Source organism: Lolium perenne, chromosome 1 (assembly GCF_019359855.2).
Source record: "Lolium perenne isolate Kyuss_39 chromosome 1, Kyuss_2.0, whole genome shotgun sequence".
In the NCBI taxonomy this organism is placed as follows: domain Eukaryota; kingdom Viridiplantae; phylum Streptophyta; class Magnoliopsida; order Poales; family Poaceae; genus Lolium; species Lolium perenne.
In genome coordinates, this window is record NC_067244.2 from 72,079,761 (window position 1) to 72,205,520 (window position 125,760).

A 125,760-nucleotide genomic window follows, 5' to 3' on the forward strand; every position below is an offset into this window, starting at 1 on the left:
TTTATCTTCCTATGCTTGTTACTTTGCTCTTCATGAACTTGTTTATTTACAAGATTCCTATGCATAGGAAGCATGTTAGACTTAAATGTGTTTTGAATTTGCCTCTGGATGCTCTCTTTTTGCTTCAAATACTATTTCTTGCGAGTGCATCATTAAAACTGCTGAGCCCGTCTTAATGGCTATAAAGAAAAGAACTTCTTGGGAGATAACCCATGTGTTATTTTGCTACAGTACTTTGTTTTATATTTGTGTCTTGGAAGTTGTTTACTACTGTAGCAACCTCTCCTTATCTTAGTTTTGTGTTTTGTTGTGCCAAGTTAAGCCGTTGATAGAAAAGTAAGTACTAGATTTGGATTACTGCACAGTTCCAGATTTCTTTGCTGTCACGAATCTGAGTCCACCTCCCTGTAGGTAACTCAGAAAATTAAGCCAATTTACGTGCATGATCCTCAGATATGTATGCAACTTTCATTCAATTTGAGCATTTTCATCTGAGCAAGTCTGGTGCCATTTTAAAATTCGTCAATACGAACTGTTCTGTTTTGACAGATTCTGCCTTTTATTTCGCATTGCCTCTTTTGCTATGTTGGATGAATTTCTTTGATCCATTAATGTCCAGTAGCATTATGCAATGTCCAGAAGTGTTAAGAATGATTGTGTCACCTCTGAACATGTGAGTTTTTGATTATGCACTAACCCTCTAATGAGTTTGTTTCGAGTTTGGTGTGAAGGAAGTTTTCAAGGGTCAAGAGAGGAGGATGATATACCATGATCAAGGAGAGTGAAAGCTCTAAGCTTGGGGATGCCCCGGTGGTTCACCCCTGCATATATCAAGAAGACTCAAGCGTCTAAGCTTGGGGATGCCCAAGGCATCCCCTTCTTCATCGACAACATTATCAGGTTCCTCCCCGAAACTATATTTTTATTCCATCACATCTTATGTGCTTTACTTGGAGCGTCTGTGTGCTTTTGTTTTTGTTTTTGTTTGAATAAATGCTTGTGTGGGAGAGAGACACGCTCCGCTGGTTCGTATGAACACATGTGTTCTTAGCTCATAATATTCATGGCGAAGTTTCTTCTTCGTTAAATTGTTATATGGTTGGAATTGGAAAATGATACATGTAGTAATTGCTATAATGTCTTGGGTAATGTGATACTTGGCAATTGTTGTGCTCATGTTTAAGCTCTTGCATCATATGCTTTGCACCCATTAATGAAGAATACATAGAGCATGCTAAAATTTGGTTTGCATAATTGGTCTCTCTAAGGTCTAGATAATTTCTAGTATTGAGTTTGAACAACAAGGAAGACGGTGTAGAGTCTTATAATGTTTTCAATATGTCTTTTATGTGAGTTTTGCTGCACCGGTTCATCCTTGTGTTTGTTTCAAACAACCTTGCTAGCCTAAACCTTGTATCGAGAGGGAATACTTCTCATGCATCCAAATCCTTGAGCCAAACAACACTATGCCATTTGTGTCCACCATACCTACCTACTACATGGTATTTTCCGCCATTCCAAAGTAAATTGCTTGAGTGCTACCTTTAAACAATTCAAAATTTATCACCTCTGATTTGTGTCAATGTTTTATAGCTCATGAGGAAGTATGTGGTGTTTATCTTTCAATCTTGTTGGGCAACTTTCACCAATGGACTAGTGGCTTCATCCGCTTATCCAATAATTTTGCAAAAAGAGCCGGCAATGGGATTCCCAGTCCCAAATTAATTAACAAAAATAGACACTCCTCCATGGTATGTGATTGTTGGACGGCACCCGAAGGATTCGGTTAGCCATGGCTTGTGTAAGCAAAGGTTGGGAGGAGTGTCATCATAATAAAACTAAAATAAAAAGGCACTCCTTCATGGTATGAGATTGTTGGCAGGCACCCGAGGATTCGGTTAGCCATGGTTTGTGAAAGAAAGGTTGGAAGGAGTGCCACCCAAAAATAAAATAAAAATGGGAGCCGCTCTTTGAAGGTTTGTCTGGCAAGGGGGTTAGAGTACCCGCTACCATTCGTTGACAACAACATACACCTCTCAAAACTTTATTTTTTTATGCTCTCTATATGTTTTCAAAACCAAAGCTCTAGCACAAATATAGCAATCGATGCTTTTCCTCTATGAGGACCATTCTTTTACTTTCAATGTTGAGTCAGTTCACCTATTTCTCTCCACCTCAAGAAGCAAACACTTGTGTGAACTGTGCATTGATTCCTACATACTTGCTTATTGCACTTATTATATTACTCTATGTTGACAATATCCATGAGATATACATGTTACAAGTTGAAAGCAACCGCTGAAACTTAATCTTCTTTTGTGTTGCTTCAATGCCTTTACTTTGAATTATTGCTTTATGAGTTAACTCTTATGCAAGACTTATTGATGCTTGTCTTGAAGTGCTATTCATGAAAAGTCTTTGCTATATGATTCACTTGTTTACTCATGTCATATACATTGTTTTGATCGCTGCATTCACTACATATGCTTTACAAATAGTATGATCAAGATTATGATGGCATGTCACTCCAGAAATTATCTGTGTTATCGTTTTACCTGCTCGGGACGAGCAGAACTAAGCTTGGGGATGCTGATACGTCTCCGACGTATCGATAATTTCTTATGTTCCATGCCACATTATTGATGTTATCTACATGTTTTATGCACACTTTATGTCATATTCGAGCATTTTCTGGAACTAACCTATTAACAAGATGCCGAAGTGCCAGTTCCTGTTTTCTGCTGTTTTTGGTTTCAGAAATCCTAGTAACGAAATATTCTCGGAATCGGACGAAATCAACGCCCAGGTTCCTATTTTACCCGGAAGCATCCAGAACACACGAGAACCGCCAGAGAAGGGAGGCAGGGCCACCACACCACAACCCGGCGCGGCCTAGGGGGGGGGCGCGCCCCCCTAGGGTGTGGGCCCCCCTTCGACCTTCCTGCGCCGCCTCTTCGCCTATAAGAAGCCCCTGGATCAGAAAACCCTACACCAATTGACGAAACCCACGAAAACCTTCCAGAGCCGCCGCCATCGCGAAGCCAAGATCTGGGGGACAGGATCTCTGTTCCGGCACCCTGCCGGAGCGGGGAAGTGCCCCCGGAAGGCTTCTCCATCGACACCGCTGCCATCTCCACCGCCATCTTCATCACCGCTGCTGCTCCCATGAGGAGGGAGTAGTTCTCCATCGAGGCTCGGGGCTGTACCGGTAGCTATGTGGTTAATCTCTCTACTATGTACTTCAATACAATGATCTCATGAGCTGCTTTACATGATTGAGATTCATCTGAGTTTTGTATCACAATTCATCTATGTGCTACTCTAGCGATGTGTTATTAAAGTAGTTCTATTCCTCCTGCACGTGTGTAAAGGTGACAGTGTGTGCACCGTGTTAGTACTTGGTTTGTGCTATGATCATGATCTCTTGTAGATTATGGAGTTAACTATTGCTATGATATTATTGATGTGATCTATTCCTCCTACATATGCATGAAGGTGACAGTGTGCATGCTATGCTAGTACTTGGTTTAGTAGCGTTGATCTATCTTACACTAAAGGTTACTTAAACATTAGCATTATTGTGGAGCTTGTTAACTCCGGCATTGAGGGTTCGTGTAATCCTACGCAATGTGTTCATCATCCAACAAAAGTGTAGAGTATGCATTTATCTATTCTGTTATGTGATCAATGTTGAGAGTGTCCACTAGTGAAAGTGTAATCCCTAGGCCTTGTTCCTAAATACTGCTGAGCTACTACTGTTTGTCTACTGTTTTACTGTGTTACTACTGCTGCAATACCACCACCATCAACTACGCACCAAGCACTTTTCTGCCACCGTTGCTACTGCTCATACTTATTCATACCACCTGTATTTCACTATCTCTTCGCCGAACTAGTGCACCTATTTGGTGTGTTGGGGACACAAGAGACTTCTTGCTTTGTGGTTGCAGGGTTGCATGAGAGGGATATCTTTGACCTCTTCCTCCCTGAGTTCGATAAACCTTGGGTGATCCACTTAAGGGAAAACTTGCTGCTGTTCTACAAACCTCTGCTCTTGGAGGCCCAACACTGTCTACAGGAAAGGAGGGGGAATGTAGACATCAAGCACTTTTCTGGCGCCGTTGCCGGGGAGGAAAGGTAAAAGGCTCTCATATTACGGTCTCAGGTAAAGTATTTTTCTGGCGCCGTCGTGTGTGTGCTCGAAGCTATTTCCTTTAGATCCTGCAATTGCATCTTTTTGTTTCTTGTTTACACTAGTTTGGCATAATGGACAACAATGAGCTTCTTGTTCTATTTCCTGATTTAAAACATGGATTGTTTGATGCGAAAATTAAAAAACCTATGAAATCTTCTTTGCATGCTGGTAGTAATATTAGTATGAACGCTTTGAACACCATTGTTAACAATAATATAGAAAGTTCTAAGCTTGGGGAAGCTGGTTTTCATGATATTTTTAGTCCCCCAAGCATTGAGGAGAAAATTTTCTTTGATGATACTTTGCCTCCTATTTATGATGATAATGATAGTGGTCTTTTGGTGCCACCTACTATGGAGAGTAAATTTTGTTGTGATTATACTATGCCTCCTACACTTGATGAGAATAATAATGATAGCTACTTTGTTGAATTTGCTCCCACTATTACTAATAAAATTGATTATGCTTATGTGGAGAGTAATAATTTTATGCATGAGACTCATGATAAGAATGCTTTATGTGATACTTATATTGTTGAGTTTGCTCATGACACTACTGAAAGTTATTATGAGAGAGGAAAATATGGTTGTGGAAATTTTCATGTTACTAAAATACCTCTCTATGTGCTGAAATTTTTCAAGCTATACTTGTTTTATCTTCCTATGCTTGTTACTTTGCTCTTCATGAACTTGTTTATTTACAAGATTCCTATGCATAGGAAGCATGTTAGACTTAAATGTGTTTTGAATTTGCCTCTGGATGCTCTCTTTTTGCTTCAAATACTATTTCTTGCGAGTGCATCATTAAAACTGCTGAGCCCGTCTTAATGGCTATAAAGAAAAGAACTTCTTGGGAGATAACCCATGTGTTATTTTGCTACAGTACTTTGTTTTATATTTGTGTCTTGGAAGTTGTTTACTACTGTAGCAACCTCTCCTTATCTTAGTTTTGTGTTTTGTTGTGCCAAGTTAAGCCGTTGATAGAAAAGTAAGTACTAGATTTGGATTACTGCACAGTTCCAGATTTCTTTGCTGTCACGAATCTGAGTCCACCTCCCTGTAGGTAACTCAGAAAATTAAGCCAATTTACGTGCATGATCCTCAGATATGTATGCAACTTTCATTCAATTTGAGCATTTTCATCTGAGCAAGTCTGGTGCCATTTTAAAATTCGTCAATACGAACTGTTCTGTTTTGACAGATTCTGCCTTTTATTTCGCATTGCCTCTTTTGCTATGTTGGATGAATTTCTTTGATCCATTAATGTCCAGTAGCATTATGCAATGTCCAGAAGTGTTAAGAATGATTGTGTCACCTCTGAACATGTGAGTTTTTGATTATGCACTAACCCTCTAATGAGTTTGTTTCGAGTTTGGTGTGAAGGAAGTTTTCAAGGGTCAAGAGAGGAGGATGATATACCATGATCAAGGAGAGTGAAAGCTCTAAGCTTGGGGATGCCCCGGTGGTTCACCCCTGCATATATCAAGAAGACTCAAGCGTCTAAGCTTGGGGATGCCCAAGGCATCCCCTTCTTCATCGACAACATTATCAGGTTCCTCCCCTGAAACTATATTTTTATTCCATCACATCTTATGTGCTTTACTTGGAGCGTCTGTGTGCTTTTGTTTTTGTTTTTGTTTGAATAAATGCTTGTGTGGGAGAGAGACACGCTCCGCTGGTTCGTATGAACACATGTGTTCTTAGCTCATAATATTCATGGCGAAGTTTCTTCTTCGTTAAATTGTTATATGGTTGGAATTGGAAAATGATACATGTAGTAATTGCTATAATGTCTTGGGTAATGTGATACTTGGCAATTGTTGTGCTCATGTTTAAGCTCTTGCATCATATGCTTTGCACCCATTAATGAAGAATACATAGAGCATGCTAAAATTTGGTTTGCATAATTGGTCTCTCTAAGGTCTAGATAATTTCTAGTATTGAGTTTGAACAACAAGGAAGACGGTGTAGAGTCTTATAATGTTTTCAATATGTCTTTTATGTGAGTTTTGCTGCACCGGTTCATCCTTGTGTTTGTTTCAAACAACCTTGCTAGCCTAAACCTTGTATCGAGAGGGAATACTTCTCATGCATCCAAATCCTTGAGCCAAACAACACTATGCCATTTGTGTCCACCATACCTACCTACTACATGGTATTTTCCGCCATTCCAAAGTAAATTGCTTGAGTGCTACCTTTAAACAATTCAAAATTTATCACCTCTGATTTGTGTCAATGTTTTATAGCTCATGAGGAAGTATGTGGTGTTTATCTTTCAATCTTGTTGGGCAACTTTCACCAATGGACTAGTGGCTTCATCCGCTTATCCAATAATTTTGCAAAAAGAGCTGGCAATGGGATTCCCAGTCCCAAATTAATTAACAAAAATAGACACTCCTCCATGGTATGTGATTGTTGGACGGCACCCGAAGGATTCGGTTAGCCATGGCTTGTGTAAGCAAAGGTTGGGAGGAGTGTCATCATAATAAAACTAAAATAAAAAGGCACTCCTTCATGGTATGAGATTGTTGGCAGGCACCCGAGGATTCGGTTAGCCATGGTTTGTGAAAGAAAGGTTGGAAGGAGTGCCACCCAAAAATAAAATAAAAATGGGAGCCGCTCTTTGAAGGTTTGTCTGGCAAGGGGGTTAGAGTACCCGCTACCATTCGTTGACAACAACATACACCTCTCAAAACTTTATTTTTTTATGCTCTCTATATGTTTTCAAAACCAAAGCTCTAGCACAAATATAGCAATCGATGCTTTTCCTCTATGAGGACCATTCTTTTACTTTCAATGTTGAGTCAGTTCACCTATTTCTCTCCACCTCAAGAAGCAAACACTTGTGTGAACTGTGCATTGATTCCTACATACTTGCTTATTGCACTTATTATATTACTCTATGTTGACAATATCCATGAGATATACATGTTACAAGTTGAAAGCAACCGCTGAAACTTAATCTTCTTTTGTGTTGCTTCAATGCCTTTACTTTGAATTATTGCTTTATGAGTTAACTCTTATGCAAGACTTATTGATGCTTGTCTTGAAGTGCTATTCATGAAAAGTCTTTGCTATATGATTCACTTGTTTACTCATGTCATATACATTGTTTTGATCGCTGCATTCACTACATATGCTTTACAAATAGTATGATCAAGATTATGATGGCATGTCACTCCAGAAATTATCTGTGTTATCGTTTTACCTGCTCGGGACGAGCAGAACTAAGCTTGGGGATGCTGATACGTCTCCGACGTATCGATAATTTCTTATGTTCCATGCCACATTATTGATGTTATCTACATGTTTTATGCACACTTTATGTCATATTCGAGCATTTTCTGGAACTAACCTATTAACAAGATGCCGAAGTGCCAGTTCTGTTTTCTGCTGTTTTTGGTTTCAGAAATCCTAGTAACGAAATATTCTCGGAATCGGACGAAATCAACGCCCAGGTTCCTATTTTACCCGGAAGCATCCAGAACACACGAGAACCGCCAGAGAAGGGAGGCAGGGCCACCACACCACAACCCGGCGCGGCCTAGGGGGGGGGGCGCGCCCCCCTAGGGTGTGGGCCCCCCTTCGACCTTCCTGCGCCGCCTCTTCGCCTATAAGAAGCCCCTGGATCAGAAAACCCTACACCAATTGACGAAACCCACGAAAACCTTCCAGAGCCGCCGCCATCGCGAAGCCAAGATCCGGGGACAGGATCTCTGTTCCGGCACCCTGCCGGAGCGGGGAAGTGCCCCCGGAAGGCTTCTCCATCGACACCGCTGCCATCTCCACCGCCATCTTCATCACCGCTGCTGCTCCCATGAGGAGGGAGTAGTTCTCCATCGAGGCTCGGGGCTGTACCGGTAGCTATGTGGTTAATCTCTCTACTATGTACTTCAATACAATGATCTCATGAGCTGCTTTACATGATTGAGATTCATCTGAGTTTTGTATCACAATTCATCTATGTGCTACTCTAGCGATGTGTTATTAAAGTAGTTCTATTCCTCCTGCACGTGTGTAAAGGTGACAGTGTGTGCACCGTGTTAGTACTTGGTTTGTGCTATGATCATGATCTCTTGTAGATTATGGAGTTAACTATTGCTATGATATTATTGATGTGATCTATTCCTCCTACATATGCATGAAGGTGACAGTGTGCATGCTATGCTAGTACTTGGTTTAGTAGCGTTGATCTATCTTACACTAAAGGTTACTTAAACATTAGCATTATTGTGGAGCTTGTTAACTCCGGCATTGAGGGTTCGTGTAATCCTACGCAATGTGTTCATCATCCAACAAAAGTGTAGAGTATGCATTTATCTATTCTGTTATGTGATCAATGTTGAGAGTGTCCACTAGTGAAAGTGTAATCCCTAGGCCTTGTTCCTAAATACTGCTGAGCTACTACTGTTTGTCTACTGTTTTACTGTGTTACTACTGCTGCAATACCACCACCATCAACTACGCACCAAGCACTTTTCTGCCACCGTTGCTACTGCTCATACTTATTCATACCACCTGTATTTCACTATCTCTTCGCCGAACTAGTGCACCTATTTGGTGTGTTGGGGACACAAGAGACTTCTTGCTTTGTGGTTGCAGGGTTGCATGAGAGGGATATCTTTGACCTCTTCCTCCCTGAGTTCGATAAACCTTGGGTGATCCACTTAAGGGAAAACTTGCTGCTGTTCTACAAACCTCTGCTCTTGGAGGCCCAACACTGTCTACAGGAAAGGAGGGGGAACGTAGACATCACTGTTGCATATGGACAAGTATGTCCTTAGGCTTTACTCATAATATTCATGGCGAAGTTTCTTCTTCGTTAAATTGTTATATGGTTGGAATTGGAAAATGATACATGTAGTAATTTGCTAAAATGTCTTGGGTAATGTGATACTTGGCAATTGTTGTGCTCATGTTTAAGCTCTTGCATCATGTACCTTGTACCTATTAATAAAGAAATACATAGAGCATGCTAAAATTTGGTTTGCATATTTGGTCTCTCTAAGGTCTAGATAATTTCTAGTATTGAGTTTGAACAACAAGGAAGACGGTGTAGAGTCTTATAATGTTTACAATATGTCTTTTATGTGAGTTTTGCTGCACCGGTTCATCCTTGTGTTTGTTTCAAATAAACCTTGCTAGCCTAAACCTTGTATCGAGAGGGAATACTTCTCATGCATCCAAATACTTGAGCCAACCACTATGCCATTTGTGTCCACCATACCTACCTACTACATGGTATTTCTCCGCCATTCCAAAGTAAATTGCTTGAGTGCTACCTTTAAACAATTCAAAATTTATTACCTCTGATTTGTGTCAATGTTTTATAGCTCATGAGGAAGTATGTGGTGTTTATCTTTCAATCTTGTTGGGCAACTTTCACCAATGGACTAGTGGCTTCATCCGCTTATCCAATAATTTTGCAAAAAGAGCTGGCAATGGGATTCCCAGTCCCAAATTAATTAATAAAAATAGACACTCCTCCATGGTATGTGATTGTTGGACGGCACCCGAAGGATTCGGTTAGCCATGGCTTGAGAAAGCAAAGGTGGGGAGGAGTGTCATCATAATAAAACTAAAATAAAAAGGCACTCCTTCATGGTATGAGATTGTTGGCAGGCACCCGAAGGATTCGGTTAGTCATGGTTTGTGAAAGAAAGGTTGGAAGGAGTGCCACACAAAAATAAAATAAAATGGGAGCTGCTCTTTGAAGGTTTGTCTGGCAAGGGGGTTAGAGTGCCCACTACCATTCGTTGACAACAACAAACACCTCTCAAAATTTTACTTTTATTGCTCTCTATATGTTTTCAAAATCAAAGCTCTAGCATAAATATAGCAATCAATGCTTTCCTCTTTGAAGGACCTTTCTTTTACTTTTATTGTTGAGTCAGTTCACCTATCTCTCTCCACCTCAAGAAGCAAACACTTGTGTGAACTGTGCATTGATTCCTACATACTTGCATATTGCACTTGTTATATTACTTTGCATTGACAATATCCATGAGATATACATGTTACAAGTTGAAAGCAACCGCTGAAACTTAATCTTCCTTTGTGTTGCTTCAATGCCTTTACTTTGAATTATTGCTTTATGAGTTAACTCTTATGCAAGACTTATTTATGCTTGTCTTGAAGTACTATTCATGAAAAGTCTTTGCTATATGATTCAGTTGTTTACTCATGTCATTTACATTGTTTTGATCGCTGCATTCATTACATATGCTTACAATAGTATGATCAAGGTTATGATGGCATGTCACTCCAGAAATTATCTTTTTTATCGTTTACATGCTCGGGACGAGCAGAAACTAAGCTTGGGGATGCTGATACGTCTCCGACGTATCGATAATTTCTTATGTTCCATGCCACATTATTGATGATATCTACATGTTTTATGCATACTTTACATCATATTTATGCATTTTCTGGAACTAACCTATTAACAAGATGTCGAAGAGCCAGTTGTTGTTTTCTACTGTTTTTGGTTTCAGAAATCCTAGTAAGGAAATATTCTCGGAATTGGACGAAATCAACGCCCAGGGGCCTATTTTCACACGAAGCTTCCAGAAGACCAAAGAGTCAACGAAGTGGGGCCACGAGGCGGCCAGAGGGTAGGGCGGCGCGGCCCAGCCCTTGGCCGCGCCGACCTGTCTCCTGGGCCCCTCGTGTGGCCCCCTGACCTGCCCTTCCGCCTACAAATAGCCTTCGTCGCGAAACCCCCAGTACCGAGAGCCACGATACAGAAAACCTTCCAGAGACGCCGCCGCCGCCAATCCCATCTCGGGGGATTCAGGAGATCGCCTCCGGCACCCTGCCGGAGAGGGGAATCATCTCCCGGAGGACTCTACGCCGCCATGGTCGCCTCCGGAGTGATGAGTGAGTAGTTCACCCCTGGACTATGGGTCCATAGCAGTAGCTAGATGGTTGTCTTCTCCTCATTATGCTTCATTGTCGGATCTTGTGAGCTGCCTAACATGATCAAGATCATCTATCTGTAATGCTATATGTTGTGTTTGTTGGGATCCGATGGATAGAGAATACTATGTTATGTTGATTATCAATTTATGTCTATGTGTTGTTTATGATCTTGCATGCTCTTCGTTATTAGTAGAGGCTCTGGCCAAGTTTTTGCTAGTAACTCCAAGAGGGAGTATTTATGCTCGATAGTGGGTTCATGTCTCCGTGAATCTGGGGGAGTGACAGAAAGCTCTAAGGTTATGGATGTGCTGTGGCCACTAGGGATAAAACATTGATGCTATGTCCGAGGATGTAGTTATTGATTACATTACGCGCAATACTTAATGCAATTGTCTGTTGTTAGCAACTTAATACTGGAAGGGGTTCGGATGATAACCTGAAGGTGGACTTTTTAGGCATAGATGCATGTTGGATAGCGGTCTATGTACTTTGTCGTAATGCCCAATTAAATCTCACAATACTCATCATAATATGTATGTGCATGGTCATGCCCTCTCTATTTGTCAATTGCCCAACTGTAATTTGTTCACCCAACATGCTATTTATCTTATGGGAGAGACACCTCTAGTGAACTGTGGACCCCGGTCCAATTCTCTATACTGAAATACAATCTACTGCAAGTGTTCTACTGTTTTCTGCAAACAATCATCTTCCACACTATACATCTAATCCTTTGTTACAGCAAGCCAGTGAGATTGACAACCTCGCTGTTTCGTTGGGGCAAAGTACTTGGTTTGTGTTGTGCAGGTTCCACGTTGGCGCCGAAATCCCTGGTGTTGCGCCGCACTACATCTCGCCGCCATCAACCTTCACGTGCTTCTTGACTCCTACTGGTTCGATAAACCTTGGTTTCTTACTGAGGGAAACTTGCCGCTGTGCGCATCACACCTTCCTCTTGGGGTTCCCAACGGACGCGTGTCGAACGGAAAGACAATACGTCAACCACGCGCATCATTAACACAACAAAATTATTTGACCCGAAAGAAGAAGAATATAACTCCAGGAATATAGCACTTACAACTGGAAGGGCATGGACACCACTGAATGGTTCCACACGACATGAGGAAGGAACATCACTTTTCTTGCTTAAGGAAGTGAAGCAGCGTACTATTTTTTCCAAGTCCTTCAAAGGGAGATCTTTGGAAACCCTATCAGTATCATCAACACCCGAATATAGCCAGAGGGGGTTCTTGCGAGCTTGAAGAGGTTGCACTCGAATCCACAGGAAATGTGCAATGATCTTCACACCCGATAGTTCTTCCCCTTCAGTGTTCTGTAGTGCTTGGATACATGCAACTAGGGACTCGGTGGCCGCTATTTCTTCGGTTGTGGCTTCCACATCCCAGGATTTGCGCCTCTGAATGTCTTCCGACAAGTTGAAAGGAGCAAGACCATATTCTTGATCATCAGAAGACTTGTCCTTGACGTATAGCCATCTCCTACGCTAGCCTTGGATGGATTGAGCAAACTTCAACTCAAAATAACCGGCCTCTGGCCACACACAGATACAGACACCACCTACATTGTAGATGGCATTCTTCAAGTTGCTGCGACTAAGATAGAAAATGAGTTTCCACAAGCCCCAATGGGGGTGGATACCAAGGAAGCACTCTCATAAAGTGATAAAGATAGATATGTAGAGGATAGAGTTGGGGTCAGCCGATGAGCTGAATCCCGTAAATAAAAAGAAGCCCACGAAGGAATTCGTGTACTGGAATGGATAATCCACGGACAAAAAAGTCAGTGAAAATTACCCGGAAGCGTTCAGGAGGATGGGGATACTTTCATCCCCTAGCATCTGCACTGCTTCGTTCTTGAGCAAGCCCATCTTCCTCAGGTCTTGAGAGGAGATCTTAGATATCTCCCATCCGGAAATCCTCTCCTTCTCCATGTGCTTGCCGGTACCGGTGGTGATGTTCTTGGCGGCTTATGTTCTTGTAGACAATGTTGGGCCTCCAAGTTCAGAGGTTTGTAGAACAGCAACAAGTTTCCCTTAAGTGGATCACCCAAGGTTTATCGAACTCAGGGAGGTAGAGGTCAAAGATATCCCTCTCAAGCAACCCTGCAATTACGATACAAGAAGTCTCTTGTGTCCCCAACACACCCAATACACTTGTCAGGTGCACTAGTTCGGCAAAGAGATAGTGAAATGCAAGTGATATGGATGAATATGAGTGGTAATAACAATCTGAAATAAATATGGCAGCAAGTAAACATGCAGTAAATAGTAAATAAATGGTGATTCGATGATTGAAAACAAAGGCCATGGGATCATACTTTCAATAGTGGGCACTCTCAACAATGATATCATAAAGGAATATAAATATAAGCACCTCACTATGCTACTCTGAACTACTCTCTGGTTGGATAACAAACACTAATTCACCGCGTAAGGCTGCAAAAGCAAACCGTAAAGATGTATTCCCAAGTACTAATGATCACCACACACTATCACTTTGAGCATTTATAGGAGGTACTAACACACCACAATTTCATAGAGACATCCAACTCAAATCACAATTCAGTGAACAAGCATTCTGTAAAATATAGCCTAAGAGACCCACACGGTGCACACACTGTCACCTTTACACACGTGAGACAAGGAGTCTTCGGAGATCACATAAGTAAAATCCACTTGAATAGCATAAAGACATCTAGATTACAAAGCTCAGAATCACATAAAGATCACACCATGGGAGAGAGAGATAAACCACATAGCTACCGGTAGAGCCCTTAGCCCCGGGGGAGAACTACTCCCTCCTCATCATGGGAGTCAGAAACGGTGATGGAGATGGTGGTGGAGTCGATGGAGATGGCTCCGGGGGCAATTCCTCGTCCCGATAGGGTGCCGGAACAGAGACTTCTGTCCCCCGGATCTTGTCTTCGGTGGTGGCAGAGCTATGGAACTTTTTGTGGGTGGAGGCTGATTCAGTTTAGGGTTTTTGCATCGAAGGGAATTTATAGGCGGAAGGGTGAGTTCGGTGGCCGCCTGGGTGGCCCACACCATGCCTAGGCGCGGGCCACTCTTCGTCTCCCCTCACGACTATGTCTTCGTTACGGTAAAACATTAACTTCGGCTTTTGTTTCGTCCAATTCCGAGAATATTTCATGTACATCTTTTCTGAAATACAAAACAACAGAAAACAGGGAGCTGGCACTGTGGCATCTTATCAAAAGGTTACTGCCGAAAAATGTATAAAAGTGCAACGAAGTATAAAGAAAACATATAGCAATTGGTGTAAAACAAGCATCAAAAAATTATAGATACGTTTGGAACGTATCAGCATCCCCAAGCTTAACTCCTGCTCGTGCTCGAGTAGGTAAAGTGATAACAAAATAATTTTTAAGGTGACATGACACCAACACAATCTTGATCAAGCATGTAAAGTATTGTGAGCTGGGATCAAAGAACTCTAAACATAGGTATGATAGATATAATTCTAACAATAGAACTTAGCAACTATGTTATAACATGAAAAGTAACTCAAACAAAGGATCATGGATACTTGTGCATTGAAAGCAACTGCTTGTTTATGAGCATAGAGAAAACATAACAAAGTGTTACTCAACATGTCCTTTATGAAGTAGCAAAACATAAATGCTAGGACACCTTCAAAGTTCAAAGGGTGACTAGATACAAGTAATTCAGGAACAAGCAATAGCATAATCATGAATCAATCAATAATAATTTTGGGACTATGCACATTGCACCAAGAATGACAACTATGCTCTCTTAATTGGTGCACAAAGTAGAAGATGAAGACTCAACATAAAAATAAAAGAGCGACTCTTTGTAGAGGAAGCAAGATTGACAAGTTTTATAAACCTTCCAAAAAGTATGGTACTCATTAGATTTGAGCTCTCATTACCCCTATCATAAGCATATTGAATGGTTAAAGTTAATGTGATGAAAAATATGAGCTATATGATTGACAAATCACAAGTTGAAAATCTCATGCCCCTTGAATACGAGTACCTAAACCTCATGCTACTCAACTTAGGTCCCAAATAAGTTCTTGTCATTGTAAGTATACATGTATCATCGAGAACCGCCAACGGGGTACCTCTTTCCCGATGATATGGAAGTACTCTTGTAGGAGCAACCCCATGCCAAAATGACAACACAAACAAACAATGAGCATCTCAACAATTTTTTATTTACTATGGGTATAACTTTTTATTGAAAATGCTTCATAGAATGCTCACTATGGTTCGCTGTAAATTTCCACCATGAATGATGCATGGATTAGATTAGCAACCCAGATGTTTCTCTAACACATATACAAACTCCATGGACTTACAAGTTTCCATTTTATTTCACACCGCTACGCATCCATAAACAAAAAAACATAACATCAACTAAATATAAATAAGTGCAATGTTGAAAGCGTTCCCCATGAAAGCGCGGGTCTGCTAACTCCCAACTTGCAATTTGCAAACATATAAACTTCATAAGATAGTCACAATGATTAACCCTATTAAGTGGAAGAAAGTAAATGTGCCATCAAGTTCGTGAGAGCTTTAATGACTAATTTTCTCATGCCAAAATTTAATTTGGAAGATAAATAAAAACATGATGAATATACTTGGAATAGCAATAATGCTAGTAGGTAGATATGATGGACACAATTGTAAAACTTTTGTTATTGATGGTTGGATGCATGAGTTGAGTTCATACTCAGTACAGACAAAGGCTAGCAAAAGACTGGGAGCGACCAACTAAGAGAGCAATAATGGCCATAATCATGCATATCGGCAAAACATTATCAATCAAAGCATAAAGTGATATTACAAGTCAAAAACTAAATGATCATAGAGGCTTTAGTTGACTGGTTATAGTCATAATATGCTATAAGCATGTGCCAAGTCAACCCAATAAAGCATCAAAGGAGAATACCACAATATTATGCTTTTATGATGGAAACGACACATGATTCTTTCAATGACACATTATGTACTCTCAGATATTTGAGACAAGTAATTCTACAACAATAAATACTAATCATATGACAAGAATAACATCCAACATTACATGCCAAAGTCTATGCCACAGTCTAGACAAGCTTCCTTTTGTATCACTATAGTCATGAAACATTTTACTCGTCTCCAACACCAATAAACTTATTTAAAATAAATCTCAGAGATGAAAAACAATATGGACCAGAGATCTAATCATACACAAATAAATAATACTAACGATCTCTGAACAAAATTAGAATTGAAAACTGATACGTCTCCGACGTATCGATAATTTCTTATGTTCTATGCCACATTATTGATGTTATCTACATGTTTTATGCACACTTTATGTCATATTCGTGCATTTTCTGGAACTAACCTATTAACAAGATGCCGAAGTGCCGATTCTTTGTTTTCTGCTTTTTTTTGATTCAGAAATCCTAGTAAGGATATATTATCGTAATTGTACGAAATAAAATCCCATTGGCCTATTTTTCCTAGAAGCTTCCAGAAGTACGAAGGAGAGACTAAGAGGGTCCACGAGGGGCCACACCCTCGGGCGGCGCGGCCCCCCCCGTGGCCGCGCGGCCCGGGGGTGTGGGGCCCCCATGCCGCCTCCGGACCTGACCTTCCGACTACAAATCGCCTCCGTGACGAACCCCCCAGTCCCGAGAACCACGATACGGAAAACCTTCCAGAGACGCCGCCAACGCCGATCCCATCTCGGGGGATCCAGGAGATCGCCTCCGGCACCCTGCCGGAGAGGGGAATCATCTCTCGGAGGACTCTACGCCGCCATGGTCGCCTCCGGTGTGATGTGTGAGTAGTCTACCCCTGGACTATGGGTCCATAGCAGTAGCTAGATGGTTGTCTTCTCCCCATTGTGCTATCATTGTCGGATCTTGTGAGCTGCCTAACATGATCAAGATCATCTATCTGTAATTCTATATGTTGCGTTTGTTGGGATCCGATGAATAGAGAATACTTGTTATGTTGATTATCAAAGTTATACTTATGTGTTGTTTATGATCTTGCATGCTTTCCGTTACTAGTAGATGCTCTGGCCAAGTAGATGCTTGTAACTCCAAGAGGGAGTATTTATGCTCGATAGTGGGTTCATGCCTGCATTGACACCGGGACGATGTGACAGAAAGTTCTAAGGTTGTGTTGTGCTGTTGCCACTAGGGATAAAACATTGATGCTATGTCTAAGGATGTAGTTGTTGATTACATTACGCACCATACTTAATGCAATTGTCTGTTGCTTTGCAACTTAATACTGGAGGGGGTTCGGATGATAACCTGAAGGTGGACTTTTTAGGCATAGATGCAGTTGGATGGCGGTCTATGTACTTTGTCGTAATGCCCAATTAAATCTCACTATACTCATCATGATATGTATGTGCATTGTCATGCTCTCTTTATTTGTCAATTGCCCAACTGTAATTTGTTCACCCAACATGCTGTTTGTCTTATGGGAGAGACACCTCTAGTGAACTGTGGACCCCGGTCCAATTCTCTTTACTGAAATACAATCTACTGCAATACTTGTTCTACTGTTTTCTGCAAACAATCATCTTCCACACAATACGGTTAATCCTTTGTTACAGCAAGCCGGTGAGATTGACAACCTCACTGTTTCGTTGGGGCAAAGTACTTTGGTTGTGTTGTGCAGGTTCCACGTTGGCGCCGGAATCCCTGGTGTTGCGCCGCACTACATCCCGCCGCCATCAACCTTCAACGTGCTTCTTGGCTCCTCCTGGTTTGATAAACCTTGGTTTCTTTCTGAGGGAAAACTTGCTGCTGTGCGCATCATACCTTCCTCTTGGGGTTGCCCAACGAACGTGTGAAATACACGCCATCAAGCATATTTTCTGGCGCCGTTGCCGGGGAGATCAAGACACGCTGCAAGGGGAGTCTCCACTTCTCAATCTCTTTACTTTGTTTTAGTCTTGCTTAGTTTTAGTTACTACTTTGTTTGCTGCACTATATCAAAATACAAAAAAAAATTAGTTGCTAGTTTTACTTTATTTACTGTCTTGCACTCTATATCAAAAACACACAAAAATTAGTTACTTGTTTTACTTTATAATATCATGCATGTTTTTATTTCACTAGTTAAGCATAATGGAAAACAACAAAAATATGAGAGATCTTTATGAACTTTATCTTGAATTAGGACATGATGTGTTTGAAGAGAGAATTAAAAAACCCATGGAACTTTATATGCATGCTAATGGGAATGTTATTACTATGGATGCTTTGAACACCATTGTTGCTAATGCTATGGAAAATTCTAAGCTTGGGGAAGCTGGCTCTGATGAGCATGATATTTTTAGTCCCCCAAGCATTGAGGAGAAAATTTTCTTTCATGATTACAATATACCTCCTATATATGATGATAGCCACTTTGTTGAATTTGCTCCCACTACAACTAATAAAATTGATTATGCTTACGTGGAGAGTAATAATTTTATGCATGAGACTCATGATAAGAATGCTTTATGTGATAGTTACATTGTTGAGTTTGCTCATGATGCTACTGAAAATTATTATGAGAGAGGAAAATATGGTTGTAGAAATTTTCATGTTACTAAAACACCTCTCTATGTGCTGAAATTTTTGAAGCTACACTTGTTTTATCTTCCTATGCTTGTTACTTTGCTCTTCATGAACTTGTTTATTTACAAGATTCCTATGCATAGGAAGCATTTTAGACTTAAATGTGTTTTGAATTGCCTCTTGATGCTCTCTTTTGCTTCAAATACTATTTCTTGCGAGTGCATCATTAAAACTGCTGAGCCCATCTTAATGGCTATAAAGAAAGAACTTCTTGGGAGACAACCCATGTTTTTACCTACAGTACTTTGTTTTTATTTTGTGTCTTGGAAGTTGTTTACTACTGTAGCAACCTCTCCTTATCTTAGTTTTGTGTTTTGTTGTGCCAAGTTAAGCCGTTGATAGAAAAGTAAGTACTAGATTTGGATTACTGCACAGTTCCAGATTTCTTTGCTGTCACGAATCTGGGTCTACCTCCCTGTAGGTAACTCAGAAAATTAAGCCAATTTACGTGCATGATCCTCAGATATGTATGCAACTTTCATTCAATTTGGGCATTTTCATTTGAGCAAGTCTGGTGCCATTTTAAAATTCGTCAATACGAACTGTTCTGTTTTGACAGATTCTGCCTTTTATTTCGCATTGCCTCTTTTGCTATGTTGGATGAATTTCTTTGATCCACTAATGTCCAGTAGCATTATGCAATGTCCAGAAGTGTTAAGAATGATTGTGTCACCTCTGAATATGTCAATTTATATTGTGCACTAACCCTCTAATGAGTTGTTTCGAGTTTGGTGTGGAGGAAGTTTTCAAGGATCAAGAGAGGAGTATGATGCAACATGATCAAGGAGAGTGAAAGCTCTAAGCTTGGGGATGCCCCGGTGGTTCACCCCTGCATATATCAAGAAGACTCAAGCGTCTAAGCTTGGGGATGCCCAAGGCATCCCCTTCTTCATCGACAACATTATCAGGTTCCTCCCCTGAAACTATATTTTTATTCCATCACATCTTATGTGCTTTTTCTTGGAGCGTCGTTTGTTTTTGTTTTTTTGTTTTGTTTGAATAAAATGGATCCTAGCATTCACTTTATGGGAGAGAGACACGCTCCGCTGTAGCATATGGACAAGTATGTCCTTGGTTTCTACTCATAGTATTCATGGCGAAGTTTCTCCTTCGTTAAATTGTTATATGGTTGGAATTGGAAAATGATACATGTAGTAATTGCTATAAATGTCTTGGGTAATGTGATACTTGGCAATTGTTGTGCTCATGATTAAGCTCTTGCATCATATGCTTTGCACCCATTAATGAAGAAATACATAGAGCATGCTAAAATTTGGTTTGCATATTTGGTTTCTCTAAGGTCTAGATAATTTCTAGTATCGAGTTTGAACAACAAGGAAGACGGTGTAGAGTCTTATAATGTTTTCAATATGTCTTTTATGTGAGTTTTGCTGCACCGGTTCATCCTTGTGTTTGTTTCAAATAAACCTTGCTAGCCTAAACCTTGTATCGCGAGGGAATACTTCTCATGCATCCAAAATACTTGAGCCAACCACTATGCCATTTGTGTCCACCATACCTACCTACTACATGGTATTTTCCGCCATTCCAAAGTAAATTGCTTGAGTGCTACCTTTAAAATTCCATCATCACCTTTGCAATATATAGCTCATGGGACAAATAGCTTAAAAACTATTGTGGTATTGAATATGTAATTATGCACTTTATCTCTTATTAAGTTGCTTGTTGTGCAATAACCATGTTTACTGGGGACGCCATCAACTTTTCGTTGTTGAATTTCATGTGAGTTGCTATGCATGTTCGTCTTGTCTGAAGTAAGGGCGATCTACACTGAGTTGAATGGTTTGAGCATGCATATTATGAGAGAAGAACATTGGGCCGCTAACTAAAGCCATGATCCATGGTGGAAGTTTCAGTTTTGGACAAACATCCTCAAATCTCTAATGAGAAAAGAATTAATTGTTGTTGAATGCTTAAAGCATTAAAAGAGGAGTCCATTATATGTTGTCTATGTTGTCCCGGTATGGATGTCTAAGTTGAGAATAATCAAAAGCGAGAAATCCAAATGCGAGCTTTCTCCTTAGACCTTTGTACAAAGGCATAGAGGTACCCCTTTGTGATACTTGGTGAAAGCATATGTATTGCGGTGATAATCCAGGTAGTCCAAGCTAATTAGGACAAGGTGCGGGCACTATTGGTACACTATGCATGAGGCTTGCAACTTATAAGATATAATTTACATGATGCATATGCTTTATTACTACCGTTGACAAAATTGTTTCATGTTTTCAAAATCAAAGCTCTAGCACAAATATAGCAATCGATGCTTTTCCTCTATGAGGACCTTTCTTTTACTTTCAATGTTGAGTCAGTTCACCTATTTCTCTCCATCTCAAGAAGCAAACACTTGTGTGAACTGTGCATTGATTCCTACATACTTGCTTATTGCACTTATTATATTACTCTATGTTGACAATATCCATGAGATATACATGTTACAAGTTGAAAGCAACCGCTGAAACTTAATCTTCTTTTGTGTTGCTTCAATGCCTTTACTTTGAATTATTGCTTTATGAGTTAACTCTTATGCAAGACTTATTGATGCTTGTCTTGAAGTGCTATTCATGAAAAGTCTTTGCTTTATGATTCACTTGTTTACTCATGTCATATACATTGTTTTGATCGCTGCATTCACTACATATGCTTTACAAATAGTATGATCAAGATTATGATGGCATGTCACTCCAGAAATTATCTGTGTTATCGTTTTACCTGCTCGGGACGAGCAGAACTAAGCTTGGGGATGCTGATACGTCTCCGACGTATTGATAATTTCTTATGTTCCATGCCACATTATTGATGTTATCTACATGTTTTATGCACACTTTATGTCATATTCGTGCATTTTCTGGAACTAACCTATTAACAAGATGCCGAAGTGCCAGTTGCTATTTTCTGCTGTTTTTGGTTTCTGAAATCCTAGTAAGGAAATATTCTCGGAATTGGACGAAATCAAAGCCCAGGGGCCTATTTTTCCACGAAGCTTCCAGAAGTCCGAAGGAGAGACGAAGAGGGGCCACGAGGGGGCCACACCCTAGGGCGGCGCGGCCCCCCTTGGCCGCGCGGCCCTGTGGTGTGGGGCCCCCGTGCCGCCTCTTGACCTGCCCTTCCGCCTACAAATAGCCTCCGTGACGAAACCCCCAGTACCGAGAACCACGATACGGAAAACCTTCCAGAGACGCCGCCAACGCCGATCCCATCTCGGGGGATCCAGGAGATCGCCTCCGGCACCCTGCCGAGAGGGGAATCATCTCCCCGGAGGACTCTACGCCGCCATGGTCGCCTCCGGTGTGATGTGTGAGTAGTCTACCCCTGGACTATGGGTCCATAGCAGTAGCTAGATGGTTGTCTTCTCCCCATTGTGCTATCATTGTCGGATCTTGTGAGCTGCCTAACATGATCAAGATCATCTATCTGTAATTCTATATGTTGCGTTTGTTGGGATCCGATGAATAGAGAATACTTGTTATGTTGATTATCAAAGTTATACTTATGTGTTGTTTATGATCTTGCATGCTTTCCGTTACTAGTAGATGCTCTGGCCAAGTAGATGCTTGTAACTCCAAGAGGGAGTATTTATGCTCGATAGTGGGTTCATGCCTGCATTGACACCTGGGACAGTGCAGAAAGTTCTAAGGTTGTGTTGTGCTGTTGCCACTAGGGATAAAACATTGATGCTATGTCTAAGGATGTAGTTGTTGATTACATTACGCACCATACTTAATGCAATTGTCTGTTGCTTTGCAACTTAATACTGGAGGGGGTTCGGATGATAACCTGAAGGTGGACTTTTTAGGCATAGATGCAGTTGGATGGCGGTCTATGTACTTTGTCGTAATGCCCAATTAAATCTCACTATACTCATCATGATATGTATGTGCATTGTCATGCTCTCTTTATTTGTCAATTGCCCAACTGTAATTTGTTCACCCAACACGCTGTTTGTCTTATGGGAGAGACACCTCTAGTGAACTGTGGACCCCGGTCCAATTCTCTTTACTGAAATACAATCTACTGCAATACTTGTTCTACTGTTTTCTGCAAACAATCATCTTCCACACAATACGGTTAATCCTTTGTTACAGCAAGCCGGTGAGATTGACAACCTCACTGTTTCGTTGGGGCAAAGTACTTTGGTTGTGTTGTGCAGGTTCCACGTTGGCGCCGGAATCCCTGGTGTTGCGCCGCACTACATCCCGCCGCCATCAACCTTCAACGTGCTTCTTGGCTCCTCCTGGTTCGATAAACCTTGGTTTCTTTCTGAGGGAAAACTTGCTGCTGTGCGCATCATACCTTCCTCTTGGGGTTGCCCAACGAACGTGTGAAATACACGCCATCAAAAACCAAGAGCTAAACGCAGTACTAGAAAACTAGAACACTCGCAGAACAATAACATCAAAAATTAGAGTGTTCTATGCAATTAAAACGGAGCGTGTCTCTCTCCCACACAAGAATGCTAGGATCCAACCATATGATACAGCAAACAAAACAAAATAAAACAAAAAAACAAAAATAAAGACGCTCCAAGAACAACACATAGCGTATGAAGCAATAAAAATATAGTGCATAGAAAGATGACATGTTGCTTTGTTGATGAAGAGGGGAATGCCCAATGCATCCCCAAGCTTTGACGCTTGTACCTCTTAAATATTTCTTGGGGTGCAGGGGCATCCCCAAGCTTGAGATTTTGTCCATACTTCATCTCATCACATAATTCTTCTCTCCCTACACTTGAAAACTTTCTTCATACAAAATTTCACACAATTCTTTATTAGCAACATTAGTTCAATAAAAATAAACAAATCCACTTGGGTTCAGTTATAAAATATATCAAATATCTATTAAAGAATTACATACTTTAGCAAATATTCAAAAAGCTCTTTGATCAAAAGAACTCAAAAGAAAGCGATTTAAGAGGCAAATGCAAATAGTGCAAAAATCTGTCAAAACAGAACAATGGGTAAAGATAGATTTTTTAGAAAATCTTCTGTTGTTCATATACAAAAGTGGTAAACTAAAGAAAGTTAGATAATAACCTGGGGCATAAAAAATGTCAGCATAAAATTCCGCTCTGGCTATTTATAAGAATATTTATGGTGACAACACAGAATCTGTTTTCAGGACAACAACTTCCCCAAATCTTACTTTCTCTTTATTAGAGGCTATTTTTGGCACAAAAATGAAATAAAAATGTTAAGGAGAAGTTATTACATAGGTAAAAACTTCCAAGTCTCAACATAAAAAAATACATAAATAAAACAATGGGTTGTCTCCCATAAGCATTTTTCTTTACCGCCTTTCAGCTAGGCGCAGTAATTTGAGAAGATGCTAACATAAGAGATATGAATTGAAGTAAAAGAGAGCATCGAGAAGCAAATATAAAAAAATTCTAACTCACTTCCTATGCATATGAATCTCATACACAAATAAATCCACAAAGAACAAAGTGACAAGCATAGGAAGATAAAACAAGAGTAACTTTAAAAAAATTCAGCATATAGAGAGGTGTTTTAGTACCATGAAAACTTCTACAACCATATTTTTCTATCTCATACTAACTTTCAGTAGCATCATGAATAAACTCAACAATATAACTATCACATAAAGCATTCTTATCATGAGCCACATGCATAAAATAATTATCACTACCCAGATAAGTATAGTCATTCTTATTAATTGTAGTGAGATCAAATTCAAAAAAATAGTTATCATTATTATTCTCATCACCATAATCATCGAATATAGGAGGCATGTTGTAATCATAATTAATTTTCTCCTCAATAGTAGGTGAACTGAAAATAAAATAATCATCATTGTAATCATCATATATTGGAGGCATAGTATCATCATACAAATTTCCTCCTCAAAAGCTGGGGAATTAATAGATCATTTCATAAAAACTAGGTTCCCCAAGCTTAGACATTTCCATAGCATTAGCAATAATGGTGTTCAAAGATTCATACTAATAACATTGCTACTAGCATATGCAAGTAAAGTTTCATAGGTTTTTAATTTTCTCTTCAAACACCTCATGTCCTAACTCAAGATAAATACTATAAATCTCTCTATTTTTTTTGTTTTTCATTAATTAAGCCTAACTAGTGAAAATAAAAACAAGAAACAAAAAAGATGTAATTGCAGAATCTAACGAAAATAACTTCGAGCACTCACCAGCAACTAAAAGACTTAGTAGCCAGAGGATGTGAGTACCTTTTACCTTACCTCCCCGGCAACGACGCTAGAAAAGAGCTTGATGTCTACGCACGCTTCTATTCTTCTAGATAGTGTTGGGCCTCCAAGTGCAGAGGTTTGTAGAACAACAAAGTGGATCACCCAAGGTTTATCAAACTCAGGAAGGTAGAAGATATCCCTCTCAAACAACCATGCAATTACGATACAAGAAGTCTCTTGTGTCCCCAACACACCCAATACACTTGTTAGGTGTATAGGTGTACTAGTTCGGCGAAAAGATAGTGAAATGCAAGTGATATGGATGAATATGAGTGGTAATAACAATCTTAAATAAATATGGCAGCAAGTAAACATGCAGTAAAACAGTAAATAAATGGTGATTCAATGATTGAAAACAAGGCGTAGGGATCATACTTTCAATAGTGGACACTCTCAAAGATGATATCATAAAGGAATATAAATATAAGCACCTCACTATGCTAATCTGAACTACTCTCCGGTTGGATAACGAACACTAATTCACCGCGTAAGGATGCAAAAGCAAACCTTAAAGATGTATTTCCAAGTACTAATAAACACCCCCACACAGTCACTTTGAGCATTCATAGGAGGTACTAACACACAAATATTTCATAGAGACATCCAACTTAAATCATAATTCAGTGAACAAGTATTCTGTGAAATATAGCCTAAGAGACTCACACGGTGCACACACTGTCACCTTTACACACGTGGGACAAGGAGTTTCCGAAGATCACATAAGTAAAATCCACTTGAATAGCATAACGATATCTAGATTACAAAGCTCATGATCACATAAAGATCACACCATGGGAGAGAGAGAGATAAACCACATAGCTACCGGTAGAGCCCTCAGCTCCGGGGGAGAACTACTCCCTCCTCATCATGGGAGTCAACAACGGTGATGAAGATGGCAGTGGAGTTCATGGAGATGGCTCCGGGGGCAATTCCCCGCCCCGACAGGGTGCCGAAATAGAGACTTCTGTCCCGCGGATCTTGTCTTCGGCGACGACGGATCTACAGAACTTTTCGTGGGCGGATGCTGATTTGATTTAGGGTTTTTGCGTCGAAGGGAATTTATAGGCGGAAGGGCGAGATCGATGGCCGCATGGGTGGCCCACACCATGCCTAGGCACGGGCCAAGGCTAGGCCACGCCTAGGGTAGGTGTGGCCGCCCTGCGCCTCATCTTCGTCTCCCCTCTTGATTGTGTCTTTGTTACGGTAAAATATTGACTTTGGTTTTTTGTTTCGCCCAATTCCGAGAATATTTCATGTACATCTTTTTAATAACACAAAACAAAAGAAAACAGAGAGCTGGCGCTGTGGCATCTTGTTAATAGGTTAGTGCCAGAAAATGTATAAACGTGCAATGAATTGTAAACAAAACATTTTGCAATTGGTGTAAAATAAGCATGGAGCATTAAAAAAATACGTTATCAACGTATCAATGAACACGGGATGATCTTGAACCCTACACGTGGTCGCGTGGTTAAAATATTTTATAATTTATTTTGGAATACATGAAGTTACTGCGAGCATGCCGGGAATGTCCGAGGACGTGCAAGCCCCACTTGCGTGATCTGGGGGAACCAATGTTCAAGAAATACTTAATTAACTTATGAGTCGGCCTTAAAATGAGGATTAATCGCTTATCAGTTGATTAATCGATTTTATCGGTCAACCATTTATCGGCTTATTTTTATAAATCCTAATTTTTGACACTAAATTTTCTATAATAAGTTATGCAAAAAATAATATTTGAGCATTGCACATAAGTATTACCTTGATTCCTTGCATTTGAATCAATAATAATGTAAATTTTGAGCTAATGCATAATTCTACACAACCATAGGACGAAAATATCGACTGCCATATCAAATTTCATTGAAATTTCACTAACAATCACACGTAATATCGGCCATGAGAGTGAAAATCGGACGAAATATCGGCCAAAATGCAGAAAATCGACTGAAATATCGGTGATGCGATAAATTGGCCGAGATGCTGAAATCTTATTGGCGACTACCCGATTCACGATAAATCGGTATCTCGGCCGATTTTTTGAACAGTGGGGGGAACAACAAAAATTTTGGACCCACAAAACAATGATCCGCCAGAAATCGTGTCTTCCCAAGGTGACCACACATGGTTTTCGTCAGCATCGATGTCATGGTGGTAGAAATCTTTGAGTTGTTAGAACAATATATAGTCAGAAATAAAGATCGGGAGCTTATGTCCGGCCGCAGGCACCTGTTCATATGCTCGGGGGCTACTCTTATCAGAAGTATTGAATATACTTTTGATAAGATGACGTGTTGATGATAAAAAATATAGAGTTGGTTAAATAGCAAAAATTGAGCCTACAACCAAGTGCAAACACTCGGCTGTAGTCTTGGGGGCTACTCCCCACGGGAGTGCTGGTCGCGCACCCGATGAAATAAAGAAGGGGGAAGAAAAATGAACTAAGACAATATAGAGTGAAGCCAAAGGATTTTCTACGTACATTTTCGAGTTATATATAACTTGTCACGTACTCCCATCGGGAGACCAAAATATTATTCAATATAATATATCAACCCGAAGAAATAAAGAATTCCATCAGTCATACAAAAGCACTCGACAATATATTCTCAATGCGCGTCCGCTGCGGTAAAAACTCTGAATGTCGTGACTCGAAAAAAGGATTCACGAAGTTAAGACCCCAGGATCCATCCTGTGTAGCGTGGTATCACACATGGATGTGCTCTCCCACTTTATCCACATCAATAGATGTGAAAAAAATCCCGACGGACGCGTTGGGTACTCTATAAGATAAGATGGAATTTGATTCACGGTAAGTCCTGAAGCGGCACATATCAAATTACGCCAGTATTCCAAGTTCAAGTCCAGGGTCTTGAGCTTGAAGTACGTTTATGCGGTTTGCTAGGATAGCAATTAACTGGTACCTAATCCGTCAGATGAACCAGCCACATTTACCATTATCCATGTGTTAAATAGACATTGAGTAAAATTTGAATGTAACTCGAAAGTTTTATTAAACAGATGCACGATAGAGATTTCACTCGACTCTGCGATTCAAGCAAAATCTCGGAGGCTACTGACATAGGTATGCCTATCATGCATGTCGAATAAGTACCCTAGGTCCACAGGAAAGCAACAAGCCCATGGACTCGAAGCTTTGGAGGCCCAGAAGGTTGGAGGCTTTCAGGTTAGGAAAGTAGAGTTACTATAGGAAACTTGTAACACTATAGGAAAGCCCAATGCGGCCCGACAATTTGTAACTTGTACGACACAGAAAAGCCTCGGCTTCGCCTCCTATATAAAGGGGAAGCCGAGGGAGAAAGACGGGATCAAAATCATTGTAACCTAGCCACCGTAATATTGAGTTGAGCACCTTTGTTTGGTTGAATCTTCGAGATCTACTTGTCCTCTACTTCTTACGAAATCCTAAGTCTACAATATGTTGGCATTGACGAGTTAGTCCCTCGTCAGCGTCCAAGGCATTTCCATGATGAAAACTTAATTTGTAGATAGAAATTATGATATTAACATTGATGTTATAAATAACATGCCCGTTTTGTATGTAATGTGGCTACAATCCCGTGTTGCTCCTTCCAACTTTTTACCCTGCTTAAATATAATTTACACTATTTTTTATGAGTTTTTCAATTTTTAAGAAAAAGAACTAACAAGCAAAACTAAAAACAAGCAAACAAAGACTAAAACCAAGATAAATAAAATACGATGAAAAATCTAAAAGAGATAGGAGAGCTCACAGTGATGTTCCCTCCCCAAGCTTTGGTGAGACACGGTGCTGAAAACGTCTTCAAGCGCCAGAAGATAGTCTTGAAGTTGCTTGGAGCAACCACTGTAATGCAACTCTTTTCAGTTCCCTGGCAACTGTGCTAGAAAATACTCTTGATGACGGCTACTAGCAAAGCCAAAAAGATCTTGATACGAAGTTGGGACTCCAAGTGCAGAGTGTTGTATCAATGGAGTATCTTTCCCACAAGGGTGACTCGAGGGTTTATATCGAACTCTCAGGAACTGGATAAAAGAGTATACTCTTATATCTTCAAGCAATTATGCAGGTAAAGTTAATGCCTTGTGTCCCCAACTCCACCATGTGGTTGTCAAGCACAAGGTTTCGTGTAAGTAAATAACACAAGTAGAAATAAAATAAGGAAAAACTAAAGTAGATAAAATAACTAAGTAAAAATGTAAAGAGGTTGATTGTTTTTGGTGTTTTGTGTGCAAATAAGAGAAGTAAATATTTTTATATTTTCGGATTAAAATAGTGCAGCAAATAGAAAACAATGTAAAAGCAATATAAATGTGTTTCTTATGATAACAAGTGTACCATGGTTCATGGGTTCACTTGACTATTCTCTCTTAAAGTTGTGGTGGATAAAAAGCAATTCATCAGTGATATATGAATGTGCAGATAATATTATATGCAATATTAGCATCAATATGGGCATCACGTCCTAAGATAGAGATGATGCAACACACCTCTATTCTACTCCACAAGAAATAAACTTCATCAATCTTGTATTAATAATTAAAAGAGCAAATAAGTACTTTGACATGAAGTTTGAATATCAAATATGCTACCTTGAACAAACAAGATCATCATTGTTGTCACATGATGAACATATCACATGCATTCACTTTATCCCTAGTGAGGTAGCAAAAGAAAGGCAAATCCATAATAGATCTTGAACATATTGTCACTATCCAATCACTAAAACCATGCTACTCCATCTAACACACACATCACCTCACACACGCTCTCGCATATAAGTTTGATCAGAACAAATACTTAAGAACAAGGTACATATATGCATCTATCAATACATCTCACCATATAATAAGATATAATAAGGTTAGATCTCATAAAACAATATCATAGAATAAGGATCCACCACATAAGTATTACAAATATGACCATAATCATGATAGACATCTCATATGGCACTAAGAACTATAAAGAACATGAGAGAAATAGATCAAGCTACTGCCACAAACCCGTAGTACAGAGGTGGACTAGTCCCTCTTGGTCATGGTGATGATGATGAAGACGTTGGAGAACGTAGATATCCCTCCAGCGGTGATCCCGACGGAGTTTCCCCCTCCAATATTCTCTGTAGCAGCCTCCGTTTTCGTGTTTCTGTGTTTGTGCGGTGCTCTTCTCCCGAGAACTCTTCGGAGTCATATATATAGTTGTTTTTAGGGCAAAATACTTTGGTTTGCAAAAGAATCAGGGCAAACGGGCGATCGACGGTTGAAAGAGCATGGGTGGCGTGGCTAGGAAGTCAGGTCGCACCACCTGGTCTCTTTTGGCCCTCAGGGCTCTCCCGGTGAGCTTCCATGGCCCATGTTGCTTCTCCTGATGAAAAAGTGATGCTTCAAAAATTCCAGGTCAATTTGACTCCGTATAGGTCTCTGAAAGTGAAAAATACACAAAATAGGGTTTTCCCATTTGCAGCGTTATAAACCAAATAAATTGGGGCATTGGTAAATCCCAATAAATCAATGTAATACATGGTATTATCACCATATATGTTGCAAATATGTGGAATTCAATATGATAAAGGACAAAGTTCATGAATGCATTTTATATGCATGACTTCTACATCGGTTAACCAGTAGAATCCTCCTCTGAAAGCTTTGGTTGTGATCACTCGATAGCTTGCGCGATGCCCGCAGATCCCTTCTTGCATGTCCTTAAGGATAGCTTGCCCTTCTACTGGTGTGACGCACTGCTGAACTACGATCGTGATACTCCTTTTATATAGCTCGTCGTTAACCACCCGAAAAGCTTTAGAACGTAGAGCAATCCTTCGTGCTTTGACCTGGTTGTCTAGCAACTCTTTGTTTTGCAGATACGCTAAATATGGTTGCATCCATGTGACCTCCACCATCATAATTTCTTTTTCTCCTTCGACTATGGTGTTGTCCACCTCCATATCCTTGGGTGCGACCGCAACCCCCAAGTTCTTTTTTCCTTTCACCTTCGCATCTTTGGACTTCTCCGCCTCAGGTGGTTTCTTCTCCTTGAAACAACGTTCCTTCATCTCTTCCCAAAACACCCTAGGTGGAAGTAAACATTGGGACCCGATGTTTGCAAGCATATCGGCTTCTTAATTGCTTGATCTTCTGATATGTGAAGCCTCACACCCGTCGAACAATCCTTCAAAATTGTTGCATGTCTCGATATGCTATCATGTTGTTGCTTAAGGCATCGCATTGGTCCATGACTTGTCTGGCCGCAAGGTTGGAGTTGCCGAAGATCTTGAGACGAGTCGCACCGCATGCTTTTGCCATACGCATGTCGTGCACCAAAGCTTCATATTCTTCTTCGTTGTTGGACGCATTTGAAAAACTCACTCGCTGAACATAGCGCATCTTGTCTCTTTGTGGTGATATCAACACCACGCCATCTCCGGCGCCTTCAAGACGCTTGGACCCATCAAAGTGCATTGTTCAGGCACTCGATAGATCTGGGGGTCCAATACTTGATACTTGATGGCCTTGCGCTTCTCATACATGATGTCCCGAGGGGAAGTTCGATTTCCTAAAGGGAGACACATCATGTTGCGTCTGGATTGTTCAATATATTCGACAAGGGTGCTTCGTTGACCACTACGATTGGATGATCCAAAAAGTAGTGGCGCAACTTCCTTGTTGTCATGAAGACTCCATACACTAGCTTCTGGTATTGTAGATACCGCTGCTTTATGGGTGATAATACCTCGCTCAGGAAGTATACGAGTCATTGGACCCAATGAACCTTTCCTTCCTCTAGTCGCTCGACTACCAGAGTTGTGCATACCACCTGGTTTGCAGCCGCAATGTAAATATATAGCGTTTCCTTCTCCTTGGGTGCAACCAGGACTGGTGGCGTGGAGAGCACCCGCTTCAAGTCCTCAAAAGCTCGGTATGCCTCGTCGGTCCACTCGAACTTCTCTGATTTGTTCATCAAGGCATAGAACGGTAATACCCTCTCACCCAACCGAGCGATGAATCGACTCAAAGCTGCACCGTGCCCTGCCAGCTGCTGGATGTTCCTTAAGTTCGTCGGCTTCTTCATTGTGAGGATCACATCCAAGCGTTTTCTGCCCGTGGATCCGATGGATGATGTTGACCAAGCTTTTGACGATGTCGATGCCTCTGCCGTCGAACCCGAATAAGTTGGTTCCGATCGGCGAAAACTTCCTTGAGTTCCGATGTTGAAGTCGTAGCTCCCGATCGTCAGATCTCTCCCTCGGCCAAAGTGACCAAAATCTGGGAGAAGGTGGGTGGGTGTGGAGGAAATTTATCGACCCGAAGCGCACCTGATCACCCGATTTAGTCGAGTTGTTGCTTGAAGAAGAGGTCGTCAATTTTGTGCTTCCAACGTCCAAGCTTCCCACACACGGCGCTAACGACAAATTAAGTGTTAACCTTGTCCATGATGATGGACTTGGGTTTCTAGGAAGGAGGACACTGGCGAATCAACAAACCGGTCAGCCAAACTAGGCATCCGACAAGAAGTATTATCAATGGCAAATCACCGAGATTGTATTATATGAATCTAGGGTTACAGGGTGTTTCTTCTGGTTGAATATGTCCCTCCTCGGTGGGTCCTCCTATCCCTTATATAGGGGGCTAGGTCTTAGAGTCCACCTTGAGGTCGAGTTACATCATAAGTCGGTTCACCCGATATGAGCAAAGCTTTCCTAATTTACATAACGTAAGATCTTCGGCTTCGTCCGGATTTCTTCATGGGCTTTCCCCTATTCCTTCATGAGCTTAATACCAGAGACGCCAATGTTAAGGACCGATATGGTATACCCATGTCACAGTTTCAAAAGTTGCAACCGCATTATCAAATTCATACAAAAACAGATACAACAAATTATTCTTTGAACAAACCAATGTTCAACATAAAAACTCAAAATTGATGCTATTAGACAACAACATTGGAGCTTAGAGACCTACCACATGCTTCAGGCACTTGTAGAATGTTCACCCGGAGTGCTTTGACGTCCCGGACACAAGCTGTTTTACCATCTTTCTCCAGTCGGGGTAGGGCATGACAATAATGTAGGGACAGCAGCGGTGGAGCACAAAGCTCTGGGAGCTTGCACTTACCATGGCGACGATGCTCCGACGAAACATTGTGGACTGCGGTGACGCCATCCTCGGTTTAAGAGGAGAGGGGGATTTAGGGATTTGGGAGATAGGGAGAGGGAGAGGAATTCTGCGCACAGCCTCGCCTATATTAGGTGACTTTTTTTGCACATAACCCCTCCTCCTCGTGGGCCCTCTTTAAGTTAACTATCTCTCCTGACTGTTGGGTCCCACATGTGCCACATTAGCCAATACAACTAACTCATCACAATGGTGATAGTTTCTGCGCACGCTAGACATATTGGATCTCCATATCGCTAAATTAACCAACCACTTTTTTATATATAAATGAAGTGAATCCAAGTGAAAATCTAAGATTGATCTTTTCCGTTTTTCATAGGGTTAAGTGCATTTTTGGTCCCTTAAGTCTTGCGAAAGTCTAATTTTGGTCCCTCAACTCTGCTTTGTTCTAAATCTGTCCTCAAACTCTTAATTAAGTCCAATTTTGGTCCCTAACATCGGTTTAATGATGGTTGACCGGTTTTTGACTCTCCTTTTCTGCCATCGTGGACATAATTGGTTGGTTTTAATCTACGTGTGATCATTTTTCTTGAGTCAATAAATAGAAAAATACCCTTGCCCTAACACACATGCGTGCCGCTTCCACCTTTCTCGTTTGGTGCAGCAATCTTCGCCACTTCAGGCGCCTCCGCTCTTCCTCCTGACGCAAAAGCCCTGGCATGTCGGCCGATTTTGCCTTTCTCGTCTGGCTTATCCACCCTAATAGTGTGAGGCGCCGTCACTAGGTGTTGGGGAAGAGTTAGGGTTACTACGACAAATGAATAATTATCATGATCTCACCGACGAAAGTTCAAAAAGCTAATTGCATAACTTATCTCAAGGTGAGACGACTAAACCTGTCCAAATTTGTCCACGGTGGTAAAAAAAGAGTGTCAAAAACTAGTCAACCATCGTTAAACCGCAATCAAGGACCAAAAATAGATTTAATTAAGAGTTTGAGGGCAGATTTAAACTAAAATAAAGTTAATGGATTAAAGTTAGACTTCTGCAATGCATGAGGAACCAAAAGTACACTTAACACTCCATATGGGTTGCCTTGGACTCGAACCGAAACTAGGTTACAGCGGAGAAAAGACCTCATTTTTCATTGATTTAGTGGCCGTAATTATGTACTTTAGTCAAATTGTAGCACCGGTGGAGATACCCTGAAATCAACCCATTCAACCTCTCCATGCTTACCCGGTGGAATGCCCCTAAGTAATTTTTTTGATTTATTACAACGAATATATAAATTCTCCTTCCCTCACATTGTTTTCCCTTCTCTCACCCCAACACTTCATTTCGGTTCCCCCAAATCGACTTCTGCACGCGCAGGACACAGCTCAGGGCCTCAGCTAGGGTTCCGGAGGCGCGCCGCCGCCGCCGTCTCCGGCCTCGCTCCCGGACCAAAGCTGATCCCGGCGACTCACTACCACCACTTTCTCCACCGTATTTGGGGGAAATCGCCCTGCTCCACGCCTCTACTTACTCCTTCCCGCACCAGAAAGGAGAACACAGCTGCCGGACGGGACTCCCGGGAGGAAGGCAGGGAGGCGACACAGAGACTCCACGGCGGCGCGCAGGTTAGTGGTCTCTGGCCATCCTCCCCCCTACGCCCTCTCTCTCCGGCAACCCTCCTCCTTATCTCCCCCCTCCCTCTCCGGCTGGCTCTGTCCACCGCCTGCGCGCCTCGCCCCATCCACCCGTCTGAACACTCCGATGCAGGCGGCCGTCCGAAACAGCTCCTTATCTCCTCTTGCAGCTACTGCACTTGTCATTTTTTTTTTTTGCCTAAATCCCTAAACTGAACCAAATCTGACAATGCCACTTTTTTTTTCCAGGTCGTCTGTTCTGGCAGACTGAAGTGTTGCAGATTCAAGGTAAAAATAACAGTCCAACTGGTTGCATGCGATGTAGTGTTCCTTTGCTGTGTAGAATCTTCAACTCTGGATTGCTGCATTGTACCAGCTTCATGTCATATCATTTAGAGTTATTATATTACATTGCATTAATATAAAAATAAAAGGAAGGAAGAGGAGAAGGATTATATTGACAGAAATGTAACTTGAATCATGTGTTCTTGCTATGGCATATCTGAGTACTCAGAGGGGACCAAGGGATTCGTTCAACTTTATTGACGATGAGTGCAGACATGCTCTTAGGAAGTATTTGCTTAAAAATAGATGCATGATGGTTCTGAAGTGGCCTGCTACGATAAACTGCGTTGGACTCTTGTGTGCATTTTGTAGACCATTTTGTTCATGTTTTTGGGAACAATTTTGCTCTTTTGAACATTATTTGCAATATCTTCATTACCTTTTTTTTTTCAAATACATAATCATTCTTATATCTGCACATGTTGTGCAGATTTCATATTTAAACATGTACATCAAACATGTGCAGATTTCATATTTAGACATGTACAACAAACTAGAAGCTTCATACCCATATAAATGTTCAATTCCACGCTTGACCATCCAAACATGATTTGGAATTGCTGTCCCACTGGGCTTCCATGAGTCAATTCAGCGAACAACCAAACACCAGAATTTGAATTTACCGCAGTTTCAGTTTCTTTGGTGACATCCAAACGAAGCCTAAAGGTTATGCCTAACGCTTGTCCATAACGCAACTGCATGAACATCTTGTTTAAGTTGTTTGCATGGATTGTTTGCTTCTGTTTTTAGTATATCAGGTAGTCTGTTACATCATTTAAAGCTGTTAGCATCAAAGTTAATTCTTTATATGGAGTATCAGTTAGTTGTTTTTAGTATATCTGGTAGTATATATTATTATGTTGTGTTTGTTTGGACCCTATACTTGATTTTTGTTGCGTGAACAGAGGCAAGTAAAAGGAAATGCTACAAATTAAACATATGTATGATGATTGTCTGTAAATTCAACTGTATGAACATGTTTAAATTCTTTGCATTCTCCGAATTAGAATGCAACCGATATGGAGGCAAACAAAAAGGAAATATTACAGATTAAGCCCTGGTTCCTGCATTTTCTAAATTAGAAACATTGATTACTACACCTTATTAAACATGGACATTTTTCCTTTTATTTGCCTCTATACCCACATGCAACAGATCAAGTATTGGATTCAACTTAACACATCAGAGTAAACGAATCCTATGTGGTAACTGTGCTAAATCGTTACTGTAATCACCAAAAGAAGCATTTGCCCATATTTAGCCTTTTCCCACACTTGTGCCTGGTCCCTCGACTCAGCAAAACGATTTCTTGAATTCACTTAAACACAACTTCTGCTTCACTCCTCCAAATCCTAGCGATCATTTCAGAGAATTAAAATCAAACCAAGTTAAGAGATAATATTAATAGACTTCGGCCCGAATCTTTGGTTGCCTCACAGTTGCTCCATTTGACCCATGGTTCTTGCAATTGGCTGAGATTCTTGGAACCCTGGTGCTCCGGTGAGACAGTGTACTGCTCAAAATCTTTGTGACGTTTAAGTTTAAACTCAGAAATATGCAAATTAAAGATTTTGTTACACTAGGAAACATCTTGTTGCCAACCAGGCGGTAAATTGTGAGCTTTAACGTGTCACGTGTTCAAATAATAGTTGTGCGCTTCCACGAGCTGATGAGCTGGTATGTAGGTCCTACCGGCAGGGAGTAATATAGAAAATACCCAATGTCAACCCAAGGAGCATGACTTCAACCACTATGATCAGACTGTTGCTCTGCTCTTCTAGTGAGCCCTTAATTTTTTTAGTTAACTTAAGATTTTTGAATTTTATAATATGTCTGAAACTTTTGGCAGTAAAACATCTAACCCCCTGTAACATATGAAACTGGCCAAAACCTTTGTTTGAGCTGCCACAGTACTTGTCCTTTGAATCACCTGCTGATGTGACATTAAGGGTGTTGTGGAGTAAGAAATGAACAATTTAAAACAACTGGATGTAGTATTATGCAAGGAAGATACTGTTCATTGTCTGCAGTGAAGCAGAGCAACTGGACGAGATCAAGTGAAAAGAACCGAAGCTTATTTGGCCACATTACGAACAAAATAAATAGGTTACGTAGATCTTTATGCTATCCTAATCGAGTAAATAGGAGATGGGTTCGATAAGGCGCTGTGCCACAGTAGAAGATAGGAGTTTTCTTTAGTTCATATGTAGATCTGAATGGATAATATCGCTAAGAGTCAGTTTTTAATAGTTTATTGTTAATGATTTTCTTTGCAACGACAATAAAGTTCTCTTCTCTTTCATCCTTTTTCGTCTGTTGTAGTTGCAATTATTTATGTTAGGTGAGTTACTCTGTTTGAACTCATTTGTATATCTGAAATCTTTGTCAGTATTATCAATCGTGCCCTTCGTAAGGGCGGTTCAGGTTCAAAATTGGTCATTAGACAAGTACTATTGGATTCATCATTCATCTGTTAAACTGAAATCTTTTAGCATACCATCATATGCTCCCTCGCAGTTGGGTCAAATCTGTTACCGGGTAAAATACCATTTGAATGTCTAAGCTAGTTTACTGCTGTATTTTTATGTTGACCCGGATCCGTTTGGTTCATACAAAAACTCCAAAATGTCTTTTGCATGGAGCGCATGACAGAAATATAAATATGCAAACTTCATGCAATGATTCCTATACACATTTTGTAGTTTCTTTCTGCAATTTATATCAACTCTTGATTTTATTTTACAGTTTCACTGCATTACTTAAATTGCTTGCTCACATCAACATTTTTTCATATACTCGTTTACTAGGATAGGCAACAGATGGACCGACAAGTCAGGGACGATCATGTAAGTACTTTGGTATATGCTCTTGGCTTTCTTACCTAAATCGCAGTCTTGGTTGATTTCGTACCTATGATGAGTGGTTAACATTGGTGTAGGAAGGGGTGAATGTTGTTGGGTTTGAAGTCCCAGCATCACCAGATTCAAGCTACAGTAACCCTATTCCTGGAAATGAAGATGAAGCTCGGGAACCCCCATTGGTTCCTCCTCATTTGCAGCACACATTACTGAGCTTCCCGCCGAGCCACGACGACTCCAGCAGCCTCCCTCTGCCCCAACCTGTGGTACTCAACCACCTCTACATAGAAAAGGAGAACTCGAGGTCTGTCGTTGCCCTGGGGATCACGCACCGGTTTAAGGCGAAGTTTGTCACGGTTGTGCTTTACAAGCCAGTACAGAGGCGGTAGGGTGGTGAACGTTTGTGTACACCGTGTTCTCCTCCTCCCATTGGGTTGTGGCGACCTGCCAAACGGATAGAACCCCACTGTTGTAGTCCTGCAGAAACAGAAAGAAAGAGATACCTCGACTGTCCATTCTCAAATGATTTGGTCATGTACTTAATTGACTGCTGCTGGTCGCGATGATGATGATGGTCTAGTGGAATGATGTTTGCCATCTTTGCATCTTTTGACCCATCGATGAAACCCGATTGCGAATGGATGAGGCGTGATCATGAAACCATGAAATTGTTCAATTTTTTGTATCATGTTACAAGGGTATGCCATGTATAGGAGAAAAATTAAGGTAAGACAATTTTATCAGTTTGCTGAGAAAAGGAATACTAGGAGTCGAGCAGATAAAAGCTGAGGATTTGTTTGGTTTATGAAGGCAATAATACAGAGAGGTTCACATTGTAGCGTATAAAGTAGGAAAGCATCTTGGCCTGCCAATTACTTAGTATTTTCTAAATTCTATTGTGGATATTCTTATGTTGTATAGGGAAGGTAGGTATTTAAAATGGAAAGAGGGTTCTAAGAAAAAGAAGTTCTGCATATTCACCTTTCTCACTGTTACTGTAAAATATATTCCTTGCCCTTCTCCATTAGACAGAGCTTTTGGTTAAAAATTAGTTGGTGCATGCAATTTTGTATGGTACCCGAGTTAAGAGGTATCAAGTCAACCCACTATCAGTAGAAATACCCTTCATCGATCTTCACATCTACTAAGCCTTGGCCTATACATAAACATGAGTGTTGAAATATATCCCCTGTCCTTCTCTATCGGCTTGGCCTTCTGGATGGATAGGTGGCCGATTCATCCAATTCTACACTTGCTTCTTGGCATCATAAACATAAACAGGAGTATAGAAATATATCGCCTGTCCTTCTCCATCGGCTTGGCCTTCTGATGGGCAGTGGCCGATTCATCCAATTCTACACATGCTTCTTGGCATCAAATAATACAGCTTACATTTATGAAAATTTATCCCAGAAAGCTGCTCAGATATGCAGTGGCTCATTCGTGCAATTCTACACTTGCTCTTGCATCTAATAGAACACAACTCACTTTTATGAAAATTAGTGCAAGAAAGCTGCTCGGACGGTCAAAATAAGTTTCATGTTGGCCGCTTTCTATAGATCATGATCTATCAAAAAGGTCATGTTGTCTGCATATCGCAATATATCAAAGAAGTATCATCCACCAAGTGAGGAATTAGATCACTAATCATCTCGTATTGACGTAGTCCCTCCGTCCTGAAATAATCTACATTCTAGACCTAAAATTTATTCTAAAATACTCTATATTCTAACTTTTAGTCAACAAGAATACGAAAAATGAAGTGGTCCTCCTTTATCTATTGGATGTCACTATTTTCAATGTAGCTTGAATTGGTTGTTTACTAATTTAAGTAGTACTAATAAATGCACTACTAATTTGTTTGATTTCGGCTAGAATGTAGACTAAAAGAGAACGGAGGGAGTATTCCTTTGCACGGTTGACTAAAATAGCACCACAATATTAACATACACAACTCCTCCAAATGGGGAAAGCTATCCATCCAGCTTGCTGTAAACAAGGACATGATTTTATCATGTGTTTTTAAATTTCTATTCTAAAAGTCACTTCATATATTTTTTAGTATGCAATTTATGGATAGTTTCATGAAAAATGACCACCCAGCAAAAAGGTCGTTTGGGTGAGGACGGGTGAGGACACCAGATTGTTCCGACTTCAGTGAAACTCATGTTGAGAAGGCAAATAGCTCTATTGATGTATTTTTATGCTCGTGCACCATAGGTATCATCGTACTAGAGTTATTACTCCAAAATCGGCAAACTTTGTAGAGAAAATTTTGCCCCATAAAAATGGGCAAACAAGGCCACCAGATTGCCTTTGATGACCACCAAAAGGTAGTAAAATTCAGATAGGAAGCCATTCCAACTAGGTATTTTTTTACGAAAAGGACCACCAATCTATTAATTATCATCAACAATAGTATAAGAAACACCGAAAGTAATAGAAATTACAAAAAAATCTTCGGACCATCTAGCGGAGACTATGAACCCTAGAGCGAGCCGAAAGCACGCCGCCGTTCTCGCACCTCCATCACTGGAATCGGGCAAAACTTGTCAAAGTAGGATTGGGTCTTATTAGACTCCATTTCAAAGACAGAATACATCCTCAATCTCTTAGCTCGTCAAGCAAAGTCCGACTTGCCTCATGTGGGCTATAGTACGTCGTCATAAATTGTTTAAGTTGCTCCCCCCTAGATGGTACCTCGTTAAACGAGGCTCGTTTTGTTCTAATTTAAATTTTCTGTTTGTGACACCGATCCATGATCACGGAGATAAAATACCTCTTGTTGTTACATCATCTCTAACACAGCCAGTAAACATGTAAATTGTAAAACGCGAGTTCAGACCACTGAACTCGTATTTACGGGTTAAAAAAGTATCGACCACTGGACCCACTTTTTTTTGCATCACATCTTCCTTGAAGCTTCCCCCGCTTGCAAATTGCCCCACGTGGTCCTGCCTTGCCCCGCTCCAGCCGTGCTGCCCAGGGCCCCGCCCCGGCCACGCCGCGCCACCACACCCCGGCCACGCTGTCCCGTTTACAGTAACTGATCTGCGCCGATTTCTAAACCGAACCCGTAAACTGACGGTTATTTTACAGTTCTCTTATAGAGATGCTCTTACCACCCTTTAACATACTGAATCTTTTAAAAAATCTATTTAACATTCCCGAACTTGGCTCTGTGTTGTCCTGCAGGTCTCCCCTTTTTGAATTAGCTTCGCCATCCTCTCCAAAGAACGTCGCCGCATGCTACAACCGTTTAACACCAACCTCAAAGTTGGTTAGGCGCGAGGTTTCAGCCTTTTATCAAGTTCATCAATAATTGCCAATAGCCTTTTCTTTTCTTTTTTGTTTACATATTTCCATCCACCCTCACAAAAAATGAAGTGTGCATATTTCAAATTGCCAGCCCTCAATTGTTGTCCTACCCTGCTTCTCACGTTGCCAAACTCCTTTTAGCCGGTTAACAAAATCGCCAGGTCCTAGTCACCATAACTCAAACTTAAGAAGAGGTCGATTGTCGGAATGTGTAGCAGATCTGGTCACAGGAAATGTTTAAACTAATAATGCAGGTCACATAAAAATGTACGAATATCTCATGAGAGGCCAACCGCAGAAGCTACACCTAAACTAACCTAATAATCAATTAATCCATGATGACCCGTTAAGACCAATACATAGAAGTCAGACGGAGCTCTTCAATTCTGATGCTTCCACTGCTTCTTTGGAGAGCTCAAGTGAAACAGGACAGTGATCACTTCCATAAAATCCTGCGATCAAGAAATTCCATGGATTAAATCAAGGCAAAAAAAGGTTGATAAAAAAAGACCAAGGCCAAAACATAGACACCTATACATGAGATTCATGTCACCATCGACATTTTTGGCTGGAAAGTAGTTGGATTCACATGAGAAAAGTAAAACGTACAAATGCCACAAGAAATTATATGTTCAAGAGATAAGTATACACTTTGGGTATATATGAAGTGTATCATATTTACTATGCACATAGGATAAACAAGCAGTAAATCAATAAAGATTTGTAACAGCTCGCAGTTTAGGCCATTTCCAAACCTATCTATAGTTGTATATTTATCCTCCATATACCAAACAAACAAACTAGATAGGACAACTCTAATTTTCTGTTTTCTGATATTGAATATATAAAGACCATCACATGGTCCAACCAACATCCTATCATCCACGGTCCCCTCCCCTTATTTATTTGCAGCAGATGATAGGCAAATAAACTTGCAAACCGAGGCTTAGCCAAGGATGGCTAGGAGTAGGAAGGGTTGACACGCCCTTGCCCGCCCGCGTTTGAGCTTCCGTGCTCGCAAATGTGGGTCGTACACACTTCTTCTAGTAATATAGCAGTCACTCTTTTTTGTTAAATAAAGTAAGAACTTTAGAAGGACCAAATATACAAACATATCACAGTATATAATAAATCACCACGCAAAGAAAGTTGTGCATACAAACCTTCCAGTTCAATTCCATGACCATGCATTTTACATGAATCTATTCTGTCCTTCAACCGTTCTGAAACAATGAAATAATCAATCCGCATTCTCTTTCCTCGGTACCTGGAGAAATATTAAGCAATAAATGAGTCCATACAGAAAAAGACGAAGCGCATACACTATCATTAGCATTCATATGGAGTAATTACGAAAGAACATTTGCTTGTCAGGAGACCATAAATAATTAATCATACTGCCAATTCCATTTTTATCAACAACATCACCATCAAAGCCTTTTTCCCAAGCAAGTTGGGGTATAGGCTAGATATGAAACCCAACGGAAACACAAGGAAACGTACGCTCCAACAAATTTCTATTGGGTTTCATATCCATAGGAATGGCTGATTTTTTACGTCGACTCACCAAGCCTAACACAACACTCCTCCTTTACCCGGGCTTGGGACCGGCTATTCCTAAAAGGCATAGGCGGAGTTGCCAATTCTTTTTTTATGTGCCTTAAATAAAATCAGATTTTTTAGATGGAAGATAATTTATTAATGTTAAACATTAGAGGAACATATGCTTACAAACCATATCTATATAATGGGATCAAATAACCCATCAGACATAAAAGAGAACAGCAGATAAACATTTAGGTGGCGACATGCTTCAATAATACACAGATAAAATCTGATGAGCAACTGAACACTATAATTAACAATTTAACAGTTATCAAATCATGAAAATGTTTCTTACTTCCCAATTGGATTCCCAGACCAAGAGAAGCCACACTCCATATCTTTTTCTTTGTGCAGGTATCTGTAAGCATCTACCAGCTTTCCCCTGTATATTGACATGTAATTCCATAAGGTATTCAAGACAAAATAATCAATACCACAAAATATTAATGCCACTATGCAGTCAACTTATGCCTTCTTGATTTCCACCAACATGTCTTGTTCATCCTTCATTGTTTATCTTAAGTTTCATGCATCAACCAATAGAACCAAAAGTCCAAACTGATGAAGAAGAGTGGGCGTTCCACATATACTTCAAACACCCCGTCTCACGTGTGGCTCAGCAAGGCCAAAACATGATAGAAAGAGGGCAAGCGGTTTCTTTTACTATTAAATTGCGAAAGCCAAAACTTGAACCCAAGACCTCTGCGCTGATACCATATTATGTTTCATGCATCAACCAGTAGAACCAAAAGTCCGAAATGATGAAAAAGATTGGCAATCCAAATTTAATTCATCAGTTTAAAGGTATGCTTTTCAGACCTGTTATTGAGTTAGTCCACAGATGGATGTTGTTCCCTATACTTTGAAAGGCATCTTTTGTGTCTCGGAAAAATCAATGGTCCATTTTGAATTTACTCATTGCAGCGACAAGTCAAGTGCTTATAAAAAAAATTAGAGGTTGTATTAACCAGCAATATCTATATGATGATATGAGAACTTGTCATAAAACAACTTCCAATAGATTAGTGTCATTAATATTACAAATATATTGCAGAAGAATAGTGTGCTCAAAATTTGTGGTTTAAACACCACGTCGATTTCGAAAGGTCACTTATTTATGAACGGAACTATGGAAGTGATCTTACGTCTGCAGGTATCTTTTTTTGTTCGTCAGTGGTGGAATACATATCTAAACGTTCCTAGGACATTTCATAGTGCAATATATAGACTGGACAATGGCGGAGCTAGCATGTAAGCATTGATATCAAATGGCACAAATGGATTTTTCTAATCTTCTTTAAACTACCAAAACATTCTCTCAAATTTGCAATTATACAAGTACAGTTAGAAGGGTGACCCCAATGATATTTTGTCCTGGCTTCCCCCATGCTGAACAAGTTCATCTAAATATATATAGACTCACGAAACATATACTTCATAGATGCAAATCGTAGATGATATTTATAGTTTATACCGAACACAATAGATGCTGATTTAGAACAAACATATTGTCCCCTGTTACGTTGAACATTTAACTTGCTGGAATACAGAAAGAATAAACTTTTTATGTTTCCATGATCACAGTTCCACAGTATTCACATCTGAGATGCTTATTATGGTCTGTTTTTGCTGCTAGGGTCCAAATAGAGATGATAATGCGCTCAGCCCTATATCGACGTGGGGCCCCAGTTGAGAGAAAACGACGATGGCTAAGGTAAGTTGAGCATGCAAACCAAATTAAAAGGATGCATGCACTTGTTCAAGGATGGCATCCATTTGAGAATAGACGGAGTGTTCTACCAAACGAAAATAATGCTGAAATGTATTAGTTTACACTTACTGGGACAATAAATTGCCAAACCGCTGTCTCTCGGCCAGGGTGAACCCTGGCTGCCCACAGTCCTGTAGAATAGATAGAGATTCATTGCATTAATGCAATGGCCCAAAGGATGTGTCAGTAATGGGGTACCAGTCGTTCAGTAACACTTAAAGATGGACTGACGATATAATGGAGAATAGGATGTCATGTGATAGTCCAGACATTGAACATCTGTTAGGGGCTTAAGGCTCTGTTTGCTATTGCTCAGGATATAACGCCCTTTAGTTGTCGAATTATGTCTTGGGAAAAACATAAAATTTTCAGTGTGAATTCTTTGGAAAAACAATTCTTATCGCTTATTATCAATAAGACAACCTTATAGCCATATGCGGTATATATATTAAATTATGAGTAAAAAAGCACGTCCGTAATTACAAAATTATAACTATGGCTAGCACCTAATGAACTGCTAACCTATTTGCACAAAATTCCATGGTTTGAAAAGCTTGCCAGCTACTTAGAGAGGTGCTTAGAGAAATAAACTGGTTTTTGGTTAAGCACCGGTGCTTATTGATACTAGGCAGATGCCTAACTAGGCACCTCTCCTACACAAAAGCACCGACACTTACGAAAATGCTCGGTTTATTTTTGTAAGCGCTCATCAAAGCACCTTGCATTGAGATGGCCTAATGCCACATATGTGTAACCTGAGCTATTCACTAAGCCAGTCTATTTGCTGCCATGGCTACAGCAATAGCTCTTGTTGGTAGATTTCTGAAAGCCTCTCTGTCCTGAGTTTGGCTTCATTTGTAGAAATGCATACTTCCTCTGTTCACTAATGTACCTTTTAGATATTTTAATGTGGACTAGATACGGACCAAAACGAGTGAACTTTACACACTAAAACACATCTAGATACATGCATTTACGAAAAATGCTAAAAGGTCTTACACTAGTGGACGGAGAGAGTGCTTTTTTCTGATAAACTAACTTTAATAGGCAAATTGCAAGGTGAGTTAGCCTACTGTTGGTATCTTCTAAAAATGATATAATAATTGGGCTATATGGGCCTATGGTTCAGAGGCCGGGGGTATAACAGAAGCTTCCATTTTCTATAAAATAATTGCAAGTTAAGATTCTGAAACTAAAAGATGAAACACAATATTAAAAAGGAGATGAAATAAGCAATCGATAAACATAAATCAAGTATAACACAGTAAGACAGGAGAGAATTTGGCTGTCCTAATTGTACATCCTATTTCATTAGCACGATGGACATATATATTGGGCCAGACGTACCAAACCTAGACTAGATGGGCCAAATCGTCCTATAACCAAGCCTAGGATTAACACCATGGCCCATTTGGATTTGTTTGACAAGCAGCATATAGGCGAGAGTTGAAGGATGTATAACAGATTATGGCAAGAATTATTTCCAACACGTGTGCCATGGTAACATAAACTGGATGTAGAACAGTAACCAATGATTGCATATGTAAAGTAAACAATACCTCTTTATTTGGAGGGATATATCCATTGAGCTTAGCACTGCTAAAAAAATCAGGATGGCTGACATCGATCTCATCGTGACTGAAAGATTTCAAAACAAAAAAAGTAACGTTCAGGGGCTAAGGTTTGGTTAAGAAGCTCATTATGTCTATATCTTGTATAGAAAACATGGATTCCTCAAGGATGGCCACGTAAAGTAATGAAATTTCTTTCCCTTACCTTGTGAGTTCTTGCTCAAAAATATTTAGTTGAAGTACATTTTCTAATTATGAGCGATCATCAAAAATATGTAGGTTGAACAGCCTATCATTAAGGAAACTGGGTATTTGAACCGACTTCAACAGCCACAGCCTTGTGCTTCACCACTAGGCCACATGGATGGCCCCAATTGTGAAGTTTGGGTTAGCCATATAAAAAGAAAATCCACAACTTGAATGCTTTATTAATTTTATGTTGTATTCAGAAGACTCAAATTGATTCAATTTGAACTAAAACCACAACAATTATGGAACAAAGGGAGTAGATAGTAACTTTACGGCGGAGGACATATATAATAACAATAACAAAAATCAGCAACAGGTTCTTAATTACCTAACGTTCAAGTCTCCACACCAGATTAAGGGCTTGTCTACTTGTTGAACAAACTCCAACATTCTTTTATCCCACTTTCTTCTTCTTTGAAATGAATTTTCCTCCTCTTTCCACCCATTGTTTGGAGCATATGTGTTTAGTAACAACAATGATTCAAATTCCACAATGATGACACGGCCATCTGCCTCATGCTTCGAAGCTGAAACAGGTAAAATACTATGCTTTCAGATAGAATAGTAGTTTCTGCAAAAATGAATTCCAGAAAGCAGGCAAAAATATTTCAGGATGCCCAATTTATTTGTCCCTACCACTGTCACAGCCCCACATCTACTGCGCCACAAGCCCCCCCCCCCCCCCCCTCCCACCGCCCTAGTGATTAGGAGGATATGATCCCCTTTGATCATCCGTTTTCTTGAGGGAAAAGAGACAAACAGTAGCATGTCAATGCACTATCACTGTGCCATAACTGAAATATGGCAGCTCTTTTTTCGATAAGCTACTCTTACAGCTAAGGTTCAATTTGATATATGGCAGTATCAACTTCGTGTATTCATATATGCCAGTATCAACTTCGTGTATTCATATATGACCATAAAGTTTATTCTAATTGCCTCTTCATTTCAAAATGACCATAAATGTTAAGATTCTGTTTGATAATGCGAATACAAGAAGAAGCACTAGGTGCTAGGAGGGAAGCAACATGCTGCCTCAGGTCCCAGCCCAACAAGTTGTCGAAGCAGCATCAGCCAAGGTGGCCACAGGAGCATACACCCTCAGATGTTACTGCACAGGCCATCAAATCCCACCTCTTATATACATGTATACTCACATAACATCTCCTCTGCCTCTGATAAATAGCCTGCCAGCATAATACAGCAGCTCTCTAAGAGTTTTCTGTTTTTTGCTAATTTTCATCAAAACTGATGCGTAGAAGTCAGCAGCAGTACCGTGCCAGGGAGGCTGGATCTGCCTAGGCGCCTAGCTCTCTCATTAGACCTCAGAAGCTTGATGTTATGGCTTTTGGAAAATACATACGTACTACTGGAGAAATTACGACCTTCTTGGGTGTAAGAATTTATAAAAGTAGATCCTATAACACAGCCACAAAACTAAATTAAGACAAGAGCCATCATATGAACGGTAGCTGACAAAGCTGGCCATATCAGATCCTATAACATAATCACAAATTTTTTGAACATGACGAAATAAGATGTTTAGTGAAGCACGGGACATTTTAAAAAACTGTGTAACTGGGGAGACTTGCTAAATCTCTTGAAATTAAACTTACATCTTCTATCCAAGTTGAATGACACTTTCTTTGGTTCAAACTTCTTCTTCACAAACACAGCTGTGCCTGCATATTTTGATTCTGAAAGGGACCACCAGACACGGTAGTCTTTGAAAGGTGAACTCGACAAAGCACGCAGCACAGTCTGCATTACCATCAAGAAGTGATTGTGACATTAATTCACTATAAGCCCAACAAATGCAGAAGCTATAGAAGTGTATACTGAAGAGAGAAAACAGGCTATGGAAACTAAGTTGATACTAATTCATAATAGTTTCCTGCTTGTTCACTTGGCCACATATGCAAATACAGTCACCACAAATACATCAAGACTTCAAGATGCAACTGATACAGATGAAAGACCAATTCAACTGATACAGATGAAAGACCATTTTTTACCTAATCTAGAGTAAATTTCTCAAAATTACATATGAAAAACTATCACAAAAACACCCTTCAAAGAAGCATTTTCAACAAACAACATATCTATCACAGAAAAATAAGTTTTATGAAGCATTTTCAAGGAACTACATGTCTTCTTCCATAATGTTGTGGTTGTATTTCAGTCAGAACCAACGGGGCCTGATATGTGGGATCCACTTGCCATAATTACAGGGTAGAGGGTTGCTTCTTTAGCACTACCTGTTTTTCTTCACGCGACGAGCTTGTGTCGTCTTTTAGCTCACTAGGATTTTTTGGTCCCCCTTTCGAACCAGCTGCAGGCATTCGCACTTCCTGGCAAGTGGCAAAGAAGCTCAGTGAACATCTTTCTCATTGATATATGCATTATGCTAATATGCTTAGATTGTATTTATGAAGTATAAAAAAAATAGCAGAGAACCCAACCAGCAAACAGCAAACTAGCTGTGATTACTGATTAGGAGTGTAAAATAAAGCAACAATTTGTGGGTAAGGAACCTAAGCACTAAAACAGGCTAACAATAGTAAAATTAAGCTGCTAAGTTGTCATAAATCATAACAACTAAGGGTATTGGAATTAAAAAAGAAATAAAGACCTTGACCTGTCAATTTTACAACAGGTGGGGTTTGGCATAACCCCTGGCATACTGTACAAAAACAAGAACCCAGGGCGGATTTGGGCATCAACTATTGAGCTACAGTTTCCAAACAGACTTGTTTAATCGATCCACCACATCCAGACAGCAGCATGTATAGAAGAGCACAAGCTTTCTCATACAATGATTTAGCTTGAGAAGTACTTCAACAAATGGTCTATAGTTTTTTGAAATTGTACTATTGCTGCACATGCTATTTGTGTCAGTAGTAGCAGTTGAGTGGCTACCTGAGCAAACAAATAACCGGGATAGGAACACTAGGACTGACATAAGTAATAGAAAAACTGAAAGCTAGTTTTTCTTGGCGCAACGTTGCCAACACCATAATTACAAGAAATGGGCAAGTAAATATCAGTTCACAGATCTAAGAACATTTACATTGCATTTTTCTGTTTCATAATATGCTTAACACAACCTCTGCAAACACCATCCTAGCATCTAGAACCATCAACATTGCATGTCGTCCTTTTAGAAGGTCCATAGCAGAGTAGAAGAGAAGGGGAGTTCTAATCTCGGGAAATGTCCCAGTTCGACGAGAGGAATCCACCCCCAATTCAGAATTACATAGTAAGGCTGCTCTTGACAATACATAGCAGGCCAGGCCTTGTTACGTCGTGTTCAAACATTGGTAAGCATGCCAAAAGATCACAAAAAATGCACTTCAGGAGTCCTCAGTTGGCACCAGTTAGTAAGCTACGAACCTACGACTATGGCCACCAGGATTCATGCATCGCTTGCTTCTCTAAGATCTTCAACGGAGACTTTGTCTGCCTTGTAGAAATGCTTTTAGTTTTGGCATGTTGCCCTCTTGTTTCTTTTGCATAGAACCTTTAGTTTTGTCTATGTACTCCTTGAATGTTGCTACCCTGGTTTTATGGCTTAATCTGCCATTTATATCTTTGCTTATAAAATCAGGCAATCGCCTTTCATCTGAAAAGGCTAAGATAATTTGCACCTTTGACGATTTACAATTATTCTCGCAAGGAATGCCGCACACTGGCTTCATATGTTTGCAAATAGAAGGGATTAAACCCTAGCGGACCATAATTGGATTCATCTTGTCTTGGCATAAAAGGACAAGTAATATGAGACGCCCCCAATGTGCTCGATGAAATGCCTCCGAGCAGCGGCAGCTCTTGCATGCCACATTGCAGCATACCCGCATAAAAATCCCTCCGAACAGTACATAGCAGTGCAGTTTAAAGTTAAAACCCTAGGGAGCAAGCAAATCCGGACACAAAGAAGGGCGCCGAGTGAAACCCTCGGTGTCTTAGTTCACCTGGATGCAGATGACGTCGGGGTCAAGGCGGGCGACGAACTGAGAGAACGCGGACCAGTCGCTCTTCATCCGGAGGAGAAGGCTGTTGGCGTTCCACGTTACGAACCTGCGCGGCTCCTCGCAGGGAGCCCCCTCCCCGCCGCCGGCGCTGGCCGCGGTGGCGGCGGGGCCATCGACGCAGTCAGAGGCGGCGGCGGCCCCGGTGGGCCTCTTCTTGGCGGGGGAGCCGTCCTTGGGCACGGGCTGGAAGAAGCGCTTCATCGCCTGCTGCTGCGGCAGCGCTCCTCGGCCGCGGAGGAGAGAGTCGAGAGATCACCCAAACTGAATCCTTGCATAGAAAATACTAGCATCGCTGAAAATCTAAATATTTATTACAGGTTGAATTAAAATTGGACACGTGTGCACCCATTTGGTAGACCCGAGTGCACCCTAGAGGACGGATGCCGGCACGAGCAAAAGAAAACCCATTTAGTAGACCCAGGTGCACCCTAGATGGAAAGATGGACGCCGGCCAAAACAAAAGAAGAGAAGATGGGAGAGAAGCACACCAACTGATCAACTCACCTGCCTCCGTTCCACCCACCTTCATTCCCTTCTCCCAACCCCTATCGTGGGTATAGGCCAAAGCACTAGAAATCTCGGTCTAGCCGTCATTCCTAACATCCCTCTAAGCCCCTCCTTCCCGTCACCAATTTCTTCTTCAGCTGCAGTTTTGGCGACGCACCCCTCCCACAGCCTTAAGCCGCTGACAAACTGATCCCCACCCTGACCTTAAGATTATTGCTTGCCTTCGCCGCAGCGTCAGCGTCTCTAGGTCGCTCACAAGCACCAACTTACGGCTAGACTCATCGGTTGGTCTTCAAGGTGATGGTCGTCGGGATGGTAGCGATGTACCTCTAAAGGTATCGGGGATGCAAAGGTAATCCAATCCAGGTGCTAAGAGCACCTTGCAAAAATGGGTTCGAGATACCTCCTCGTGGAAGTGACCAATCTTTGTAGGCACCCCCTTCGGCCTTTTAGAGGAGCTGCCCTCTCAAGCAATCTTGGAGATAATATAATGCCCTCTCCAACAACCTTGCCAATGGTCCTCGGTAAAGCACTATGAAAAAGATGCATCATACTTAGCACACAAACACACACTTTAGACACTATAACAAGAAGAACAAGTTTGTCACGTACCTACAAAGCAAAACAATGTACTTCCGAGTGTTTGAACTAAAGGACCGTGGGAATGCACAATCAATGTACTTGTACATACCACTATGTCCTTTAGGTCGTTTGAAAGCTGAAAACTGTTATGCAATGAACTAGTAGGTATAATAACAACCTCATAATAGACCATATGCTTGAAAGCATTGTGGCACGCTTTCATTGTGAGCGGATGTAAAACAACAAAGAGCAGAGAGAGTCATACAAAATTAAATAGATAATCATTATTTTACCAAGGATCAAGCACAATCAATGTATGGTATATAGCAGTAGGTACAACAAGGCAATCCCTTGAACCGAATGGCTAATCATATCGGAAGTGTTAGAAAACAATTAAAGTTAGAGTGTGCTAGTGCCTCATGTGTGCATTATGTGTGCAAAGATCGATCATAATTGATGCAATTAGTCCAACCCACTCAGACTGTTTGAGACACATCATGTGATCTAATCCTCGGCCTAATCAACAATCAAACCTTCTACCACACATCGCAAATTGCATTAGCATAGTCTATCACAACGAACCAACCAACATGCTTTAGTTTCTCCCTTCATGTAAGCCAAGGTGCCAAGGTCGTATGCCAACTAAACCATGTGCCCTCTGAAAGGACACGGATGCCACCTAGAGGTATGCGGTTTAAAACTTTTACGATATTTGTTTGAACAAATGCGGAATAAAACTAGTGTTTAGTTTGTCATGCACAAAACATATAAAGCTAGGGTTCACCTATGTGCGCCAATAACTTATGCTAAGCATGGCAAGTACCTATATAATAACAAAATAAATAGCTTCAAGCACAAAGGCTATCATAAAATAAAGTGCATAAGTAAATAGCTCGGTATAAAAATAACGAAGGCATGTGAAGGCGATGATGTATCCTGAAGTTCACACTTTTCGAGTGCTACTCTCTGTTGGAGTGGTGTGGAGTCCAAAACACCCCAAACTCCACGAAGGCCTCACTGTATTCTCCTCGAGCCCTCCCACCAAAAGGGAAACACTCGATCCACTATGGAACCTTGAGGGTGGTCACCGACCCCGTACAAGCTTGGGTCTATCTTCATGACTTAATTGGAGGCTCCCAAGAAATGACCACGAAGGCCTCACATTTGAGGAATCTCCACAGCTTAATTGGAGGCCAAAAGAACATCACTAAGGATGTGTTTGGTTTAGAGCTGATGCATGCCATACCAAAATATTGGCAGGCCCATGAAATTTGGTCACTGTTTGGACCGATGCCCACAAATTGGCTCGCCAAAATTTGCCGCAGCCCGCCCGTGTGATTTTTGACCGCGCGTGGGCGAACTGAGGGCGTGGAAATCCATCGCCAAAATTTTGGCAGCCCCGCCTGCACGCTTCTCCTTGCTAGGTCCAAGGTAATTAGTACTTTCCTGTTCTTTCTAGTCCCAGGAGTACTAGTCTACGAGCAAAAGTGAACCAACGTTTCTTATATTTTTCTTTCGTAAAACCAGTGATCAAGTACTACCCAGTTTAAGTCCTCAATGCATGTCAAATCAGTTTGGTTGCATACCAAAGAGAGGCACTATTCAACCAAAATTTTGGAAGAGCAAGGCTATAATCCAAACAACAAGATATTACCAAAAATCTTGGTCATGCCCTTGATTTGGTCATGCCAAAGAATTGGTAGGGCTTGTTGGGGCTCAAACCAAACACACCCTAAGTCACAAAGCCATCTAGGGTCCAAAGACCCAAGAGGAACAATCTCCGAGTACAAGCAACCAGAGGAAATATCTCACGAACTTTCACCTCCATGTATCACCGCAGAGAACTCAAACTGACGCACCAAATGCAATAGCAAGAACACACAAGATGCTCAAATCCTTCAATCCCAAATTCCACAAAAGCTATTGGGGGAATAAAATATGAATAACAAAGAGGAGAATACTAAATTCTTTAAGATCTAGATCCAAATGATTCCCTCACAAATAGGGGATTTTGATTGGTCAAAATGTGTATCTAGATCTCCTCTTTCTCTCGAATAGATGCAAGAGTTATTGGAGGGGAGAGAGAGATACAAAGCTCTTAAGAAGTCAACAATGGTGGAGAGCAAAATGGGAGAGAAGAGCTAGGGAGTTCATAGGAAGAAGATCCCCTTAAATAATAGTTGATGAATTCTCTTTCCGTTGGGCTCAACCAGGATGGGTTGGTAGTACAGTGACTGCCTACAACTGGCGCGTGGTTGACGAGGGAGGAAATATCCGTGGTGAATCTTTTCGGTCCCCGGCAACGGCGCCAGAAAATAGCTTGATGTCTACTCACGCTTCTTTTCCTGTAGACAGTGTTGGGCCTCCAAGAGCAGAGGTTTGTAGAACAGCAGCAAGTTTTCCCTTAAGTGTATCACCCAAGGTTTATCGAACTCAGGGAGGAAGAGGTCAAAGATATCCCTCTCAAGCAACCCTGCGATCGCAATGCAAGAAGTCTCTTGTGTCCCCAACACACCTAATACACTTGTCAGATGTATAGGTGCACTAGTTCGGCGAAGAGATAGTGAAATGCAAGTAATATGGATGTATATGAGTGGTAATAGAAATCTGAATAAAATATGGCAGCGAGTAAACATGCAGCAAAACAGTAAACAAACGGTGACAACGGCGCCAGAAAATACTTGCTGGCGTGCAGTTGACGTGGGAGATAGGAATCTTTGTGGTGTGACTTTTCTATTCGGATACAAGGCCTAGGAATCATACTTTCACTAGTGGACACTCTCAACATTGATCACATAATAAAACCACTCTACACTCTCTTGTTGGATGATGAACACCACTAATTGTGTAGGGCTACAAGAGCACCTCAATGCCGGAGTTAACAAGCTCCACAACATTCGATATTCATATTTAAATAACCTTAGAGTGCATGATAGACCAACACAATTATACCAAGTACTAACATAGCATGCACACTGTCACCATCATACTATGAAAGGAGGAATAGATCACATCAATACCATCATAGTAATAATTAACTTCATAATCTACAAGAGATTACAATCATAAACTACGCCAAGTACTACATGATGCACACACTGTCACCATTACATCATGGAGGAGGAATAGAGTACTTTAATAACATCACTAGAGTAACACATAGATTAATAGTGATACAAAGCTCATCATATGAATCTCAATCATGTAAGGCAGCTCATGAGATCATTGTATTGAAGTACATGAGAGAGAGATTAACCACATAGCTACTGGTACAGCCCTTAGCCTCGAGAGAGAACTACTCCCTCCTCATGGGAGACAACAGCGGTGATGAAGATGGCGGTGGTGTCGATGGAGATGCCTTCCGGGGGCACTTCCCCGTCCCGGCGGCGTGCCGGAACAGAGACTCCTGTCCCCCAGATCTTAGCTTCGCGATGGCGGCGGCTCTGGAAGGTTTCTCGTACCATGGCTTATTCGTATCGAAGATTTAGGTCAGGGGGCTTCTTATAGGCGAAGAGTCGGAGTCGGAAGGGCTGCGGTGGCTCCACACAATAAGGGGGCGCGGCCCCCCCTCTGGTCGCGCCGGCCTGGCGTCTGGTGGCCATGTGGCCCCCCTCTGGTGCCTCTCGGGTGTTCTGGAAGCTTCGTGGAATTATAAGATGCTGGGCGTTGATTTCGTCCAATTCCGAGAATATTTCCTTACTAGGATTTCTGAAACAAAAAACAGCAGAAACAGAAGCGGCACTTCGGCATCTCGTCAATAGGTTAGTTCTGGAAAATGCATCAAAACGATATAAAGTGTGAACAAAACATGTAGGTATTGTCATAAAACAAGCATGGAACATCAGAAATTATAGATACGTTGGAGACGTATCAGCATCCCCAAGCTTAGTTCCTACTCGTCCTCGAGTAGGTAAACGATAACAAAGATAATTTCTGAAGTGACATGCTATCATAATCTTGATCAATACTATTGTAAGCACATGTAATGAATGCAGCAATCCAAAGAAATGGTAAAGACAATGGTTAAACAACTGAATCATATAGCAAAGACTTTTCATGAATAGTACTTTCGAGACAAGCATCAACAAGTCTTGCATAATAGTTAACTCATAAAGCAATAGATTCAAAGTAAAGGCATCGAAGCAACAAAGGAAGATTTAAGTTTCAGCGGTTGCTTTCAACTTGTAACATGTATATCTCATGGATAATTGTCAACATAAAGTAATATGATGAATGCAAATATGCAAGTATGCAAGAATCAATGCACAGTTAACACAAGTGTTTGCTTCTAAGATGGAAGGAAGTAGGTAAGCTGACTCAACATAAAAGTAGAAGAATGGCCCTTCGAAGAGGGAAGCATTGATTGCTATATTTGTGCTAGAGCTTTTATTTTGAAAACATAAAGAGATCATAAAAGTAAAGTTTTGAGAGGTGTTTGTTGTTGTCAACGAATGGTAGTGGGCACTCTAACCCCCTTGCCAGACAAACCTTCGAAGAGCGGCTCCCATGAAACATTTTTATTTTTAGGTGGCACTCCTTCCAACCTTGCTTTCACAAACCATGGCTAACCGAATCCTCGGGTGCCGTCCAACAATCACATACCATGGAGGAGTGTCTATTTTTTTTGTAAAATTATGAAGGTTAATTAATTTGGGACTGGGAATCCCATTGCCAGCTCTTTTTGCAAAATTATTGGATAAGCAGATGAAGCCACTAGTCCATTGGTGAAAGTTGCCCAACAAGATTGAAAGATAAACACCACATACTTCCTCATGAGCTATAAAACATTGACACAAATCAGAGGTGATAAATTTTGAATTGTTTAAAGGTAGCACTCAAGCAATTTACTTTGGAATGGCGGAGAAATACCATGTAGTAGGTAGTTATGGGGACACAAATGGCATAGTTATTGGCTCAAGGATTTGGATGCACGAGAAGTAATCCCTCTCAATACAAGGCTTAGGCTAGCAAGGTTATTTGAAGCAAACACAAGTATGAACCGGTACAGCAAAACTCACATAAAAACATATTGCAAGCATTATAAGACTCTACACTGTCTTCCTTGTTGTTCAAACCCTTACTAGAAAATATCTAGACCTTAGAGAGACCAATCATGCAAACCAAATTTCAGCAAGCTCTATGTATTTCTTCACTAATAGGTGCAAAGTATATGATGCAAGAGCTTAAACATGATCTATATGAGCACAACAATTGCCAAGTATCAAGTTATTCAAGACATCATACCAATTACCACATGTAGCATTTTCTGTTTTCAACCATATAACAATTAACGAAGCAGTTTCAACCTTCGCCATGAACACTAAAAGCTAAGAACACATGTGTTCATATGAAACAGCGGAGCGTGTCTCTCTCCCACACAAACATGAATTTATTCAAACAAAACAAAAATAAAAACAAACAGACGCTCCAAGTAAAGTACATAGGATGTGACAGAATAAAAATATAGTTCAAGAGAAGTGACCTGATAAGTTGTTGATGAAGAAGGGGATGCCTTGGGCATCCCCAAGCTTACACGCTTGAGTCTTCTTGAAATATGCAGGGATGAACCACGGGGGCATCCCCAAGCTTAGAGCTTTCACTCTCCTTGATCTTATTGTATCATCCTCCTCTCTTGATCCTTGAAAACTTCCTCCACACCAAACTCAAAACAAACTCATTAGAGGGTTAGTGCATAATAAAAATTCACATGTTCAGAGGTGACACAATCATTCTTAACACTTCTGGACATTGCCCAAGGCTACTGGAAGTTAATGGAACAAAGAAATCCATCCAACACAGCAAAAGGGGCAATGAGAAATAAAAGGCAGAATCTGTCAAAACAGAACAGTCCGTAAAGACAAATTTTTTAGAGGCACCAGACTTGCTCAGATGAAAATGCTCAAAATGAATGAAAGTTTCGTACATATCTGAGGATCACGCACGTAAATTGGCAGATTTTTCGGAGTTACCTACAGAGAATATTGCCCAAATTCGTGACAGACAGAAATCTGTTTCTGCGCAGTAATCCAAATCTAGTATCAACCTTGCTATCAAAGACTTTACTTGGCACAACAATGCAATAAAACAAAGACAAGGAGAGGTTGCTACAGTAGTAACAACTTCCAAGACTCAAATATAAAACAAAATTGCTGTAGTAAAATAAACACATGGGTTATCTCCCAAGAAGTGCTTTCTTTATAGCCATTAAGATGGGCTCAGTAATTTTAATGATGCTCTCGCAAGAAATAAGAGTTGAAGCAAAAGAGGGCATAAAAAGCAAATAAGAAACACTTTTAAGTCTAACCCACTTCCTATGAAAAGGAATCTTGTAAATAAACAAATTCATGAAGCATAATGCAACAAGCATAGAAAGATAAAACAAGTGTAACTTCAAAAATTTCAGCATATAGAGAGGTGTTTTAGTAACATGAAAATTTCTACAACCATATTTTCCTCTCTCATAAAGATTTTCAGTAGCATCATGAGCAAACTCAACAATATAACTATCACATAAAGCATTCTTATCATGAGTCTCATGCATAAAATTATTACTACTCCCAACATAAGCATAGTCATTCTTATTAATTGTAGTGGGAGCAAATTCAACAAAGTAGCTATCATTATTATTCTCATCAAGTGTAGGAGGCATAGTATAATCATAATAAAATTTACTCTCCATAGTAGGTGGCACCAAAAGACCACTATCATTATAATCATCATAAATGGGAGGCAAAGTATCATCAAAGTAAATTTTCTCCTCCATGCTTGGGGGACTAAAAATATCATGCTCATCAAAACCAGCTTCCCCAAGCTTAGAATTTTCCATATCATTAGCAACAATGGTGTTCAAAGCGTTCATACTAATATGTTCCATATGTTTTTTAATTTTCGCATCAAACCATCCATGTCTTAACTCAGGAAATAGATTAAAAAGCTCCATGTTGCTTTCCATTATGCCTAACTAGTGATAAACAAGAAACAAAAAGATGCAATTGCAGGATCTAAAGGAAATAGCTTCGAGCACTTACAACGGCACCAGAAAATAACTTAGTTACCTGGGACCGGAGTGTGAGTGCCTTTTACCTTTCCTCCCCGGCAACGGCGCCAGAAAATAGCTTGACTGCCTACAACTGGCGCGTGGTTGACGAGGGAGGAAATATCCGTGGTGAATCTTTTCGGTCCCCGGCAACGGCGCCAGAAAATAGCTTGATGTCTACTCACGCTTCTTTTCCTGTAGACAGTGTTGGGCCTCCAAGAGCAGAGATTTGTAGAACAGCAGCAAGTTTTCCCTTAAGTGGATCACCCAAGGTTTATCGAACTCAGGGAGAAAGAGGTCAAAGATATCCCTCTCAAGCAACCCTGCGGTCACAATGCAAGAAGTCTCTTGTGTCCCCAACACACCTAATACACTTGTCAGATGTATAGGTGCACTAGTTCGGCGAAGAGATAGTGAAATGCAAGTAATATGGATGTATATGAGTGGTAATAGAAATCTGAATAAAATATGGCAGCGAGTAAACATGCAGCAAAACAGTAAACAAACGGTGACAACGGCGCCAGAAAATACTTGCTGGCGTGCAGTTGACGTGGGAGATAGGAATCTTTGTGGTGTGACTTTTCTATTCGGAGACAAGGCCTAGGGATCATACTTTCACTAGTGGACACTCTCAACATTGATCACATAATAAAACCACTCTACACTCTCTTATTGGATGATGAACACCACTAATTGTGTAGGGCTACAAGAGCACCTCAATGCCGGAGTTAACAAGCTCCACAACATTCGATATTCACATTTAAATAACCTTAGAGTGCATGATAGACCAACGCAATTATACCAAGTACTAACATAGCATGCACACTGTCACCATCATACTATGAAAGGAGGAATAGATCACATCAATACCATCATAGTAATAATTAAGTTCATAATCTACAAGAGATCACAATCATAAACTACGCCAAGTACTACATGATGCACACACTGTCACCATTACATCATGGAGGAGGAATAGAGTACTTTAATGACATCACTAGAGTAACACATAGATTAATAGTGACAGAAAGCTCATCATATGAATCTCAATCATGTAAGGCAGCTCATGAGATCATTGTATTGAAGTACATGGGAGAGAGATTAACCACATAGCTACCGGTACAGCCCTTAGCCTCGAGGGAGAACTACTCCCTCCTCATGGGAGACAGCAGCGGTGATGAAGATGGCGGTGGTGTCGATGGAGATGCCTTCCGGGGGCACTTCCCCGTCTCGGCGGCGTGCCGGAACAAAGACTCCTGTCCCCTAGATCTTGGCTTCGCGATGGCGGCGGCTCTGGAAGGTTTCTCGTACCGTGGCTTATTCGTATCGAAGATTTAGGTCAGGGGGCTTCTTATAGGCGAAGAGTCGGAGTCGGAAGGGCTGCGGTGGCTCCACACAATAGGGGGGCGCGGCCCCCCTCTGGCCGCGCTGGCCTGGCGTCTGGTGGCCCTGTGGCCCCCCTCTGGTGCCTCTCGGGTGTTCTGGAAGCTTCGTGGAATTATAAGATGCTGGGCGTTGATTTCGTCCAATTCCGAGAATATTTCCTTACTAGGATTTCTGAAACCAAAAACAACAGAAAACAGGAACTGTCACTTCGGCATCTCGTCAATAGGTTAGTTCCGGAAAATGCATCAAAACGATATAAAGTGTGAACAAAACATGTAGGTATTGTCATAAAACAAGCATGGAACATCACAAACTATAGATACGTTGGAGACGTATCATACAGCCGTAAGAGGGCCAGTAGTACCTTCCCAGCCCTCAATGATCAAAAGGGGTTGGCCAGGTGCGACCTGGTAAAGCTGGCATGGAAGGCTCGGTAGCATCGGCCAGGTGTCGCTCTTCAATGCGCATCTCACATAAGAGTTACTAGGTGCGGGCGAGAGGGGAGCGACAACAGCCCAACAGTGCGACGATGGTAGGCATGGGCTTGGTGGTACTACAGACCTGCACACAACGACGCCACCAAAAAACTTGCTCCTTTTTTTTGAACAAAAAAGGGGCCCAAACAACTAAAAACCAAGCGGTCAAGAACTTGAGTTTGGAAAGTCCAAAACATATGCAACCAATTTTGTTGGCAAGAGGATGACAAGAGTTACCACACAAAAAGTAAAACAATCTTAAGAACAAGCAGGGTAGATTTTCCATGAATTTAGAGGTGAAACCTCTCAACACGAAGAACCGGTAAAATCTCCAACATCATGCAAGGGTTTGCTCTCTTTGAGTGATACAATCAAGTTACTCACTCGAGAAACCTCTTGATACTACAACCAACTATCCTATAAACAGGTCCACCAACTACACCATGTGACTAGTAAGAAGGAAACCATATCAAGATCAAACCTTAACCTTGTATGTTCCACTTGAGCCAGTTGATGATGATCTTGACCTTATTAAGATGGAAGGCCTTTTTCTCGGTTGTGCTTGCTTGATGAAGTATTGCGAATTGCTTCCCATGATCCACTATGGAGAGCTTCTTCTTCAGCGCATCGTCACATATCCATGATCACTATATGGAAGGCAATTTTCAAGCATATGACCTCTTCGAGATAGCTCATCTTGAACTTGGCCATCATTTCTTTTTTTTTCTTCATCTTTTTGATGTCTTGAAGACATACTTGCCATAGGCTCAATCTTCTCCTATGAACAATCTTCGGATTACTCCTTGATTAATTCCTTGGTCATCATTTCATCTTCTTATTTCATCCTTGAAGCCAACATATGGTCCAAGAATTGTCTATGGACAAATCCTACAAACATAACTCAATGAAAACATTAGTTCATATGTATTGTTGTTGGTTACCAAAACCACACATGGAGACTCCATGCACTTTCACTCCCAATAAAGTTTTTATCCATGCAATTTTTTTGCCCTTTTCCTTGGCCCTAGCGTTTTCTATCGCCGCTGCCATGTGCATCTTCTACCGGTCGACCCTAGAATGGATCAGGAGGTGGGATCCCGATGCGGCTGCGACGCACCTCCCGCCACAAGTTCCTGGCGCTAATAGAGATACACTACGAACTCACATGGGTGCCACGGTCAGGCACACACACAACAACTCGCTCAGGAGGTGTGCATGCTTGGATATTTAAGCATCGAATCGACGTCTGTGGTAGGCAGTGTGTTGGGATCATCAACATACTTTGCCTTTCCCACGACATTGTGAAAGGACGAGATGTCTCCTAGAGGGGGGTGAATAGGCGTTTTAAAAACTCTTACGGATTTGGCTTGTAAGAATGCGGAATTAAACTAATGTTTATTTTACAAGCACACACCCTAAATATGCTAGGCTCACCTAAGTGCAACAACAACAACTAGAGCTAAGCAAGATAGGCACAAGATATATGTAGCACAAGTGATAGCAAGATATATGTACTTCAAGAACGATGGCTATCACAAGAAAAGTAAGCTCGGGTATAGAAATAACCGATGCACGCGGAGACAAAGATGTATTCCCATGTTTCCCTTCCTTTGCAAGAAGGTACGTCACGTTTGGAGGTGTGGATGTCCCACGAAGGATTCCCCAACGCCACGAAGGCTCACCCTATTCTCCGAGCCTATCCCACGAAGGAATAGCCCTTTCCCTATGGCTAGCTTTTCCTCCACTCCGGAGATGGCAAGCTTCACAACCACTTCACAAGCTCCACGAAGGAGAAGCCCAGGCCCCTTCACAATCTTCCACGAAGAGGTCACCGGGACACCAACCAAGCCAACTAGGAGGTCACCCTCCAAGAGTAACAAGCTCACGGTCTCTCACTCGAACTAATCATGGTGGAGAGCTCGACACTATGCAATGATGCAAAGCAAGAACACTAGAGGTGTTCAAATCCTTCACACTCAAATCCCACCAAAGCAATAAATGCTAGGATGAGATTAGAGAGGAAGAACAGTGAAGGAAATCAACAAATGACTCCAAGAGCTAGATCCCAAGAGATTCCCTCACTTAGAGAAGGAATGGATTGGATGAGGTTGTAGATCTAGATATCCTCTTTCAAATCCCCCAAGAATATGCAAGAATCATAGGAGGGAAAGGAGAGGAAGAAAGCTCAAGAGGTTCAATAATGGTGGTCAAGAATATGCTCAAGAACCCTAGAAAACTGTTGGAGAAGAAACCCTCTTTTATAGCCAAACGAAATTTGACCGTTTGGGGCAGATCTAGGAGTTTTTTGTGCAGCCTGGCAGGATGGCCTGGAAAACCGGGCCAAATTCGGGCCAGGGACCGAGCCGCCTGGTGGGAGAGCCGGTCAGGCCGGGCCAGGTACTAGGCGGCCCTGAGAGCCCCCTGGAAAACATCCGGTTGGCACCGGTGTGTCCTCACTCTGCTCATGCGTGGGAACTTCTATCTACACTGACAAATTCATCATTCCCAAACCACTTGTCCCAATTGGAGGTGCTGCTGATCTCAAATGGTGGCTCCTGGACTGCTTTTGCAACTTGGGCTCAACAAATATGGAACTTACGTGCATGATGATGTACCAACTCTGGTTGGCGCGTAATGAAGCAAGAGATGGGGCAATGATCGAAGGGCCTGAGTCAGTGGCTAGGAAAACTATCCCGCTGACCGAGGAGTGGCATCAGGTGCACGCTAAACCGCAGGCCGTACCCATCCCCCATCCAAGGGAACGTTGGTGCCCTTCGGAAGATGGAATATGCAAGATTAATACTGATGGGTCTTTTTCTTCCTTCGAAAAATGTGGCGGTGGTGGTGTGGCTGTGAGAAGCCGCGATGGAGCTTTTGTTGCAGGGGCATCACATTTTTCCCCCAATGTCATTGATCCAGAGGGCACCGAAGTCCTAGCATGCAAGCGTGCAGTGGAGCTGGCCAAAGAAGTGGGTTGTTGACAGTTTGAACTCGAGCTAGACTGCGCCAATGTGGTGAAGAAGCTGAAGGAGGATGTAAGAGACAGATCGATGCATGGGCCATTGATAGAAAAAACTGAAGCTTGCTCTTTGAGACTTCGATCAGGTTAAGATCAGAGCTTTGCGCCGCACAACTAATGTAGTGGCTGATAAGTTAGCTAAGGTAGGCCGGGGTAATAAGTTGTGTAAGACTTGGTTTAGTCAGCGCCGAACTTTATTGTAGCTGCGCTTGCTGATGATCTGTGTGGCGATGTTTAAATAAAATGCAGCCTATTCCTCTCAAAAAAAATGTTTATGTTGTCCGATTCACTCAGTTCCATGTTTAAGATCTATGCTGCAATAATTATTTAGGTTCATTAAATTTCAAAAATGCGAAAGAATTAGCACGCAACAAAACCTAATGATTTGGTGCACAAGAGATCCTGTGCACGAACAAATCGCCAATCTCCCCAGCCTAGATTATCAGTCTTGCCATGTGGGTGTAGACGGGAAAAGGCCTAGGTCATCCTAAAACCCTTGGTTGGAGCTGTGAAGCTAGTGGCGTCCGTTGGATTCATGATGGAGATTGACACTTTGTGAGTGCTGCGTGCTCGTGGCGACACCTGTCCGACTGTCGCTGTTTTGGTTCACAGTTATATCTCCGCGCGCGCGCTCGCACCTCCTCCACCCAAGCCCAACAACCCCCACTGACACTAATGGCGGCGGTCGCGACCCTCCTCTGCGGCAGCGCTGTCGCCGCCGGCCAGCAGCGGCTCCGCCGACGCGCTGCTTCGTCGCTCAATGCCGGCGGCGCCCACGTATCGTACGGCGCCCACCTCGTCCGCCGGGGGCAGCTCCGCCCGGCGCTATTCCCCGCTCCCTCCTTCGGCGACCTGTCTTCGCCTGCCCCGGCGAGCGGGCGCCTCCTCCGGACGCCGGCTTCCGCCTCCTCGTCTGACTCCGCGGGGTTAGCGTCTCTTACCTTCCCGCAGCTCGGCACTTCCGCGCTCCACACTGCGGATTCGCCAAAGGAGCAGCTCCCTTTCTCCCCCCCCCCCCCTTCTGTTCTGCTGCAACGTGCGCAGAATATTTGTTCGTTAAAGCTTCTAGAATTTCAGATCTGCACCAAGTTACTGTAGATCACATTTTCATCTTCGAGTTGTAAGTTTCGAAAACGGCCCTTTTTTCTTCTTCTGAAAGCCGAGTACAACGTACACGCGAACACATGAACATCACCACAGGTCCACAGACACGCACTCACATACGCCTACTGTAAACTAGATATAAGTGGAGTTTCAAGATTAATTTTATGCCAAGAATAAATATATGTGCTATGTTTGCTAACAAATCTCAAATGGTGCTGTACTTGGCTCAAAGTATATAATTTAACACGATCGTCCTTAGTAGCACCAGAGCTTTGAGATGATTCTGTTACCCTGACATAACTTATTGTGATTATTACTATATTTCCTGCTATTCCTAACACAACATATTGTGGTTACTTACAGGCAAGCAAAGCCCGTCAGTTTTGTGCAGAAGTACCCGGCTCTTGTCACGGGTTTCTTCTTCTTCATGTGGTATGCTCGCTAACCCCGCCTACAAGTCCTACATATATATCCAGTTATGTACAAGATGCCAGTGTGCGTTGTGGTGTCTGGGGGGGGGGGGGGGATGGGAGGTGATTCATTTTAGGAGAAGATGGCGGTAGCCCTGGCCTATGCATCGATAAATACACACACGGGTACTTATGGGGAGGGAGGGGTAAAAAGAAAAATCTTATAGGAGAGTACTCAGCAATCGGACATTTTTTGTATCTTCTCTGACCTTTCAAGCTTGGTTGCCCTAAAATATCCAGAGGTTTCTCGTGATCTAAATATGCGATGTAGCTAGAATTACAATTTCCTCAAAGAACGGTAATTGAAGAATCAATTTACAATATCACTCTATAGTCCATAGTAGTCTTTTTTTTTTGCTATCCATAGTAATCTAATCATTGCCATTTTGATATAATTTGTAGGTATTTTCTGAATGTGATATTTAACATCCTGAACAAGAAGATCTTTGACTACTTCCCCTATCCATAGTACGTGCCCAAACTCTCTTTGATGCTAAGATCATTTTTTATATCATCTGAAACTTGTATGATTTCGTATAGCTTCGTGTCGGTGACCCATCTCTCGGTAGGAGTCTTATACTGCCTTATCAGCTGGAGCACCGGTCTCCTAAAGCGCGCGGTATTCTCACCACACCCTGACTCATGCTTCATTGTTTTCAGTGACAACTAATGAGTAGCATTTCTCATAATTATATTTGTGAAAACATGAAAATTGGTTCATTGATGTCTTCAGGGGTTAGTATGTCTCTTATCTAAAAGAGCCACAGTTACTTGTAACAATTCATTGGTATGCATAATTCTTATGTTTGGTAAACGATTTTGGTTGTCGATAGATATATACACTATTGAAAGAACCAATCAAATCAAACATTTACAGAAAGCACTCGAGCTGTAACACATTTTTTGTGTGTCTTACCTGTTTGCAATAAACTTATGTTCCATGCTACCTGATCTCTTACATTAGAGTGCTATAGAGTGACTTTCTGAATTTTTCCAGAATTTGCAAACAATGATACGGGTTTCTAAGAATTAAGCTAAATTACATAAAAAATATAGATATACTTCTATGTCAAAAAATGTATATATTTCTGCGAATCGTCTATTGTTTCTCCTTATGTTCATTTTATGTTAATGACATTATTTCTGGACGGAAGTAATAAAACTAAACACTGTTGTACTCTTGTAGCCAATCAATTCAACGATTCTGAAGCTGCTGTTGCCAGTTGCAGTTTGCCATGCCATTGGTCACGTAACAAGCACCGTGTCTTTTGCTGCTGTATCTGTCTCATTTGCCCACACTGTTAAAGGTGCTGCAACCATATTCTGTTTTTGCTAAGTCCTTTCGGCCCTCTGTTTATTGTGCTGAGATTGCTAGCTTTTTTAATTATACTTTTATATCACTTAAAAAATGCAATGCAGCTCTCGAGCCATTCTTCAATGCGGCTGCGTCGCAGTTTATCCTCGGCCAGCAAGTTCCATTTACATTGTGGTTATCTCTAGCTCCAGTTGTGATTGGTAATTTCTGGTTATTTACACCCTTTTTCCAGCTATTTGTGCATCACTTAGGTTTTTTTTTTCTCCACAGTATTTTCTTCATCAATATTGATATGGTATAGTATTCACATGACAGTTTCAGCTCCCCATGTTTAATAGTTGTTTGATCTACATAGGACAAGAGGAAATAGATGTTATAGAACACATAAGTACCCATGTGGTTGAGGTGCCAGCGTTGTAGATTATCCTTTTCGTTTTGATGTGTGATAATGTAGGGGGTTGGTTAGGTTCATAAAGTGTGACTAGCAAGATTGTTAAGATGAGGGCCATATGAACAACGCAGGATAGTTTCTGGTTTGCCAGGATTTGGATTGTAGAATCATGTTAGGATTTCTCCTTGAAAATCATGATTTTATTATGAGATTTGGACCAGGATTAACTGCTCTAAACTAATCAGGTGTATCAATCGCATCTCTCACTGAACTCTCCTTCAACTGGACTGGTTTCATCAATGCAATGATTTCTAACATCTCCTTCACCTACCGTAGCATTTACTCCAAGAAAGCTATGGTTTGCGTCTTGGCTCTAATGTTTTCACCTATTTTCCCTTCTTAGCGAATTCATATTTCATAACTTCTTTTCTTGTAATTTCTGTTTTTTTGTCCCAGACTGACATGGATAGCACCAATTTGTATGCCTACATCTCTATAATTGCTCTCATTGTCTGCATTCCTCCAGCAATTATTGTAAGTCCATATTTACCATTAAACTTTACTAAATAGTATATTTCTTCAATGAACTTTATTTAGTCCTATGTCATCCCTGACTTTTTCTCTCCATAAAGGAATACAAATCTTCTATGCTTTGACTAACATACTATCGCAAGCCAAGCATAATGTCTCAAAACTAGATCCACTTCAGACAAACAGCAGCAAGTGTATTCTGGAAAGGAAAACTTACCTGCAAAAGATGAAACACAACATGAGAAAGAACAACATACAAAATGATTGAAACGAAAAAGGAAAGAGACTCTGCAACTTCTTAATATGAACAATCCTGCATCCTCACTTTGAATATTATTTGCAAAAATAAGTTGCACTTTTTAACTCTGACCTCTAGCATAAGTTCACTTTTCAACCTTGAATTCTAAAACCTCTTGAATGCGACCTCTAGCATAAGTCCACTTTTCACCCTCGTTGATTTCGCAAGTGGATTTGACGGACGTGAATGCCAGTTGCCACCTGTCCTCACTGCCATGTCACGCCGCGTCATCAAATTTCATTTTCTTAATCATTTTTTAAAAGAACATTTCTAGTTTTTTGTTTCTTTTTTATCCAGGTTGCTTAGTTTGTCTTGGATTATTTGTTTGTGTAGTGTTTGTCTGATTCAGGTAGCGACATGGCAATAACGTGGAGGACATGTGGCATCCACATCACTGAAAACCTGTTGTGAAACCACCCAAGGTGAAAGTGGACTATTTGTTGGGAAATTAGTACACAGTTAATGTTATCTGAAAATTGCAGTGAAACAAAGTCTAATTCACCACCATTTGTGTACTACCACAAAGTACGTTGCTCATCATGGAAGGAAACATATGGAGCATGAACTAGTTCAGCCTGAAGGCCTGAACCTAGGACTATAGGACAAATCCTGAGTGCTTTCAGCACACAACTATGACAAAAGTACTACGGAGTAGCTGATTTGGACAAGCATACAAGTACTAGGTGCTCTCAGACCCAAAAATGCAGTAGCAATATCAACACACATGGACACCAAATTTTAGGTGGAAGCCCCCCAAATTAGGGTAAAAACCACGATACAAGTACTAGGTGCTCTCAGACCCAAAAATGCAGTAGCAATATCAACACACATAGACACCAAATTTCAGGTGGAAGCCCCCCAAATTAGGGTAAAAACCACGTGCTGATGCCACCCAAATCTTTTTCCACTGTTATCAAATGTGGAATATAACAAATTCTTCTCTACATAGCACTGGAGGTTCTCATACATCAAATTTCATAATCTTGGATATCAAAATAAGATTTGGTGCTTCAAGAGCTAGGGATTGGAACAATTTTTTTTTCTCGAGAAAACGCAAAAAGCCTTTGCGTTTCATTTCATTGAAAAGAAGAAGGAGAACAAGGTTTTTTTAGAAGTTACAACCCGGGCACAAAAAGGACATCAAAAGATTAATACAAAAAGGACATCAAAAGATTAATGCAGCATCCCAGGTGCTCGGCAGGATGGCACGCAGGCCTAATGCGCCGGCCCTGGCCCATAGGTTGGCCTCGTCCCGTATCTTGGCGGTGACGTCGTTGATGGATGGTGCCGCGCCATTGAAAACGCAGTCGTTTCGCTGTTTCCAAACCATCCAGGGTATGAGCAGCGACATCGAGGCCAGTCCTCTGCGCATGGCCTTGGGCGTCGCCTGCTTGGCCTGGCTCCACCAGGAGATGAGCGTGTCGTCGTGGTCAGGTGGCCTGCAGGTAGCGCGTAGCCAGGCGAGGATGTCGAACCAGACCTGCCTGGAGAAGCCGCAGCCGATCATGAGATGCTGCATCGTCTCCATGTCTTGGTCGCAAAGCAAGCAGCGTGCATGATGCGGTAATCCACGGCGCTGCAGGCGCTCGGCCGTCCAGCATCGGTCGAGATGCGCCAACCAGTGGAAGAGCTTGATGTTATGGGGCGCCCATGTCTTCCAGGTTAGCTGCCAGGCATCACAGCGCACGGATCCATGGAAGGTAGAGCTGGCGGAGTAGACGCCGTTGCTAGTCCATTTCCAGACCATGGAATCTGCCTGATCAGATAGGTGGGTTTGCTCAATCCTTCGCCAGAGCATCAGATATTCTCCAATTTCCTCGATGCCCAGGACACCATGGATGTCGCGTACCCAAGAGCGATCGTGCAGGCCCTGAGCGACGGTAGTGGAGCGACGCCGGCGTTTGGGGATGCAGGCATATAGGTGCGGCACCAACTCGCGTGTGGACTTGCCGTCAATCCAGCGATCCTCCCAAAATCGCGCTGTGCGTCCATCGCCGAGGCTCATGGTGGTGGAGGCGAAGAAGATGGCTTGTTCCTCAGCGGAGAACTGGAGGTCAAGCCCTTGCCATGCCCTTGTCGCGTCGGTTCGACTGAACCAGAGCCAACGGAGGCGCAGCGCAAGGCCAGATTTGGTCATGCTCTGGACACCGAGGCCTCCATACTCGAGGGGCCGGCAGACCCGGCTCCAATTGACATGGCAACTTCCGCCGTTGGCATCCTTGCGACCCGCCCAGAGGAATCCTCTCTGGATCTTCTCAATGAGCTTGAGCGTCTTCTTAGGCGGCGCGTAGACGAGCAGCTGGTGCAGCGGGATGGCGCAGAGGACGGATTTGACGAGTTTGAGCCTGCCAGCTTTGTCCATCAGGTGGGCCTTCCAGGTGGGAAGTTTGGCGGCGATGCGATCGACCAGGGGCTGCAGCTTGGAACAATCTCACCAAAGATGGTGGAACTAGAACTTGAAAGAGACAAGCTGGTGGGTCTAAACTTCACAACCTTGGGAGGAACTCCCTTTGCTTGATGTCAAGCTTCTTCCTAAAACTTCCACTGATTACCTTCTAACTTTGTTTTGTTTTCTTCTCCAATGGAGGCTAACCTGGAATTTTCGTCACTTCTTCCAGTGGCTGCTGGACTGGAGGCTTAACACCCTTCTTCCTTCATGTGCAAAGTCCAAAGTGCAACCCTGCATAACCTTAATGGGTGGTGTTCTCTTGCAGATGTTTGGGCTGCCCAAAAGGCTACTCTCCTCACATACCACATGGGGAGGATATCCCAACACTATTTAGTAGTTGTGGTTGCACCTCAAGCAGTGTTTGAGTTAAGGATTTGAAAGTGAACTTTTGCTAAACTTTAACATTGAATACTGGGCATTCTCTATCTGCAGAAACATACTTGACTACTAGGAGACGGGCATTCACTCCATTATTAGGATTTGCAACACTGCAATTAATGTCACAAGTTCCTGTTGTTTTATGTGTGGACATGGCTGCTTGCAATTCTTGTACGTAATTATGTACAATTCATACTGCAATTAATGTCACAAGTTTTTGTTCACATGATGCTTTTGTGACTGTGTGACTAACCTGATTCTTGGATATAATTTCCTATTCATGAACTACTTTTACTGACGATTCCGCGTGTTGAACATTGATTGTCATAAATTTATTTATCACCGTCTGAACTTGCAGATTGAAGGTCCTCAACTAATGCAGCATGGATTTAAAGATGCAATTGCCAAAGTTGGATTGACGAAGTTAGTTTCTAATATTTTCTTGGCGGGCTTGTTCTATCACCTTTATAATCAGGTATAAAGTTTAACGTCATATCTCATAGCGTTAATCAGTATCAAAGACAATCATCATACCTATGGCAGTGTATGAGGAGGATAGCGCACCAGGACTTCTTTTAGTTGTTCCAGATTGTGCCATTTCTGATGATAGTTTTGTCATTTTGTCATTTTGTTGTTATAATTTGGTGCTATAACAATTATGGACATGCAGGTTGCAACAAACACACTGCAGCGAGTGGCCCCTCTAACACATGCCGTCGGTAACGTGTTAAAACGTGTCTTCGTCATTGGCTTCTCAATCATCGTTTTTGGTATGTCAATGAATTCTTTTGTTTCTTAATGATCAGCATGATGTTGCTCTTCAGCTTTTATAAATGGTGTACACCGTCTCATAACACGTGGTTTATTGTTGACCAGGTAACAAAATCAGCACACAGACCGGAATTGGCACTTGTATTGCTATTTCTGGTGTTGCCCTCTACTCCGTTATCAAGGCTAAAATTGAGGAGGAGAAAAAGGTATGTTTATCCTCATTAGATCTTGTAGATCAGAATTATTAGATTGTGTTGCATAATTGTACTATTCCTCAGTACTTCTCTTACTTTTGCTGGAACATGAAACTGCCTCCTAGCTTTGTAGTGGAATGTGAGCCAGGGATTAGAAAGTAGTATCCTCATCATAAGTTAAGCAAGACTTATTTCAGCTCAGCGTAATATACTTTTAGAGAACTACAGAAAGACTAAGCTCTTGTCTCCTTACAAAGTCAACTGTAAGGTCTGTTGCTGAACCATATGATTTACATGCATGCCAGCACCTGTGCTAGTCAGACATAAGCCCATAAGCTTGTACATTGCATTTTTACAGAACAGAAGTAACAACACAATCCTTTTCTATATTTCATGGTAGAAAAACATGTAGTAATGAAAAATAAGAAACGCCGGAAGCAAAACTGACAAGTGGAAAAACCAAATAACCTGATACGTTAGATTATAACAGAAGATGCCCTAGTTTCAATGTAGCCAAAGGAGCTTCTCATTGTCTGACTGTCAACACCCGGATTTTTAAAGTCCGGATGCCTATTATGTCATACATCGCAATCCCAGGAAATTGTTGTTGCGAGGCATAATAGTTAAGTATCACAGTCATCATTCATTACAAACCATAAGGTCTTACAACTTGGAATCACATGATCCATATTACACAAATAGTTGATCTAATGATCAACGAACAAACACAAGTTCATAGCGGAAGCGTAAGATACAAGGACTCTCTAGTCCACAGGCCAACGCTTGACGTTAGAAGCTCCTAGTGGTGGTAGACGTCCTGCTGATCGTCCTCCTCGTACTGCTGCTCGGCTTCATATTCTGGCCATTTGAATAGCCAGGGACAAAGCCGTGAGTACTTTAAGTACTTGCAATCTAACACTAAAGTAAGTACTAGCATTGACATACGGGTGTTCTAAGCTCTAAGTTTATTTGCATAAAGCCAATTTTATTTCATAAACACTTTTGTAAACAACTCCCCATGTGCTAACTAACTCAAGTGGGAACATTAGTGTCATTCCCACAACTCTGTTGTGATACAAAGTCAAAGTCACCGTTCAAGTTTCAAGTTCAAAAACACTAGTCACAAAAATATAAATTCTGATGACGGAAACAGAATGGCCTTTCCAATTGTCCATAACCGCGGACGCGGCTATTCGAATAGTTCTACACTCTGCAGAGGTCGCACACTTGTGCCACAACATTTGATTACATCCGTCGTGATAAAACCCTGAATAATCGTAACTCAGTACGCGGATCATCAACCGTTAACCTTTCATTTACACACCCTAGTATAGGCACCTCTCCCCATGAGCTTGGCCTCCCGGTGAAAACCAACTGTTAACCCGGGAACTGCACAGGGCTTGGGCCGGACATTCACCTCATATTCACGTCATATCACATCATCTCTTTTGTTGTAGAGGCAGCTTTCGGCATAACCCCGATGACGCTTGTATAGAGGGAACCCATACTAAGACACATAAATTTCCAGCTAAGCCCTACCCATAATCAGGTATTGTGGGGGTACTCAAAAATTGGAATGGTATCGCATCCAACTCAATCATCAGTTTTAACCAAAGTCACCAAGTCAACAACAGTGTCATATTCACCTTCAAAATCTTTCAATGGAGATGATTAATCATTCCAAGGTTTTCACCATCATCATTTCATCAACACATGTTCCCATCTAGAGTAGTCATTTTAAAATTAGCACTAGCAACTATGTATGAGGGGTGCTAAGTATTTGCTTTGCTTCTAGGCTAAGTTTGATACTCTTGTACTAACTCCATACTAACCCAGTAATTATAAATCAAAGGTACTTTGATAAAACAAAAGGTAAATAAAGCTTGTAAAGTAAAGCTGGGAAAAATAGGATCATAAGCATAAAGTAAATGGGGTAATGCCTTGCTCATGGTGAGCTTTGCACTTTGCAAGAGTATTATCTTGCCTTGGTTAGGAAACTGGTCAAAGTGGTCTTCTTCTTCCTGGAAGTAGACCTCCTCCTCCTCCTGGTACTCCTCGGTACTAGCGTCTAAAATACGAATACGGAGTACACAATCATCACACCAAACTAATTTACTAAACTATGCACAAACATGGTTCACACACTTAAACTAGCATCACATATTACTATTATGTGGGTGGGTGTGTTTTTCTTATAAATTCAGAAAAAATTTCCTCTCATACTAGTCTTAAATGTTACTTTGAATATTTCAGAGAAATAATTTCCTCTCATTATCTTATTAAGATTTAATTTCTCTTATGCATAATATGTGACCTAGGTTGACCCAAGTCAACCTCTTCACACTTATCATTTGGAGAAAAAAGATTTAAATGAGGTGAGCACCTCATACCATTTAATTCTAGCATAACAAGGATTTAATATCACCAACAATTCCTATGGGACCTAAATAACCAGAGTCTCCACTTCATTTGGAATTGGTGGTGACAAGATTTAAATGAGAGAAAACTCCCTCATAAGATTTCTTAAAAGTTTTGGACAAAATCTTTGACTAGAAATAGCCATAAGGGCATTTAAAACAACTAAACCATGATCCTTCAAAGTAGGCATGGCATATTTTTGTAGAAACAATTAGTATAAGTGAAAAGTGAATCATGGGAGGTGGAATTAACTAAAAAGTATTTATGGTTGATTTTTAAGAATTATTATAAGACAGAAAAGTCCCTGCCTTGTTTATTTTGTCACTTTAATTTTACAAAAGATCCAAGGTTCTATCCAGTGGCATTGTGTAGGTAATTTCCTAAGGTTTCCAAAAATATAAAGTTTGTAAAATTTGGCCAAGTAGATTTGTCACTATTGAATTTCAAAGTTTGCATCAGATTAAGATATTTTCCTAATTTCCAGATTTGAATTCAAAACGTGGGCTTGCGCGGGAAAAGAACTTGGGCCGGCCCAGTACTGCGTCCAGCGCAGCGGGCCGCCTGACAGTGCGGGGACCACACGTCAGTGTGTTTTAAAACACCGAACCGGTACGAGGGAGGTGGACCGTAGGATTAGACTCGGATCGGACGAACGACAGATGTCGTCGTCTCCGGCGAGCGGCGAGCTCCCTGGCGGCGAGCCTAGGGGGTTGGAGGGGGTACCAGGCCGTTGCAGGGGTCTGGCAGTAGGCGCGGAGAAGGTGTAGTAGATGAGGAAGCCCTGGGAGCAGCGGCGGCGCTCGGGGAGGCGCCAATCGACGCAGAGCTTCCGCGGGCTCCGGCGAACTTGAGCTTGCGATTCGAGCAGGGGAGTGGCTAACTGGTGAAATTGAGCGGTCGAGGAGAGCTGTGAGGATGAGTGGAGGCGATTGGTGTGCTCGGATTGAGAGGAGGCGTCCTCCTTTTATAGCGGCGCGAGGTGGCCGAAGGGCGGAGCGGGGTCATCATCGTCGTCGCCGTTCCAAGGTCGCGAAGAGGCAAGGCATGGGCGCGGCGTGTTACCGGTGTCCTGCAGAAGCTGACGCGCGTGATCGTGGCGCGGCAGGGGCTCTGTAGCGCTGGCGCGCTTGATGGGAGTGCTCGGGCCATGGCGGACGGTCGTGGACGCGGTCGTCGTCTGCGGCGTTCCCGCGGCCTCGTGCGCGTGTCCAGGCGATGCAGGGAGCCGTTGTGCGTCTACTGGCGTTGAGAGCGAGTGTGGGGGGGACGCAGGGCCGTGGGCGTCGTCACGCCCTGGCGTGTCCAGGGTCGGCGCCATGCGCGCTCTGGCGCGACATGGACGCGTTCTGGGCGCCACTGGGCGCGCTGATCCTGGCGTCTCCGAGGCATGGCTTCGTCGGGTCAAAGGCTGGGCAGTGTCAGGGGAGTGAGAGGAAGCCAGTGGACATGGGAGTGCAGGCCAGAGGTGACCAGGTGAGGAGATGGCATGAGGGTGGCATGCCATGCCACGGCATGACATGTTTTAGTTGATTTAATCAAACCCTGGCCAGCACAAGTGGTGGAGCTGATGTGGTGAGGTGAGAGGGCTCTCCAGGAGTGCAGAGAGGGCAAGGTTGGACCAAGTCCAAGGTAGAAATGAGGTATGGGCTCAAATTTTTACCATGCCAGCAAGGTGTTCGACAGAATGCCCGCAAGAAAAAGATTTTTGAATTTTGAATTTCTTTTTGGTGGGTTGTAAACATATATTAAGTGGAGCATTTTGGTGGTGGTGGTGGTCAAAATGGAAATGAGATGCAAAATCACATTTTGCATATGATCTTGCATATTTGATTTTGTTCCAACTTTGCTTGCTTTTCATTTGAAATTGGTGATGAATTTGGGGTGGTGGTTTTGGGCAAAGTTGAAGTGCTTGATGTTGTCTTGGATGAGATGCAAAGAGTTGGCAAAGTGTAGAAGTGGAAAGTGAAAATCCAGGGGCTCAAAGTGGGCATCAGGGTAAAAATGGCACATGTGACCATATTGCATGTAACTTGGGAATTGAATTTGATTTTGGTTTGATTTGAGTTTCTTCACTTCCAATAGTGTTTAAAAGTGTTTAGTAACCATTTACAACCAATGGTGCAAGCCCAAGTGGTCTAGGTTAAGTATTTGCAAAAATGGCATAGGCCTTATGTGAGAGTGAAAAGGATTTTTGGAATTTCTTTTATATTTCAATTTTATTTGGCTAAGGGTGACCAAGTGATCATTGCTAGGGTTTTAGGATGAGAGTAACACACAAACAAGCATCATGGCAAAAGCACACTCAATTAACTTAATAAGGTGAGCTAATATGCATAGTCCTATATGATGAGAAAAAGTTTTTGTTGGCTCCAAATTTTGGATTCTTGAATTCTCTCTCTTGTTCATTTTATTGAAACTTGGGATGTTACAAACCCTTCCCCCTTACAAAAGATCTCGTCCCGAGATCTAGAGAAACTAGGTATTAAAGAGATCTGGGTATTCCTTCTTCATGTCTTCCTCGCGTTCCCAAGTTGCTTCTTCTTCGGTGTGATTACTCCATTGTATCTTCAGGAACTTGATACTTCTGGTGCGGGTGGTCCTGAATGCTTCTTCAAGGATGCGAATAGGCACTTCGCGGTAGGTTAGGTCCTTGTTGATATCAATGGCTCTGTGGTCGATGTTCTTAAATACTTCGGTCTTCTCAGGCACTTCTAGACACTTCCGAAGCAGTGAGATGTGAAACACATCGTGTACGGCGGACATCTCTTCCGGTAGTTCCAACTGATATGAGACTTCTCCTCGGCGATCCAGAATCTTGAATGGTCCGACATATCTGGGGGCGAGCTTTCCTTTGAGTTGGAATCTCTGCATTCCTTTGAGGGGTGAGACTTTGAGATACACAAAATCTCCGATCTCGAAGGTCATCTCTCGGCGTCTCTTGTCGGCGTAGCTCTTTTGTCTGGACTGGGCGGTTTTGAGGTACTCGCGGATCTTGTGCACCTTCTCTTCGGCTTCGCGGAGAACATCGGGGCCGAAGACTTGACTATCTCCGACTTCCGACCAGTTCAGAGGGGTACGGCATTTCCTGCCGTACAGGGCTTCAAAGGGGGCCATCTGTAAGCTGGCTTGATAGCTATTATTGTAGGAGAATTCTGCATATGGTAAGCAGTCTTCCCATTTGGATCCGTACTCTAGCACACGTGCTCTCAACATATCTTCCAATATCTGGTTGACTCTCTCGGTCTGTCACACGATCTGTGGGTGGTATCTTGTCTTGAAATTCAGTCGGGTTCCTAGTCCTTCATGCACTTTCTCGAGAATCTTGAGGTGAATTGTGATCCTCTATCTCGACACAATTGACTTCGGGGTTCCGTGCGTGTGCCGACTATTACGGAGATGTATAACTCTCGCAAGCTTTGGGCCTTGGTATGTGGTCTTGACAGGATAAAATGTGCAACCTTGGTCAACCTATCGATGACTACCCAAATGGAGTCATTTCCTCTGCTAGATTTGGGCAATCTGTGATAAAGTCCATACCGATGTAATCCCATTTCCACTCGGGAATCTGTAAGGGTTGCAACGATCCTGCGGGTCGTTGATGTTCTGCTTTGACTCGGCGACAGATATCACACTTGGCGATGTAGCTTCCTATCTCTCGCTTCATTCCGTGCCACCGAATTGTTCCTTCAGGTCTTGGTACATCTTGGTTCCTCAGGGTGAATGGAATACGGTGTATCGTGAGCTTCCTTCGAATGACTTGCTTCAACTACGAATCGACGGTACACACGGGCGTTCGTTGTACCAAAGAACTCCTTCTTCATCTACGGTAAATCCTGGTGCCTTTCCTGCAGACTATCGACTCTTTATTCCGTCAATGCGGCATTTCCCTTCCGGGCTTCCTTTATACGGCTCATCAAGGTGGGTTGGAGCTCAATCTTTGGCGAGGAATCCTTCGCTCACTAGCTCTAGTCCGAATTGTTCAAACTCTTGGTACAGGCTTGGTTGCTCTATTGCGACCATGGAGTTCAACTCGACACGGCGATCTGCTCAAGGCATCCGCTACCACATTGGCCTTGCCGGGGTGGTAGTGAATTTCCATGTCGTAATCCTTGATCAATTCTATCCATCTGCGTTGTCTCATGTTCAGCTCCTTCGGGTGAAAATGTACTTCGGGCTCTTGTGATACGAATATATCTCGCATCGATTACCCATGAGGTAATGACGCCAAACCTTCAGGGCTAACACTACGGCTGCTAACTCCAAGTCATGAGTTGGATAGTTCTGTTCATGTAGCTTCAATTGCCTTGATAGGTAAGATATCACTTTGCCTTCTTGCATCAACACACATCCAAGACCAGTCTTGCAGGCATCCCAATAGACAGCAAATGGCTTGGGGACATCGGGCATGATCGATATTGGGGCTGTGGTTAATCTGAGTTTGAGTAGCTGAAAGCTTTCTTCACATTTGTCATTCCAGTCAAAATTCCGGTCCTTTTTCAGCAGTTGAGTCATTGGTCTTGCGATGCTTGAAAATCCTTCAACAAATCGGCGGTAATATCCCGCTAATCCCGAAAATGCTCGACTTCGATGCAGGGTGGTTGGGGCTTTCCATTCCTCAACGGTTTTGATTTTTGCGGGATCTACGGCAATTCCTCCTGCAGACAAGATGTGTCCCAGGAATCCTACTTCTTTCAGCCAAAACTCACATTTGCTGAACTTGGCGTACAACTGATGCTGCCTAAGGGTTTCTAGAACCACTTCCAAATGTTGCTCATGTTCTTCTTCTGATTTGGAGTAGATAAGGAGGTCGTCGATGAAGACAACGACAAACTTATCCAGAAATTCCATAAAGATCTTATTCATGAGGTTCATGAAATAAGCGGGGGCATTGGTCAGTCCAAAGGACATGACATTGTACTCATCTGATCCATATCCGGTGGTAAAGGCGAGTCTTTGGAATATCTCGTTGCTCGGATCTTGATTGATGGTAACCCGTCCTCGAGATCAATCTTTGAGAAAACTTGGGCACCGGTTAGGCTGGTCAAACAGGTCTTCTATCTTTGGCAGGGATATTTGTTCTTGATGGTGACATCGTTAAGCTTACGATAATCCGTAACCAAACGAGTGGCACCGTCCTTTTTATCCACAAACAAAGCTGGTGATCTCCAAGGCGACGCACTTGGTCGAATCGGACCTTTGTACGAAAGCATATCATCCAGCTTGCTTCTTCGGTTCCACCGGTTCTGCGGGGTTCATGCTATAGGCTCTCTGGGCTATAGGTCTGTTCCAGGATTAACTCGATGATAAACTCGATATCCCGGTCAGGGGCATACTGGGTAGATCATCCGGAAACACATCGGGTATCGACAAACGACCCGATTTGATCCGAGTTGGCTTTGCTACACTTTGGTTGCGGGTGAATTTTCTGGGTAGTCTTTCGGATAAGTGTTCTATTATTATTCGGTGCTACTTGTCATGGTGATGGCCTTCTTGGCGCAGTCTATCAATCCATGATGTTTCGCCATCCAGTCCATACCCAGGACTACTTCCAATCCTTTTGTTCCCAGAACAATCAAGTTTGCATAAAAGTCTATTTCATGGATTCTGATGGGTACATCTTTGCAGAATTTTCTAGCTTTAGTGGTTGATCCAGGTATTTGAACTACCATGACATGTTTCAAGCTGATTGGTTGAATCTTACTAGTGCACACAAAATCTTCTGTAACGAACGAATGCGATGCTCCGGAATCAAACAACACTCTTGCTGGTATTGAGTTAACAGAGAACATACCCAGCACCACGTCAGGTGCTTCCTGGGCTTCCTCAGCATTCATGTGGTAGAGGCGACCTCCGCGGTTGTTCGGGTTGTTGGGGGCGAACTTCTTGCCGGTGGAGACACGACGTTGCTGCTGAGCTGGTGGTGCGGGGTTGCCTGCGAGCTTGGCGAGCCTCTTGGGACACTCATTGGAGTAATGCCCCACTACACCACACTCATAGCAAGTGATGGTGGTCTTGTCCTGCTTGTTCGCGACTGGGATTGCATTGCTCCCGGTCCTTGGTGCGGTGTTGGTGTTGTTGTTGCTGTTGTTGTGGTTGGGGGCTCTCGGAGGAGCGCGGTTGTAGTTGTTGTTGGGGTTGTAGTTGTTGTTGTTGTTGTTGTGGCCTCCTGGCCTGGGGTTTCCTCCACTCCGGTTCTGATAAACCGGACGTGTCATCTGTGCATTGGGCTTGTTGGTCCTGAAACCTCCTCCTGAGTTGGGGCGATACCTTGGGGCATTGCTAGGCCCACTCTGATTCATCATGCGGCGCTTGCGGTTCTCGCTGGCTTGGTGTAGTTTGCCTTCCATCTGGATGGCGGAGTCAACAAGGGCTTCGAGGTCGGCAAAGGGGATGTTGATCAATACAGTCTGCATTTCGTCATGCAGTCCATTCAGGAACCTTTCCTTCCTCTTCTCAGTAGTGTCGGTCTCATCCGGGGCGTACCTTGACAGTGTGAGAAACTTGTCGCGGTATTCCACCACGGACGTTCGGCCTTGCTTCAGTTCACGGAACTCATCTCTCATCTTCTTTATCAGACCCGGGGGCACATGGTACTTGCTGAATTTGAGCTTGAAATCTGCCCAAGTCATGAACTGTCCCGCGTTCATGGCACGGGTGCTTGTCCACCAAGCTCTTGAGGTCTGCTAAGTAGTGCGTGGCAAACGGCACTTTCTCATTCTCTTCAACTCACTACTTCTAGATTGTTCTCCATAGTTTGGAGCCAATCATCTGCATCAAGTGGTTCCTCGCCTTGCCGAAACCGGCGGGTTGGTATTCGGAAGTTCTTGAGCTTGGATCCTGGATGATCATGGTGGCCTTGATTGTTGTTGACAAGCTGTTGAAGTGCTGCAATGTTGGCTTGCCTTTCAGCTCTTTCTGCTTCTCTATCTTCCAGCATAACTTGCAACATCTGCATCATAGCGTCTTGATTCGTGTTGCGAGTTGGAGGGGCCATCTGAGTATTGAGATTGATCATGAGATAAGAGGGAAATTTTCTATGGCTTGTTTTGTGTTTGAGTTCAAAAGTTTAAAACTTGAAGTCTTTTCATGATGACACAAACATACATTCATTCATAGCAAACAACACACATTACAAGCTAACACACTAAGGGTTTTAAGAACCCTTCTTCTCCAAGCTACGATACATGGGGCGGGGTACAACTCACACCTACGATAGTGCATAAGTGAACTACTCCTCATCCTCATCAACATCGATGGGGGTGTGGTCATCATCTTCGTCGTCCAGGAAGTCGTAGTCTTCCCCCTCGGTGTTCTCATCCTCCTCGAAGTCGTTGTCGTCACTCAGGTAGTTGCTTCCTCCCTGAATGTCTTCTCCATCTTCCTCCATCTTCTTCATCTGCTCCTCCACGGGCCTTGACGGTGGCCTCGAGTGTGGCTATCTTCGCGCGGAGGCGAGTGATGGTGGCATCCCTCTTCGCGCGGCTGGCCGGCGGAGAGTCTGCGGTCGTTGGCGAGCATCTTGATGGCGTCTCCTTGCTCGATGATGCGGGCGTGAGTCCGGTTGGCGTACTCACGGGAGTGGTCGAGATCCCGCCGAGTGTGGTACGGCATGAAGTCGAGATGCTCCACATGGTGCTTCGGCTCGGGTGGGATGACATGTCCATGGGCTCTCCCGGCAGAGTTACGCCTCGCGAGGTGGGAAAAGCGAGGGTGCTTGAGTGCCTCCCGCTCATCCCGCACGGGCGTGCGAGTCCCTCCCGAAGGGCGCGGGCAAGTCCGTCCGGCCAGGTTGCTCTCCATGAAGGAGAAGAGGATCCTCTCAGAAGTGGGAGGCTCCATCTTGCCCCTCAAGTCAGCGGTGATGATCCACTGCAGTTCGCCTCCTGGCTGGTTCGCGATCTGCGATCCATGGAACTCTGGGTGCGGGCGACCAAGGTGGTCGGACAGGGCGTTGAGGTCGTGCTCGAAGATCAAGCTTCCCCCATTCCCAAGCTGGTAAAACTTCGTGTTCACGGGCTCCATCTGAAAGTGAAGTAAAGGATTAAGTTAGAGAAGTGAACAAGTGTGACAAAATTTTAGTTATATTTCTAAGGAAGAGCATGACTTCTTGTTTTTCCAAAGAACTCAAAGAGAAGACAAGGATTAAAATTTTCAGAAATACTTCATTCCTTTTTGAAACTCAATTTTTCAGAACGTCCATTTCTAACTAGGGTCTTCTAAGGTCAAACAATGGCTCTGATACCAACTTGTCAACACCCGGATTTTTAAAGTCCGGATGCCTATTATGTCATACATCGCAATCCCAGGAAATTGTTGTTGCGAGGCATAATAGTTAAGTATCACAGTCATCATTCATTACAAACCATAAGGTCTTACAACTTGGAATCACATGATCCATATTACACAAATAGTTGATCTAATGATCAACGAACAAACACAAGTTCATAGCGGAAGCGTAAGATACAAGGACTCTCTAGTCCACAGGCCAACGCTTGACGTTAGAAGCTCCTAGTGGTGGTAGACGTCCTGCTGATCGTCCTCCTCGTACTGCTGCTCGGCTTCATATTCTGGCCATTTGAATAGCCAGGGATAAAGCCGTGAGTACTTTAAGTACTTGCAATCTAACACTAAAGTAAGTACTAGCATTGACATACGGGTGTTCTAAGCTCTAAGTTTATTTGCATAAAGCCAATTTTATTTCATAAACACTTTTGTAAACAACTCCCCATGTGCTAACTAACTCAAGTGGGAACATTAGTGTCATTCCCACAACTCTGTTGTGATACAAAGTCAAAGTCACCGTTCAAGTTTCAAGTTCAAAAACACTAGTCACAAAAATATAAATTCTGATGACGGAAACAGAATGGCCTTTCCAATTGTCCATAACCGCGGACGCGGCTATTCGAATAGTTCTACACTCTGCAGAGGTCGCACACTTGTGCCACAACATTTGATTACATCCGTCAGGGATAAAACCCTGAATAATCGTAACTCAGTACGCGGATCATCAACCGTTAACCTTTCATTTACACACCCTAGTATAGGCACCTCTCCCCATGAGCTTGGCCTCCCGGTGAAAACCAACTGTTAACCCGGAATCGCACAGGCTTGGGCCGGACATTCACCTCATATTCACGTCATATCACATCATCTCTTTTGTTGTAGAGGCAGCTTTCGGCATAACCCCGATGACGCTTGTTTAGAGGGAACCCATACTAAGACACATAAATTTCCAGCTAAGCCCTACCCATAATCAGGTATTGTGGGGGTACTCAGAAATTGGAATGGTATCGCATCCAACTCAATCATCAGTTTTAACCAAAGTCACCAAGTCAACAACAGTGTCATATTCACCTTCAAAATCTTTCAATGGAGATGATTAATCATTCCAAGGTTTTCACCATCATCATTTCATCAACACATGTTCCCATCTAGAGTAGTCATTTTAAAATTAGCACTAGCAACTATGTATGAGGGGTGCTAAGTATTTGCTTTGCTTCTAGGCTAAGTTTGATACTCTTGTACTAACTCCATACTAACCCAGTAATTATAAATCAAAGGTACTTTGATAAAACAAAAGGTAAATAAAGCTTGTAAAGTAAAGCTGGGAAAAATAGGATCATAAGCATAAAGTAAATGGGGTAATGCCTTGCTCATGGTGAGCTTTGCACTTTGCAAGAGTATTATCTTGCCTTGGTTAGGAAACTGGTCAAAGTGGTCTTCTTCTTCCTGGAAGTAGACCTCCTCCTCCTCCTGGTACTCCTCGGTACTAGCGTCTAAAATACGAATACGGAGTACACAATCATCACACCAAACTAATTTACTAAACTATGCACAAACATGGTTCACACACTTAAACTAGCATCACATATTACTATTATGTGGGTGGGTGTGTTTTTCTTATAAATTCAGAAAAAATTTCCTCTCATACTAGTCTTAAATGTTACTTTGAATATTTCAGAGAAATAATTTCCTCTCATTATCTTATTAAGATTTAATTTCTCTTATGCATAATATGTGACCTAGGTTGACCCAAGTCAACCTCTTCACACTTATCATTTGGAGAAAAAAGATTTAAATGAGGTGAGCACCTCATACCATTTAATTCTAGCATAACAAGGATTTAATATCACCAACAATTCCTATGGGACCTAAATAACCAGAGTCTCCACTTCATTTGGAATTGGTGGTGACAAGATTTAAATGAGAGAAAACTCCCTCATAAGATTTCTTAAAAGTTTTGGACAAAATCTTTGACTAGAAATAGCCATAAGGGCATTTAAAACAACTAAACCATGATCCTTTAAAGTAGGCATGGCATATTTTTGTAGAAACAATTAGTATAAGTGAAAAGTGAATCATGGGAGGTGGAATTAACTAAAAAGTATTTATGGTTGATTTTTAAGAATTATTATAAGACAGAAAAGTCCCTGCCTTGTTTATTTTGTCACTTTAATTTTACAAAAGATCCAAGGTTCTATCCAGTGGCATTGTGTAGGTAATTTCCTAAGGTTTCCAAAAATATAAAGTTTGTAAAATTTGGCCAAGTAGATTTGTCACTATTGAATTTCAAAGTTTGCATCAGATTAAGATATTTTCCTAATTTCCAGATTTGAATTCAAAACGTGGGCTTGCGCGGAAAAGAACTTGGGCGGCCCAAGATCGCGTCCGGCGCAAGGCCGCCTGACAGTGCGGGGACCACACGTCAGTGTGTTTTAAAACACCGAACCGGTACGAGGGAGGTGGACCGTAGGATTAGACTCGGATCGGACGAACGACAGACGTCGTCGTCTCCGGCGAGCGGCGAGCTCCCTGGCGGCGAGCCTAGGGGGTTGGAGGGGGTACCAGGCCGTTGCATGGGTGCAGCGATGGCGCGGAGAAGGTGTAGTAGATGAGGAAGCCCTGGGAGCAGCGGCGGCGCTCGGGGAGGCGCCAATCGACGCAGAGCTTCCGCGGGCTCCGGCGAACTTGAGCTTGCGATTCGAGCAGGGGAGTGGCTAACTGGTGAAATTGAGCGGTCGAGGAGAGCTGTGAGGATGAGTGGAGGCGATTGGTGTGCTCGGATTGAGAGGAGGCGTCCTCCTTTTATAGCGGCGCGAGGTGGCCGAAGGGCGGAGCGGGGTCATCGTCGTCGTCGCCGTTCCAAGGTCGCGAAGAGGCAAGGCATGGGCGCGGCGTGTTACCGGTGTCTGCGAAGCTGACGCGCGTGATCGTGGCGCGGCAGGGGCTCTGTAGCGCTGGCGCGCTTGATGGGAGTGCTCGGGCCATGGCGGACGGTCGTGGACGCGGTCGTCGTCTGCGGCGTTCCCGCGGCCTCGTGCACGTGTCCAGGCGATGCAGGGAGCCGTTGTGCGTCTACTGGCGTTGAGAGCGAGTGTGGAGGGGACGCAGGGCCGTGGGCGTCGTCACGCCCTGGCGTGTCCAGGGTCGGCGCCATGCGCGCTCTGGCGCGGCATGGACGCGTTCTGGGCGCCACTGGGCGCGCTGATCCTGGCGTCTCCGAGGCATGGCTTCGTCGGGTCAAGGGCTGGGCAGTGTCAGGGGAGTGAGAGGAAGCCAGTGGACATGGGAGTGCAGGCCAGAGGTGACCAGGTGAGGAGATGGCATGAGGGTGGCATGCCATGCCACGGCATGACATGTTTTAGTTGATTTAATCAAACCCTGGCCAGCACAAGTGGTGGAGCTGATGTGGTGAGGTGAGAGGGCTCTCCAGGAGTGCAGAGAGGGCAAGGTTGGACCAAGTCCAAGGTAGAAATGAGGTATGGGCTCAAATTTTTACCCTGCCAGCAAGGTGTTCGACAGAATGCCCGCAAGAAAAAGATTTTTGAATTTTGAATTTCTTTTTGGTGGGTTGTAAACATATATTAAGTGGAGCATTTTGGTGGTGGTGGTGGTCAAAATGGAAATGAGATGCAAAATCACATTTTGCATATGATCTTGCATATTTGATTTTGTTCCAACTTTGCTTGCTTTTCATTTGAAATTGGTGATGAATTTGGGGTGGTGGTTTTGGGCAAAGTTGAAGTGCTTGATGTTGTCTTGGATGAGATGCAAAGAGTTGACAAAGTGTAGAAGTGGAAAGTGAAAATCCAGGGGCTCAAAGTGGGCATCAGGGTAAAAATGGCACATGTGACCATATTGCATGTAACTTGGGAATTGAATTTGATTTTGGTTTGATTTGAGTTTCTTCACTTCCAATAGTGTTTAAAAGTGTTTAGTAACCATTTACAACCAATGGTGCAAGCCCAAGTGGTCTAGGTTAAGTATTTGCAAAAATGGCATAGGCCTTATGTGAGAGTGAAAAGGATTTTTGGAATTTCTTTTATATTTCAATTTTATTTGGCTAAGGGTGACCAAGTGATCATTGCTAGGGTTTTAGGATGAGAGTAACACACAAACAAGCATCATGGCAAAAGCACACTCAATTAACTTAATAAGGTGAGCTAATATGCATAGTCCTATATGATGAGAAAAAGTTTTTGTTGGCTCCAAATTTTGGATTCTTGAATTCTCTCTCTTGTTCATTTTATTGAAACTTGGGATGTTACACTGACATATCCGAGGATTAAGTATAAAACAGAGAACTCTTTTACCCAAAAGTTCTCCTAGTATCATCTTTTCAGATTTAGAGATAAGCATCTCTTGAAGGGTCATTCTGACAAACAAACATATGCCTACCATACAAAGCTCGACATATTTTAACGTTGCTTTGGTAAAAATTGTATGAAAATGCATTGTGTAATGCACACCTAGCTTGGTATGTTCATAATCCTTGTTTATTTGATGAAACTCTGTTGCGATGTGTTAGTTCCAACAGATATAAATCACCAAGCTTTTTCTTCATATAGTTTTGTGATTAAATGCAGCAGACAAAGAGTGCATAAGGAGTTGAGTGATGCGGCTATGGCTGGATGGTTATTTCGATCATCTATATACCACGGCCAAAGAAGAAACTTCCAAGATGGACAAGAATCTAAGTTTCTTCTAAGTTTTGCATACTAGTTTGGCACTATAGACTCCTGAATGCTGATGGCCAAGATCAGTTATTTCAAACATTTCTGAAGAAAACTCAATCCGTAGAGCACCTTTAGTGAGGATATGTTCATTTTAATAGCTACTCTATTTCCTGTATTCTGCTGACTTCATGGTGCTGGTGAGATTTAGTACCATTATGCATTGCCAAATTTTTCTTTGTGAGATTCTTACTTGGAAGAAAAGTGATAAGAATTTTGTGGCAGTAAATGTGGTGAAATGACCAACTTTTTTTTTAATCAAAATGTGCGATCACAACCTGTAGTTCTTTCAAAAGCTGGTTCTTTTTTTAACATGGAAATGAACTTTCATTACCCAAAGTGCACAGCAATATCGTTGGCAACTAAATCAGATAAAATGTTTGGGGCAAAATCAGCCCAACCAACACACTCCTCAGCCTGCGATCCATACTTTTGCCAGAGCATGAGCAACCTTACTTTGCCAGAGCATGAACAACCTTATTACAATTCGATGATAATGCTTAAAGCTAAAATATAAAAAAAAACACACATACTGCTTCACGCAGTAGGATACCAATCTCGGCTGCTTGAATTGAGTGCACATACTAGGATTTGCGAATCAGATTCAAACACCACACTATGAAGACCGAGTGCAGCATGCTAGACATGGCTCGGTTTCAGCTTGGAGCGCAGAACGCAGGTGTCTCAGTTTACCTGTTGCTGCAGCGACACACTCACCATTTTTATCTCGTGCTACAAAACCCCACGTCCCGATCTTGTGGGCTCCTAAAACGTTGTGTCAACGTTTACTTTCACCTGATCCAGGCCGCGTTTCTTCCACTCTTCTCGAACTTCAAGTACTGGGGGTGCAACCGAAGGCTCACCCATGACCTGATCATACTGCGCCTGTTGAAACTCCCTCACATGCTTCTGAATAATGTGTCGAACTTCAGAAAGCTGGGTTTTGAACAACATCATCGTTTTCAAAGTGCAATTTTGATCACTTTCTATTGTAATATATTGATGAAACGAGCTTTGTTAATATTATGAAAATGTCCAACTTGAATCTATTCACATAATTTCCATTAATCCGTAATAGACGAATGTGTGCCTGCTATCTTTATAATTAGGTTGATCAACAGAAGACCAAGGTGAGAGGTAGGTGCGTCTCCCGCAGGTAGGTTTCCGCTCGCCGCCGCGGCGACCGTCGCCGACGACTGCCTGGTCGTCGGGACTTCTCCCCCTTCCCTCTTCTTCCCTGTTCAGGCATGGCGTCCTCCGCACCGCACCCACCTGGCTTCTCGCAGCCCCGTTGGCGGCGGGAGGGGAGCGCCGAGTCGGTGTCCTCGGCGAGGAACGCGCACGTCTCTGGCATGGGGCTGTCCTCCGCCTCGTCGGAGAACGGTGTGGACGCTCCACGCGTGGAGGTCGCGCCGTTGGCCACGGCGGCGGAGCGGGGACGTGTCCAAGACCGCCTGCGCTGGGAGCAGCCAAGGCCGTCGAAGAAATCCATGTGGAGGAGGCGCGTCGAGGCGCGTAACGAGGCTACGGTGGGGCGCGGCGCCGTCGCGCCGGAGTTGGACGGGCTCTGCTTCCGCTGCTATGAGCCCGGCCACCGGAAAAGAGATTGCCCCAACGACGAGCTGTGCGTCCGGTGCTGGGTTCGCGGGCACCCGGCCAGGGAGTGCAAAAGGCCCCGCAGCCCCGCTTCTGAGGAGGAGCTGAGGAATCTGGCGCTGGCCAAGCTTGCGCGCCGCCGCTCGCCGGTTCGGGGCGCGCAGGTTGTGGTCCGGAGGGGGCCTGTCAGGGAGTCCGCGCGCGCGCCTTCACCCCCACCGCCGCCGCCTAGGCCTGCACCGCCGGTATCTGCTCCCCCACCTCCATCGCCTCCCCCGCCGCCTCCACCTCCGCCACCGAGAGCTGCTACGGTGGCCCCTCTCCCCCTGACCCTTCCGCCCATGGCGGCTTGGCCGCCGCTGTCGGTACAGCCAGAGCCCGTCACGGTGGGAGCACCGGTGCACGCGGCTCCTGGCATGTGCGTCGTACGGAGGACGGAGGCGATGTGCGATCTGGAGCGTCGGCTGCGTTTCGCGATGGTTGCTTCCGTCGGAGGACGGAGGCCGGAGGTCTCAGCGGAGCAGGTTGCGGCGGCGCTGAGATGGAGGGGAATCCCGGCGACGTCTTTCTCTGTGCATGCTTTTGCGCCGGAAGATTTCCTTATTGTGCTGGAATCTGCGGAGCTTCGGAGACATGTCGCGGCCTTGCCGTCCGTTCTGGTGGCGGGTGCGCCGCTCGTGCTCCGGCCTTGGATCCGCCAATCTCAGGCGAAGCACGTGCCGCTGAGGGCCAAGGTCTCGCTGGTGATCGAAGGCATACCCCCGCATGCTTGGGACGTGGGCGTGGTGGAAGACCTGCTTGGCAAGAGTTGTGCCGTTGCGGAGGTTGCGCCGGAGACGAGGTCGAGGGCAGACCTCTCGCTGTTCAAGCTCACAGCTTGGACGTCGGAGCTGAGTGCGATCCCCCTCGCGCGTATGCTGGCCGTGCCCGAACCACTGAGTGAGGAGCTGCGTGTTCTGTCGCCGGCGAGGGAGCTCCCGGTGGCAACGTCGAGCTCATCGGAATCCACGAAAGATCCGGCCATCCAGACCTTGCAATACCCCATTCTGATCCACGTTACTGCAGTAGAGGAACCGTGGCTGGAGGGAGGAGCTGGCGCGGGGCGCCTGGGTGAGGGTCCTCAAGATGGATCTGGCGGCGGCGGCGGCGAGGCCGGCCGTCGCCGGAGAAGAACTTGCACGTGGAAGAGGGGCACCCCTGATCTTCGGAGTGGGCCTGGTGGCCTTGCCCAACCGCGCCAAAGTGGGATAGGTGGCGCTGCGCTGATGGTGGAGGAGGCCTCGTGGGGTCTGCCGATGTTGGACTCACCTGCGCCTTTCTCGGTCAAGCCGGCAGAATCTCTGTCTGCTGCTACAGGAGTGCGTCAGGTTTCTGCTGTGCAGCCCATCAGGGACAGGGTGGAAAGCGAAGGCCCGGTGGACCAGGAGGGTGAGCATGCAGCCGTCCGATCTGGTGTTGTTGCGCGAGTGGAGGGTGAGGATGGGAGCGGCTGCATGGCCGTTGGAGGAGATCCTCCGGATATTCCAAAGGAGGGGACAGAGGTGGGGCCAGAGATGGCGACTGATCCTGGGAAAGGCTCGGTCGGTTGGCCTGTTGCGCTTGTTTCGCTCCCGACAGTCACAGATCCCGAGGCCGATCTGAGAGCTGCGCTCCCCAAGGCTGATCCGATTGATGCGCTTTTTGATCCTTCCGTTGCAGTTGGTGGGACCCAGTTGGGGCCAGTGCTGGAGCCTTTGGCGGGCCAGGTTGTGGAGAAGGTTGGGCCTGAGTCTTTGGGGCCCATGGTGGGGGCCGCTGAAGCTGTGGGGCCGGTCCTGGAGCTAGATGCAGTCAAGACGTTGGAGGGTCTTGGGCCGGAGGTGCTGGTGAATTCGGCGGGGGCCGTGGCCGTCGCGGATACTATTCTGGACACTGCTGTGATCGTTACTCGTTCGGACACGCCCCTGCATGAGACTGCGTCTCCAGACACGGGCTCGTTTTCTGATTCCAGCTTTTCAGAGGCTCCAGAGCTAAGCCAGGAGAACCTTGCTTGGGGCAAGAAGGAGGAGTACTTCAGAGTGTCTCTTTCGGGAGAGGATCTTGCTGGGCCGGCGTGTGATGTTGGAAGCCCTGATTGCAGAGCTATTCTGGACCCACAGTCCAGCTTGGAGAGTGTTGGCACTGAGCTGGTGGGATCCGCATGCGTGTCATACACTGGACCCAACAGTGCCATGCATATGGTTCCACGTAGAGCTCATGGGTGCCCAGAGTTGGAGGAGGTTGCTCCGAGGGTTTCCGCGGGTGACGACACAGCGGAGAGAGAGCTGCAGCAGGAGAGGATAGCGCTAGGGCGCATCAAGACGTTCTGCGCCTCCATTCTCAAGAAGCTAGCGCCCCCGCTGCTCCGAGAAGTGGAGAGTTCATCTGGTCTGAGAGCGGATGCGCATCCTTTCACGCCCAGACGTATGACTAGGAGTGCAGCGATTGCTGAAGAGGCTAAGGGCAAGAAGGCGACTAAGGCCTCTGCAGCTGAGACAGTTCTTCTCAAGGCGCTGGGCATTTGCCCAGAGGAGCTGTCAGTGAACGAGGAGCACCTGGCCAGCTTCCACGAGATCTTCGACTCGCCACTTGGAGACAGGCACGTGAGAGTCATGGCGTCCATCTTTGGCAAGATGGTACCCCAGAGCTTTGAGCAGCAGGAGGGCTGTAGAGTAGCGCTAGCGGCGCACTAGGCGTCTGGTAGAGTGGAGTGGAGTTGTATCCTTCGTTTATGGATTGTAATCTAGAGATGCTGTTCTGGAACGTTCGTGGCACAAACGATCCAGCCAAAAGGAGTGCTATTAGAGAGTTTCTTCAAAGTTTGCATGTGAGCTTTATATGTATTTCAGAGTCTAAAGTTTCAGAGGTCGACGAGTTTTACGTTTCACAGTGTTTGGGTCCGGCCTTTGACGGCTTTGTGTTTCTGCCGGCGGATGAGACGAGAGGAGGTGTGGTGTTGGCGTGGGACTCCTCGGTAGTCCAGATTGACCACGTGAGCTATGATACTTATGCTATTACCAGCGAGGTTACGTCTAGGGAGGGCGCCAAATGGTGGCTTACCACGGTGTATGGGTGATACGTCTCCGACGTATCGATAATTTCTTATGTTCCATGCTTGTTTTATGACATTACCTACATATTTTGTTCACACTTTATATCGTTTTTATGCGTTTTCCAGAACTAACCTATTGACGAGATGCCGAAGTGCCAGTTCCTGTTTTCTGCTGTTTTTGGTTTCAGAAATCCTAGTAAGGAAATATTCTCGGAATTGGACGAAATCAACGCCCAGAATCTTAGAATCCCACGAAGCTTCCAGAACACCCGAGAGCCACCAGAGGAGGGCCTCGTGGGCCCCAGATGATAGGCTGGTGCGGCCAGGGGGTGGGCCGCGCCCCCCTATTGTGTCACCGCCTCGTCAGCCCTCCGACTCCGCCTCTTCGCCTATATAAAGGTCCCTGACCTAAAACATCGATACGGAAAAGCCACGGTACGAGAAACCTTCCAGAGCCGCCGCCATCGCGAAGCCAAGATCTGGGGGACAGGAGTCTCTGTTCCGGCACGCCGCCGGGATGGGGAAGTGCCCCCGGAAGGCTTCTCCATCGACACCGCTGCCATCTCCACCGCCATCTTCATCAACGCTGCTGTCTCCCATGAGGAGGGAGTAGTTCTCCATCGAGGCTAAGGGCTGTACCGGTAGCTATGTGGTTCATCTCTCCCCCTATGTACTTCAATACAATGATCTCATGAGCTGCCTTACATGATTGAGATCCATATGATGATGCTTGCTAGTCAAGTGAATTTTACTTATGTGATCTCCGGAGACTCCTTGTCCCACGTGTGTAAAGGTGACAGTGTGTGCACCGTGTGGGTCTCTTAGGCTATATTTCACAGAATACTTATTCACTGTTATGAATAGCATAGTGAAGTGCTTATTTATATCCCTTTATGATTGCAAAGTGCTTTGTATCACTATTTATCTATGTGCTACTCTAGTGATGTTATTAAAGTAGTCTATTCCTCCTGCACGGTGTAATGGTGACAGTGTGTGCATCGTGTAGTACTTGGCGTAGGTTATGATTGTAATCTCTTGTAGATTATGAAGTTAATTATTGATATGATAGTATTGATGTGATCTATGCCTCCTTCATAGTGTGATGGTGACAGTGTGCATGCTATGTTAGTACTTGGTGTAATTGCAATGATCTATCATGCACTCTAAGGTTATTTAAACATGAATATCGAATATTGTGGAGCTTGTTAACTCCGACATTGAGGGTTCGTGTAATCCTACACAATTAGTGGTGTTCATCATCCAACAAGAGAGTGTAGAGTATAGCATTTATCTATTTATTCTGTTATATGATCAACGTTGAGAGTGTCCACTAGTGAAAGTATAATCCCTAGGCCTTGTTCCTAAATACTGCAATCATCGCTTGTTTACTGTTTTACTGCATCCGTACTGCCTGCAATATTACCACCATCAACCACACGCCAGTTGTAGCATCAAGCTATTTTCTGGTGCCGTTACTACTGCTCATATATATTCATACCACTGATGACCCACAAGTATAGGGGATCGCAGCAGTCTTCGCGGGAAGTAAATCCCAATTTATTGATTCGACACAAGGGGAGACAAAGAATACTTGGAGGCCTTAACAGCGGAGTTGTCAATTCAGCTGCACCTGGAAACAGACTTGCTCGCAAGAGTTTATCAAGAGTAACGAGCTTTTATAGCGATGGCAGTAGTGAAATAACAGCAGCAGAGTAACAAAGACAGCAGTAGTGATTTTAGTAAACAGCAGGATTAAAATACTATAGGCACGGGGACGGATGACGGGCGTTGCATGGATGAGAGAAACTCATGTAACAATCATAGCAGGGCATTTGCAGATAATAATAAAACGGTGTCCAAGTACAAAGCAATCAATAGGCATGTGTTCCAATTATAGTCGTACGTGCTCGCAATGAGAAACTTGCACAACATCTTTTGTCCTACCAGCCGGTGGCAGCCGGGCCTCAAGGGAATCTACTGGATATTAAGGTACTCCTTTTAATAGAGTACCGGAGCAAAGCATTAACACTCCGTGAACACATGTGATCCTCACATCACTACCATCCCCTCCGGTTGTCCCGATTTCTGTCACTTCGGGGCCATTGGTTCCGGACAGCGACATGTGTATACAACTTGCAGGTAAGACCATAAACAATGAATATCATGATGAAACAATAACATGTTCAGATCTGAGATCATGGCACTCGGGCCCTAGTGACAAGCATTAAGCATAACAAGTTGCAACAATATCATCAAAGTACCAATTACGGACACTAGGCACTATGCCCTAACAATCTTATGCTATTACATGACCAATCTCATCCAATCCCTACCATCCCCTTCGGCCTACAGCGGGGGAATTACTCACACATGGATGGGGGAAACATTGCTGGTTGATGGAGAGGCGTCGGTGGTGATGATGGCGATGATCTCCTCCAATTCCCCGTCCCGGCGGAGTGCCAGAACGGAGACTTCTGGCTCCCGAGACGGAGTTTCGCGATGTGGCGGCGTTCTGGAGGCTTTCTGGCGACTTCGACTTCTTCCCGTGCATTTTTAGGTCGAAGGCAATATATAGTCCGAAGGAGGGCGTCGGAGGCCGGCCGAGGGGGCCACACCACATGGCCGCGCGGCCCCCCCTGGGCCGCGCCGCCCTATGGTGTGGGGCCCTCGGGCCTCCACCTGACTTGTCCTTCCGGCTCCGTCGATTCTCGGGAAAATAGGGCCTTCGCATAAATTCGAGGATTTTCTGAAAGTTGGATTTACGCACAAAAACGAGACACCGGAAACGATTCTGCTGAAAACAACGTTAATCCGTGTTAGTTGCATCCAAAATACACAAATTAGAGGCAAAACAATAGCAAAAGTGTTCGGGAAAGTAGATACGTTTTGGACGTATCAAATCCCCCCAAGCTTAGCTTATTGCTTGTCCTCAAGCAATTCAGTTAACAACTGAGCGATAAAAGAACTTTCACGAACACATTTGCTCATATGATGTATATATTCTCATGATATGGCTAATACTTAAGCAGTTCATAATAAGATACATGCAAATAAGATCATCTAACAGCTATATCAATCATGAAGAGGTACCAACAATTAATAATAAGCATCATGAATCATGTATATAAGCAGGATTGCAATGTTCATAAGAAAGTATGATAAAGTGGTATCTCGCTTGCCCGTATTTGATCGGCAAAACATAAATGCCCAGGCACCTCTGGAGTTCATAGAAAGACTAGAAGTAGTGATTGTCAAAGATAAAAGCATCAAAGTTATACCACAATCAATCATATTTTGAGACAAGCATATTATACTAAGAATGACAGTTGTGCTCTCAAGATAGTGCTCAAAGAAAGAATGGAGACACAACATAAAAGTAAAAGATTGACCCTTCGCTGAGGGAAGCAGGGATTAACATGCGCTAGAGCTTTTCATTTTAAAAATCAGGAGTAAAATTATTTTGAGAGGTGTTTGTTGTTGTCAACGAATGGTAATGGGTACACCAACTACCTCGCCAACCGGACTTCCAAGAGCGGCTCCCATGAATTATTTGCATGTTTATGTGGCACTCCTTCCAACCTTTCTTACACAAACCATGGCTAACCGAATCCTCGGGTGCCTGCCAACAATCACATACCATGAAGGAGTGCCTTTTTATTTAAGTTTTATTATGATGACACTCCCCCCAACCTTTGCTTACACAAGCCATGGCTAACCGAATCCTTCGGGTGCCGTCCAACAATCACATACCATGGAGGAGTGTCTATTTAAGTTAATTAAATCGGGACTGGGAATCCCATTGCCAGCTCTTTTTGCAAAATTATTGGATAAGCGGATGTGCCACTAGTCCATATGAAAGTCCATCAAAAGTAAATGACAAGGTTGAAAGCTAAACACCACATACTTCCTCATGAGCTATGAAACATTAACACAAATTGAGAAGCATTTTGAAGGTTTTAAAGGTAGCGCATGAGAATTTACTTGGAATGGTTTGAAATGCCATGCATAGGTATTTATAGTGGACACTTTGGAACAACTTGGTTTTCAGGTGTTTGGAAGCACGAGCAGCGTTCCCGCTCAGTACAAGTGAAGGCTAGCAAAAGACTAGGGAGCGACAAATCAAGAGAGCAGTAACTGTCATAATCATGCTTGCGGCAAAATAAATTACCGGAGGCATAAAAGTGATACAAGAACTCTGAAGCAATATAAATCATTGAGGCTTGATTGACTTTTGTTCAGTCATATGCATGCGTGAGCATGTGCCAAGTCGATATAAATGAATTATTCAGAGGAGGATACCACAATGCCATACCTACTTATGAATAAAACAATGCAAGCAAACATCCATGACATGCTACTCATATTAATAAATTGGAGCTAAACATGAGAGATCATGAACTACTAGACTTTCTCAAATAACATATACCTCACATGAACCAACTAAGCATGCTCACATGGATGAGTATATGTACAAAAATGAAAACAAATAGAGTTCATACCAGCCTCTCACCACAATCCAATTGTCGTAGATCGTCATTATTGCCTTTCACTTGTGTAGCTTGGATAATATGAAATGAAAACCACGCTCCAGCCACCGAAGACCATTGAACTCATAATGAACTTTACAAACCAAAGAAGAACAGAAAATATTTTTGGTGTTTTCGAATTGGAAACAAGAACAAAAGGAAACAAGCAAACGAAGCAAAATCTTTTTGGGTTTTCTTGTAGCAAACTAGCAATAGCAAATAAAGCGAAACAAATGCAAGAAACCAAAGCAAACGAATTATAAAGAGAAACAACAGAAATATTTTTGGTCTTTTTGTGTTTTGGGAAAGAAACAAAGCGAAAACAAGAAATGGCAAACTAGAAAAGTCACATAAACACAAAGCAGCAGAAATTCGTCAAACTTGACAGCAGTACAGTACCCGATTTTTAATAAATTCTTCCACTGCTCAAATAGAAAAGTGTTCAACTAATGAAAGTTAGATAACAACCTGGGGAACATGTACAAAAATTGGCTTCGCAAAATACTGTTCTGGCTATTTTTGAGAATTTTTTCGGTAACAGTCCAGAATCTGTTTTCAGGCAGCACTTCCCCAAATATCATCTTTCTCTCATTAGAAAACCACTCAAACAAACTAAACAAGTATATACAAGTATCCAGCAATCATAATATGCAAAGAATGAGTGATGCCGGTATACCTCCCCCCAAGCTTAGGCTTTTGGCCTAAGTGGAGTTCAACCCCAACGAGGGTCGCTGTTCCTCGCCGGTGGATAATTCATGGCGTAGTCATAGTAAAGTTCCTGCGCAGAAGAAAAGCGTGGAGGCTCCACATGCCCAACATGTTGATGCGAGGAACTTGCTGCATCGGATGATGAGTCGAGGTGTTCCTCGGCCTCCTCCGTGTTGTCTCTTGCATGATGGCCTCCTCCCTCTATGTGTGCATTCAGTGCACCTTACTGGTGACCAATCCTCCCTGGAATCAAGGTTAAATAGAACAGGCGCAGGCAATCTTACTAGTTTCTCAGTTTTCTTAGTTATTCTCCAGACTTTCTTATAAAATGTCATCTTGTAAAACAGGTTACCCAAATTAGATGAAGCAGAAACAAATTCATGTTTAATCATAGAGACTATGTCAAGTTTTTCTATAGAAAGTGGAATATCAAGATGATGAGGTTCTACATTATGCAAAGCTAGTAAACGGGAGGCGATGCGACCTCCACAAATTCCACCTTTCTCACGGTTGGTAGTAAGTCTATAAGCTATCAATGCCCCCAAATTATAAGTCCTACTACCTTGCAGTGCCACAGCTAGAAAAGCTAAATCCTGGATAGATAGTTTACCACCACTCTTTCTAGCAAGAACACATTTAGTAATGAAATAGGCAAAGTAGTGGATAGCTGGGAGTTGAATGCTAGTAATTTTACCACCATCCTCTGAGAAACTCCTTCCATGACAAATAATCTCGAAGAGGCTTACGAGCTCTCGCGGCGATCCCCTTATCTTCTCGCATGATCCCCATTGCGGTACTACGATTCTTGCGCAAAAATCACTGAATGACAAGTTGACAGCTTTATTATAAATCTTATATTGAACCATGGGGTTAGATCGCGACCAATTAAACTTAAAGTCCTGCACAACAGACATAGTCAATTTTGCATATTGGCTAGGTTCTCCATCAACAAAATCACTCAACCCTGCACGAGAAATTAGACTCCGAACATCTTCCAATATTCCTGCGCTTCTCATGAAATCTGCGCACGGGTAGTAGGAGGGGTATACTCCCTCTTCACGGTTCACTCTCATGACTTGTTGCACCTCCAATTCTTGTTGGTTTAGTTGATATCTATTCCACTCCATTTTCTGAAATTTTTCAACAAACAATATAAAACTTGATTTGGTGACATATAATCAAGGGGAACTACTATAGGAACTTGCTAGAGTACTAATCATGCATCAAAACTAGTTTATACAACTTAGAACAAGCATGCAAGCTCACTAAACATGTTACCTACAGCAGCAAAATATTCAAGATATACTCAACCAAACAAAATTCTACTTGGATAATCGGAGGAGTCACATACCGGAGAGCAAATGTGCCAAATTTCAGACAGAAATCTGGGCTGAGCAAAGAGATCGAAAAATCCTGAGCTCTTGAGCAAAAACGCGAGTGAGAGAAAGCTGGTTCGAGTTTTTTCGGGAGAGAGAAGATTCTGGGAGAAAGAGATGAAGTAGTGGGGCAAGGAGGGGCCCACACCACAGGGTGGCGCCCCCCCCTCCTTGGCCGCGCCGGCTGGTGGTGTGGCACCGTGGGGTGCCCCACAGGTCATCCTCTGGTGCTCCCAGGTGCCTCTTCGAAAAATAGGACCAACGGTATAATTTTTGTGAATTTTTGAAAACTTTGAAAAATGCACATTTCTGGGTATTAAGTTTATTATTACTGGCCAGGAAATTTTTTGAAATCTCTAATTAACTAAGGAACTTTGCAAATCAAAAGTGCTACAGCAAGTAAGATAAGTGGAGGGAGAAAGAGATGTTGTTTACCTCCTCTACGCATATAAAAGGTATTCGTTAACAAGGTTGATCAAGTCTTGCCACCGAATAATTTTTACATAGCATATGAAGAAATAAACCTCAAATCAATCATGTTACCTTGAATTGTATTGATATGGATCCAATCATAAGATTTTGATAACCTTCTTTAGGCTCATATATAGGACAATCGATAGTTCCAACTTTGATAGTTCTCACATTAGAAATAGTATTGACTCCACATACTTTATCAATCCTCTTGGGGAAATAAACGGTATGCTCCTTATCATCAATATTGAAAGTAACCTTTCCTTTATTGCAATCAATAACAGCCCCTGCGGTGTTAAGAAAAGGTCTCCCAAGAATAATAGACATATTATCATCTTCAGGCATTTCCAACACAACAAAATCAGTTAATATCAAGCAGTTATTGGTAACTTGAACAGGAACATCCTCACATATACCAACAGGAATAGCAGTAGATTTATCAGCCATTTGCAAAGATATATCAGTAGGTATCAATTTACCTAAGTAAAGCCTCTTATAAAGAGAAAAAGGCATAACACTAACACCGGCTCCCAAGTCACATAGAGCATTTTTAACATAATTATTCTTAATAGAACAAGGAATAGTAGGTATACCTGGGTCACCCAATTTCTTTGGAACCTTGCCATTGAAAGAGTAATTAGCAAGCATAGTGGAAATTTCCTCATTGGGGATTTTCCTCTTGTTAGTAAAAATATCTTTCATATACTTTGAATAAGGAGGCAATTTAATAGCATCAGTTAAAGGGATTTGCAAGAATAAAGGTTTCATCCAATCACAGAATTTATTATAGTGTTCTTCTTCCTTTGATTTTAGTTTCTTAGCAGGAAAAGGCATTTGCTTTTGCACCCAAGGTTCTCTTTCATTACCATGTTTCTTAGCAATAAAATCTTCTTTAGTATACTTTTTATTTTTATCATGCTTCTCAGGTTCATCTTCTACCTCTTCTTTATCAGAAGCATCATTCTTATCATTATCATTATCATGTTCATTACCACTTTCAGTTTCAGCATCGGAAATAGAAATACTATTAGGATCATTAACAGGTTCAGAGGATTCTACAACATTTTTATGTTTCTTCTTCTTTTTCTTCTTAGAATGAGCACTAGGTTCAATTCGTTGAGAATCTTGTTCAATTCTTTTGGGATGCCCTTCAGGATATAGAGGATCCTGGGTAGAGACACCACCTCTAGTTGTTACCTCATAAGCATGTTTCTCTTTAGAATTATTATTTAGCAAGTCATTTTGCACTTTAGTGAGTTGATCAATTTGAGTTTGAATCATTTGAAAATGTTTAACAAGCATCTTAACATCATTGGAGGTTCTCTCCACAATATCATGCAAATTGCTAATAGCTTGAGAATTTTCCATTAGATGATTCTCTACTCTCATATTAAAATTTTCTTGCTTAACAATATAATTATCAAACTCATCTAAGCATTGAGCAGGAGGTTTTGAATACGGAATATCTTCCCTAGTAAAGCGTTGAAGGGAGTTTACCTTAATCATGGATGAAGGGGGAATTATCTCACATATATCTTCTATGGGAGGTAGATTCTTCACATCTTCGGATTTAATACATTTCTCCTTGAGAGACTTCTTAGCTTCCCGCATATCATCATCATTCAATTCAATTAAACCCCTCTTCTTCAATATTGGCGTTGGAGTTGGTTCAGGTGTATTCCAATCATCATGATTCCGGCTTATCCTAGCCAATAATTCTTCAAATGCCTGGAGTTCTTTTCCTGAAAACACAACCAGCACAACTATCCAAATAGGCTCTACATTCAATGGTTAGTCCACTATAAAATATATCAAGTAGATCATTCTTTTCTAAATCATGTCCAGGTCGAGCTCTGATAAGAGAACAAAATCTTGCCCATGCCGCAGGTAATTTCTCTTCATCTCCCTGGTCAAACCTATAAATTCTCTGTAAAGCAGCATGTTGAGCACTAGCAGGAAAGTATTTCCGAAAGAAAACATCACGCAAATCAGCTGACTTTTAATAGAACCAGGAGACAAATTATTATACCAAGTTTTAGCATCATCCTTTAATGAGAAAGGAAATTTTTTAATGAGGAAATAAGTACGCATCTTGTCATCATCAGAAAACAAGCTACTCATAGAAGAAAGTTCATTCATGTGTTCTACAGCACTTTCTTTTTCAGTACCACAAAAGGGTGCTTTCTCTACAATAGCTATATGAGATAGATCAAGAGAAAAATCATAATCTTTATCCTTAATGCATATAGGAGATGTGGCAAATTCAGGATCAGGAGATAGCTTATGTCTAACAGTATATTGTGTAAGAAACTTTTTAATGTTTCTTGCATCAGATAACATTGCATCTATTAATAAGATCATCATTAAGCTCTACATAATCTTCATCAGGATCATCACTAGAATAATCAAGTTCAGGTGAACTAACAGGTGTAGTGGCATTTTCATTACGAGTTTCAGCATTTTCAATTTGTCTAGACCTAGCAATTGTAGCATCTAGAAAGGATCCCAACGAACCACTATCATCAAGCACAGCAGAAACATTATCAATATTATGAGAGTTTTCAGATTCAGCAGTAGTACCAGCAAGTGAAGCTTGTGGCGGTGAAACAAGTTGACTTATCACAGATGGTGAATCAAGAGTAGCAGAGGTACTCAGAGTTGTACCTTTTCTTGTAGTGGATGGTAATATGGCGACTTTAGAATCGCGAGCTTTACCCATGATGGAGAATTTGCAGCGAACAATATCAATCCAAGTGAACTTCCAAATAAAGCTATGCTCCCCGGCAACGGCGCCGTAAAACAGATCTTGATGACCCACAAGTATAGGGGATCGCAGCCGAGTCTTCGCGGAAGTAAATCCCAATTTATTGATTCGACACAAGGGGAGACAAAGAATACTTGGAGGCCTTAACGGCGGAGTTGTCAATTCAGCTGCACACTGGAAACAGACTTGCTCGCAAGAGTTTATCGAGTAACGGTTTTATAGCGATAGCGATAGTGAAATAACGACGAGAGTAACAAAGACAGCAGTAGTGATTTTAGTAAACAGCAGGATTAAAATACTATAGGCACGGGGACGGATGACGGGCATTGCATGGATGAGAGAAACTCATGTAACAATCATAGCAGGGCATTTGCAGATAATAATAAAATGGTGTCCAAGTACAAAGCAATCAATAGGCATGTGTTCCAATTATAGTCGTACGTGCTCGCAATGAGAAACTTGCACAACATCTTTTGTCCTACCAGCCGGTGGCAGCCGGGCCTCAAGGGAATCTACTGGATATTAAGGTACTCCTTTTAATAGAGTACCGGAGCAAAGCATTAACACTCCGTGAACACATGTGATCCTCACATCACTACCATCCCCTCCGGTTGTCCCGATTTCTGTCACTTCGGGGCCATTGGTTCCGGACAGCGACATGTGTATACAACTTGCAGGTAAGACCATAAACAATGAATATCATGATGAAACAATAACATGTTCAGATCTGAGATCATGGCACTCGGGCCCTAGTGACAAGCATTAAGCATAACAAGTTGCAACAATATCATCAAAGTACCAATTACGGACACTAGGCACTATGCCCTAACAATCTTATGCTATTACATGACCAATCTCATCCAATCCCTACCATCCCCTTCGGCCTACAGCGGGGGAATTACTCACACATGGATGGGGGAAACATTGCTGGTTGATGGAGAGGCGTCAGTGGTGATGATGGCGATGATCTCCTCCAATTCCCCGTCCCGGCGGAGTGCCAGAACGGAGACTTCTGGCTCCCGAGACGGAGTTTCGCGATGTGGCGGCGTTCTGGAGGCTTTCTGGCGACTTCGACTTCTTCCCGTGCGTTTTTAGGTCGAAGGCAATATATAGTCCGAAGGAGGGCGTCGGAGGCCGGCCGAGGGGGCCACACCACATGGCCGCGCCGCCCTATGGTGTGGGGCCCTCGGGCCTCCACCTGACTTATCCTTCTGGCTCCGTCAGTATTCTGGGAAAATAGGGCCTTCTGCATAAATTCCGAGGATTTTCCTGAAAGTTGGATTTCTGCACAAAAACGAGACACCAGAACAATTCTGCTGAAAACAACGTTAATCCGTGTTAGTTGCATCCAAAATACACAAATTAGAGGCAAAACAATAGCAAAAGTGTTCGGGAAAGTAGATACGTTTTGGACGTATCAACCACCTGTATTTCACTATCTCTTCGCCGAACTAGTGCACCTATACATCTGACAAGTGTATTAGGTGTGTTGGGGACACAAGAGACTTCTTGCTTTGTGGTTGCAGGGTTGCATGAGAGGGATATCTTTGACCTCTTCCTCCCTGAGTTCGATAAACCTTGGGTTATCCACTTAAGGAAAAACTTGCTGCTGTTCTACAAACCTCTGCTCTTGGAGGCCCAACACTGTCTACAGGAAAAAGAGTGTGCGTAGACATCAAGCTATTTTCTGGCGCCGTTGCCGGGGAGGAAAGGTAAAAGGTACTCACACTACGGATCTCGGCTACTAAGCTATTTTCCGGCGCCGTTGTAAGTACTCGAAGCTATTTCCTTTAGATCCTGCAATTGCATCTTTTTGTTTCTTGTTTTACACTAGTTTGGCATAATGGAAAGCAACTATGAACTTTTTAATCTATTTCCTGAGTTAAGACATAAATGGTGTGTTGCAAAAATTGAAAAACCCATGGAACATATTAGTATGAATACTTTGAACACCATTGTTGCTAATGATATGGAAAATTCTAAGCTTGGGGAAGCTGGTTTTGATGAGCATGATCTTTTTAGTCCCCCAAGCATTGAGGAGAAAATTTTCTTTGATGATACTTTGCCTCCTATTTATGATGATTATAATGATAGTAGTCTTTTGGTGCCACCTGTTATGGAGGATAAATTTGATTATGATTACAATATGCCTCCTATATTTGATGATGAGAATAATAATGATAGCTACTTTGTTGAATTTGCTCCCACTACAATTAATAAGAATGATTATGCTTATGTGGAGAGTAATAATTTTATGCATGAGACTCATGATAAGAATGCTTTATGTGATAGTTATATTGTTGAATTTGCTCATGATGCTACTGGATATTATTATGAGAGAGGAAAATATGGTTGTGGAAATTTTCATGTTACTAAAACATCTCTCTTTTTGCTGAAAATCTTGAAGCTGCACTTGTTTTATCTTTCTATGCTTGTTGCATTATGCTTCATGAATTTGTTTATTTACAAGATTCCTATGCATAGGAAGTGGGTTAGACTTAAATGTGTTTCAAATTTGCTCCTTGATGCTCTCTTTTGCTTCAACTACTATTTCTTGAGAGTGCATCATTAAAACTGCTGAGCCCATCTTAATGGCTATAAAGAAAGCACTTCTTGGGAGATAACCCATGTTTTTGTTTTACTACAGTACTTTTGTTTTATATTTGAGTCTTGGAAGTTGTTACTACTGTAGCAACCTCTCCTTATCTTTATTTTATTGCATTGTTGTGCCAAGTAAAGTCTTTGATAGAAAGGTTGATACTAGATTTGGATTACTGCGCAGAAACAGATTTCTGTCTGTCACGAATTTGGGCAGGGTTCTCTGTAGGTAACTCAGAAAAATCTGCCAATTTACGTGCGTGATCCTCAGATATGTACGCAACTTTCATTCAATTTGAGCATTTTCATTTGAGCAAGTCTGGTGCCTCTAAGAAATTCGTCTTTACGGACTGTTCTGTTTTGATAGATTCTGCCTTTTATTTCGCATTGCCTCTTTTGCTGTGTTGGATGGATTTCTTTGTTCCATTGACTTCCAGTAGCTTTGAGCAATTTCCATAAGTGTTAAGAATGATTGTTTCACCTCTGAACATGTGAGTTTTTGATTATGCACTAACCCTCTAATGAGTTTGTTTCGAGTTTGGTGTGGAAGAAGTTTTCAAGGATCAAGAGAGGAGGATGATACAATATGATCAAGGAGAGTGAAAGCTCTAAGCTTGGGGATGCCCCCGTGGTTCATCCCTGCATATTTCAAGAAGACTCAAGCGTCTAAGCTTGGGGATGCCCAAGGCATCCCCTTCTTCATCGATAACATTATCAGGTTCCTCTAGTGAAACTATATTTTTATTCCATCACATCTTATGTACTTTACTTGGAGCGTCTGTTTGTTTTCATTTTTGTTTTGTTTGAATAAATTCATGCTTGTGTGGGAGAGAGACACGCTCCGCTGGTTCATATGAACACATGTGTTCGTAGCTTTTAATGTTCGTGGCGAAGGTTGAAACTGCTTCGTTAATTGTTATATGGTTGGAAACAGAAAATGCTACATGTGGTAAATGGTATGATGTCTTGAATAATGTGATACTTGGCAATTGTTGTGCTCATGATTAAGCTCTTGCATCATATACTTTGCACCTATTAGTGAAGAAATACATAGAGCTTGCTAAAATTTGGTTTGCATGATTGGTCTCTCTAAGATCTAGATATTTTCTAGTAAGAGACGAACAACAAGGAAGACAATGTAGAGTCTTATAATGCTTGCAATATGTTTTTATGTAAGTTTTGCTGTACCGGTTCATACTTGTGTTTGTTTCAAATAACCTTGCTAGCCTAAGCCTTGTATTGAGATGGATTACTTCTCGTGCATCCAAAATCCTTGAGCCAAAAACTATGCCATTTGTGTCCACCATACCTACCTACTACATGGTATTTCTCTGCCATTCCAAAGTAAATTGCTTGAGTGCTACCTTTAAACACTTCAAAAGTTATTACCTCTTATTTGTGTCAATGTTTTATAGCTCATGAGGAAGTATGTGGTGTTTATCTTTCAATCTTGTTGGACAACTTTCACCAATGGACTAGTGGCTTCATCCGCTTATCCAATAATTTTGCAAAAAGAGCTGGCAATGGGGTTCCCAGCCCCAAATTAATTAACTTTCATAATTTTACAAAAAATAGACACTCCTCCATGGTATGTGATTGTTGGACGGCACCCGAGGATTCGGTTAGCCATGGCTTGAGAAAGCAAAGGTGGGTAGGAGTGTCATCTAAATAAAACTAAAATAAAAAGGCACTCCTTCTTGGTATGAGATTGTTGGCAGGCACCCGAGGATTCAGTTAGCCATGGTTTGTGAAAGTAAAGGTTGGAAGGAGTGCCACCCAAAAATAAAAATGTTTCATGGGAGCCGCTCTTAGAAAGTATGTCTGGCAAGGGGGTTAGAGTGCCCACTACCATTCGTTGACAACAACAAACACCTCTCAAAACTCTACTTTTATGCTCTCTTTATGTTTTCAAAATAAAAGCTCTAGCACGAATATAGCAATCAATGCTTCCCTCTGCGAAGGGCCTTTCTTCTACTTTCATGTTGAGTCAGTTTACCCATTTCTCTCTATCTTAGAAGCAAACACTTGTGTTAACTGTGCATTGATTCTTACATACTTGCTTATTGCACTTATTATTTTACTTTATGTTGACAATTATCCATGAGATATGCATGTTGAAAGTTGAAAGCAACCGCTGAAACTTAATCTTCCTTTGTGTTGCTCCAATGCCTTTATTTAGAATTTATTGCTTTATGAGTTAACTCTTATGCAAGACTTATCGATGCTTGTCTTGAAAGTACTATTCATGAAAAGTCTTTGCTATATGATTCAGTTGTTTAATCATTATCTTTATCATTGCTTTGAATCGCTGCATTCATCTTATATGCTTTACAATAGTATGATTAAGATCATGTTGGTAGCATGTCACTTCAGAAATTATCTTTGTTATCGTTTACCTACTCGAGGACGAGTAGGCACTAAGCTTGGGGATGCTGATAAGTCTCCGACGTATCGATAATTTCTTATGTTCCATGCTTGTTTTATGACATTACCTACATGTTTTGTTCACACTTTATATCGTTTTTATGCGTTTTCCGGAACTAACCTATTGACGAGATGCCGAAGTGCCAGTTCCTGTTTTCTGCTATTTCTGGTTTCAGAAATCCTAGTAAGGAAATATTCTCGGAATTGGACGAAATCAACGCCCAGAATCTTAGAATCCCACGAAGCTTCCAGAACACCCGAGAGCCACCAGAGGAGGGCCCTGTGGGCCCCAGATGATAGGCTGGCGCGGCCAGGGGGTGGGCCGCGCCCCCCTATTGTGTCACCGCCTCGTCAGCCCTCCGACTCCGCCTCTTCGCCTATATAAAGGTCCCTGACCTAAAACATCGATACGGAAAAGCCACGGTATGAGAAACCTTCCAGAGCCACCGCCATCGCGAAGCCAAGATCTGGGGGGACAGGAGTCTCTGTTCCGGCACGCCGCCGGGACGGGGAAGTGCCCCCGGAAGGCTTCTCCAGCGACACCGCTGCCATCTCCACCGCCATCTTCATCAACGCTGCTGTCTCCCATGAGGAGGGAGTAGTTCTCCATCGAGGCTAAGGGCTGTACCGGTAGCTATGTGGTTCATCTCTCCCCCTATGTACTTCAATACAATGATCTCATGAGCTGCCTTACATGATTGAGATCCATATGATGATGCTTGCTAGTCAAGTGAATTTTACTTATGTGATCTCTGGAGACTCCTTGTCCCACGTGTGTAAAGGTGACAGTGTGTGCACCGTGTGGGTCTCTTAGGCTATATTTCACAGAATACTTATTCACGGTTATGAATAGCATAGTGAAGTGCTTATTTATATCCCTTTATGATTGCAAAGTGCTTTGTATCACTATTTATCTATGTGCTACTCTAGTGATGTTATTAAAGTAGTCTATTCCTCCTGCACGGTGTAATGGTGACAGTGTGTGCATCGTGTAGTACTTGGCGTAGGTTATGATTGTAATCTCTTGTAGATTATGAAGTTAATTATTGCTATGATAGTATTGATGTGATCTATGCCTCCTTCATAGTGTGATGGTGACAGTGTGCATGCTATGTTAGTACTTGGTGTAATTGCAATGATCTATCATGCACTCTAAGGTTATTTAAACATGAATATCGAATATTGTGGAGCTTGTTAACTCCGGCATTGAGGGTTCGTGTAATCCTACACAATTAGTGGTGTTCATCATCCAACAAGAGAGTGTAGAGTATAGCATTTATCTATTTATTCTGTTATGTGATCAATGTTGAGAGTGTCCACTAGTGAAAGTATAATCCCTAGGCCTTGTTCCTAAATACTGCAATCATCACTTGTTTACTGTTTTACTGCATCCGTACTGCCTGCAATATTACCACCATCAACCACACGCCAGTTGTAGCATCAAGCTATTTTCTGGTGCCGTTACTACTGCTCATATATATTCATACCACCTGTATTTCACTATCTCTTCGCCGAACTAGTGCACCTATACATCTGACAAGTGTATTAGGTGTGTTGGGGACACAAGAGACTTCTTGCTTTGTGGTTGCAGGGTTGCATGAGAGGGATATCTTTGACCTCTTCCTCCCTGAGTTCGATAAACCTTGGGTGATCCACTTAAGGGAAAACTTGCTGCTGTTCTACAAACCTCTGCTCTTGGAGGCCCAACACTGTCTACAGGAAAAAGAGTGTGCGTAGACATCAATGGGCCCCAGACGGTGGAGGAGAAGATCATGTTCCTGGAGGAGTTGACGGAGAGAAGGACCCTTTGCCCGGGTCCATGGATGGTGGCCGGAGATTTCAATATGATTCTGAATGCGTCCGAGAAAAATAATGAGAATCTTGACAGATGCATGATGCAGCGCTTCAGGGCCTTTGTCCACGAGCATGAGCTCAAGGACCTTTATATGCATGGGAGGTTATACACTTGGAGTAATGAGAGGGATAGAGCTACCCTTACACGCATTGATAGGGTGCTGGTTTCGGTGGATTGGGACTTGCAGCACTTTGACGCAGTGTTGCAGGGTCTATCTTCATCGGTTTCGGACCATGCGCCACTTCACTTGGCTCTCGATGCGGCATTCAGGCCTAAGCGGAGGTTCAGGTTCGAGACCTGTTGGTTAAAGCTGGAGGGGTTCGATGAGGCTGTCAAGGATGCATGGGTTTGTGACCCTGCAATTGTAGACCCCTTTCGGAGGCTGGACACGTTATTCAGGAACGCTGCTGAGTACCTGCAGACTTGGGGACAAAAGAGAGTTGGGAAGATCAAGCTGAATATCGCGATTGCTAATACCCTCATCCTTCGCCTAGACGTGGTCCAGGAGAGGCGCACGCTTACCCACATGGAGCTTTGGCTCAGGAGGATGCTCAAGCAGTCAGTGCTTGGACTGGCTTCGCTTGAGCGAACTATGGCGAGACAGAGGTCGAGGATTCGCTGGTTGAGAGAGGGGGACGCCAACACGGCGTTTTTCCATGCCGTGGCAAATGGAAGAAGAGTGAAGAACTATATTGCCTCAGTCAGGGTCGGTGAGGAGCTAATCACGGATCAGGAGAGAAAAGTGGAGACATTCACGGAGGCCTTCTTCCAGTTGCTAGGGAGGGTGCAGCCCAGAGAGCACACGTTGGATCTGGAAGTGCTTGACATACCGATGGCTGAGCTCCAGGACCTAGATGCTATGTTCACAGAGGAGGAGATCTGGGGTGTGGTCAAGGACCTACATCCAGACAGGGCACCGGGGCCGGATGGGTTCACTGGAGCTTTTTATCAGCGTGCGTGGCCGGTGATCAAGGGGGACATTATTGCTGGGCTCCCCAAACTCAGCGTTGGAGACGGTCGCGGCTTTGCCCGACTTAACAGAGCCCTGATCACGCTGATTCCGAAAAAACCTGATGCCACGGAGGTCAAGGACTACCGCCCCATCAGTCTGGTGCATAGCTTTGCCAAGCTTTTCTCCAAGTTAATGGCAAACAGGTTGAGGAGAAGGTTGGGCGAGGTGGTGAGCACCAACCAATCGGCGTTCATACGAGGACGGTCCCTACACGACAACTTCATGTTAGTGAGACAAGTGGCAAGGAAGATCAACCAGCAGAGACAGCCAGGAGTGCTGCTGAAACTTGACCTCACTAGAGCTTTCGATTCGATATCATGGAGTTTTCTTTTCGAGGTGTTACAGCGCATGGGGTTTGGAGAGCGTTTCCTCAAGTGGGTTTCCTTTTTGCTATATACGGCAAACACCAGAGTGTTGGTGAATAGAGTGCCAGGGCGCAGATTTGTGCATGTCCGAGGGTTGAGACAAGGTGATCCCACTTCACCTATGCTGTTTGTCGCGGCTATGGAGGTGTTGACGGCGGCTATCAAGAAAGCCACGGGGAGTCAACTCTTCTCTAGGCTTGCGGGGATCACGGAGCTACACAGGATATCAGTCTATGCGGATGATGTCATAATCTTCTGTAAACCTCTGTACTTTGAGTTGGAAGGCATTAAGGCAATTCTTCGTGTCTTCGAAGAGGCCTCTGGGCTATGTGTGAACTACAGAAAGACGTCGGCCACACTGATTCGTGGTCAGGACGGAGACGCCGACAGAGTTGCGGAGACATTGGGGTGTGATGTGGTGGGTTTCCCCATAAAATACCTTGGTATGCAATTGGCTCTGAGACCGTTGACGAAAGCGGAGTGGCAGCCGCTGATCGACCAAGTCATAAACTGTGTTCCTGCTTGGCAGAGGGGAATGATTCAGAAATCTGGGAGACTTATACTCATTAAGTCAGTGATTAGTGCGCGACCTATTCATCAGCTGATGGTTGCTGAGGCACCAACATGGGTGCTTGAGGAGCTGGTCAAATGGATGAGAGCTTTCTTCTGGGCTGGGAAGAAAGAAGTTAACGGAGGCCAATGCATGGTTGCTTGGGACACTATTTGCAAGCCGACTAGGCTTGGAGGCCTTGGAGTGAAAGACTTGAGGCTACAGGGGCTGGCCCTTAGAGTGAGATGGTGTTGGCTACGTCGCACGGATCCTTTCAGGCCATGGCAAGGGCTGCCCGCGCTCAACAACACGGAAGCTAATGAGGTGTTCCAGAGCTTGGCAATTTTCAGAGTGGGAGATGGAGAGAGCACTTTATTTTGGACAGACAGATGGATAGATGGGAGAAGCGCGGGGGACATTGCCCCGGAGGTGACGTCCTTAGTCCCCACTAGGAGGAGGAATTCTAGGAAGGTCAGTGAGGCTTTGCAGGAAGAAGCTTGACTATCAGATATTGTGGGAGATCTGTCCATTGATGGTTGGATGCAGTGCACCCTCCTTTGGGAGGCGATTGAGGGAGTTCCCAGGGATGACGGTAGACCGGACCAGTTTGCCTAGCGGGGATCGGCGTCTGGCAAGTACACCACCAGTGCGACATACGACATGCTATGCCAGGGGAGGATATCTTGGGCCATGGCAAAGCCGGTTTGGAGGTCGTTTGCACCGCTTAAGTGCAAAATCTTTGGTTGGCTGGCTCTTAGATACAGGCTCTGGACTTCGGACAGGAGGGCTCGGCATGGTCTGCAGGACAACCCGGACCCCTGCGCTACCTGTTTGCGGGAGGAGGACACTGTTGATCATATTCTATCGCATTGTCTGTACGCCAGAATGGTTTGGTTTGGATGCTTGACAAGGCTGGGATCACAGCTCCAGGTGCCACAGGAGGACATCAATCTAGAGCGCTGGTGGACGGAGGCGAGGAAGATGCTTCGTAGGGAGGATAGGAGAGAGTTTGACACTCTAGTCCTGTTGATCGCCTGGACGCTCTGGAAACAACGGAATGCCAGGGTTTTTGGCAACCTTGAGAGGCAGCTGTCCACCGAACAGACCATAGAATCAGTGCTAGAGGAGTTCGCCCTTTGGAGGGCTGCGAGAGGAGGGGAGCGGAGAGTCATGCTGCGAGAGTAGGCTCCTAGGCTAGGGTGGTGTGTGTGGGTCGACCGCGGGTAGATGCTCGCATCCCCCGTTGGTCTCTTGTATATTTTTGCTCCCTTCTATAAAGATTTGGCACGCTTTTCGCGTGCCCGCGAAAAAAAAAGGTTGATCAACAGAGTGACCACTGCTCACATTATTAGATTTGCTTTCTTATTCGTGCTAGATAATGGCATCATCTGACCGAGAACTAAATTAATATTATTTGATTGAGAATTAGTCACACCTAGCAACCTTGGGCAAGATAGGAGATGTGATTATCCGCTAGACTCAGGCAAGAGTTATATCGGTAACACCAACTATGAAAAACGTACATACATGTTTACATATATGCGATATATAGCAACGGGTGGCCATTTGTACCTCAACAGATTTAAGCTAATTTTTATTCGACGGAGAATTAGCAAAACCGAGTATTAACTTAATTCTTTAGTAGGTGAAGTTATCGAAATTTAGTTGCAACCTATGTTGCAACTCATAACTAGCAGAAATTATGAAGCAATCTGATGATTCCGAGTCAGGCGACATTATCAAATCCTACCTGCAACATGAATCTCAGTAGCATCTCATTATTAGCACAAATCACGAAGCAATCCAACGGTCTGGAGCCATCTTTCTCGGTTACAACCCTATGTTCAAGTGAGAAAATCTCAGGTGCAATTCATGGTTAGCATGAATCACAATCTTTAGAAGTCGACTAGAAACTAATTTTAGGTAGACGGAGAATTTGCATATCTGATAAACATATAGCACCACCAGTGCAATCTGAAACAAACACAGCCAATCAAACGGGCTCGGTTTCAGATGGCACGCCGACGGTGAGCTCCGCGACGACAGCGCGGCAAATGGGGCACGTCGAGTGGGAGCGGAGCCACATGTCAATGCAATCCGCGTGAAATATATGGTTGCACGCCGGCAGCCGCCGGACCAGCTCGCCGACCTGCACGAGGCCCAGGCATATCACACACTGCGCCCACCCTGACCCAGCCCCGGCGTCGCCACCACCACCCTCCCTCTTGTACGCGAACGCCGGAAGAAGCCTTGACACGGCTGGGTCCAAATGACCCAAGCCACCATGGCTGCTCCGGCTAGCGAGACGAACGCCGATGACAGCCGTGGCACGCCTCAGGTCTGCACGGCGGCGGCGGCGGGCGGAGAGGTAACCGAACGAGAGAGCCACGGCCAAAGCGGTGACCGCCAAGGCCCAGATGAGGCCGACTGTGAGGTAGATGACGACGAAGGAGAAGAATATGGCGAAGGTCAGGAACACCACCACGCTGTGGTGCCCGTCGTCGTATGGAGAAGCTTCGGGGGCACCGTGGTGGTGCGAGAGCCCGTCGAAGAACATGGTGGTGGCAAAGAGCTGCTAATTGTCTAGCTATAGCTAGGCGCTCGCTGACCTTGCAATGCCGTACAAGCTGGTCTCACGGATAAAACGATCAAATTTGTAGTATAGGCCGTACATGATGTGTACCAGAAAGCGATGCTATTGTTCATTCAAAATGTGCGGTACGTTACCTACATGACGAAGATTTGGCTTTGACCGACCGATGACAACCATAAATTAGGCTATTCCAGTGCAAGTGGCTTAGGATTTGGCTGATGAGCTTAACTAAGAGCTGGGGGTACAAAGCTTTGACTTTGCTCTGAACTTCTGATTAGCTTATAAAAGTTGAACCCAGACATGCTGGCTGATCTTCAGCATTTCTTATCATAGAAACAAACGCGTATCGCAAGCACGTACAATATCATCCATAAATTATGTTCACTTATAAATGTATTGTTTCGTCATGTTGTACTTGCCAGGGAACAATGGAATGATGCTTCCCGTATATCCCTATTTGGTGAACTGGTTGGCGTAGGAAAGTCGATACGATATCAGAGACTTCGAGACTGGCACAATTTCAAGGAAAAAAAGTCAGCCAGATCAAATGTATATCCAAATGACAGCAAATGTGATCGAAATGAAGATCCACAATCCATTATGTCAAAGATGATTCAGATTAAGGCAGTAAGCACTGCTAGAGTGAAGACTAGATAAGCCGAAGACCCAGCTCCTCTTGAGCTATCCATGCAGGCCACGATTGTCGGGGGGAAGACCCCGGGTAGGGCAATGGACGCGGAGCAGCCGGCTTGAGGTCGGTCGGCTCGCGGCAAAGGCCGGCTGAGGAGCAGCCGGCTGGAGCCGTGGCCGGCTGACCCAGGAGTCGGCTGGCTCTAAGTCCTAGTCAGCCTGGCTACGGCCTTCAACGCTGTGGCTGGGCCGGCTTCTACAAGCCATATCCGACTGGGGTTTACACCCTAGACCGACTCCCGGCTGGCGAGTCTTGCACGAGAAGGAACTGGGTAGGTGGTCCGGGTTCAAAGGTCCACGCTGACCTCATCTCCCGCAAAGCGCGGGGCACTGTAGAGCAACAGTGCCACGCAGCGGACAGGCCATCATGGCGTACGTCGATCCGTACCGGCTACAGGGCATGATGGCGACAGGGACACTTCCTCTCCATACCGCTGACCCTGGCAGACGGATGGGACGGGCCACTACGCCTCAACGGCTCCGTGACGTCAACGCCTCGGGAAGGAGCGGAAGCCGGAGCCGGCCAAGCCGGCCACTAGACTATAGGGACTTCTATGTAAAGTGCCAGCGCCTATATAAGCTGGGCTACCCCCCTCGTGCGGGGGACGATCGATCACTTCTTACTCATTTCTAGACTTAGCGCTGCCCTGTGAGAGAGACCTTCGTCTACCTTAGCCTCCCAGGAGCAGCCGGATACAGCTCTAGGAGCACCATTGTACTGTGATATCATCATATACACACATAGCAGGAGTAGAGGTGTTACCTCCATCGGAGGGCCTCGAACCTGGGTACGTCGCCGTGTCGCTCGTGCCCATACCCGCATCCGGATACCGCCGTGAGTCCACTAGGAACCACCTCGATTAGCCACCCTATGGCATATGCCGTGACGATACCACGACATTTGGCGCCCATCGTGGGGCCTTCAGCGTCCGCGGCCGGTGTCTTCATCCGGACGGGCCTCACCATCACCACCGGCGAGCGGGTCGCTTCAGGCTTGATCTGGAGATTCGGCTCCCTCGACTGCATCAGCGACAACGCTGGTTGCTTCGCTGACCGGCCATTCCCTGCCGGCGGCAACATCATCAGCTTCGGCGGCTTCGACGTCTACGTCGCCACCGTCGCACCACCGCGCTACCCGCGCCAGATCCTGCGCTGCGCAAGCCCTCCTCCCGGAGCCGGCGCCAGCCTCATCACCGCCAGCCCCTGCATCATGCACGAGGTCATGGCAACCGGCGACGAGCTGCCCACCAAGTCCGCGCGCATCCGTGGCCCGGAGCTGGAGCGTCACCTCGCGGCCGGCGCGTCCGGCTCGGGCCCAAAGGCGCCGCAACCACCGTCCCGGCTGGACGATGTCCGGGCGAAGCTGAGCACCCCGCTCACACCTGGCGGCGACCCCGCCACCATCGAGGCGGATTTGGAGGCGCACCGCCAGCTCCTCCTCAAGCAAACAGAAGAACTGGCTGCTGCTAAGCGCCAGATGGAGATCACCCAGCGCGAGTACAACCGCGCCCACGGCCTCACTCCAGGCGGCGACGGTCCCAGCCGAGCCGGCCAGATCCGCCGCAGGGGCCGTGACCTTGGCGCCGAGATCGCCCGCGACGGCGCTCCTTCGCCGACTCCGTCCGCGGAGCAACCCGTCTACAACACCCCCGACAAGAACATGCGCGCGGCACAAGCCGCCGTAGAAGAGCTGAACCGCCTTGAAGGCGAAGAGTTACGCCGCCAGACCAAGCGGGTGACTGAGCTGCTCAACGCAGCCACCAGGCAGGCGGCCGACCCCAGGTATGTCAATGCCCCCAGAGCTTCTCACGCTCGTGGCGCTGCAGGCAACGACAGGGAAGGCGCTAGGGACACGGCCGAGTCCTCCTCCCCAGCACCAAGCCGGCACCGTGACTCCCGGGCCATGCACGCAAGCTCGAGCCGGCCGAGCCACCAGCCGAGCGGCAGCAGCCGCAGCCGGCCTCCTCCAAGCCGGAACCAGGAGCAAGACTCCGAGCCCCGCCGCCAGCACCGGCCGGCTCCAGAAGCAAGCGGCGCACGCCAGCCGGCACGCTCCCGGCTGGGCCCGCGCATCGAGCCAACCGACGCCCGAGAACGCCTTGATCGGCTGGTCGAATCCCGCATCGCGGAAGAAGAAGCGCCAGCCGGCCCAAAGTGCTTCGGGCCGCGCATCATCAATGAGCCCATGATCGACGGCTTCCAGCTCCCGCGCGACACCCCCAAGTACGACGGCACTGCCAAGCCGGAGGACTGGCTGCTGGACTACTCCACCGCAGTCGGCATCGCCAAAGGCAATAAGCGCTGGGCTGTGCGCTACTCCCCCCTCATGCTGCTCGGCTCCGCCCGCACATGGCTCAACAACCTGCCAGCCGGCAGCATAAACGGCTGGCTGGACTTTGAAGCCGCCTTCATCAGCAACTTCACCGGCACTTACCGCCGGCCGGGTCGGCCCCAACAGCTGGAGATGTGCAAGCAGGGCCCGGACGAGACGGATCGCGCGTACCTGACGCGCTGGTGCGAGATGCGCAACTCCTGCGAGGGCGTGCACGAGATCCAGGCCATCAGCTTCTTCATGGGAGGCTGTCGGCCCAACACCATGCTGTGGCACAAGCTACGCCGCAGCGACCCCCAGTCGATGGCCGCCTTGATGGCCATCGCCGACAAGTACGCGCTGGCTGAGGAAGCCGGCAAGCCTCCGGCTGAAATTTCGCCGGCCCCTGTTAGGCGGGACAATAACAAGCCGGCCGAGGGCGGCTCGCATGGCAGCCGGCAGGACAACTACCGCGGCAAGCGGCACAGCGACCAGCCGGACCGCCGGTACGGTTCCACCCAAGTGGCAGCCGTGTCAGACCATGCGGCGGCTGGCGGAAGCCGGCGCCAGAAGCAAGACCGGCCCTGGAAGCCGAAGTACACCTTCGAGCAGATGCTCGACTCGCCGTGCAAGTACCACAGCGGCAAGAACCCCTCCAACCACACCACCCGCGACTGCCACTTCATGAAGCGGCTGACAAGCGGTGAACCTCTCCCGCCTCCACCCCCGCCTCCACCAGCCGGCGGGCCGGGTGGCCAAGCCGGCGCAGAAAACGCCAACCTCGAGCACCACGAGGCTAACCACGTGCACCATGGCCGCTACTTGGCCGAGGATGCTACATACATCATCTTCACCTCCGAGCCCGAGGACAAGACGAGCCAGCAGAGCCGTTCCCTCGAGGTCAATGCGGTCATACCGCCGGTCCCCCAGTACCTAAACTGGTCAGAGCAGGCCATCACCTTCGATCGCCGCGACACACCGGCTGTCCTGCCGAAGCCGGGCAGCTACGCCATGGTCCTCGACCCCACCATCGGCACAACCCGGCGCAGCGTGCGCTTCTCGCGCGTCCTCATCGACGGGGGCAGCAGCATCAACATCCTCTACCGCGACACCGCCCGCAAGCTAGGCATCCAAGAAGCCGAGCTGCGCCCCACCCCCACCGTCTTCCATGGCATCGTGCCGGGCCACTGCTGCCAGCCGATTGGCCGGATCACACTGGAGGTGATGTTCGGGAAGCCGGATCACTTCCGCACAGAAAAGATCGAGTTCGAGGTGGTGGACCTCGTGAGTCCCTACCACACGCTCCTGGGCAGGCCGGCCCTGACCAAGTTCATGGCGGTGCCCCACTACGGGTACCTGAAGATGAAGCTACCTGGCCCAAAGGGGGTCATCACCGTAGCCGGCGACTACCGCCGCTCCATGGACTGCGCCACACAGAGCTCCAAGATGGCCCAGACGCTGGTCATCGCCACCGAGAAGCAGCTCATCCACGACGCCGTCGCCCTGGCTAAGACCGCGCAGGCGGACATGCCGGCTGTAGGCAACCCGGCTGGGACGACTCACTTCCAGCCGGCCGACAACACCAAGAAGATCCTGCTCGACCCGGCGCAGCCGGACAAGTACGTCACCATCGGTGCCGGCTTGAGCAGCAAATAGGAAAGCGAGCTCACCAGCTTCCTCCGTGAGAATCGGGACATCTTCGCATGGTCTCCAAGGGACATGCCGGGTGTACCGAGGGAGTTGGCTGAGCACCACCTCCACGTCAGGCCTGAAGCCAAGCCGGTGAAGCAGCCTCTCAGGCGCTTCGCCGAAGAACGAAGGAAGGCCATCGGTGAAGAAATCGCCCGGCTCCTAGCTGCCGGCTTCATCATGGAAGTGCTGCACCCGGACTGGTTGGCGAACCCGGTCCTGGTTTTGAAGAAGAACGGCTCCTGGCGCATGTGTATCGACTACACCAGCCTGAACAAGGCGTGCCCGAAGGACCCCTTCCCCCTGCCGCGCATAGATCAAGTTATAGACTCGACTGCCGGCTGTGAACTGTTGTCTTTTCTAGATGCCTATTCAGGCTACCACCAGATTCCTTTGAATCCGGCTGATCAAATAAAGACTTCGTTCATTACCCCGTATGGGGCTTACTGCTACACGACTATGCCATTCGGCTTGAAAAATGCAGGCGCCACCTACCAAAGGTGCATGCAAAAGTGTTTGCAGGATCAAATCGGCAGAAATGTTCACGCATATGTGGATGATGTCGTTGTAAAAACCAAGGAGATGCCTACCCTCCTTGACGATCTGAGAGAAACCTTCACCAATCTGCGAAGATTCCGGATGAAGCTCAACCCGGCCAAGTGCACGTTCGGCGTGCCAGCCGGCCAACTCCTGGGCTACCTCGTCTCTCAGCGAGGAATCGAAGCCAACCCAGAGAAGATCAGTGCCATTGAGAAGATGGAGCTGCCGCAGTGCCTCAAGGACGTCCAGAAGTTCACCGGATGCCTGGCCTCCTTGAGCCGCTTCGTCAGCCGGCTGGGGGAGAAGGCACTGCCCTTATACCAGCTGCTGAAGAAATCGGACAAATTCGTCTGGTCACCACAGGCGGATGAAGCCTTCCGTGACTTGAAGCGCGTGCTTTCGACCGCGCCCATCCTCGCATCGCCGGCTTCAATGGAGCCGATGCTGTTATACATCGCTGCCACCAATCGTGTGGTTAGCGTTGTCCTGGTGGTGGAACGCAAGGAAGCCGGCAAAGAAGCCGGCAAGGAGCAGTCGGTCCAGCGCCCAGTTTACTATCTCAGCGAAGTGCTGTCCCAGTCGAAGCAAAACTACCCCCACTACCAGAAGGTCACCTACGTCGTATACATGGCGGCCAAGAAGCTCAAGCACTACTTCCAGGAGCACCCCATCAAGGTGGTGGCCACGACACCCTTGGCGGAAATCATCGGCAGCAAAGACGCCAATGGCCGGGTTGCCAAGTGGGCCCTGGAGCTAGCCGCCCACACCATCATCTACGAGCCACGCACGGCCATCAAGTCGCAGATCCTCGCGGACTTCTTCGTCGACTGGGTCGAGATGCAATACCTGCCGCCGGTGCCTGATTCCACACACTGGAAACTGCACTTCGACGGCTCAAAGATGCGAAACGGCTTGGGAGCCGGCATCGTCGTCACCTCTCCCAAAGGAGATCGGCTGGACTACGTCCTGCAGATCCACTTCGCCGCATCCAACAATGTGGCGGAGTACGAGGCGCTCATCCATGGGCTGAAACTGGCCAAGGAGATAGGCGTGCGTCGCATTCTCTGCTTCGGCGACTCCGACTTGGTCATACAACAAGCATCTGGCGACTGGGACGCGAAGGACGCCAACATGGCCTCGTACCGCTTCCACATCCAGCAACTGTCCGGCTTCTTCGATGGCTGCGAGTTCCATCATGTGCCGCGAGCAAACAACGAGGCGGCTGACGCGCTGTCCAAGATAGGCTCAACCCGGCAAGAAATTCCGCCGGGCGTTGCCTTGGCGCATCTGCGGAAGCCATCCATCATACCGTCACCGGACTCGGATTCCATATTCGTGCCGGCTGACCTGGGGGCTTCTCAGCCGAACCCGGGGGCTTCATCGCCCAAGTCGGGGGCTTCTCAGCCGAACCCGCCGGCTCCACAGCTGAACCCGGGGGCTTCTCAGTCCAACGCGGGGGCTTCTCAGCCAAACTCGGGGGCTTCTCAGCCAAACCCGCCGGCTCCACAGCCGAACCCGGCGACCATGCAGTCGAATCCGGAAGCTCCGAAGATGGAGGCCCTGGTGGTCAGCGTGTTTGAAATAAAATGCGTACCATCATGGGCACAAGAATTCCTCTCCTACCTCACCGATGATGTGCTGCCCGATGACAGGGTCCAAGCCAGGCAGATTGAGAGAAGGGCCAAGGCCTATACAATCATCAACCACGAGCTGTACAAACGCAGCGTAAGTGGGGTGCTCCAGCGGTGCGTCGAGCCGGCTGAAGGGATTGAACTCCTACGGGAAATCCACCAGGGAGAGTGCGGCCATCATGCCTCCTCCAGAGCCATAGTGGCCAAAGCCTTCCGGCACGGTTTTTACTGGCCGACTGCGCTCAGAGACGCAGAAGAACTGGTGAAGAAGTGCAACGGCTGCCAACGCTTTGCCAAGCAAAAGCACACGCCGGCTTCCGCCTTGAAGACCATCCCCATTACCTGGCCGTTTGCCGTATGGGGCTTGGATATGGTGGGCCCATTCAAGACAGCCCGAGGCGGCATGACACATCTCTTGGTGATGATTGATAAATTCACTAAGTGGATCGAGGCCAAGCCAATCAAGAAGCAGGACGGCTCCACAGCCGTCACATTCCTCAAGGAGATAATCGTAAGATACGGCTACCCCCATAGCATCATCACTGACAACGGCAGCAACTTCGCCGAAGGCATTTTCAAACGCTATTGCGGGGAGATGGGGATCCGAATGGACCTATCGTCCGTGGCGCATCCGGAGTCAAACGGCCAAGTGGAAAAGGCAAACGGCCTGATCCTAGCCGGCATCCGGCCCCGGCTGGTGGAGCCGCTTGAGTGCTCAGCTGGCTGCTGGATTGAAGAGCTGCCCAGCGTGCTGTGGAGCCTGCGCACAACGCCAAACCGCTCAGTCGGCTTCACACCCTTCTTCCTCGTATACGGGGCCGAAGCCGTCCTGCCGACTGACATCGAGCACGACGCGCCAAGGATCAAGCTGTACACAGAAGCTGAAGCCAAAGAAGCTCGTGAAGATGGAGTCGACCTAGTTGAAGAGGTCCGGCTGATGGCCGAATCCAGGTCCACGTATACCAGCAAAGCCTCCGCCGCTATCACAGCCGGAAGGTCAAGTCCTTAGCATTCCGAGTAGGAGACCTAGTGCTCCGGCTGATCCAACGGACAACCGGACAGCATAAACTGTCATCCCCATGGGAGGGTCCCTTCATCGTGAGCAAGGCAGTAGGCAATGATTCCTACTATCTCATAGATGCCCAAGAGGCTAAGAAAAACAAGGCGAGCAAAACCGACGAGGAGACAAAACGTCCCTGGAATGTCAGGTTGCTTCGACCATTTTACACTTGAGAGCGGGAATGTATGTATCCCTTGTACTCCCTTTTGTAAGCTATGAAAAAGCAAGCGCTAAGAGCGCCGATTTCGACAAGTTTTTCGCGTACTCTATTGTTTTCGCCAATTGGCTAACACCCTCTCACGCGGCCGGCTCAGTAACGTGATCCGGTTTCCAACAGCCGGCTTCCGACCAGCTACAGACCGCAACCCGGCTGTCCGGCTGGCGGGAGTAAGTGCCTAGGGAGCCGGCACGCGAAAGACGGCTAAGGGAAAGAGTGAAAGCGAATTGATTCTTGCAACTCTTCATAAAAGTGCCGGATTGCTGAATTCGGCTGGTTCGACTGAAGTACTATCGGCCTCACCCAGCGGCCCGCTCTTGATCCGGCGACGGACCGCAAGTCGGACGTACGATCGGCAAGGGCAAAGCCAAAGAGTGGGGCGGATGGGAAAAAGCGAACAAGTTGAAAGAAAGCAAGCCGGCACACAAATGATTAGCAAACACATTAAAGTGTGCCATAATGAAAGGATAATAACATTGTCTTACATATGCACCCGGCATCCCGGGGATTTAACGAATTGTCTTGTCAAAAGCAACATCTTAACAGATAAAATCTAAGCACCGGCTGGATCAGGACCAGCCGGGGGAGCATCAGCATTGCCGGCTGCCGGGTCCGCCTCAGGCATATCCGCATCCTCTTCCAGTTCCTCCTCCTCGTCGTCAGACGGCGGGTTCGGATCCTCGATGAAGATGCGCTTGTCGACGAAGTCGGCGATGGCGCAGGCGCGGGCAAGCCGGACGGTCTTGTTCTCCGCCGAAAGGCCTTCCTCCACATCAGCCCGACGGAACTCCAGCTGGTCAAGGTTGACCTCGTCATACCAGGAGAGCACGAAGGAGAGGGCCATATCGGCTCCGGCACGCGCAGCCGACTCCTTCCAGTCAAGGAAGCGGTCAGGCGCCGTCTCCAGGCACTTGATGAGGTTGGCGAGATCCTGCGGCAGCGTCTCTGTCGGCCATAGCAGCCGGATCAGCTCCTCCGCCGCCTTCCGAAGCTCCCAGCCAAGCTTAGTGATTGGCTCCACGCGGGCGGCCATGGACGCCAGATAGTCATCCATGGTGAAGAAGGCAGAGCTCTGCTCCCCAGTGGCCTGCCGGCGCTCCTCCCGCGCCTTGCCAACGGCCGCTAGTGCCGCCTCCTGCGCCTCAGGGAAGGCCGCTGCAAAGAAGAAACACATCAGAAACCCGAAAAGTCGGAAAAAGGCAGAAAAACGCAAATTTTCAAAGTAAGACTGGCGGCAGTCGGCAAGAACCGACTGCCCCCAGCCTAAAGATGGAGATATCGAAAGTCTCAGTAAAAGAAAAGACTGGCGGCAGCCGGCATGAACCGACTGCCCCCAGCCTGAAGATGGAGATTGTCGAAGTAAAAGAAAAGACTGGCGGTAGCCGGCATGAACCGACTGCCCCCAGCCTGAAGATGGGAGATATAGAAAGAAATCAGTTTCTGTCGCCGGCTGCCAACCTAAGCCGGCAGCCGACGGCCGAAAGCCGGCAAATGGGAAGGAAGGAAAAAGAAATAAGACTCACCCGCCAAGCCGCGGTCGAGCGCGCTAATCTCATCCACCCACCGCTTGGCGGTGGCCGACAGCTCCTCGGACTTGGAGGTCACCTCTTCGCGAAGCGCAAGCCGCTGCCGTTCCACCTCCTCCAGCCGCTTGCTCAGGTCCTCCAGCTTCTCCTCCCCATCCTTCTTGAGGGCGGCCAGCTCCTTGAGGTGGTTAGCCTCAAGCTTGCGCAGCCGTGTCAGCTCCCCATCAGCCACCTTCAGCTTGGCAGCAGCAGCCCGGCCCGCCTCCTCGCTCTCGGCGCATTGGGCGCGGGCGGCCCGAAGGTCCGACTCCAGCTGTGGGACCCGGGCAGCCTCAGCTGCAAATCGACAAGAAAAGTCGTCAGCCATATGAAATCAAAGAAAAAGAAGCCAAGTCGAAAGGAAGAAAACCTTACCCTTGGCAACCTCCAGCTCGCGAGCCAAGCCGGCTCGCTCAATCTTGGCCTTGTGGTAGCTGGTCACCACTTGGTTGTACAAGACGGTGCGTCGCTCCGCAACCACCTGAAAGAAACGATCAGATGTTAGACGAAACCCGGACCGGCTCCAAGCAGCCGGCCCATGCCTCGGAGGGCTACCGGGATAACAATAAACTTGCAGAAAATAAGAAGACACCTACCTTGTCAGCATCCTCCAGCGTTGCCAGCTGGGCAATGGTCTCGGCGGCCTTGGCCTTAAGGCTGGCTCGGTAGCCGGAGAAGAGCATCTTCATGGGCGCCGCGCCAGGCTGCCCCTCCCGGCTGATCACCTCGCAGGAATCCGCCTGGTGCCACGCCTTCTCCATGGTGCCAGCCGAGCCAAGGCTGGAGTCGGAGGCGGACGGCACGTGCAGCAGCCGGGCCCCCTTGGCCACATGGAGGCCCTCAGATGGGTCCGATGGGCCCTTCTTCTTCACCAACGCCCGGGAGTCGGCGTCCTTCGGGCGCGCTGGCTCCTCCCTTGCCGGCTCCTTCCCGGCCGGCTCCTCCCTCGACGGCTCCGAAGTCGGAGGCGGCACGGTCGAAGCAGTCGGACCGGTGGGGGCTGCCTTCTCCGGCGTCGGGTGCGTTCCCTCCGGCGGCGCAGCCCCGCCGGCTCCAGCTTCAGGCGGCGCAGCCCCGCTGGCCCCAGCTCCTGTATCAGGCGGCGCAACCCCGCCGGCTCCAGCCCGGTCGGCGGCGGCGCACCCCTGCCGGCCCCGGCCGCAGGCCCCAACAGCGGAGCGCGGCGCGGAAACAATTCATCCAAAGTGGGCCAGTGGACCGGCTCACCCTGGGTGCCACGGCCAGGCGCCGCAGGAGGCGCAGCTGAAGATGTGCCCGCAGGCGGCACGATCACAACAGGCGGCGCGCGCATCGACGACTGCGGGGTCGACTCCCTCCTCTGCCGCGAGAGCGTTGGATCAGCACGGGGAGGCGGCCGAGAGCACGGGGAGTCGAACAAACAAGAAAAGATAAATATAAAAAGAGAGGAAAGAAAAGGAATCAAACAATGAAGAAAAAGGACTCACCCGGCTGCCTCTGGAACCTTCTTGGGTTCCACCCGGCGCTGCTTCTTGGCCCTAGCCTCCAGCTTAGCCGTGGACCCGCCGCCGGCTCGTTTCCTCCCCCTGGGCGCAGAAGTCGCCGAGGCGCCAGGCGGCCTCGAGCGCAGGGGCACCGCGGGGATAGGCCCCGTACCGGACTCCGCCGGCTCATCCTGCTCCGGCTCGTGCTCCGGTGAAGGCGGCGGGTTGTGCTCCCCCTGGCCGCCTTGGTCCGGCACCACCGGCAGATCGTCGTCGCCGGCTTGGTCGCCGGCTTGGTCAGCCGGATCAACGTGATCCGGCGTCCAGATCTTCTGCGCCAGGTCGCCGTCCTCAACACCTTGGCGGTCGAAGAGCTGAAAGTAAAACAAAATAAGCAACAAGTCGGCCACGCAGCCGCAAGTCAGAAGTCGGCCAAAACACCAAACTTACCAATTCAGGTGGCGATGCCCGGTCGTAAGGCGGCAGCCCCCAATTCCAGTTCTCCGGCATATTGGCCTTGGTGATGTTGTTCACCCGGCGGGCAACCTGGGCCTTGGTGAGCTCCACCTTCGACGTCCGGGTCGGATCAAGCCGGCCGGACATGTGCCCGATCTTGTGGACACGCCTCTGGAGCGGCAGCACCCGGTGCTCGGTATAAGTGCAGAGGAGGTCCTCGGCAGTCAGCCGGCCCCCCGTGACGCACTCTCCCAAGAAGTCCCACAGAAGATTCACCTCCGCGTCCGGGTCCGTCGTCCTGGGGTTGTGGCCCCAGTTGAGCCGGCCGACTGGCGGAGCCGGGTTGTATTCCGGCAGGTTGAGCCGGTCGAAGGCTGGGTTGTCGTTCCGCACATAGAAGAACGACATCTGCCAGTTCTTCACAGAATCCACAGTCGGGATCCTCGGAAAAGACGTACCCGTGCGAGGATATATGGAGGCGGCGCCGCAGGTCCTCAGATGGCCTTCAGTCGTCTGCGCCTTGATGTAGAAGAGCCGGCTCCAGAACTCCACATCCGGCCACAAGCCGGCGTAGCCTTCCATGAAAGCCACGTAGCAGCTGAGGAGGATGAAGGCGTTGGCCGGCAGGTGGTGAGGCTGCAGGCCGAAGAAGTCGAGGAACCGGCGGAAGAAGTTTGAAGCCGGCAGGCCCAACCCACGGTCGAGGTGCGCTCCGAAGACCACACGTTCGCCGGGTTCCGGCCTGGGCTCCATCTCGACGCCGGGCGCCCTCGTGATCACCCCCGCCGGAATCCGGCCGAGACGCACAAGCCACTCGATGTCATCCTCCCGCATGTAGGAGCCCCTCCAAGAGCCGCTTGGTTGGGCCATCGATTAAGAGGAAGAAGAAGAGGACCACGAGAGGCGAAACGGTGAGGAAGAACCGCTCCTCGCCGGAGGAGAGCGCGGTGGAGAGGAGCGTACCGTCGACACGCGTGGCCCCGTGGCGCCGGATTGGCGGAGTGGCGGCGGCGGCTCGGCGGAGGAACGTCGGGGCGGCTGCCCGCCGGAGTTCGCCAGGGAAACGGTGGAGTAGCCGCGCCGGAACGATGAAAAGCTCGAACGAGAGAAAGAACGGAGTGGGAGCGCGAGGAAGAAGAAGGACGCCTCGATACCGCTCCGGGGGCATTTATAGCCGCCTGACGCGCCAGTTGCGCGGCCACGTGGCGATCGTGGGCCACGATTGGGATTTACTGCGGCCTTAACTACCCCCCACGACGGCAGCGGTTACTGGAAACGGGCGCGCCACTTCCTCCACGACCGCACCGGATCCGGAGGAAACATCGATGTGACCATACGTAACGGCAACAGGGGCCAGCCGTCAGACCGGTCAAGTCGGGCGCAGGGCC

The 125,760-nt window shown here is 44.8% G+C and overlaps 5 protein-coding genes across 8 annotated transcripts; 3 read left to right on the plus strand and 2 right to left on the minus strand.

The window, feature by feature from the left end:
- Positions 1–34,425: 34,425 nt before the first annotated feature.
- On the plus strand, positions 34,426–38,556 carry LOC127296994 (SNF1-related protein kinase regulatory subunit beta-3). Of its 2 annotated transcripts, none has more exons than XM_051327244.1 (4): positions 34,426–34,747; positions 35,006–35,044; positions 37,909–37,947; positions 38,040–38,556. In XM_051327244.1, the coding sequence occupies exons 3-4, from the start codon at positions 37,921–37,923 to the stop codon at positions 38,346–38,348; spliced, it is 336 nt and encodes a 111-aa protein (XP_051183204.1). In that variant the 5' UTR covers positions 34,426–34,747; positions 35,006–35,044; positions 37,909–37,920; the 3' UTR covers positions 38,349–38,556. The 2 variants fall into 2 exon arrangements, with proteins under 2 accessions (XP_051183204.1, XP_051183212.1); XM_051327252.2 differs by having other exon boundaries at positions 34,648–34,747; positions 37,914–37,947.
- Positions 38,557–41,442: 2,886 nt separating this feature from the next.
- LOC127297008 (DNA-(apurinic or apyrimidinic site) endonuclease) lies at positions 41,443–50,798 on the minus strand. Its single transcript, XM_051327262.1, has 9 exons — positions 50,445–50,798; positions 48,732–48,824; positions 48,090–48,234; positions 46,802–47,000; positions 46,213–46,291; positions 44,723–44,784; positions 43,178–43,264; positions 42,441–42,544; positions 41,443–41,729 (listed from the first exon to the last, which is right to left on the minus strand). Exons 1-9 carry the CDS (start codon positions 50,703–50,705, stop codon positions 41,644–41,646), a joined length of 1,116 nt encoding a protein of 371 aa, XP_051183222.1. The 5' UTR covers positions 50,706–50,798; the 3' UTR covers positions 41,443–41,643.
- Positions 50,799–64,140: 13,342 nt separating this feature from the next.
- Positions 64,141–87,026, plus strand: LOC127297017 (triose phosphate/phosphate translocator, chloroplastic). Of its 3 annotated transcripts, none has more exons than XM_051327273.2 (12): positions 64,142–64,436; positions 64,978–65,046; positions 65,487–65,552; positions 65,625–65,703; positions 66,271–66,391; positions 66,504–66,599; positions 67,036–67,148; positions 67,247–67,324; positions 70,805–70,921; positions 71,117–71,216; positions 71,323–71,423; positions 86,696–87,026. In XM_051327273.2, the coding sequence occupies exons 1-12, from the start codon at positions 64,186–64,188 to the stop codon at positions 86,711–86,713; spliced, it is 1,209 nt and encodes a 402-aa protein (XP_051183233.1). In that variant the 5' UTR covers positions 64,142–64,185; the 3' UTR covers positions 86,714–87,026. The 3 variants fall into 3 exon arrangements, 2 of the variants coding, with proteins under 2 accessions (XP_051183233.1, XP_051183240.1); XM_051327280.2 differs by having other exon boundaries at positions 86,699–87,026; XR_007848848.2 differs by lacking the exons at positions 71,323–71,423; positions 86,696–87,026 and adding an exon at positions 70,238–70,617 and having other exon boundaries at positions 64,141–64,436; positions 71,117–71,219.
- Positions 87,027–110,847: 23,821 nt separating this feature from the next.
- Positions 110,848–111,342, plus strand: LOC139832477 (uncharacterized). The gene has a single exon (XM_071822251.1). It carries the CDS (start codon positions 110,848–110,850, stop codon positions 111,340–111,342), a length of 495 nt encoding a protein of 164 aa, XP_071678352.1.
- A 433-nt stretch (positions 111,343–111,775) lies between these two features.
- LOC127344558 (RING-H2 finger protein ATL74-like) lies at positions 111,776–112,768 on the minus strand. Its single transcript, XM_051370888.1, has one exon. The coding sequence runs from the start codon at positions 112,712–112,714 to the stop codon at positions 112,151–112,153; it is 564 nt and encodes a 187-aa protein (XP_051226848.1). The 5' UTR covers positions 112,715–112,768; the 3' UTR covers positions 111,776–112,150.
- Between the last annotated feature and the right edge of the window lie 12,992 nt (positions 112,769–125,760).

What these genes read in the sequence shown, in the direction of transcription:
- LOC127296994 (XM_051327244.1), top strand. Translation starts at nt 37,921, where the DNA reads ATGGACCGACAAGTCAGGGACGATCAT. An exon ending in GACAAGTCAGGGACGATCAT is followed by an intron (nt 37,948 to 38,039) that starts GTAAGTACTTTG and finishes ACATTGGTGTAG; the next exon opens with GAAGGGGTGAATGTTGTTGG.
- LOC127297008 (XM_051327262.1), bottom strand. Translation starts at nt 50,705, where the DNA reads ATGAAGCGCTTCTTCCAGCCCGTGCCCAAGGACGGCTCCCCCGCCAAG. An exon ending in ATTCAACTTGGATAGAAGAT is followed by an intron (nt 47,001 to 48,089) that starts GTAAGTTTAATT and finishes TACCTGTTTCAG; the next exon opens with CTTCGAAGCATGAGGCAGAT. An exon ending in TTTGGCAATTTATTGTCCCA is followed by an intron (nt 43,265 to 44,722) that starts GTAAGTGTAAAC and finishes GTCAATATACAG; the next exon opens with GGGAAAGCTGGTAGATGCTT.
- LOC127297017 (XM_051327273.2), top strand. Translation starts at nt 64,186, where the DNA reads ATGGCGGCGGTCGCGACCCTCCTCTGCGGCAGCGCTGTCGCCGCCGGC. An exon ending in TCTAGCTCCAGTTGTGATTG is followed by an intron (nt 66,600 to 67,035) that starts GTAATTTCTGGT and finishes TAAACTAATCAG; the next exon opens with GTGTATCAATCGCATCTCTC. An exon ending in TCTATCACCTTTATAATCAG is followed by an intron (nt 70,922 to 71,116) that starts GTATAAAGTTTA and finishes ATGGACATGCAG; the next exon opens with GTTGCAACAAACACACTGCA.
- LOC139832477 (XM_071822251.1), top strand. Translation starts at nt 110,848, where the DNA reads ATGGCAAAGCCGGTTTGGAGGTCGTTTGCACCGCTTAAGTGCAAAATC.
- LOC127344558 (XM_051370888.1), bottom strand. Translation starts at nt 112,714, where the DNA reads ATGTTCTTCGACGGGCTCTCGCACCACCACGGTGCCCCCGAAGCTTCT.